Source organism: Argiope bruennichi, chromosome 9 (genome assembly GCF_947563725.1).
Source record: "Argiope bruennichi chromosome 9, qqArgBrue1.1, whole genome shotgun sequence".
Taxonomy (NCBI): Eukaryota; Metazoa; Arthropoda; class Arachnida; order Araneae; family Araneidae; genus Argiope; species Argiope bruennichi.
Genome location: NC_079159.1, coordinates 126,807,961 through 126,932,453, shown reverse-complemented (window position 1 = coordinate 126,932,453; position 124,493 = coordinate 126,807,961). Strand labels below are relative to the sequence as shown.

Below are 124,493 nucleotides of genomic sequence, written 5' to 3'. Positions count from 1 at the left end.
AAATATGGCATTCTATCCACCAGGCCACATATCCCTCGAAAAATATCGCAGTCTAAGATTCTTAATAGCATTAACAAAGTTTCAAACGTGATAGAAATCTGGTTCAAACTGCACAATGCTAAGCATACGGATGATATCTGCGCATGTGCAGGACATCGACACTTATAATTTCAAATAAATTTATAGATATTTTGAGATAAAATTTAGTTTTGGAAAGTATGAAAAATAGTCGAATTTGTTTTAACTATAAAATACGTGTGGAGGAAAAAAAATAATAATTAATCAAAAAAAAAATTATTCGTCGGCTTCCAGTCTCGAACTTAAGATCACCAAAAAGTAGCGGAAAATGGCATGTCACGCTATCCACCAGGCCACGAATCCCTCAATCAACACTGTAGTCGAAGATTCTTAACACCATGAACAAAGTTTGAAATATGGTGGAAATCTGGTTAAAAATTTCTACCGGAAGCTTGACGGTAAGGTTTGTTTTATGCAGAGAACGTTTGCACTCGGGAAGCAATAACTACACAGTAGTAGAAATAAATTAATGTTTATTAAGCACAGGCACTTTACTAAGTTTAAAATGCCGTTTGAAAGTCTTTTAAATTCATCAAAAAGTACGTTACAAGTTTCAATTAACTTCTCATCCAATAATCAAATACCGTATCCTCTAGTTAAACGAGCATAGCCAAACATTATCCCGTGTTTCGCACGTAAATCTAATTTATTCCTAAGCTGCTTGGTAATTCTCACATAAACATGACATCCAAATAACTTAAGATATGACAGCTGGCTTACGACCAAAATAAAGCTCATACAGGGTTTTATTTTTTAATTTATGACAAATTCTATTTTTAACGTAAATAAAACAGACTAAAACTTCTGCCCAAAAACATTTTTCAATTCCACTGGCCCCCTCAGGGGCTCACCTTCTTTAGGTGGGTACGGGTGTCCCAATCCCGAGGTACCCAGGGATCTTTACTCTTTAACTATAAAATAAAAAGGTAAAATCAATTAAAAAACTGAACAGTGGAAAACTTTTAATAGAAGTCATGAATATGAAACAATCTGAAAATATATTGAAACTAGAAAAAATAGGGAACATAGATGTCAAAGTCGTTCCACATCGTACACTCAATCATTCCAGAGGCGTTATTTCCGGAAGCGAATTTCAAAAAGATCTGGAAGAAGATATACTAGAATGTTTGAAAAGCCAAAAAGTCATAGCAGTCCGCCGAATTACAATCAAACGAAATGGTCTGAACCTTCCAACAAAACATCTCATTCTTACATTTGACACTCCTGTACTGCCAAAATCCGTTAAAATAGCTCATATAAACTGCCCGGTTAAACACTTTATACCTAATCCACTGCGCTGCTTTAAATGCCAAAAGTTTGGCCTCACAATAATGGCTTGTCGGGGAAAACAAATTTGTGCTCGGTGCTCTAGTGCAGATCACGAAAGCAACACCTGCAATTCTACCGAAACAAAATGCTATAACTGCGATGGTGATCATCCATCGTATTCCAGATCATGCCCGCATTGTAAATTAGAAAAGGAAATCCTGACAGTTAAAATAAAAAAAAAATCTCTCTTTCCCAGATGCTCGAAAAATAGTCACGGACAGAACACCAAAACCAAATTTCTCTTATGCATCTGCACTAAATCCATCAGTCCCCCCATCACAACAAACAACATCTGCCATAAATAATCTTACAACAACTACAACAGCAAATACTCCTGATAATAATAAATTAATAACAATTAAAAAAAGTGTTTGGCTTGAACTTCTTGCAATTAAAAAGTCTTAGGAGAATGCTTCATCATCCTCCGCCGTATCACAGGCAACTACCAATTCAATTCCTTTACCAGAAATTCAACCAAATCCACCTTATCCCACCATTAGCAGTGATGAGCAAGCAAATGCATCTGCAATTCCTACAAATAATTTATTAGATATAAAGACGACACCAAATAAGTCCCCAAATAATCCCAATATACCCTTATCAACAAAGAACAATTCATCCCCTGTAAAGACTAATGCAAAAAGTGCTCGGGAAAATAAAAAAATGATGAAGAAGTCAAATGATAAAGAGAAAGTGAAAGAATTGAAATCTAGCAAACGTGTTCGCCTAATAGCCAATAAAAGAAATCAAAATATTTTAAATACTTCGGCAAATCGATCACCTAACCGACAAGATTTTTTATAAGATTCTCGAAAGAAAAATCTTAATGATGATGGTGAAGATAGTGATTCCCTTTTTAAAGTTCATCCATCTGAAGATGAAATGTCCACCAGTGAGGCTGGTGATTTCTAGCTCCCTTTGTTGTCTTCTACTTTTAACAGTCTCTCATTTTTTGTTTTTTGGTTTGTAATTAATGGCTGCATTTATTTCCTGGAACTGCAGAGGGTTTATGAACAAGTCTTCAGAACTTAGAGACCTCATTTATAAATATCAACCAACCTGTATTGCACTACAAGAGACGTATCTTAAAACAGATTAAAATAATATTCCTAATTATCAAATTTTTAGTAAGCATCATCTGCAAAATAGAGCGTCTGGTGGCGTTGCAATTCTTACAGCGAGTAGCATCCCAACCATACCTTTGATTCTGAACACTAATCTTCAAGCAGTGGCAATCCGCGTTCATGTGCAATCTTTGATCACCATTTGCAGTCTCTACTTGCCTCCCAACGAAACAGTTAATCAAACAGATCTGAATAACTTAATTTCTCAACTCCCATCTCCGTTCATTATTTTGGGAGACTTTAACGGTCATAACACTTTATGGGGTAGCTGTAATTCAAACACACGGGGTCAAAAAATCGAACAACTGCTTGTTGACCATAATTTATGCCTTTTAAATACAGATGAAAAAACACATTTTCACTTACCAACGCGAACATTCCATTCAATTGATCTGGCAATTTGTTCACCAGCACTCCTGCCTTTTCTAAATTTAACGGTTGACAATGATCTATATAATAGTGACCACTTTCCTTTAATTTTAACAGATAATAGACACAGTATCACTGGTCCTTATCATCCTCCTAAATATGTTTTAAATGCAGCAGACTGGCAGAAATTCGCCTCTCTGGCTAATATTAATTCTCATATAATTAAATCTTCAACTATTGAGGAAGCATTAAAACATATTGTCAACACTATAATCGACGCAGCAGACAATTCTATCCCAAAAACGTCCGGTAGTAGCAGAAAACAAAACAAGCCCTGGTGGAATGCCGATTGCCAACAGGCATACAAAAAACAAAAAAAGGCCTGGAGTATTTTTCGAAGATATCCCATCACACAAAATGTTATCCATTTTAAAAAGACCAGAGCAGAATCCAGAAAAATACAAAGACGCAGTCGAAGAATTTCTTGGCGAAACTTTGTCCCTAATATCACCTCTAAAACATCTAGCCGTTCTCTGTGGAATAAAGTAAAAAGAGCTTCAGGGGTTTCTCACACTAACGCCGTTTCTATTTTAGTACATAAAGGAAATACAATTTCATCCTTAAAAGATATTGCAAATTGCATTGCCTCAACTTTCGCGTATACTTCAAACAGCCAAAATTACCCCTCTCAAATTTTGAATCACAAAAAGAATGCAGAAAAACAAGCGTTAAACTTTAATTCTCGGTCTACGTTGCCCTACAACTGTGATCTAACGTTTCTGGAATTGCAATCGTGTTTATCTAGTGTCCATAACTCTTCACCAGGACCGGACAATATTAGCTACTCCATGTTCAAACATTTAACAGTCGAGTCTCAAAAAGCCTTATTACTTTTCTACAATCGTATCTGGCGCGAACACTACTTTCCTACTATTTGGCAAAACGCAATAATAATTCCTTTGTTGAAACCAGGAAAAGATCCTCAGAATCCGTCAAACTATCGTCCCATTGCTTTGACCTGTTGCCTCTGTAAATTACTTGAGCGGATGATTAATCGCAGACTAATTTATTACCTGGAAAACAATAGCATTCTTCATCCATCTCAGAGTGGATTTCGGAGGGGTCGTAGCACCACCGATAATCTTCTGGCCCTTGAAACAGACACCCGCCTCGCTTTTTTACAAAGAAAGCACTTAGTCGCCATATTTTCCGACATCGAAAAGGTATATGATCGGACCTGGCGATACGGGATTTTGAAAGATTTGCATGATCATGGACTAAGAGGAAACCTACCAATTTTTATAAGGAATTTTTTGAAACTCAGGAAATTTTAAGTTAAAGTGCAGTCCGAATTTTCAGACTTCTTCATCCAAGAGGAAGGTGTTCCTCAAGGAAGCGTTTTAAGTGTGACACTTTTTATTTTAAAAATGAAAAGTATTTTAAGACAACTATCACCTACTGTGAAGGGCCATTTATACGTTGACGACCTCTACATTTCATGTACGGGGATAAATATGAATTTTATACAACGACAGTTGCAGATTGCAGTTAATGGTATCACACAATGGTGCAATAATAATGGTTTAAATATTTCTACATCAAAAACTGCGGGTGTTCACTTTTGCCGTAAAAGAAATTTACACTCTAACCCAGAAATCAAATTAAATGAGGAAATCATTCCATTTTTGGACGAGATCCGGTTCTTGGGTATAATCTTTGACAAAAAGCTAACCTTTCTCCCTCATGTAAAATTATCAAGGAAAAAATGCGAAAAATCTTTGAATATCTTAAAAGTCTTGTCATCTACAGCTTGGGGAGGGGATAGAGACTTTTTGATTAAAATATATAAAGCCACGGTGCTCTCTAAGTTGGATTACGGCAGCGAAATTTATGGATCTGCCAGAAAAAGTGTTTTAAAAAAACTGGACCCAGTTCATCCCACAGCACTCAGACTTTGTTCCGGAGCATTTAGGACATCCCCTGTGAAAAGCCTTTATATCGAATGTTACGAACCTTCCCTTGATGTAAGAAGAGGAATGCTGTCTTTGAATTATTATTTTAGAATTCAGTCAAACATAAATCATCCATTTTATGATTTTAAACTTCGCCCTTACTTAGTTAGACTGCAAGAGGCTAGAAAGTCGTCCGCACCAGTGTTTTTTACAAGAGTTCAAAACTTCCTTTCAGAAAACCTACACGTTACTCGACAGCTGGTAATTGGCTTTCCACCTTGGAAAAATCTTAATATGCAATTTTTAAACCCATTCAACACTTTTAACAAATCTGGGACAACAGAAGTTATTTATCAGCAAATTTTCCTTGAACACAGACAGCAATACAAAGACTTTCTTCCAATTTATACCGATGGGTCAAAATCATCTAATAATGTCTCTTTTGCTGTTGTCTTACCGGATACAGTCATTTCTTTTACACTTCATTCCTTTTGTTCAATTTTTACGGTAGAAATAACTGCGGTTTTATATGCATTAGAAGAAATCTCTCAGAGACCGGGAAAAAAGTTTATTATTTATACCGACTCTTTAAGTGTGTTACAATCCCTAAAATCATTTCATCTTCATCGTCATAATCATCCTTTGGTTTTCAAAATTCTAGAAATTTTTAACAAACTGACTTCTCGAGATTTTATTATTTTATTCTGTTGGGTACCCTCTCATGTAGGAATTCTGGGCAATGAAGAGGCAGTCAAGGCTGCTAAATTGGCAAGTATTCCAGCGGTCACATCTATTCCTGTAAGCGACTTAAATAAGCACACTAAAAGGCTTCTTTATTCCAAATGGCAAGCTCAGTGGAACCTTGAAACTAACAATAAACTACATGCTATTAAACCTCATGTACAACCGTGGTCTTCATTACCTAATCGGAAAGCAGACACAGTATTAACCCGTTTACGCATTGGTCATACGAGATTCACCCATCTCCATTTGTTACAAGGTGAACAACCACCTCTAGGTTCCCAGTGTGACTGCCAAATGTCTGTCCAACATATATTGTCAGAATGTCCAAATTTCAATGCTCAACGTTTGCACTTCTTTCAAAATACGAACACTACATTATCCTTCTTACATGGTAAGACACTACATGTTCAAATTTTTGCATTTTTGAAACCAATTGGTTTTTATCCAGATATTTAAGTTTCTTTTTTCATCTTTCTCAAAAATTTTCACATTGTTTTTATAGCTGAAATTTTATATTTTAATCCTGAAAAACACAGTTTGGCGCAGCATAGCCAACATCACGGCTTTTGTGCCAATAAAATCAAATCAAATGAAGTACGACTTCGCAGAAGCTCTAGAATATGTATGGAGAAAAATAAAAAATAATGGATAAAAAAATTGTAAGTTTGCGGAAATCTGGTTCTAAATGCACGATGTTAAGCATACGGATGATCTCTGCGCATGTGCAGGGCATCGACACTTATAATTTCGATTAAATTTAAAGATATTTTGACATCAAATTTTATTTTATTAATTATGGAAAATTGTCGAAATTGTATTAAGTGTAGAATATGTATGGAGAAAAATAAAAAATAATGAATAAAAAAATTGTCTCCTTCCAGACACGAACTTAAGAACACTAAACAGTAGCGGTAACTGGCATTTCATGCTATCCAGCAGGCCATGCATCCACTGAACAACACAGCAATCTCATTTTCTTAATACCATGAACCAAGTTTCAAATGTGAAGGAAATCTGGTTCTAAATACACAATGCTCAGCATACTGATGATCTCTGCGGATTAAATTTATAGATATTTTGATGTCAAATTTCCTTTTTAGGAAGTATGAAAATTTATCGAATTGGTAATAATTATAGAATAAGTTTGAAGAAAAAAAAATAATGAATAAAAAGAACTATTCGTTGGCTTCCATACTCGAACTTAATACCACAAAAGTGTAGCAGGATATGGCATGTCATGCCATCCAGCAGCACACTCATCTCCCGAACAAGACAGAAGTCTAAGATTCTTAATATCATTAAACAAGTTTCAAATTTGATGGGAAATCTGGATTCGATGATTGTCTTGAGGAGAATCTTACTAAATACTTTACAGTAAACCATGAAATTTACGATTCGATCTAAAAATGATGAATCAATCAACATGTAACATTCGATAATCATGATAATCCCGTAAATTAAGCAAGAAATCTATAATGAAAGAGTACATTTTTTAAATAATATATCGATAAACATATATAACAGGTAACATAAAGATAAGACACGTAATGAGCTATTTAGTTGATTCATCATGAACTGGATGCATAATAGCTGCGATTCCGAATTGAAGGAACTTCTCAAACATAGCCGAAATTCGGTGCCTCAGAAATTTAGATGGGAATATCTCGGCGCTTGCACAGAAACAAGGATGATCTCCGTTTCTAACTTCCACTAAATTATTATTATTTTGTTAGCCAATCATGTTTCATTCTACTTACGATATCAGACCATCAAATGGTCGTGCCTAATAAATATTAGCGAAAAAAAACTTTAAGTAAATATCCCCGACTTTTTCCTCTCACCCAGGATTTCCTGGCAATTATCAGTTTTCTGTCGGTAGTGGCGTAGCAAAGGTAAATGGTGCCCGGGCGAAATATGATTTTTTTCGTCCTACCGGCATTTTTTACTTAACAATATAATGATGACCATCCGTTTAGCAAGGCATTAAGGCATGCTATTTTTCACACGCTTATCGTAACTAATTTTAAAAACTGGTAAAATGAATTGAATGTTTTGTTTGTATCGCGCACCCTAAGATTTGCACCAGGAACGTGCGTATCCCCTTGACCCCCACTTGCTACGCCGCTGCCTGCTGCTCATTTATTAGCCAGCTTTCCATCTTATGCATAAAATGCCATCACATTTGTCCTAGTACGTCATTCTTTGCAACTGAAATCTAAACACTTATATTTTAAATATAATTACAAGATATTAAGAGTTTTTTGAACATTTGGAATTGATCGAAATTTATAATTTAAATAATAAACACTACATGGCAAATTTCTTCCAATCGTTGCATTTTTGTGTTATTATGTTAATAAATAGATATATTTCTAAGGATTGTTAAAAAAAAAAAGTAAAAATCAACAGAAGAATGCAGACATACTCATGAATGAATTTAAGAAAAATAGATTTATTCAAACACACATACATAACAATGTAACAAACAAATTTACAGATAGAATAATGGATAAAGAACATTCGACAAAGACTTTAACGCACTTCAGGAAAAAATTTTTTAAAAAATCATCATGAAATAAAGTCAAATAAATACTTCATTACTACAAGCTTAATGAAATTATTTTAGGATAGTGAAAACAGGTACTATGTTAATGAATTAAGTTATTCCAAAAAGTTTGTATATTCTAAACCAATTTACAGAAATCATTTATTAACACTTTAAGCACTATGTCAGTCAACAATGATTGATGGTATGTAATAAAAAATTATATTTTTTTTATTAATGCATTATAAATAATTTGGCAATAATAAAGAATGTATCTAAATATTAGTTTAAAAACTGTAAAAGATATAATTAAACTGCTCTGGAACACGAACCACAAACAATTAAGGGAACAGAAAGAATATCTAAAAAAAATTACAAGAATTATGCATTTTGTTTCAAAAAGCTGACCTATCACTTTTAGATGACAGAAGCGATAATATGCAGTAAACAAGAAAAGTGCAAACCACAATTCTTTGTCAGGTGCTTCTTTCATTTAGCACTCGTTCCTGATGCTAATATTTATTTTCTTTTTAATTCATATTGCTTCATTTTTATTCAAAATATGTAATGTTTCTACATCTTGCTAGGTACAAAATAAACAAACATCTGTTTCTTCACCTTTTATCCCGCTTTGATTTTTGTGAAATAAAAGCCGACTGGCACAAAAGATATAATTTCTCTCAGGCCAAAGAATATCTCTGAAATAGGATAAAAGAAAAAAGAAAGGCACAATAACCAATCAAGCAAGCTTAGCACTTAATGTTAAAATTGACCCTCAAGTTAAAACTTCACGAAGATGAAAATTTCCATTATAACATTTAGTGAACAAAAAAATGTACTAAAAACAGTTATACTGTAAATTGGTTGTTGCTGGCAACTTTTTTCACGACTATCGTGTAATAAGGAATATAGCAGTTTTAAAAAAATCAAACGTCACAATCATTATAGCGGGTGTGAATTGTCATTCTGCTGTTTGTTGTGGTTGGAAGAAATATGTGATTTCTTAAATTTTTTTTTTAACTAATCTGAAATTTTTTTGTATCAAAAATGATAATGAGTGGAGAAATTTAGAAAAGAGGGACATTTAAGATTTTGTACTGAGCTTAAATATGTAAATTTGCATGATGATGGACATTTCCATCATACTGTTTTTATTATATATTTATACTAGGATTCTTTAAAATAATTTTTCCTTTAATCTAGAACATTATATCATCTTGATTTATACCACACAAAAAAATCATGCAAAAAAGTGTTAATTAAGATTTTTTAAAAATTTAAACAGTAAAGAATGTAAAACACTTTTTGCTAGTAGTCTCAGTTAAATGACTTTGAATCTGAACAATTTAAAACAGTAATGGAGTCAGCAGTTTTATTTTCGTTAATTAAATTTTTGTTTTGGTATTTACAAAGTTTCAGTTGCCAATGACTGCAAGTTGATTTGACCATTGTGGCACTGAATGCTGTTAAATTACTATAAACGGAATTAGTTTTCTTGATATGATGGACGAATTTGAAAACCCTGAGAGGGATAATAAAAACAGGTGATGTAAGAATGCTAAAAATGAAACAGAGTATGAACTGAACCGTATATATATAGAAGTAACCTTGAAATATATATACGGAACAAAAGAGGAACATGGACTTGATATTTTTTGCAAAAAAGATCATGTCTGTCATCTGTCACATGATAGATCACTGAAAACATTAACCTTATTATCATAACTTCTTTTTAAGATATCATAATTGTTTAGCTTCCATAGATAATTTTAACTATATTTTACTTTTCCACTACGATATGGACTTAAATGTCTATTTATTTGATACATATGTTCTGTTAATATCTTGAAATATAGTATATCATGAAAGATATTCTTCACACAATTTTATCGACATACCTCACATTTATAAAGAAGGACTTTTGTAATTGATTTTTCACTCTCTTCCTGATGTGGCAGATTTAAAATTTTGCATATGTGTGTGTTCTCAATGTCAATATAGTATTTTCAAAATTTAATTACTATTTAAATGATTGATTTAATATGTTTTCAATGCCATGGCATTCTATAACACTGATTCTTTACTTTTAGTATATTATGAATGTTAAATAACAATAAAAGTATGATTTTTAATTTTTTTATTACATTTATTTTATTATCCTATTATATCATTCCTTATTCATATCAAATAACCAAAATTCTACAGCAAGTTAAAAATCTTAAAAATATACTAAGATACAATAAAATATTTGTCTAGCTTCTTCCAGTTCATTATCACAAGTTTTTTCATACTGAAAACTGTGATACCACATCTGCATTATAATTTTAGTAGTATGCAGTATCAGTATATGCACAACACTAAAAAGTTAATGTAAGATTAAAAACAATAACTTTGTACTTTAAAAGAGAATTTTTAAAATGTGAATATATATCTTTATATGGGTACAGATTAAATTTTGATTCATCCTTTTAACAAAATGAACAGTCATTTGATTTGAAATACAAAAAAATTGAACATCAATAAACTAATGAATGAAAATCTATACAGATATATTTCGAAAAATGCCCACAAGCAGTATTTCTCCAGGCTCTTCATGGTATTATAGAAGAAGAATGACTTGTTAAAATAATGATAATACATATGTTATTCTTGCCAAAATTAAACTTGTAAAAACAAACTAATAATCTGAAATATACATTCAGTGCTCATAATTATACATAAGAAAAAGTAAAAAGCTTTAGCAAATTATTAAAAAATGAGCAAATATAAGTCCAAAAAAGGCAACTTTCATGGCAGTAAGCATTTAATAAACAGCACAAGAAGCAAAATAATTTCCATTGCCATCTTCATTTTAGTTGGTACCTACATCGTTGTAAATCGCAACATCATACAATAATGGCTTTATACAGTATTAAATCAAAATACTGAGAGTGTGCAATACTCACAATGTTGTCCAGATTTAGCTCTATGTGATTTCTTTTATTGCCTTTTTAAAATTAAAATAGTCTGGTCAGATATTTGACTAACTAAAAACTGTTCTGGAGAAGAAAAATGCAGTTCTAAGGAATATGGGTTCCATCATGTGTTGTAGAGATGGTAAAACCTTGAGTGAAGTGCACACAATTCAAAAGAGACAATACAGAAAAAGCCCTATCAAATAATGTATGTATTATGAATTTTATGAGAAATAAATGTATTCTCATTCTTTTAATTTTGTTTTAAACAAAGCATATAAAGAAAAAATATTGCAATCTTCAAAAATTTGAGATGTTGGTGAATCAACACCATTTAGATATCAAAACAAATTTTTGGAATTAAGTCTAAAATGAGATATTTATCTGCAAATACAAACACCAAGATGGATGAAATCTGATACATTATCTTTACAAAAAAATTGTTGATTGAGAAAGCTATGAGACTGTTACGAGAAATATGTTAGTTCATCAGAAAGTCTCTAAAATGCATATTCAGCTTTCTTCATTACATTATGAAGCACAAGAAATGCCATATTCTATTAAAAGAAAGTACAGAGATATTGGGAAGAATAATTCTTCTGGCTGACTAGCCCTCTTGTTTTGCACCTTCCACAAAATAAAAAAGTTTCATCTTTTAACTAAGGTTTAAGGACATATCTACTCAATGAGATGTTAATGCTTTCAATTCGATTAATGCTATGAATGTGGTAAAAATAAATGCAAACTTAGTGCTGTTTTAATAATTTAAGTGTTTTTATTCGAAGAAAGTTTTTAATGAATAGTATAAGTAAAAAATAAATAAATAATAATAAAAAAAATGGTAGAAAATTTTATTACAAGATAGAGACAATAAATCTTCATTGTTCTTGCAGATAATTGAATTTGTATTTTTAATATATGTATAAAAACTCTTTCATTTATTCAGGACAACTTATTTTTCAACTAGAAGAGTCAATATAATAAGGCATTACCATTTTACAATTTATGGTCAAAGTGACCCGCATATTTATGTTATAGTTCTGGAAATGGACAAGTGTTAAAGGGTTAAAAGAAAAGCAAAACAAGGGGAAAAACCCCCACTAAAATTAGTAGAAGGTTCTAAAAAAAGTAACAGGTGAAAATGAAAGCATCAATAAAGAAAAATTGAAAAGTGCTATGCAAAACATACTTGAATTAGGTGAAGGAGGGAGCGAAGGGGGAGAATGTATAAGTGCAGTTGAGATCATCTATCCCAGTTACAGCAAATTATATTGAAACAAAAGCATTAAAAAATTAGGTGCATGTAAAATCTCTTGCATTTGGAGAAAGCCCAGAAGAAAAAAATCATCCAAAGAAGCACATCTTTAAAAGGGAAAAATCTGAGCAAATCTTAAAAATGAATCATCATTATCAAAACAAATCATCCACATACGATTCAGTTCCAATGAGTAGCTCCTTTGATTTTTTTTTTTCCTTTCTCATTCGCCATTTTGAATTTTAGGAATACCAGGTCTCAAAATATTCATATAGGTTCAAGGGAAATTAATATGTTTCTCACAAAACAAAAACCCCTCTTGGAGAAATTCTTCTTCATAGTTTCCATCTGCTTTCCTAGCAAATTAAAAACATGAATGAAGATAAAAGACATTATTTATTTAAACATATGGTCCAAATCTAAAAAGAGATAAACAAGCATTGTAAGCGCAACTTTAAAGTGCTTTCATTTAAAAGATTTCATTCATTCAAGAACCAAATTATTTGTTTTTTAAAGACAATTACAAACAACAAGAAAAAAATATATATGCAAAGATGTGGAATTGCAGTAGCACTGAGAAAAGAAGAATAGAAATTTATAAACTAGATATGGATAATTTATGATGCAAACTACGTGTGTCAGCAGGAATTAAAGTCCAAACTTAAAAAAAAATGTTATGTAACTATTTTTTAAAACTTATATGTTTATTGAAAAAAAAGTACAAATGATGTAAATCATTTGTTAAAGGAAAAATATTTGATTTTTTAAAATTAATTAAAAAAATTAATAGTTATTTTCCAGAAATTCTTAAGCATAATTGAAAGCATTAACTAAATAGGCGAGAAGAGAAATTGTACAAAATTCTCAAACTCATATAATCAAATTTTAAGTTTGGTCGAATACTGTATCTTGCGACTCATTCAAATAGAAAAAAATGAATTGAACCAATGAATAGTGCCATGTAGTTCTACATTTATCAAACTAATTCCTTAAAGAATAATAAATAAATAATAATAATCAAATTAAAAAGATGGAATTTGGAGCATTCTTTATATAGCAAAAAAAAAAAAAAAAAACATTCTGGCAATTTCTTTTTATGTATTACATATTCAAATACTACATTAATAATTTAATATAAGAAATACAAAGAGTATTTTAAGAAGTAAACATTAGATATTCCTTTCATTTAATCATCACTAAATGAGCCTGGAGCAATTAAACAAAAATTAATCTTTCTTTTAAAAATGATAAAATTTGCAAACTTCTGAGTAGTAAGTAGTCCTTGGATCATTTCTCCAAAGACTTGGATATATATCAGATATAGCCTAAGTTTGAGTTAATAAATAACTCTGGATGAAATATTAATATTGAAATATATACATTTTCAATACATTTGCAGCATTATTCATTAGAACAAATTAACAACAACAACAAAAAATAATAATAATAATAATACATTACTTACATCACACACACTTGAAAATTTTTTAACAATAATAATAATATTTAAAAAAGGTAGAATTTTTTAAAAAAATATTCTTGTAAAAGAAAACATTCCCATAAAAACCCATAACAACACAAATATGAAAAGCATTCTATAATACAAAAAAGTATAATTGTCTAAAGAATGAATGTATTTTTGAAACTTCACTATTGCAATTGATTATTGTTATAAGAAAGGCTATAATTTAAGATATTTAACAAGAATCTTTTAATAAATTAAAACTACAATGAAGATAATTAATTAATTTTATTTATTTGTAATTTGAGATAAAAAAAATGAATAAGTAAAATGCAGGTAAACTTGATTTGAATTATTTTCCCACTGATCTTAAAATAAATATAATTCAAACAAATTCCAAAGAATTTTAAAATACATAGTAGAAACTGAAAAAATTATGAGTAACTAATCATCCATTTCTTTTTATTTCAATGAGGAAAAATCAGTCAGAGTTTTGGTGCCAGAATAACTTTTTAACTTTTTGTTTAAGATGTTTTTAATCTTATAAATAATTTATTATTAATTTTACACAGAAAATTTAGAAAAATGTACTATCATTCTTTAAGCAATTATAACCATGGTGCAAAAAAAAAAAAAAAAAAAAAAAAAAAAAAAAAATAAGAATTTTGAAACAACAGAAACATTCATTCCAATACATTATAAATACAGATTCCAGATTAAATTCTTGAACAGTTAATTTCATGCTAATAAAGTCAAACAATTACCCAATCACCACTTGTTCTATCAGAGCCATCCGAGTTTCGCTGCTGCTTGTTTCTGATAATTTCTAGTTGTCTTTTAAGATTTTGACGCAATTGCAAAAGGCTTTCCTGAATATAAAATTAAGAATGAGTAACTGATGAAATAAAATGAAAATATGTAATGAATAATAAATTTTTTAACGCCTATTTATACTGTTCTTATACCTTAGATTTCCAAAATATAATTATAGAAGAAAAATAAATATATACACTGTGTAAAAAAAGTAGAAGGACAGTGTCTTTTTGCCAATTAATAATCTCTTATTTTCTCCTAACTACCAGATATTTATGCAGATTTAGTTTAATGACCCTTGTTTTCATTTTAGGGAAAAATTAAGCATCTACCACTAATATTATTAAGAAAATTAGTATATATAATTTCCGATGCGTAAAAAAAGTAGAAGGACACTTGCTAATATATTTAATTTAGTGAGTTGTTCTTTATTTAAATAGTGATTTTGTACTTTGTTTATCCTTTTCTGTCAAAAAAATCTAATCTGTTTAAAAGTTACGTTGTTCCTCCGTTCTTAGAAATGCCTAAAAGAATACCTTTGAACGATTTGCAAAAAGAGAAAATTTCGGCATATCAAAATGATGGTAAAGCTGTCAGAGAGATTGCTCGATTGTTGCAGGTGAGCCCCAATACAGTTTCAAACTTTATCAGAAATCCTTATAAAAATGGAAATAAAAAGAAGACTGGTAGACCGAAGAAGTTAACACCACGTGAGGAAAGAAAACTTGCTCGTGTGCTGAAGAAGAACAAAGGAAGTGTTTCAAAGGCAAGAAATCAAGCAGGACTTAATCATGTGACGAAACAAACAGTTTACAACTATATTAAAAGATCCAAAAAATTCATTTTCAAAAAACGGAAACTTCATCCTAAGTGGAAACAAGCTCACATTGATAACCGTTTAGCGTTGGCTAAGGAGCACATATCCTGGACTACAGAATGGACTTCTGTGATATTTTCCGATGAAAAGAAATTTAACTTAGACGGTCTAGACGGATATCAGCACTACTGGCATTGTCTGGGGACTGAAGGCGAGTACTATTCAGCACGACAAATGGGAGGAGGGAGTTTAATGGTTTGGTTGGCTGTTGGATACGGAGGAAGGACAAGTCTGGTTTTCTTAAATGGTAGGCAAAAACATACAGACTACATTCAAGTGCTGAATTCCGAGCTTCTTACTTATGCCTCTGACAGGGGAGGTGGGGGGTGGGGTGAAGAGTGGAAGTTTCAGCAAGACGGAGTTTCCATTCACACCGCGACTGGAGTCAAAAATTGGTTCCTAACAAATAATGTGGATGTTTTACCATGGCCAGCCAAAAGTCCTGACCTTAATATAGTGGAAAACATCTGGGCAATGCTAGTTCGTCGAGTTTATGCTGATGGAAGGCAATTTGATTCGCAAACTCAGCTTCGAGAAGCATTGAATGGTTCGTGGGACAATTTTTGTCAAACTGAAATTCAAGCTCTATACAATTCACTTCCAAACAGAATATTTGAAGTTATAAAGGCCAATGGGAAGACCATTCCTTATTAAAATCACTATTTTTTCATTCATTATAATGCTGTCCTTCTACTTTTTTTACAAAGTTTCAAAAGAGAGAAACTATTTTTGTTGCCATTAATATTTTATGTTTGAACATCATAATTGTGATGTTAAAATTGCATTTTTGAAATATTTGTTAAATGTTTCTCATAAAAAATTTTAATAAAAATAAATACATTTTCGGTTATTGTTACAAAATCAAGTGTCCTTCTACTTTTTTTACGCAGTGTATATAAAAACTTTAAACCATAGAAAGAAAATATTTTATTTTATTTCTGATATTTCTTAACATAATGCAGATAATATATTCTGAATATCATAAGGCTGCCTAAAATGTTTACAAGATATACCAAAAAAATAATGTATAACATTACTCGAAAGTTATACATTTCGTGGGATCAAAGAACCAGAAGTGTAAATGGAAGAAAACCACTTATATCAATAAGTAAGCTCGAGAAAAAAAAAAATCGCAATTTACATCATTAATACCAACACCTTGATTGGAATGGGGGTTACCAGTGACCAGCAAGCCCATATAAATTACATTGCAAAAAATTCTGCATAGAAGACGCTGTGTTAAGGTATTTTGATTATTTCCTCATAATCACATGAAAATCTCATATTCATACTGTATAATAGCATTTTCTGCTAATACGACTCTGACTTTGTAATTCTATTTATTCACTGGATGACAGAGTTAAATATAATGTAACAATCTTTTAAATTCATTCTATTTCATAAAATGGTTAAAATATTACCTCAGATGAAACAGATGCTTCTTTTTCTGCAGGAAATATTGGCATTTCAATACATAACACTGCATTTGCGATATAAATAAACAGTTGTTCCAAATGTAGAACAATTACAGCTTAGTACTAAAATATGCGATCCAAAATGAATTTTTGTTTGCACTTATATATTTCCATAAGTTTTCTTTAAATTTTTTTTAAGTTCATAAAAACCATTAAAATTATTTTAACTCCTGTAATTGAGTTTCCAAGATGCTTGTGAGCCATTTGCATTCAACTTTTTTTCTTTCAGAACTGCCTAGAGGTTTGTAAACTGCTGAAAAATTAAATTTCAAATAAATAAATTTTAGCATATCAATACATTTTGAATGTAATAAATGTAGCAAACCAACAAAAAGAAATGGAAAACATTAAATATGGAAGCCTAAAAGCAGGCTAAGACTGTATCTCCAGTCCACATTCCCTAATAAAACAAAAAGTATGCATAATAGGGTTGAGAGAAAAATCTATTCTTTGAGAACTGAACACTAAAAGTTACATTTTCACATGGTAATCAATAGAAAAATATTGAAAAGAATTTATATCGCGAGTTTTCTGTACATTCAAAGTCTAAAGTTGGGAGGGGGGGGGGTGTGATAATTTATACAATTTTAGGACAAATATTTATTTAAGATTTTTTTGCTTCTAATAATGTTTAGATGTTACATTTTAGCTGTCTAATAATGGAAATATTATATTTAGATAGGACATGAAACATTTTGAATTTAAGCAAATTATCGAAAAATTTAATTTAAGCAAAAAATTGGGGCTTTACAACCATATTTGCAGTATTTTATTTAATGAGAAGCTATCAGAAAACATATGAACCAATTCATAGTAATGCTGGAAATGTACTTGGTAGGAAAGATCCTATCTTTTAACCAAAATAAGGAAATAAATATATTTCAGAATAATGTAACCATTAATATAATATATGGGTCTGATAGGTGATAAAACATTAGTTTGGCTGTTATGACATAGCTATAAGTAGTTGATGGAAAGATCTTATCACATAATGGTCCCCATCAGCATCCACAGCAATAGATCATTTGCTTGATTCATTTGAATGTATTGTTATTCCCAGATTTTGTTAGAATACTTAGACAGAAAGATGACAAGATTTGTGTTATTTTCTAGGAAATTTGGCAAATTGCCAAAGCACTCACTGAAAACTATTAAGCAATTGAATGAAATAAAATCACTACAAATAAAATTGATCTTAGTGAAGATTAACAGTATCTTGTAAACAGTTTCAGAGCAGCCCATACAAGATAATGTGCTGCAGGTTTGGCTTTTGGTTACTGCCAATGGCTGTATGTGCAAACTAGGCCTGATGTCTGGTAATTTCCAAAACAAGCCCTACAAACAAATGGATGAAACAGGAATATGTGTCATCACAATGTAAATTACACTGCAATGAAATTTTTTGCATGGTTCAACTTTAAGCCTGTGAAAGAATGTCCTAAATATATTTTGAAGGTTGCTAAAAGAGATAATAGAATAGATATAGATAATTAGATGTAAATATAGACATTAGATCTTTTGAAAAAGCTTTGTTCCTTTTTAGAAGATTTCTATGAATGATTTTTCTATTTTAAAAAATCTATTCTAAGAAATTCTAGAGAATTATAATTGTCACCTTCCAGATTAATAAGCTAATACTGGATTAAAAAAAAGCAAAGAATAAACTAATTTATGAAAATTTAGCTTACATTTTATAAAAAATATATTAAAGCCTTAATTACATTCAAAGATTATAAAAAATATTTCTAATTAAAAAAAAACAGTAAATTAGTTTTGAATAATAAAACATACATTTTCTTTTTTTAGTTGAAAATATTCATCAATGTAAGAACTTGAATCATCCCTATCTTGAAGTTGAGATTCCAGTTCATTTCTAAAGAAGGCGGGAAAATTTAAATTAGAAACAAAATTTTCTAAGTTTCAGTTAACATTATCAAACAAAAATAATTTTAAACAGAATACATTTAAAAGAGAAATACACCACTTCCTATTATATACAATTATATACTTACATTGGCAGACAAAGAAAAGATGTTTTAGTAAGTAATGCTGATTATAAAGTTGAAAAGCAGAAATATTAATATTTTGTTAAAAATACTAAATGTAAAAAAAAAAAAAAAAAAGAAAGAAAATGAGCAAATAGGAAGTCAAACAATGGTTTTGTTATATACTTCATCTATTTGCAAGGAAGTATATTATGCAGATCTTTCTGAGTGAAAATGTATTATTCTATACAAATTAACTACCAGATGACCATGAACAATGATAAGACATTTTGTAACATTTCAAATAAATTCTTTTTAAAAAATATCCAATGTGTAAGCATTTTATACTATCTTCTCTATTTTGATTAAGCCAGATATTTAAGAAAGAAAAATGTACATAGCTTTCTAAACTGGCATACAAATTTCATTAAAGTACCTTCAGTTGAAAGCCATTTCAAAACAGTTATTTACTAAATTTGAAAATATTCAATTAGCCACTCAAATAATTTCTTAAGGCCGGGATAGCCTGGTCGGTAGAGCGTCGGATTCGAGTCCCTTAGGTTGCGAGTTCGAACCCCGACGGCCGAAGATTCCCCGCGTGCTTAGTGGCTGACGCGCGTTAAATCTGTCGTGGTCACAAAGTTCTCCATGTCGAGAGTAATACCACTGTGGGTACTGAATCAGGGGTGATCGTTCTCTGATTCAGGTCTAAATTACGATCTGTGGTTGAGTGAATGAAATGCGTGAATGAAGTCCGCCCCGTGTGTAGCTAAGTCGTTCTCTTGGCCCTACAATAAATACAAAAGGCGCACCCCCCCCCCGGCTTAAAAAATTCGGCTGTCTTCGAACAGCGGGCTTGCCCTTGGCAAGTGCCGTAAGAAACAACAATAATTTCTTAGTATAGCATGCACGCACAGCATGATTGTTGTTTTAAGAAAAAATTAACATCTAAATATACTGTACTAAAGGATTTGATCTCTTTTCAAACAACTTTTATCAAATGTGTATTTATAACTAAATATATAAGCAAATTTGATTAATTTTATAGGATCAACAAAATGAAATTAAAATGGCCCATAATGTTTCCTGAATAATTTTAATATATTTGCATTTAAAATACAATTTAAATGTGAGCTAAGTTTGTAATATTTTTTTATATTTTGATATCAATTATGATTACTAATTAAAATACAATTTATTATAGAAAGTCAGTTTTCTTGAGTATAATTGAACAAATGTAGTTCACTTCAATTTTAATTCTCTATGTTTAAGACTGAAAATAAATTTAGAATACTATTTTATAATTTACGCTGATATGTATGTGAGAGATTATCATTTCTCATAGTATTTTGAAATTTATCTTTTATTTGCAAATTCCCTAATTACAACTACCTGATGAATACAAGCAATTTCTTCTAAAAGGGGAAAAACCTAATGGTGAAACTAATCCTTCCATAAATATTATAGTTTTAGATTGAATCAATAAATATCTCAAGTGTTCTTAGTGGAAACAAAATGGCAATGTATTTTCAAAACAGAAAGTATCAAATTAATGTAATAAATAAGAAAAACATTGAAAGAATTAAATATCATTGAGGAGTTTCATTGGGCAATATATAGGTCCATTTAAAAAACAACTCCAGAATAATGTACTCAATAAATGGTTCTTGTGCAAATAATTCAAAATAACAGAAGTATTTAAACAACAATAACAGAAGTATTTAAACAACAATAACAGAAGTATTTAAAGAAATTTTAATTCAAATAACAGAAGGATTTAAATAAATAAATTGAAAAAAGAAGAATTCAAATAACAGAAGAATAATAAAATTGAATAAAGAAGAATTCAAATAACAGAAGTATTTAAAGAAATTTTTCATTGAAGAAAAAAAATAATTGTTTCCATTAGCTATACAGGGGAAAAAATCAAACTCAGATATGAAATAAAAAAAAAATTTTGAATTTTTAGTTGATGTATTAATATTAAGAATTATTGTTATGTACACCATGAAAAATCCAATGAGAGTTCATTTTTTTTATTTTGACAGCATGAGAGAGAATCTCTCTTTGATCTCTTTGAATCTCTGTATGACCATGAGAGAGAATCTCTCTTGGTCATATAGTTTTCATCTTTAAGTTAAAAATCAAAAGTCACTCTGATGTCCAATTATCAGTATTTTTCAGAGCACATCAAAGTAATATGAAGTTATGACTGCAAGAAGGAAGGAAAATAATATATGTCAAAAGTAAGTGCTCCTGTAACCCCTATGGAGAGAGACACATTTAATACTTCATTAAGAAATATGCCTATTGAGCAAATAATTACAGGAAGGCTACTAGGAATCTGTATGATGTCATGTGGTTCTTGCTAATTAAAGATCAGGAATAATTAAATAATGATTAATTATTTCTGATCTTTTATGCACAACTGCACATTCAATTCATTTTTTTTACCCCTTTTTTCTATTCTACCATCAGCAAAAATTTTTCATTATGATATGTATTAACTTTTTATACTTACTTTCTTTCTTTAAGCAATGATATTTCTTTTCTATAACGAAATAATTCATGTGCAAGATTAAGATGTTTTTCATAAATTTCCATTGACTCAGGGCACTGAACAGGTGGCAAAGGCTTAAAAAAAAACAGACAACAGCTAGATAAAAAGACTGCTAAATATTTTTACATTTTATTTTATTCAGTAAGACATAAATTATTGACATTAGAGCTAATTAGTCATTAATTTTTCTTTCAACCAATTGTTAAATAATAAATTCACTCACTTGCAATCTAGGCTCAACGAGAAAGAAATAGTTTCCAGAATATGATAAGTTATTAAATGATTCATCGGTAACTGAAATATATAATAAAATAAGGCAAAATGCAGAAGTATATGAAATAAACATTTGTATTAAATGTACAAAAATAAAATACAATTAAAAAAGCTAATGAAATGGAAATCACATTTTTAAAAGATAACTATTCACACTCTTAATTTTGTATTTTATAAGGGAAAAAGAAATGCAATAAAATCAATCACTAAATATGACATGCATTAAGATTAACAAAGCATGTCTTTTGCATCAAAGTTCAGCAGTCACTTGTGCATTATGAGGGAGAAGTTCTACAACTTATAATTCCCCATTAAACAATAACGCATTTCTGTAAATTTCACCTTTTTAAATGGTTTCCAATAATTTAAGAATTAGGTAATAAAAATAAATAACTATATTTCTCGATAATGACCTTTTTATTAAAGAAATTTAATATTCATTGCACCATTTAATCTTCAATTGTTCCATTAAATATCAAATTTAGATTTTCTTCAATTGTTGAAAGCTAAAAAAGAATTAATTTGTTTGTTTCATAAGAAATAAGAAAGTGAACTTAGAGTATCATAAAAGAAAACACGCAACTAGAAGAGAAATGATCACAAATGATTTCATTTTTAAAGAAACCATGAAGTTTAAAGACTTGACTTCAATAAGAAGGTTGATCACACAATAAAATTGAATAGGTGTAAAATAATTAAATTAATATAGTTTAAATGTCTATCAAAATTTGTTGCTTAGCAATACTTTGTTTTTATTATTTTCTAATCTTTAATAGATTTTCTATGCCATTATTATAAATATTATAGAATCTTGTAATAATTTTTTAAATTAATAACTATTTTAGCTGTGCTTAATGTTTAATAGCTGATCATGTATGTGAAAAAGCATCATATTTTGGATATCGTGGAATATTTCATCAACTGATGAACAATATTATGTTCATATTTCCTTCTTTATATTTTTACTTTGTATTTTTTTACATTTTTTTTTTCTTTTTTGGGTTTTTGTATTTTTGAGTAGATATTTTCTTTGTAGTCGGAATTTTTTTCAAAAATATTTAATGCAAAACAACAACTTAGCTTTCTTTTTTTAAAGTAATATTTGCATTTTCATTATCCAAAAATGTACCTAAGTATACATATTTCCTATAAGCAGAGAAAAATGAAAAAATAATGCTTCCTTTTATAAATATTTAAAAAAAATCTTTCTAAAACTGAAAGTAGCATACCATTATTTTCTACATGATCTGAATTGACATCTGGAACATCAGGGACATTATTTACATTCTTTGAGCTACTAGTCTGTTCATCTGGCAACTTCAAATAGGGAGAATCACATGATCCGGACCTTCGATGCCCTAAATAGCATGTGAGGACATCTTTATGATATTTGGATATTCATAATTTATTTAGACAATGTTAGAGAAAATTGAATCCATTTTCCTGTTTATGTTATTAATAAACAAGAATATCTCACTAATTTATGGAAATGATAGAATCAGCACAAACCTAAATGCACAGGTAACTTAATATCAGAGCCACTCATATCAGCTGAACGTCTCTTTCTTATATCTTTAGAGTATTTTTCACCAGCAGTTTCAACACTCAGATATTTATTATCTGTTGTATTGCCAGAAACTGGGTGAACAGAGCTGTCTTCCTGAAATAATAGCCTTTTTTTAAAATAGAAAACCTAAATATAGTATATTTTTAAGAGTGCATTCATAATACATTACCAAAGTGAACACTGAATTTTCAAAGTTATGAAATATCCATTCATTAACTCTCACTTACAGTAATAAATGAAATGAAAGAGGATAGGAGCTTTATTTGTTTCAAGAATACATTAAAGCTCTCTTACATATTCAACATTTCCTTTTGACATTCTTGGTATTTCAAATTCTTCCCTTTATAAAAAATATCTAAAACTTTGAAACTAATGTTATCACCTACAGATATAATCACTTGGGTGGCATGTGGGGTTGGCACAGTCAAACAGAATTCAGAATTGGACCAATTTATCAAATAAGTAATTGCTTAGGAACTCCAAACCATGAAATTATTTTTTAATTACAACATTTCCAGGTTATCTAATTTTGTGCTTTCATTTGATTTACAAGAACCATGTACTTAAAGACATTTAAAATAAAATCAACATTCAAAACAATTCAGGATGATTTTTTCCCTTTAATTTTTTTCAAATTTGTTTCCAGATTGATGAGGTCAATTTATTTTATACTTGGTTAATTCACTCACAAGAGGAAAAAACTATAGCAAACTTAAAGTATTTAAAATATGTTTAAAAAATGTAACATTTTTTATCACCTTGTTTAAAATTGCCTTTAAATAAACAAATTTTTGCAAGCAAGATACTGAAACCAAATCTCTTAAAAGTAACACACAATGAAATGTTATTTCAATTTGCTACAATATTTTCAATTTAAAAACTGTGGATATAAATATTAAATTACAATCAGTAACAAATTATCTAGTTTTGGAAAAGGCAAAGAATTTTCCAAAATTGTATTGAATAAAAGCCTTTACAGAACTGAATCAGACACTAAATAGAACTGTTAGAAATTTTGTACTGAAAACACAGTAGACTTTCTGTTTGAAATTCACTATTTCTGGTACTAGCAACTTCATAAGAAAGGATGAGATAGCAAATTATGAACATGCGCATAGCTAATGCTGGTGTCTTTGAGCTTTCAATCTAGTGTTGAATCATCATTTTATGCCTAAGCTAAGAATTTATAACATGATTCGAGTACTACTCAGGAAGCAGTTAAAATGCTGATTTTCATTTTGAAAACCCAATATACTGAGAGAGAGAGAGAGAAAGAAGAAGAAGAAAAAAAAAAAAAAAAAAAAAAAAAGATTTTGCAAAAATATTATAAAATAATAAAAGCTTACAAGCCTTTGCAGTAAAACAGTCTTTGATCCAGAACTACCAGTTTCATTTTCTTGTGCTGTAGTAGTGCTTGTAAAAGAAGTTTCCAAAGTTTCATCATCAACATCTTGTATAAATAAATGAAAAAAAAATTGAACATTTGTAGCTATATTTTTTATCACAATGCTGTATTTATTTAATAAAGTTATTTAAAAAATATAATAGAATCATTAAATTTCATCTTTCAACATCAGCAGTGCAATTATAAATATTTACAGATAAATAAAAAAGCTTAAATAAATTAACAAGATTTAAAAGAGATATATTAGTTTTCTTAGGATTTTGTGTCACATGTGATTGAAGAGCAAGATTTATGTAAAAAATGTAGTATTTTGGTTTCCAGATATTTTTGCATAACATTACAAAAATGAAAAGCAAAACTTACGATTTAATAACAGATACAAATCAAAGTGCAACTATTTATGCCGCATGAGAATTTAAAAACTTAACTACAATATGTTGAGCTAAGAGAATTTTTAAACTAGAAATATTTCGGAGCATATGAATTTTAAAACTTTTATCCACAACTAAGGTTTTTAAAAATAAATTGCCATACAAAAACAAGGGAACAGCTCAAATTTTAAACTATCAGTAATACTGAAAACAGATTTTTTTTCAACGTTTTTTTTCTCTTTGATTTATTTAATTAAGATATCAAACTTTTTTTGTGATTGTAGTAAGAATTATTGATAATATTATTGTCTGAAAATATTTAAATAAAATTATAGTTATATATGGTTATTATAGTTATAATTTTAAGATATAAAATATCTCACTCTGACATTGGAACAAAATGCCACTAAATTCAAACTGATAATTAATCAAAGTAAAATATGGTATTCAAAAGACAAAACTACTCCAATTCTAATTTTTTATTATTATGGGTTCTAATAAATTTAAAGATGCATACAGCTTTGTTATGAAGAATCAAAAATAAATATTATCAATGATTTTGGCCAAGAATGAAATATTAAGTATGGCTAATCTTATACTTTATTGTCATCTGAAATCTAATGTTTCAAGCAATTAAATTTTACGCTTTAAAACCATTGCAAAACTCATTCTGGCATGCTTCAGAGACTTGGGCCATAACATACAGACAGAACTTTTTATTATTTTTGAAAGTAAAGAGTTGAGAAATATTTATAATGGAATACAGTTGGAAGTGCAGCAAAGATTATAACCATATACTAAACATCTATTTTTAAAGATACTGAAATTAATAAATATAAAACATTACAAAGGATGAGATGGGCAAGTCATGATCTCTTGATATATCAATAATTAAACAAAAAGCCCTTTTATATTAAGATGCAAAATAAACTTGGGAACTGTGAAAAAAATATAAAATAAGGCTAAAAATTTTATAAATATTAAAAAAGAATTGGCAAAGTATGTTTTAAGTGGAACAGACATATATGCACATATGGCTAATTTTAGATTGAGTCTTGAATCTGCAACTTACTGATGCCAAAGTTTAGTTTAGTTTAGTTATATTAACGTCTTGTTTAAAAGCTTTTTGACATTTAAAGTTATTTTCCTGATATTTTGGGACTGACCATGTACTTTTGAACCGCACTCAGATGACGAGGACAACATCTGAGCTGGCACCCTAATCTCCACGCCACACCGCACCAACGGGAGGACGTTTGGCTCGGAATTAATGTACACAGACCCGCTTATGCGATGGTTCTTCGGTGGAATTGGGTCTGGAACCTGAAACCCTTTGGTTCCGAAGCCGAGACCTTACCATCAGGCCACCGGGGCCTTACTGATGCCAAAGACAGACTGTCACAAGATCAGAATGGCTTCAACAAGTAAGCAGAAAATAAAAACCTTGGAAATGTGGAAGAAAATGCAACATAAAACTACCCATTTCAACAAATATTAAAAATCAATATGTGAACAGATGCTAAACTGGGCAGACCTTCAACAAATCCGATATGCTTTGGAGCAAATTAATTCTTTTTTTTTTCTCTTGCAAATTTAGAATCTTAAAAGAAAATTAACTACACATTAAGTAAAATATTGGAATTCTTTCTTCGATAACTTATTGAAATATCACACAAAAAATATATTTAAACCATCTTATAATGCAAAAAATTATTCTTTTTTATAATATAAGTTTAGCTGGTGAGCAATTTTTTAAAAACAATTTTGATCTTATTTGAATGAAAATTAAATATTGATCTTATTTGAGTGAAAATTAAATTTTGATCTTATTTGAGTGAAAATTGCCCCTTTCTATACAAAAAAAAATTATTGTAATGAAAACTGAACCATTTTTAATGTTCAAAATATTTATTTGTATGTTTCTCTTCTATTGTAGCAACTAAGATTACATCCTAATGATTTTTACTTTTTTTATTTCTTTAATTTTTTTCTGAAATAATTCCTCTATGATAGTAAATATATCCAGAAAGCTCAAACATTATAGTTACGAATCATAAATTCTCTTTATCAGCAAATTTTAATTTTGCTAATGTGCAGCTGGATATAAAATTGCTACACCATTTAATGCTATTATGCCAATACTACTAAGGATGTTCAAATAGTCAATGAATAGGAAAGGTGCAAAGAATATTTTTAAAAAACATGGTCAAATGTCTATCACAATTATAAGTTATTGTTAAAAGAATCATGAATATAAAATTACTCATAAGAAATTCAATTGAAACTAAACATAGTTTAATATTCCCCTACAACAAACTAATCATCAAAGCAATTCCAAATAAAAAGAAACTCCTTTAATACCATGTTGAGGAGCAAAAGTGAGCGGCTTGTCAGCTCCTTTCATGAATTGAAAGACTTTAGACAATTCTGCTTGAATTGTCATCATAGAAGGGCGTACAGCTGGATTTTTAGACCAACACCTAAAAAGTCAAATTCATAGAAGAAGAATCAGGAAAGCACTTTGAAATATAATCCAAAATATTCTTTTTCAGGATTTTGATATATATATATATGTGTGTTTTTTTAATTTAAAATTAATATGAAAAAAAGTTCAATAAAAATTCAAATTAGATTTTCTCTGCACTGTGAATTGTTGCTGATATAAAATAAAAACAATGTAACCAAATAAAGACTTAAATTATATAATGACTTAAAGAAATTCATCTCAGAAGAGGTTGATTTAAAGGTTGAACTTGAAGACACTTTGAAGCCAAGAGAATGCAATTATTTTAATAGAACAATAAAGAGATTATACATTTTCTCAGCAAATGTAAATCATTATTTCTTTTTCTTTAACAGAATATACTATTCATCTGTATTAAAAAGAATAAATCAAGTGAAACATTTACTGAAAATTTTAGTTATATGTCTATTTATTTTATTTTTTATGAATTAATACAACAGTTAAGGAGAATACATTTGAAATAGTTTGAAATTTATTTCAAAATTATTTCTGATTTCTGAGGAATGAAAGAGCTTTACAAACTTTCTATCTACAATTCTATTAAGGATACTCTGTATATTCACCAACATTATAGCAATATAAGTTTATCTGATAATCATATTCTGCATGGCATATAATTACATAACATTTAGATTCTGCATGAATTTACTGTAATAACATTAATATTTAAGTATTACAGAAAGAAATCTAGTTTTGTTACATTAATAACTGATCCTTTTCCTTATTTCCTATAATGTTACCTTGTCATGAGATTTTCCAGAAGTTTTGGACAACCAGCAATCAAGGGTGGTCTTTTACCTAATGGAGAAAAAATTATAACATATTAAGAAAGTCAATTAAAATTTATATACATTCTATGTGATCTATTCACAAAAAAAAAAAACAAAAAAAAACAAAAAAAAAAATCAACAAATTTCAGAAATTTTGCATAAAAATATATATTACTTAGCTGAACCAATTTACGGAGATGATCATTAAGGTAATTCTAATACTATGAATGGTTGGAACATTTGTAAAGGGACAGAAAAGTTGCTAAAGTTGATCTGAAAACTGGGCACCCTTCCACAATAATAGTTGATTTTTCATAACCAGAAAACAAGGGCTTTGATTCATTGCTTAAATTTTTATGGGACTACTAAAGATTTTGGTATCATCAAAAATTCTTTTTACAAGTTTTGAGATGTAATCTTAAGATGCAACACACTGAAGAAAAATGTGTGCCTTGTTTTTTGACCATTGAATAAAACCTAAATTGGTCACAGAGATGCTAAATCATTCAAATGTTGTTCAAAAATATGCCATTAACATTCCGAATTTGACTCAATGATATTATGTTCCTTTATTTGAAGCCCACTTTGAAAGTTAAATAATTCGAGACAAAATAGATACATGAAGCATGTTAGCAATTCCAAAAGAGAATTCCTAGAAGCCATTTCAGCCATGAAAGAAACATTATAATCATTATACACAGAGGAGGGAAGTACATTAAAGAAATACTTTGCAATTACTGCTTTATTTTAAAAGTTCAGCTTGTTTTTGGAAGACAATGTGTTACTAAATAATATATGATTTGAAATGAAATTTAAGAAAAAATTCTATAAAAGATAATTTAATGAAAAGAATTTATAGCCTACCATGGTGAACAGCCCAAAGTATTCCAAATGCAGTAGCACCTTCACCATCATTATATGGTTTTTTTCGCGTCAAAACCTCCCATAAAATTATAGCCCAACTGAAGATGTCACATTTTTCACTGTACTGAGAACCTAAAAAGTGAACAATACTGAAAATAAATATTGCTTGGAAACTATTCTTAAATATAAAATTCACAATTGATTTATTTCCCATCCAATACACAAACTTATTTGTTGACAGATGTAAATTATATTATTTTAATCATACTAATACATTAATTAATTGCTGAAGTCATTAATGATTTGCCATCCTAGCAAACATTTTGGAGATCATATGAGTAGAATGCAAAATTATCTACAAATAATTAACATTCTTATATGGAGCCCTTCTTACTTTACTTTACAATAAAATACTAATTATCTGCTCAGGAAGTAGTTATTAGGAAATGGCTTTCATTGAGGAAAGAGTGTATAGGCATCAGACCATTAAGTTCTTTGGGCATTACAGATGACACAAGTCATTCAAATTGTAAATTTTATCATAAAAATTTGGACTTTTCATATTTTTCATTATTGGATTTTTAAATTGTTTCTTGAATTATTAGTATCCTGATTGTGATATTTCCTTAGATTTTTTTTGTTTTACTTTTGTGCAGCAACATCTTAATATAACATATAAAAACACTATGTATATCCGTGCTGGCAATGGATAGCAACTAATTTATCAATAGATTAAGAAATACAAACAAACCAATAAACATGGTTTTAATAGAATATTATATTATATATATATATATATATATATATATATATATATATATATATATATATATATATATATATATATATATATTACATTACCTTCTTCTTCTTTAGCTTTCCCATTTCCTTCAAGAATTTTTTAAAAAAGTTTTTCCATTTAAATAAAGCATATGTTTTTTGCAAAATATGTGCCCCGTACAGTTGTAAAAAGAAAGATAAATAAAAATGTTCCATAAATATATTGATAGTCTATATAACTTATCACTATAACTTTATAATTCATATAAATAAATACTGTTTTCATAAAATCCTTAATTGGATATAAAGCACAATAAATATATGCCTTCCAGACAAAACTTTAAAATTTTAAACTTATTGTAATCATTATTATTAATGAATCTTGCAGAATTATTTAAATGAACACACCTCACGAAATATTTTTTTTGTTACAAAAAAAAAAAAAAAATGCAAAATATTAGAATATATACAATTGAATCAGAGTGGCCAGCATTTCTGCAATTTTATTTTCGTTGACTTTTCTAGGTTTTATGACAAATTTCCCTGACTTTTTTCAGATGAATCTAATATCTTCAAAATGATGTTACTTTGCCTTATTTTCTATATTTATTATATAAAACATTATGAGTAAAACTGTTTTACCCTTTTAACTAAAATCAAATTAAAATAAAATTTAGTGCTCGAAAAACAAAACCAATGTGTAAAATATTTGCCCCTTTTTTTCCAAATATATTAACCAACATTAGAAGATTCATGCCTTTCTAGACTGTCTTTTAGCCAAGTCATATCTCAGAAAATGTATCCCTTTTACTCATGAAAGAGCCAGTACAAAAACAAACATACACATGGAAAATTACTTAAAAATGAAACGATTTGTTTCCGTCCAGTGAGTTCTCCCCTATTCATACTGTTTATCAACTCCTTAAACCAGAACTGAACAATAATTCTGCTACAGAAAAAATTTTTTTTATTTACAAACACATCACTTGCACATTGGCAGAATGCTTAGCCTGTAACATACAGAGAAAAGTGTAAAATTGGTTCTTACCATCAATTTTTTCTTTCTTTTTTTATTGAATCAAAAAAAAATGTTTTAGAAAGATAATTTTTTAAAAAATAGTATGAATGAATTTTGGAAATTTAGGGGGCAATTGATTTCAAAAGAGAAATGTGTACTGATAAAGTATCAAACTAATAAATTTCTTGTGCTTAATATTATTTTAAAATTATAGAGCATTTTATTGAATGTTAAGAGAATTTTAAACATAAGCAAAATAAAATTTTTAAAAAATATATAAAAAATATTAGTAATAATATCCATCCATTTAAAGAGTTCAGCAAAAGATCCATATTTATAATGTTTAAAATTAAGAAAAAAACAATTAAGAAAATATTAGCAATAATGTTCAATACTTCATAATTCAACAAACAAACAAACAAACAAAAAAAAAATCTGGATACTACTTATTTAATTACAATAAAATGTTAGGGAAATACAATAATGGTCAACATTTTACAAGCAATTTAAATTAACTCTGAATATTAATATTCAAAATTCATATCTTCACTTTTGTAATACGAGGTATGATCAGATTGATGTTCAAAAGGAGGGGAAGGGGGGGGGGGGAGAGAAAAGAAAGAAAAACTATATTATATATTCACCTTTTAAATACAAGAGAGCCATTAAGACTTAAAATCATAACAGTAATAAGAATTGGGTCTTAATTAGGCTGCCTTTTTCCACAGAAAGCAAAATCAAAACTAGTTTTGTTAATTATGTCAATAACTTTATGTTCAAAAAAAAAAAAAAAAAAAAGAAAGAAAGAAAGAAAGAGAGTTTTCGGAGAAAATATTATATATATGCAATAAATTAGAAATAGTGGTTTATCTTTCTTTTTAATAGTAGTTCCGAGTTTTAATTTAACCAACTTTTCTGTTGTGGCTTAAGAACCCAGTCTCAATCAACGATGCTACATGGCCAAAATTTCGGTGCTTCAAAAATTTTAAAGTAAATCTTCTCCATCTCATACCTGTGTAGAGATGCGAATGGCCGAATGGCCTCTTCTTTATTACTTTCAGTAAACAATTGATTTTCCAATAATGTTTCATTCTATTGATAAAAAAATACTGGCAAATTATCAAGTTTTTAACAAACTTATACAAAAAAAAAATTCCAATTTTAGAATACATTTCCCTGACTTTTCCTGATCTCTCACAATTCTCTGATGATTCCCAGTTTTCCTTGTCAGCTGGTCATCCTGTGTATATAAATGATAATAATTATAACAAAATTTATTGTGATTTGATTAATAATTTATTATTATTTGTTCAGTTTCAATTTGATTGATATAACAGTTTATTCTTATTTCTTTAGATGAAGTAATAATTAATATAGGAGAGTTAATTACTCTTGAAAGTGCTAATTTTCATTTACAAATGTTTTTATATGTAACAGAAAAGTTATGGAAAGAAGTAAACTAATTTTTTTCTTGTCAAATTTATGATAAACTATAATTCATGCTCCAAGTGTAGGTATAAAAATCTTTAATGTTTACTGCATTCTTTTAAAGATATCTGAATTTCCCTTATCTAAAATGATACGTATAAAGAAAACCCTGTCGAAATCTCATAGTATATAATCACTGGGGATAAATATTTCTCTCTTCTGCTTTTGTATCACTTGTGAACAGATCTCAGTTTTGTCCTTGCTTCTTATACATAAATTATGCCTCCCAGGATGTAATAAAACCAAAGTTTTAAAAATTCAGAGTGTCTCTCTCTTTGGCCTCCGCATAAAACATTACGTGCATATATATATATATATATATATATATATATATATATATATATAGAACAAAGGATAGTTTTGGATTATAGGGACCATGATGGGTGAAGATCTGCAGATTTTTCCTGCAGTTATGTCATAGGAATCATTGCAATAGGTAGTCTTCCAATAAGGAATTTAATAATTATTTTTTTTATAAAATAGCAGATTTTTTAAAAGTATAATTATCTTTTTTTTATTCTTGATTTTTACTATTTTTCATACTCACTACCATGTGATACTATTAGTACAGAATAAAAAAATCATTTTAATAATGATTAATTGATAATTCAGTTCTGAAAATATGAAAACAGAGTATTGTCATAAAGAATACACAAAAGTTCAAAATGCTAGCACATCAGAAAGCGAATGAAAAATCAATTACAAAATGCATGAACATGAAAATAAATATTAACTTAATAAAAGCTGTTGGATACCTTCAAATACCTCTGGTGCCATCCAAGCTGCACTACCTTTGCTGTTAGTCATATTTGTATGTTTGTCACAGGCTGTACCAAAATCACAGATTTTTAAAACAGTTCCTCCATTTATAAGCAAAAGGCTAAATGGTTAAAAGAAACCAAAAATGAAAATCAAATTTGGAAAATGCATATACATAAACAAACATGCAGGATTTAATAATTATAATAATGTAGTAATTCAATCAAAAAGACAAAAAACTATAAAACATTCCTTTATTTAGTATACTTAAGAGAAACTGGCTTTAATTCAAACAGCAAGGTAATAATTTTATATTGTTGGTTGCTTTTTACTCAAAATAAGTTATATATTCATTCTTGTATTTCACTGATTGACACAATAAGTACACATACTTGAATTCAGCAATAGTTATGACAAGAGGAAACAATTTAAATTTCCTGAACAGATTCTCACTGGAATTGATATATTTTAAAGTTTTTGTACATTGTCAAACACTAAAAAAGATTTTTAAAAAGCATGCTTGAAGTACGCTAAAGTTATTGTATCTGATGGTGATGTGTATCTAGAAAAATTGAATAAGCTTTTGCATTTAAAAAAATATTTCTCATCTTTCCGTTTTATTATTATTATTTATTTCTCCTTTTACCAACTTAACCCCCTCTCCTTTTAAATTTTTTTTTGTCCAAATAAAAATGTTTTCTTCTTCCCTTTTATAATTTTAATCAGGGACAGAATGAAGAAATTTATTTTTATACTGAAGCATTATGATGAATTACTAATAGAAAGCTGCTAAGATGGAAATAAAATGCCTATAAAAATTTTCAACCAATCAAAGAACTAGTTCTTAAGAGTAAATAGAAAATCACTCTGGGAGATCAATATACTTATTGATGCATGAAAGTAGCACTTGCCTAAAATTAACTTTTAAAATTCAAATTAACTCAAATCACTCTCTTTAAAATTAAATTCAACTCAAAGTTGAAAAGGAAACTGACAGTAAATACAATGTAATTGCTTACATGAGTTACACAAAATAAGGGAAGCTTTCTTTTGCTAATGTAGATTCCTTATATGCAGTTCAGTCTTTTGTCATTAGAAAAATATAGAAGCACTTTTGTTAATTATTATTGAAAATATCTCAAGTAGTTTCCTTATCTATGACATTCCTAAGGTGACAGAACTGACTCTTGTAATGTAATGTAATTGATGTAAAAGTGGTAAAATTCTTTTTTAAAAATTCCTCGAAGAAATTATCACATTTGTTTACCATTCTCAATAACATTTTACAAAAACTTGGTAACACAAATAAACCTTTTACATAAACAACTTGGCAATATAAAAACATGATTTATCCCTGCTATGGCATAGTAACTGTACATAATGCTATGTGTATAACATATATAGATATTTGGCCACCAGTCATTATTAGTGGTTTTACAAATTCAAATGGCATCCAGAGCATGGTATTTTTTTACCTTTTCATTTTATTTGTAAATGACAAAAACACACTAAAGACAAACAAATTTTGTCTAATAACCATGGCAACCTCTAAGATTGCTACTGTGATGTATCCAACAGCAGACGAGACTAATTAACTTTCTCCCACCCCCAGTGTTAGGGTTTTTGGTGAAAAACAAGGCATGTAGAGGAATGTGGGGAGTTGACACAAAGAAATGGGGTGGAAGGCGAAAGCAGACTCCCAGAGGCCAAGAAAAAGAAGGTTGAAGAAAACTTTATATCCTTCCTCCCTGATTGCTACATTGCTGCACCTACGAGTGAATTTAACTTTTCATTGACAGATTCAAATCAGGCGAAAACTGATTGTCGGGTAACACTATATTTCGAGAAAATATTACAATGAATACTTCCTAGATGGGGCAGCTTATTTTGAAATCTTTGTAAATGAATTGCATCTTTTGTAACTAATAAGAAAAACTCATGTATTCAGCCTTAGTGATTGACAACATGAAAATTCATTTTTTCCCCCCTTGATTCTCATGAAACCGTACTTTCTGCATATTTGAAGATAAATTTTTTTACATGATTTCCTGCACTGATATTTGAAGTTCAATCAAAGTTGATATAACTAGCTAATGGTTTTTCAGATAATACAGAAGGGATTTCTTCCAATATGGAAATGAGTATTGAATTCCAACACTAATGTTACTTAGTTCTGAAAATATGTGAGCAAATAAAAGAGTTGATAGAGTTCATAAAATATTCTACTTAAGTTCATATATTGTGTGGTTGTGAAAATAAAAGGATAAAAAATATTTTTGATTTAATTGTGCTTCAAGAAGTTGGTGGTCTGATTGAGAAATCAATGGTTCAATAAGGGAAACGAGAATCTTTAATTTGATTAACAACAAAATGTTTTAAACTATATTCTTTCTTAATTTAAATTTTATTTCCTAAAAAGTTCATCACATTGTCTTGAAAATAAATAAGCAATAAAAAATTGTATTTCTTTTCTTTTTTATTTTATTTTATTAAAATCATTTTCTACCATATGCAATAAAAAATATGCATGCAATATAAATTTATCAGCCATATGTTCAGTTGTACAATTGGTTCTGACTAAGATAAGATTTCTCCAAAGTTCCAAAAGCAATCATCACATATAAGAGGTAACTGATTTTAATTCTCTTCAATAATTTTTTTTATCATACTATTCCTTGCATTTAAAGAGGAATCAAAAGTCTATATTCCATGTATTTTATTCTTTCTATTTCTTGGGAAATTTCAATACATCCTAAATTTGCCAAGTAATGTTTATGATATAAGACATCAAATAACTTTAGCCCGATGACAATGGCAAAAAAGCAAACATAACATATATAAACTACAAAAAATACATATAATCTATCTAAAAATTCTTCTAATGTATAAAAAAATTGAATTTTCTTATAAAAATTATCACTGAACATTAAAAAAATTATGCGTTCCAAATTTTTATCCCAGATGAAATCTATCACCTCAGTAATAGAAAATATACTCTTGGCAAACAGATTTGAAATATGAAATTTTTGCACAGATCTAAATTAGGTTTAGCATGGACAATTCTTCAAATTCATAAAATAACAAAATATTATAAAAAGCATGAATAATTTTGTCAAAGCAATCTAAATACGATTTCTCACTTTGGAGGTTTTAGATCACGATGTATAAGAGCACGAGGTTTCATATTGTGCAGATAAGCAACACCATTTGCTGTTTGAAGAAGCCAGCTTATGGCATGTGCTATGGTATAGTCAACTTGCTTCATACAATGCAAAACTATATAAAAGAAAAAATATATATAACTACATATATTTTTTAATAAATCCTCTGCATTAATTAAGACATTAATGCACTTAAAAAAACAAGCGACGTGTCAGAAGAATGCACACCTTTTCATAATAAAATAACCTAGAATTGATGTGATGATGATGGTGGCGGTGGTGTGTGTGTGTGTGGGGGGGGGTGCAATAAATAGAGGTGCAGCTCATTATATTTTAAAGTTCTATTTAACTGAAATAGCTGTAAGGATTTGATTACTGTTATTTCTTGATGGTTTATGTTTTCTTCACCTTACATAAAATGAATTTCGAACTTAAAATTAGGAGATTTTGATTCAATGGCAAATATTAGTAAAACTTATATGTGTATGTTTAACATCTGATAAATATGCATATACTGAATGTTTGCAAGATTCTTGAAATCCATGTCTTCTTAATGAATATTACAGGCCTTCAAGAATTATCACAATTATTTAGTCCTTCTCCAAGCTTTGAAATAAAATTTTCTGATGACCGAATCACAGCAAAATATGTTTCTTATTTATTATAAGTGCCACATGCTTCAAATTAAAGGATGCAATTTGGATATTTGAAAGTAAAATTGTAATTTGAAATGCTATAATCTCAAAACTTAAATTTTTTTATATGTTACTTCTTTTATTTGCAATCAATAAATATATATAAAAACATACTTAGAAATAGAAAGTTGAGCATTTATATGAAATAAATTATTTCATATCTAAGAAATACATTTACATGATTAACAACCAATGTAAGTAATAATTTTAGCCTTGAAGTAGTGAAATTTTAAAAATCTTTGGATTTATGAAGGAAGAAGACGACTCATTTTATTCCCAAGACTGAAGAATACACAAAAATATATATTTGATTTAAAAATGCAAAAAGTTTGATCTAATTTCAAGATTACAGAAATCTAAAATTTTTATATTTCAAGCAACCTAGATGCATATTGCTTGATGGGTTTTTCTCTGAAAATATTCTTATGATAATTCCAATGAAGTCCCTGTGAAACTTTCCTGTGCATGTGTTATTACAACAACCCTGTAGAAGTTCCTCTAAGTTATATACTTCAAGTACCAATTTGATATTATTATCACTTAAAATTTGAACAGTGCAGATTATTTTGAACTGCTCTCTTAGTATTTCGAAAAAATATACTTTCAATTAATATGGTTTAAAAAGTTAATTTTCTCAATCAAAAAAGACATGATTTTGCTAGCTAGGATGAAGGGAAAGTGTTATAAAACAATCCCCCCCCATTTCTAGACAAAGAATTTTTAGAATTACATGCTCCCGCACAATTCATTCTTATGACAGAATAACCTTTTACCTTTTTGTATTAATATAATTATATTAAATAATAAATACTTGTTAATATTCATAATATGATATTTATAAAAGAGTAACATGGTCAATTTATTTTAGATTAAGTAAGGTTTGACAAATTTTGCCTCAACTACTAATAGGTTTAACTTCTTGGATTTATACAAAATGAAATCCAACATATTTCATAATATATTATTAATAATGATTACAGTTAAACTGCTGAACTTATAAGACTGTTCAAATTGTAAAATTCTCAACAGAAATAATTTAAAATATAAATTAAAAAATTAGGTTTAAATTAATTCAGTTTCTAAGTCAGTTTAAATTATAATAAGAAATACAAATGAATAATTTATTTAATCCTTTTATTTACTATTCCTTCTTTCAAACTCATTTTTTTAGACTACAAAGACCCTTTTTGGAATAATGTACAGCAGCATAACTTTTTTCAGCTATGAATAGATAAGATTCTATATACATAAGAATCTTCCAATGCAAATCATAAATTTTTCATCAAATATAAATAAATAGATAAATGATTACCATTATATAAAGATCCTCCTTCTGCATATTCCATTACTAAACACACCTTAAATAAAATGAAAATAAATGATGACCTTAAGCAAAGAAAAAGCAATTTTTAATAAATCCTATATAATTTAAATTTCTTTCAGTTGTAAAGTGCTTAATTTTAATTACCAATTAGCATTTTTACTGCACTAAAAGCACTAAATCTCTCTTATTAATAATAAATTTACCATATAAATAGCATTTCAAAATAAAATTTCATACAACAAAATAATAAAAATTAGTCTCTTAATAAGTCATATTTTTAATGCAAATAATATCCACATAATTACTATTTTTAAAAATACTTTAGTTTATAAAAATACTTACTTTAAATGCAGGTGACAGTTTTATTAAAGCAAAATAATTTTTGCATTTTCAAAAATTTTAAAAAGTAAATGAAAAAAATTGTTAAACTACAAATCAAGTTAAATAGACAGTACAGGTATCATTCTGTCCAATCAAGCACTTTTGAAATAAATTTAGCTGCAATTTGATCAAAAATTTATTTTTAATACCAATATTTGATATTTTTTGTTATAAAAATATATTTTCAAAGTGAAAATAGTTTAATTCTGTATAGCTCTTTTCTCTTTTGTTTCATATTATGTAAATAAGAATTTGGTAAGAAATAACATGTGAGTACATTCCAGGAAAAAACAGATTTCAATCATAGTCCAAGAATGTAGGATTTCATGCCTTATCTTTCCACCCATCTTAATTGTTACTATAATTTAAACAGAACATGTGATTTTCATTCATCATTTTTATATTATAGCAACTTCTTAAATACCATGGCTTTTAAATTTATTTTTTTCTCTGCATTTCCATCATCACCATTTCTATACTTAATAAAATATTAAAAATCTGGTATAAAAAACGAAATATGAAGATGATGAAGCAATTAAGAGAAATCAAATCAAATTAAAATTAATTAATTTCAATCCATAATAATTTAATTTTAAATCTCAGAATAAAGTTAAATTAACAGTATAAAATAATTTGAATAAGATAAAATGCAAGGTATTAAAAAGGAGGGAAATCAAAAAGTTGCATTAATGATATTTATTCCATCTAAATAACTTTTCTAATATTCAAATGAAATGATGAAGCAATTTTTCTTTAATTAGAGTTCATTATTTCTATCGAAATTATGTTACTGTTTTTAGAAGGCAGGCATTTATTTTACTTAAAATTAAGTTGTTTATATATGTGAGATTTTTTTTTTAAAGAGATAAAAGAATGCATGAGATTTTTTAAGAAAGAGATAAAAGTGTATGCTTTGCAAGACTGTCAGTTCCAAAATTACTTTCTGTCTAATAAATCAAAAAGGAAGAATGTAAAATATGGTAAAGTCCAGAATATATGGATCAACTAAGTAAAAAATGCTAGCAAAATTGGAAATTGTGCCATGGAAAATATTTAAAATAGCATATGAAGCTTTCAATTATGCTGTCTAATGCAAATGTAAAATATTTAATATAATGTTACGAACCTATAATATTGCTACCCGGCACGGATAGAGTCATCGTAAGAAAGACCGTTGTACGATCGGTCCTGTACGTGCTGAGATCAATGAACTTAGAGCTTGGCGACAGACTTGGCGAGCATTTGGCGGCTTGGCGATAAATTTGGCGAGTTTGGCGACTAAATGGATAGTACCGGAAAGTTCGAGAACTTTCAAGATCCATCCACTAACAACCGAGATGCAGCCAGGTACGCCCTGATTGGTCAGAAGATTCTAGCCCCGCCTCCCGGAACTATAAAAGACGGGCACTCAGAAACTACGAAGTGGTTACCGGGCAAAGATCCCACTGAACCGTCCAGTTATAGACCCATTTCACTACTTCCCTCCATTAGCAAAATTGCTGAACATATAATATTAAATAGGTTAAACAAATTCCTTGATGAAAATAATATCCTTAGCCCTGAACAATTTGGTTTCAGAAATAACCTTTCAACTACTCATCAACTTGTTAGGGTAGTCGAATATGTTGAAGAGGGGTTCGCAAATAATCAAAAATCGGCTGCTGTTTTCCTTGACATTCAGAAAGCATTTGACAGAGTTTGGCAAGATGGCCTTATTTACAAGCTCATTACCTACAAGTTACCACATTATATTATAAAAATTGTCATTTCATATTTGCACAACAGATTCTTTTGTGTTCGCGTTAATAATATTCTCTCAGACATCAAACCTATAAAAGCAGGTGTTGCCCAAGGCTCCAAAATTGGTCCTATTCTTTTTTCACTTTACATTAACGACATACCAAGACAATTTAATACCATGCTCTGCATGTATGCTGACGACACTGCAATACTAGCCAGGAATAAAAATCCAAACTTCATCTCAATAGCACTCACTAGGCATCTCAAAACACTTGAAGACTGGTTCAATAAATGGAAAATAGAAATTAATCCTAGCAAAACTGAAGCTATCATGTTCACAAAAAAATCATGTATTTAAAGAATTCCGCCCAATTAAAATTAAAAACCAAAATATCCCGTGGTCTAAGGAATGCAAATATTTAGGTGTCATTCTTGACAATAAACTAACATGGAAACCCCATTTTATTTATGTTAAAAAGAAGTTTCGAGACCTAACTCGTAAATTCTTTCCCTTAATTTCTCGAAACTCCAAAATGAGCAGGGCCAACAAAATACTTATTTACACTGCCTATTTGCGTCCAGTTTTAACATATGCATGTCCGGTTTGGGGATACGCTGCTAAATCTAACCTTAGAATAATTGAAATTCAACAGAACAACCTTATCAGAAGATTTTGTAATTGCCATTGGTATATGCCAAACACAAATATGTATAAAGCACTTGATTACCCTCCACTTAAAAAGTTTATTAAAAAACTTGCTGAAAAATTTTTCAAAAATCTTGACAATCATGATAACAAAGCAGTTCTTGATATTCCTAAATATGTTCCTAATCTCCGTCTCAAAAGACCTCGTAACATTTTGATTTAGCCCTCCCTAATCCTTTGTTTTTCTCATTTTAATTTCTTCTTAATTTGTCATACTTCTTATCACATCCTGTCAGACAATTGTTACCTTTGCTTCGTCATGCACCTCACTCCTCATCTCCTGCCTGTTCCTGTAACACAGTTCATCGGACCTTATTGCGAAGATGATCACGTTAATTACTGAAAGCCAAGTCTCACAATAGTTTTTTCCATTTACCGGAGATTAAGCCCCAACCCTCGGGGCTAGGCGCTCCGTCAAACATGTCATTAACTACGAAGTGGTTGTTGTTGTTGTGTGGATCGTCCGAGTCGTCGTGTGTATCGTCAAAAGTTGTGTGTGTGTGAGAGGAGTCGGAACAAATAAGAGAAATTAGAGGAAGAGACAGCAAAGCTGCTGAACTACAGCAATTAAATGTACTGCGTCATTACGATTGATCGACGATATTTTGCTGTATAGAAAAATTTTGTAACAATATTTACTATGTCTTTTAAAAAGTTCCTGACAACTGTATGTAATAAAGTGAAAATAAAAACTTTTATTGCATACATATGCTGCAGCTTGATATTTATTGTAATTCAATTCAATTCTGTTATATGACAGTTTTAGTTTTTTTATAGTTATTCATTGTAAATATTTTAATTTTTATTATTGAGACATTTCATATATACTTTATCTCAAGCTAACCGTATTAAAAGATAGCTGATTAAGTCCTCTTTTTTTTTTTTTTTGCACAAAATCCGCAGTTTGTACAATGTTAAACATTGTGTCATGTTTCAGTTTTAATCAGTATTTCTTAAGCTTCCAATTTTAAGAAATAAGTAATGCATAAGATATAGATTTTAAGGTACAATGCGAAAAAGAAATTATCCACCCAGTAACTTTCTCCTCTTGTTCTGGCAGCAAAATATCATTTCACTCAATAAATACATCCGAAAAAGAAATTACTCTGATAGAATAATCCTAAGATGTGCAGAAACATGAATAACATTATTCTTTGATAATGTCCATTATAATCATACAAGATTACAGTCCATTATAATAATTTTTGATTGTCAAGTTAACGAACTAATCTCCAAAACTTTAAATCCCTTCTACACATTTGCTCACTGTTAATTTCATTCTTTCTCTAAAATTTGAGTTTAAAATACTTGACCCTCCATTAATGGAACATGAAAAAAGGAATTCTCCAAGAATATACAAAATAAATTTAACAATGAAATAACTTTATCCTTTTAAAAAAGGTAAAATAAATAATCAATATTAAAATAAATATTTAATTCAATCAAAATTAAACTAGTTCTTGTTTTATTTATCTATCTGCATTCAACAATAATATAGACATACTGATAAGCATCTCTAGAGGAATTCAACATATCAACTTTCATAGTATGGATTTCACATAAGGTACATAGTAGGAAAAGACAATAAATAAATAAAATCTTATGAACACATTCTTTAAAACTTTCTCATGTACAAAGAAAAAGTATTGCAATTGTCAAATTTTGGCAATGAGATACTGACTAATTTTCATATTTCTGACCTCTCTAAATAATTTTAGAATAACATCTATCTATATGCAAAAGCTCAAAATATTAGAAAAATGAAATTTAGGATGTAAATTAACATAAAATTTTGAATGAAATATATGAATGGAAAGTTTGCATGTTTTTCAATCAGTATGTGAACATGGTTGAAACATAAACAAGATAGGAAATTAAATATTTAGCCCATTTTTATCTACATATTTGCAGATTTGTGTCATATCTGATCCGATTTTTTCAGATTTGCAGATCTGTATCAAATTTTGGTTGAAACCCATTAATCACAAATTATATATAAAAATATATGAAAACAGGACGATTAAAAAAAATAATAATATAAATAAATGGTATTTGTTTGTCATATTTATATCATAACAGTAGATTTGTTTCAAATTTTGGACCTAATCCATTGAAAGAAAGATGTCGAAAATGCAGACTCAGTTTTCATCATCATACTACAAGGCATTAAATGCATCATATTTTATTAACATACAAGAAAAGCAAGAGGAGAGCACTCCATTTATTTAGCATAGGATAAAAAAATTTAATCAACGAGAAGTGATTAAATATATGTTATCGTCACGGCAAATGATGTCAAACCATTGTATTAAATAAAAGAAGGAAGTATGGCTGAATGAAATTGATATTAATGAGGTAATTGTATAATTTAAAAAAATTTAAATGTTCAAAAAAGATTGCACTGACAATCACTGTTTTAAAAATTAAGAATAAATAATATATATATATATATATATATATATAAAGAAATCAAATACCTGATCATCTTTCTATTACACTTTTTTACTAATAGAAAGTATTATTAATACAAAACTTATATCAAATTATATCCTGAACACTGAATTTAAAGAAGATTTTTAAATTCTGTATAAAATGAATCATCTTATATCTAGATAAATTTATAATATGAGAATAAAAATTCAAAATTATGTTTTTAAAACATATGAACAGCAACATTTTTGAAGTTTTTAAACTCTGTCTATTATTATTTTGGTTCATTACCTTTCTTGGTATAATTTGATATTTGTCAGCATTTCTTCTGCATTCAGGGGTGTTTGTGGGACCCCAAAAAATCCCCTGAAACTTTTACGGACTTACTACCGACCTTTTGGAGTTTCGAGAAGGGGGGGGGGAGAGAAATGAAAAATTACGATTATGAAGTATTGAATGACCTAATTATAAAAGTTCAATGAATTACTTTTTTTGCAAAATTAAGACCTTTGAACCCAGGTCACGTGATCGCACATCTGGTCGAACGAAGTTCTCCCTTTTTTTTTCTGCCGCGCCTACTTGCCGAAAAGAATCCAGAAGAGAATGTCCGAGAACCGGGGGAATGAGTCATAACTCGCAATAAGGAAAGAACAAAAAAGAAGTTTTTTCCCCCTTTTCACGCATTATCACTGCCTTTGGAGAAAGAAAGGAAAAGTTTTCACCACACACACTGACCTTGCGTTTTCTGCTTTCAAAGCAAACAAAATTACCCAGATCAAAATAAATAATTCATTATTATTCCTACTTCCTTTTGAACGACGATCCCCGGAATTTCCGGGTATCGAAGTTCAAAATCCCCGGAATTCCGGGGTTTCCCCGGAGCACAAACACCCCTGTGCATTAGAATTTCTTCTTTATTCCAAAACCGATATAAAAGTAAACTTTTTTAATTTTACACATGGGGTTTTTTTTTGGAGGGGGGGGGTTAACTTATTAATGTATCAATAAAATAACTTTTTTTTTTACCTCAAATAAAGTCATTTAAAAAAATTGCAAACAATCAAATTAAGATCGTACAAAATCAACAAAAGAAACAAGATGGATAAACTTATATATATATATATATATATATGAATTAAAACAACTTGAAGCTTGCCTTTGAATAAGTAATATGGTTTTAGCAATTGTTTAAAGACTCCTTGAACATGTGCTAATCATATCACTTTTTTATGCTATAAACTAAAATTATGAATTCTTGCTTATGAAAAGGACTACAGTTTCAGAATGAACTCATAAGAAATTGACTTAGGTGATAGGATGGGATTGAATGAAACATGTTTAAATCCATGTAATACATTACTACTGCATAGAATCAAATAATAAAACAATTATATTAATAAAATATGTAATAAAATTAATTCATATTAATAATAAGCATTTTTTCTTTAAAAAGATTATATTAAAATATTCATAAGCACACTCAATATATACTTACTGGTGTTTTCGTACAAGCTCCATATAATTTTACTATATTTGGATGATTTACTCTAGACAACTGTTGTACCTAAAAAAAAAAACCCACACACTAATGAATGCATGTTTTAATTTTTGAAGACACTTTGATGAAGGAAAAATTTATATGTACCTCTACAATAAAGGCAATCTTCTCTTGTTCAGTTTCTATCATTTTTATAGCAACATCTAAATTTCTCCATTTTCCTTTCTTTACAGTTCCAAATGAACCTTTTCCAACAACCTTAAGTGTTACAAAAGAAAGATGACATATAAAAACATTTTAAAAAATTTACTTGAATAGTCAATACTTAAAGTATCTTAGGATAATATGACAAAAAACGCTAATGATGCTAGCCACTTAATAGTTTCAGCATAAATTTAAACTGTTTCCAGAAAAACGCTGTACTAGCTAGAAAAGAGAAGTAATAAGATTCTCATTCCAAAGTGATTTAACAAAAAATATTTTCATTTTGGAAAAATCTGTTGAAAAGTAAGTAATAGAAGTCTTTGCTATGTAATAAAAGAGAAAAAAATTTATTTTTCATAATGAAAAAAAAAAAAAAAAAAAAAGATATCTACTGTTTAATGAACAAGATGGTCAACACACCTCACTTGTACATGGAAAAATGTGAAGAGATTTGCTACCCAAATAATACTAGCAAGAACTGAGATTTAATCTCAGATGATTAATTTTTCTTTACTGCCCGACTGGCTATGCAAATTCTATGCTCCTAGTTTCGGTTTCAAATGAGATGTACAGAAAGCAAATCAAAGACATATAGTGATAACTTGTTTTACTTCCAGCACAATATATTTGAACCAGCCCTCTGGTTTAGAATTTGTACAACCAGTTGGACAAATCAGTAATGAAGAGGTTAAAACTATTATTGTTATTAAAATTTGCATAACAACTAAAATTAAATACAGAACCACCAAATACATATTTTGCTTGATGACATTTATGTATTTGCTTGACATCCAGAGCAGTCATTTTTATTCTGATCTCATAAATTTATTCTTTTTTCATACAGTTATTGAAGACATATGTCTTATAGAATCTGACAAAATTTTTAATTCTCTGTTGTAATATACGATGCATTTTCCAACAAAAATTATGTTTTTTACATGAGCTAGTAGAGATTTTATAAACCCAAAAGAACAGATGTGGCTACAATATTTACATGCATTTACTATTTCCAAAATTTGAGATCTTTTTGTTTAAATATTTATTTACACCCATTTTGTATTTTATTTTTTTTTACTTTGGTCATGGTTTTTAAATATTTTGACTACAAATTTTTGACAGCATTTAGATAAAAGTTTTTGATTTTTCTTTTTTGGGATTTTTGATTTTTCATTTAATTTCAAAAGATTTCAAATAGTAATAAATAAGATTTCATTAAAATTATGTAACTATATATATATATATATATATATATATATATATATATATATCATTGCTCCTTTTCTGCTTATAAAATTCAGTAGAAATGGATTTATTGACTAAAATAGGAAACGACCAAATCATCTTCACTAGTTATATTACCCCCAAAAAAGTATTCCTCTGAATTTTCCTTTTAATTTAACAATGAAAATTCTGTCAAAAACTTAGATAAAAAGACACATACTAGTAAATACATGTTTTTCAATTTTTCAACATAATCACAGCTTCAGTTTGAAATCAGAGTACCTGTACTAACTTCAGATACCTTAAAAATAAAATCATCATTCTATTTGTCTTTCTTTTCTTTTTTTTTTTTTAGCTTAGTATGACAAGTTGAATTTCAAGTGGGTTAAATGTCTTGTATTTTTAAATTTCCAAATTGTACATATTTAATTATTAATAATAATGTACAAAATGTAATCATTAGAATTTTAATTATATAGATGAAGAAACTCAGCTAGAAAATATATTTTATATTGATGCTGTGAACCAATTTATCCAACTGATGCCGAACGTTTTCACAGATAGGTCAGACTCAGCTGAGAAGGAATGCTCGATTCGGACGACAATGAACTGATCAACAATTCAGGCGAGTTAGAAGACCACTTGTGGAATACCATTCCACACGATTGCAGGGCATCTTGTAGTTCTGACTGTAGCTGGCAGGCACTTTCTATATCAGGCGCTCCACTAACGATATCGTCCATATAGGTATCTTACAGCAACACTTCAGAGGTCAAAGGAAATCTCGTTTTCTCATCTTGAGCCAACTGCTGCAAGGTTCTTATAGCAAGAAAAGGTGCGTTGGACATTCTATAAATTACCGTTTTTAAACGATAAGTTACAATGTCTAACCTTCCATATGATATGTTGAAGGTCTCTCTGACTCGCTTCTATAAGAATCTGCCTATACATCTTTTGTATATCTTTTATCTGTAGTAAAAGCAAACTCATGTCTCCGAAATCGAGTAATAATCTCAAACACATCTTCCACGATGTCTCCTTTCATTAGTATATCATTTAGACTTAGGCCTGTTGTAGTAGGGGATGAAGCATTGAAGACAACGCTCAGTTTTGTTGTCAGTTTATCAGGCGAAAAATACCATGGTGTGGTATATAGTATTGTGTGGGCGGTTCATTTGACTCAACAACTCCTTCCATACGACCCAACTCCTCATACTCCCTCAAAAAATCCGTATACAAGGACAAATATTCTGAATCCTTAGATAAACGCTTCCACAACAAATTAAGTTGCCTTACAGCTTTGCCTTTGGAATTCTCTAAACACGACAGATCCTTACTCAAAGCCTATTACCATCCTTATTTCTGTTAAGGTACTCACAAAATGTTCCTCGCATAAAGAAGCCTCCGTGTTTCCCTTACATTCTACTTCAATGCTCTCGATTTCCCAAAATTGTGTCAAGGTTTTGTTTAAGTCATCATCTAGAACCAACCCACAATGAACACGATCCTCCACCACTTGATCTACAATCCCACTCACAACATAATCAAATACAGTATTTTGCAACAGCAATTGTGAGTTTTCAACATATACCTTTCCCAGTTTGAACAGCTGATAAAAGACCTCCTCTCCAAGCAACATATCAATTTTGTCAGGATCACAAAACCAGGGTCAGCTAAAGACACACGCTCTGAAATATTAACATCCACATTGACTACTTTATTTGGAATAAGATCGGTAATTGTATTGACCACTAGCATCAATAACTCCTTTGTATCCCTATTTGCCACCGAAGTCCTTACACAATTTTTTATTACCACACTAGTATTATTAATACATGAAACCACGGTATTTATTTTCTCCAACATGACTTAGTACACAAACAAAATAGAGAACCACTATTCAGAAGGCATCTCAACTCAACCCATTGCGAGAATTTATTTTTAATAAATGCAAGAATAGAACGTTTTTTTGCCTTTCCCTTCTCAAGGCTAGTCTCCACCAATTGGGATTGCGCTCTATTTTGGAATAAAAACACGTGCATCGAATTCTAACTGAGACGGGAGGGGGGGGGGGTAGCTAGAATCTTCACACAGGAAATGAATCATACTATAATAAGGCTTCAAACTATAAAAATTTTTTAATTAACAGCATTCACTCAATTTATGAAGCTTAAAACAACGAAAACAAAGATTATTTCGTTTAATCACTTCCACTCTTTACCAGACTGAAAGTCTCCTAAATTGTGCACATTTAGAAAGGGGGTGTGATAATCTCTTACAAAGAACAGAGGTTGTATTTTTAGTTTCTGACAAGAAGACATTGGATTCATTTTCCTATTTGGAGTTCTCTGCCATTTATTTCCTACCATTATCGATGGCATTTCTATTTACTAATTCATTTAAATTCCCACCTCTAGATGACAAATAAATGTCACACTCCCTTCCAAGCTGCTGAGGTTTGAAAAAACTTTCGCCCTGTTTGATTCCAATATGTCATTAATTCACAATCTAGTGTCTTATAATAATGTCTTATGTATAACATCTATCCGAAACTATAAGATCACACAGAGATTTAAATTCTGTTACTTTGCGTAATTGACAATAATACGCGAAGGAAGCGAGTGACAAACGAGAAGCAAATTAAACGTAATTTTTTGATGGTTGTTTTTGAGCTCTTAAAATTATTAAGGCATTCTTGGGGTGTGGGCTGAAATTCCTTTAATACTAATTCTTCATTTTTTCATAATCACCCATCCTCTTGATCAACATAAGTAAGTAAATTATTTATTTTTTCTCCTAAAATGTTTAACAGAATCTCGGCTTTTAATTCATTACCTCTCCTCTACAGTTTTTCACTATGATATACAGTGCAATTCCATAAGTTCTTCAGTAGTTTTGTCTACATTCTTCTACGAGTTCATCAACTCCATTGCTATTGACATCTTGAATCATAATCTTGCCAAGAGATACAATTTCATAGATTAATATTCTACAGGCACTTGCAAAACTTCTTGGAGTCACAGTTGACAATGCAATATATTTTCCAATATATATACAATATATCTTCCACAGTTGACAACCAAAATATCTTCCATGTAAATACAAACATTCTCTTCAAACAAGCACTCAACACAAATAGAAGAAATTTTAGTAAAATTGAGTGAATATAAAGCTTAGGAAATGAAATCAAAGAATTAATAAAATACCTTTACTATTAAATGAAATGAAATCAAGAGTCAGTTTCCTTAGTTCCACCAGCCAGGAAAAGATCGAATAAACAATACTAAATAACAACTAACTGTAATAAATACAAGATACATACCTAAACTACATGCTCGTACATTGCATCATGACTAACTAAAATCTAATATATAAATCATGCTATCACAAAAGAACTGAATATAAGAAGAAAAAATAACTTGCTTTAAGATTGATCTTCAATTTTAAGTAAGCCAATCCAACACAAAAAGTCATGGTACCTCTTCCCCACTCATTTTGCAAAACATCACTTGTTAAATGGACCATTTTTACATTTTGTTTTGCTCATTATGACACATTAAATGAAAATCAATGGAGATAGCAAAAACAATTATAACTTTTTCTGTAAACAATTCTGAAGAACTACATTGACATTTTCACTCTCAAAGCTATAGTAAACCAATGTTATAGACATGAAAAAGTGATATATTTTTGAGATAGAAAATAAATTTTTAAAAAAGCAAAGAATAATGCATAATATAATTAGGTCAAGCATAATAGAAGTAAAGAAAAATAAATGAAAGAAAGAAGATATAAAATAATCTTCATATGGGTGGAAGGCTGAAGTAATTGAAGTTGCATTACAGGATACACTTCAGCTGCATCAACCTTACACATAACACACGCATGCACACACACATATATATGATGAAAACAAATCAAATTTTAAAGGTTTATGCTACTGAATATAAAAAAATTAATATATATATAAAATAAAAAAAAATCATATTGAAAGAAAATGCTCATTTGAAATATTTATAAATAAAAACACTATCAAATATTTCAAGAAAATATTCAGCTCACCCCTTGAAGTTTTATTTCTCTAAAATCTATCTCTTCAACAAAAGGATTACGAGCCATTGTTGAGTAAGATGTTTAAAATTTTAATTTAAATATTTCATTATATTTAGATAAATTCATCAGCCTCAAATACCTGAAAAAAAAGAAAAAAACATTACATGAGGTTTAAAATTTTTTAAAATATGTTTATTTTCTGTGTTTCATTAAAAACCAAATTTTTATTATGTTTGATAATTTTATAAAAACACTAATCTCTTTTAAATTAAACTAAAATCAAATATTCATAATATCTATAATTTTTTCCAGGTTCTGCCTTTAGTTTATGATTCTAATCATATCGTTACTTGTGCTTGTGATGTTATAATTTACTAAGGAATGCTAACTGAAATATACAATCATTAAGATGAATAAAAGAACATAAGGCATTTTCTCAAATGTGAAAAAGAAATTCATTTAAATATTTTATTTTTCATTTAATACCTAAGCAATATAATTAATAATCAGCATGATTCATTAACAAAAATGTTTTCTTCTTAATTAAAGCAAAAATATTTTGATAAAAATTCCCAAAATAAAAAAAAAATTATTAGTGCGTAAATTAACAATTAATTTAATGCATTTATACAATTTCTAAAACTAAATATCATGAAAGAGTGGAAACTAATACCATGCCTATAGACCTTTTACGTATGCTATACAACTAACAATGGGAAGATGCGAAAATATCAAATAAAGTCTCAGGCGTCACTTATCAACAAGGAAGCTAGAGATAAAATATGAAATTATAAATTCAAAGTTTTATACGTAAGCTTTAAAAATTATATTCTTTAATTAAATAGGAAACTTTTCAAATAAAATTCTAAAAGAATTTAAATAAAAGACTCCAAAACAAAATTTAATTCAAACATATATGCTATAATATTAATTTCATATGAATAATTGTAAAGTAGAAGTAATTTATAAAATAGTAGTTTTTAAGTCAAGACTGTTTCATTTCCGTTTAATTTTCCCAAGAGGGCACATACTTTTAGTTTTATATAACTATGATTTCTACCCATGGTGAAAAACTCAGAAATAAGCACACACTTTTTACATGCGCAACATGAAAACAAAACATGATTTTAAATTCTGTCACATTTTTTCACATCAAACTCACATTACATCACACCACATAATAAAACGAAAGTAAGGGGAGGGGGGAAGAAGGCAATACTTTTTTATTGCCAAATTAAAAAGTGTAATTATCCAAAACTCTCATTAGCTCCAAGCTATGTTTTGATATCTGAAATTTGATCTGAAATCTAATTTAAAAATTGAATATATACAAGTATAGATATTTTTTGGATATAAAATGGTTCATCTTCTTTCTTCGGTGCATATTGAGTGATTTTAACATCCCATAAAATTCTACTAATGCATCTTTTTTTTTCAATTGATTAAAATATTATTTTCTGATTCAAGAATTTCTGATGAATATAAAGAATGTTTATTATTCTGGCAAAATCGGAAATTTTGTGAAAGTAGTTGCTGACTTGAAATAAAAGGTTCCATACTAAACTTTAACTTCAACTTAGCCGGTTTTGTAACTTTGTGTAAAACGTTCCGTGTTAATTAGTTGGAAATCTTGGAATAAGAGGTAATATTTCTAATAAAATGCTAGGATTTTCTGCATTTTGCAAATTATTCATGTCACTTATGCCTTGTATTGCTTTAATAGTTTTTAAAAAATTATTAGGTTTAATTCCTAATGTATTTTAAGTTATGCTTAGGCTTATGTTTACATAATGCCGCCCAAAGCATTTCGTATATTAACGTGCATTCCGAGTTACTGTTTTTGCGTACAGTTTACATATTTTGATATAAAAATGTGTGTGACATGAATGAAGCTTCTTTTTCTGATCCAATAACTTTGAATTCTCTTTTCGGGTTGAGTTTTAGTAAAATTCTCCATCCCACATGAATGATTGGATGCTAAAACATCAATGGTTTTCATTCTTTGGTAATATATTTGTTACATAGTGTTAGCATACAATAAATATTGAATTGCCTGTTGAGAGAATGACATTAAATGGCATAGTTATCGCATTATTTAAAATTGTTATTTTGGTTTTTTTAAAAAACTTTTGTTCTTTATGTAAAATCCCGATCAATAGTCAACAGGGTAGCCGTATGAATTTGGGAAGTTGGCCAAAATTTGACATCAAAAAGTATTATGAAGGAATTTACTATATTATTGAAAAAGGAAAAGAATGTTCTTTATGTCTTGGGGGAAGGGAGATTAGAAAATTGAATATTGTTGTTACATTAATATCTAGTTTTATACAGAAATTTTTCACTTGTGAGTAAATTGCTATTATAAAATTTGGAGTAAATCGAAATCATCAAGTGAAAATAATCTAGAATATTCTGGCTAATTTGAGATGTCCAGTGATTTCATAAAACATTTAAAATTACAAAGCTTTTTATTTTTAGAAATGATATATTTTGAAATTAAGGAAATATGTTGTTCATATTAATGTTTTGTTGAGATTTTTTTCCAATATTTTGTTTGGCTGATATTATCTATATATATGTTAATTATTTCTGATATTTTTTGCGCATTATATTTCTTTACTTTTAGGTAATTTTTTGTTATTCAATATGTCATAAAATTTTATAGTTTAGCAATGGAGTGTAAAACCCTCCATGCTTTTGTGCATGTGTTAGGATGGGTTTAATTCTTTAAAATAGGTGTGAAAGGAGATGTTTACATTTACTAGTATGTAATAGGGAAAATCCAAAGAAAATACCAGAAATGCACTCATCGTTCCGGGTCTCGCCTCTTAATGAGATGGAGTCGTCTCGGAATCCATTGACGAACTATACTAATTTTTTTGTTGTATCTACAGATTGAAGTCTGTAAGCACAAAAACAGCAGAGTATTCGGGGCATATTTTGAAATTGTAATGGGTTTGCACGAGTTTAAAAATGTTTCTCACTTTCTTATAAATATTATAAAATGTACTTGATTTCTAATATGAGTGGCTTCATTTTTATTATCTTTGGGTAAAACACATTGCAAGTAATTAGTAACTCTTATTAAGATTGATTATTTTATTGAAAACAATGAAAAAAACCCAGCAACAGTATAAAATCGTATTGCTTGCCAATATTAATTATTTACCATTTTAATTTTTTTTTTAATGTTAAATATTGTTTTTCTTAAGGAATGCTTTTATTTCAACTTATTTTCTATTATAACTTATTTCTTATTTTCAGTTCTATGTTAACTGTCATTTTTTTTTTTCAGAGCTGGATTATTGATATAAATAATAATGTAATTTTAAAATGTTTAATTTTTTAAAAATAGAAAAAGTTTATGGATTTTTTGTTTTTGTTTTTAATAACTATTATTGTTAGTATATGCCTAGTTTTGATGTGCGTTTTAACTTTGTGACAATTAGATATTATTTAGTTCTCATTAATTTTAAACCTTTTTTGTAGTATAACTCTGAGGAAATAATGGAAGAAGAACGTAGCAAGAAAAAAGGTAAATATTTTTCAGAATGGTTTTTTCCCCTCCTGACTGTTTAATGCAATAAAATCAAAATAATTTATATGTTCAAGGAGTCTGTGCATTTCTTACATATGAGAGTAAAAAATCTTTTGCTGCTGTCTTTATTAGCTGTTACAATTCAATAAAATATTAATAATTAAATTGGTACTTGCGTATTAACTGCATATTATTGCCAAACTCCATGCTACAGTGATTTTGCAGCTTAACTGTATGTCTTTGTCAAACATAGTAGACTAATACGACTTGTATAAATAAAAGATTATTTCGTTTCTATTTGACAGAGTAGCTATAGCCCCTTGCTTGATCCTAATTGCTACATTATCTATAATATTTATGTTTAAAACAGAGACCTGGTTTTATACCTTAGAAGTAAATACAAATTCTTATTTTTTCAATGATTGATTTTGTTGTATTATTTGTAAAATAAAAGTGTTTTAGATGTATAATAAATTCAAGATATTGTATTTACAAACTAACAATCAAATTAAATTTAAATGTAGCATGCTTTATGTGATATGCATTTTAAAAGAGAATTATGCACAGAATGTGACAATTTCAATTATTATATATATGGGTGAAATTGGACATGCTTGATTACATTTCTATACATTTTCTAAATAAATAAATATACTAATGATTAAAGCTTTTAGTTTTTCTTAATTTTTAATAAAATTAGTTGTTGGGGGTGTTGCAATGCAATAGTTGGTGTTGTTTCTGATCCCAGGTGTTATAGCTGTGCTATATCACCTCCATGAAACCAAAGGTCACTAAAAAGTCCTTAAACAATAGTGGATCCCTTAAAAATCCCCAAAATAGTAAAATTGAAGAATATGATTGGGGGATTATCTGCCTTATACCAAGGATATTTAGCAAAGATCCTTTGTCTGTGTTGGAAGGTGAGGAATTTGGTATGTCCACTCAAAAAAAGAGGAAGAGCCATTTGCTATTTTCTAGAGATATTCAGATGGTGACACCAACCGGAACACTTGCTAAAGTACTAAGGGTGAGCAAGTGGGACTCTCCAAAGTGCACGCGACTCCATCTTTTTGATAGAGGATATTTCAAAATAAGTTAGTGTTGCATCACCATGAAATATGTCAGCTGAGGCAGTCTTAGCTAAGTTATCCACTATCTCATTACCATTTAAACCAACATGCAAGGAGACCCACTGAAAGTGTATAGAGTGTTCTGCAGAGAGCCTGGCAATAAGGTCTAAGATATTCATGCTAAGCTTGTTCCCCACTTTCGTCCAATGAGAAAGGTGCTGTCTAAAGGCACGACTGTCCGCTAAAATCCAAATGTTCTTGAAGACAATTTCAGAAGACTTGTCGATATATTGAAGTCCCTTATAGATTGAAATAAGTTCGGATCTGAATACAGAACAGTTGTCTGAATTTCTAATCAAAATATCAGTAGCTCCTTCAGGCGACTCAATGTGAACGCCACCATCACCTTTACTGCCATCAGTGTACATTTTCAGAGCTGAAGATGGAATACTATGAATTGTTTCTAGAGACATCTGTAGTAAATTCAGGTAACTCTGACTTTTTGTTAACCTTGGCCAAGCGATCAGTATGGAAATGAATTCGATCAGGGTCAAATTCTAATAAGGCTTTAAGGAATGTGATTCCACATCTCCAGAAGGTAGACCCATCTCTCCAAGGATATTCAGCAAGGAAAAAGGGCTGTGTTTCTTTAAAAACTTATTATTATGCCTAGAATGAAGATAAGCAGAAGTTCTTGTCTGATCATTGTAGCTAAAGAGCTTGTTGTAATATTTTGAAAGACAGTGACTCCTCAGAGAAAGAGGTGGTAGATCACTCTCGTACAGTACAATATCATTAGGGCAGCTATTAAGAAGGCCTGTAATTATTCTTAAAGCACTTATTTGCACTCTTTCAAGTTTGTTTAAGATAGCTTTTGAGGCATAAAAGTAATTTGGGAATCCATACTCTAGAATTGGTCTGATCAGAGATGCAAGTGGTTCTCAATGTATTAGCATATGTGACCTATTCTCATCCAGAAATATATTCAAGTATGTTGAATCTTTTCCTACATATATTTACAAGAGTCTCTATATGTCTGTTGCTCTATATCTCTTGATCGAGAATGTGACCCAAGTATTTGGCGTTTTTTGCATAATTTAATTGACAGCCATTCATAAAGACACTTAGTTGGTAGTTATAAAGTCGTCTGTTGGTAGTAAAGAAAGTAACCAAGGACTTGAAGGTATTGAAAGTCACTTTATGTGTATACCTCAATAAGTGCAGAGTTGAGGTTAGATTCAATTCTCCCTATGTCAAAGGCAGAATGCCACAAGATGATGTCATCGGTATAATCGGTTGCAATGCAATAGTAATTTGATTTAAAATTTATTAAAATGTATTAGAATACATTATTATATCATATATATATGTAATGATATTTTAAAATCTAATTTGAATTTCTAGTTTCCATCATAATTTACCCCATATTCATTCTAAAATGGTCTCTTATTTCTTGATTCAATTCCTTCTTTTTTATTTAAATTAAGCATGTGCTCTATAAAACTGCCAGCTTCAGCATTTTCACATTTTTCAAGCAAAAGAAGAAAAAAAATTCTTAATGTTTGTGATATTCTATTAAAGATGCCTAAATTTCCCTCTCTTAAGGCTACACATGTCAAAGTGCCTTATCAAAATCTCAAAGTAAAATCACCAAGGGGTAAAATTTTGGCCTTTCCTGCTCTTGTGTCATGATGTGAAAAGACATCTTTTGATCAACATTTCTTTCTTGTACATGAATTAACTATAGTAAATTAATATTATTCCCATAGTGAAATAATTCAAAGTTTAAAATATATGCTGGCCTCAATTTTTTTTTTAAATCATTGTTTTGTTGTATAATTTTGAAGGTGGAATTTTATAATTAGTTTTACATACTTTTTTTTTTTTTTGAAATAGTTGAATTTTGAAACATTTTATATTTGCATGCACTTTTTAACAGTATACTATACCGGGTGTCCCATAAATTTGTAAATACTTTAAAAATTTAAGGACTGGGTATGTTTGAATGTGGTTTGCAAAACTATTATTCTCGTGAAGGGGTATTTTTTTTTATACAGAAAAAAAATTCAAAAATTTGTCAATAAAGGGCGCTGCCCACAAGCAAATCAGTGGAAATATGCAAATTAAAGTCTTATGAAAGGCAGAGTGAGCGATTGACACATTTCTAAAAGTTTGTATTAAGATGTTGACACTGGTGTATAAATCACTATTGGTAAAGTTGTTTTATGTCAGCAATGAATCGGCAGCTGAAGCCTTACGAAAGTTTAGGACCCAGAAAAGATTGAAGAAAGGCTGAGGTCCGATCACTCCTGCTGGACTTGTTTCCCTAGTACGCCGTTTCGAAGAAACTGGAAGTTTGTGTCATCGGCCACGCAGTGGTGCACCTCGTTTAACAACAGTCCATACCCCTGATGTCTCTTCGTAAATGGACACGCTAAGGGAACAGTCTACAAGTGCAGTCAGTAGCGCACAAGAAGTGGCACAAATAACTGGTATACCAAAGACTTCGGTGTACCATATCCTTCATGGTGTATTGCAATTGTACCCACACAAATTGCAATCGCTACATCAGCTCTTACCAAATGATACAGCTAAGAGATTGGAATTCTCAAATTGGGCTTTGGCGAAAATTGAAGATGATCCGCGATGGCTGCTGAAAATATTGTGGACAGATGAGGCTCATTTTGCTTTGCATGGAGCAGTTAATACCCACAACTGTAAAATATGGGCACATGAGAATCCACATGCTTACACTGAGAAGCCCCTGCATTCACCACGGGTTATTGTTTGGTGTGGTTTCACTGCATCCATTATTGTAGGCCCTTTTTTCTTTGAAAAGCCCTGCAAAAAAGCAGGATGGAAGACATGTTCAGTTAATGGAACAAGTTACTTGGAAATGTTACAGAAGGAAGTGATACCGTCCTTATTGGAACACGATGTCCTTGACACAGTGACATTCATGCAAGACGGGGCACCTCCTCACATCAACACCGAAGTGAAGGCATTTTTGAGAAGAACTTTTACTGAAGAACAGATAATCAGCCGTCACTTTACACATGAATGGCGCTCACGCTCACCAGATTTAACACCCCTTGATTTTTGGCTATGAGGTTACCTTAAGTCTCGGGTGTACCGCCATAGGCCAACTTCGTTAGTGCAGCTAAAGGAAGCCATTTGCCACGAAATCTCATGCATTCATCCGGATATTCTGTATGATCAGTTACCAGTGTTGTCTCCCGCTTCCAAACTGTTATTTGTGGTGATGGCGGACACATAGAACAAGTACTGTATTACTGGTGTGATACGCATGTAAACAATTGCTTGCTTGCAAAAAAAAGTATTTTTCCCGTAGAATTGTTTGTTTTGCTTGTGTTTAGTGCCCTCTATCAACACATTTTTTAACTATTTCTTTCTTCTTTTTTTTTTTTATGGGAAAAAAATCCCCTTTCATGAGAATAACAGTTTCGCAAACCGCATTAAAATATACTCATTCCTTCAACTTTTATGAATTTTTAAAGTATTTGCAAATTTATGTGACACCCGGTATTTATATCTTTGGAATTTAATTAAAACTTATGAAGAATTTAATTTAAATTTTTATGTACATGAATGTGTCAATTGGTACTGAATTGAATGAATAAAATTGATTTTAAAATAAATTAGGATTTTTAATGAAATCGTGTGAAATATTAAAAAGTTCAAAAAATTAAAATAGATCGTGTAAAATTTATACAGTATATTTTGATGTAATGGTTTCAAGGATGCTCTTTTTTACTTTATTTCTTTTTATTATTTGTCATTCTAGTCATCATAATCATCAAAGTATATGTTCACTTTGTGATAAAAATTTATTTTTATATATATTAAATAAGCTTTAGTTTAAATATAAAACAGGATTCAATTGCTCTGTATTTTTTTTATCTGAAAATCTTATATTTTCTTATGTTTCATGTAGCAGAATCCGAAACCAACAAAACTTCTGAACTTGAAAAATATTGGCAAGTTGTAAAAGATAATCCATCTGATTTTGGTGGATGGACATATTTGTTGCATTATGTGGAACAAGAGGTATTGACATATTTCTTAATCTATACTTATATATAAAGCTCAGTGTGTGTGTGTGTGTGTGTTGGCACTCTACAGAAAAGACCATTTGACCTACAGCTACCAAATTTGGTACATGTATACCTTGGAAGTTGGGAATGTGCACCTGGGGTCCTTTTTTTAAATTTTTAATTAGAATTTTAATTATTAATTAAAAACTAACTTTCCTGCCAAAAAAATCGTTTCATTTTCCCCACCGCCAAATGAGTAAGGGTTCAGTTTTTTTCTCCCAACAGTAATGAGGTTAGGCTTATGATTTTTTGGCCGACTATTTCAAACGATTCTGTTTATTTTCTTAATGTTTGATGCATTTAAAATTAAAAATTGTTAATTAATCCATGTTTCAGATTCATTCTGAAGTACTTTTGAATTAAAATAAAACAGAATAAAGGAAATGAAAAATTCTAATCTGCATAGCGTTACCCCAACTGGCGTTGAAAATTCACGCATGCGCTTTGTGTTCTGATTGTTGACATGACAACCATTATAAATGGATGGCTTAAATTATTTTTAGATTAGTTGCATGCTTTTGTAATTAAAGTGTATTTATGTTAGTTATATATTTTTTGTATATGCTTATAGTTTTAAGTCCATCGCTTTTTAAGTAGTTTTTTTTTTAACCGCTTTTCAACCGATTATTTTAAACGATTTGTTTTATTTTCTTATTGTTTGATGCATTTAAAATTAAACATTCTTAATTAATCGATCTGGTCATGATGAATGTGAGAAAATTTTGTTGACAAATTCTTGAAATATTACATAAATTAAGAAAGATATTCTTTAGTGCCCATAAAGTTTAAACGCTCAGTGACTGTTTTCAGTAATCATATTACAAAATAATACTTTGTTTCAGTAAAAAAATATTATTATATTAATTGCAGATTAATCTTTTCCACTTTAATTTAAAGTATAAATTCTACAGGAGCTAACAGAAAATTAGAAAGATACATATTACGTTATGACTGAAGGTGTTTATAATATTATGAGTGAATTATATGACTCTCAAAATTTGAAAATATTTTGATGAAAAAGCTATTAAAGTAGGAATTGCATAAAATATTTAATTGTTCAAATTTTAACGAACATTAAGATTGGCGAACCGGCTGGTCACCAAAGGCGCCTAGTGTTGTATAAAAATCAAATAATTAAAATGCAGTATTTGTGTGTTGTAGGGCATTATCAATCTTTTATTTTTAAATTGCTTTCAGTAACCGAAATTGAATTAAAACATAGACCTATTCAGATTGACTATTCACAAAGATAATAAATAGTGAATGCTGAAAGTAAGGATGGTCATAAAATAACTTTATTAGAAGATTTCCTTGTTTTTATTTGTTCTATTTAATCTAAAGAAACAACTTATATCAAAGAGTAGCATACCAGCTTACCACGAAATATTAGTTGTATATTTTGATTTTTATGTTCTATTAACCACCTTTAGTAACCAGCTGATTCACCAGGAATTGCATTTACTTTTAACTAAATCTCTTCTGCATAACTTCATGATTTTATCATGAAAATATTTTTAGGTACTAATTTATGACAGTTATAAAAGTAATGTTATTTTAATAGCTTTATCTGTTTGTTTCATTATATATATGAACTATCATATTCAAATCAAATTCCATACTAGATAGTACTATGAAAATTATAACTTTCAGTATAATCTTCTGATTACAATATGAATTATACAAGTAAAATTACAATATCAAGTTTTGTGATATTGTAATTTCACTTCCTTATTTCTTAAGTATGTAAATACAAACAGAATTCTTTTTTCTTAACCTTTAATAATGGAAGAAAATTGTGGAATTAAATATTTAAAGTAATAATAGAAATGGTTTGAATTTCCCTACTTGTCAGAAGTTGCGAATTTTAAAATTTCACAATCACAAATTTTATCAATCTGTATGGGGCTAGAAAAAACATTTTATACTTTTAGTCTGTTTTAAAAATGTAGTATAATAATAATAAAAATATTTAAGTAATTGTTATCTTTGTTTTTATTTTGCATGCCAGAAATTTTGTAATAGATCTTAAATTAACTTCCAAATGAGCTACACCTGATGACAAAATTTATAAGAAACAGACTAAAAGCAGTTAATTTGACATTTTTTAGAAAGTCATTTGAAAAGTAGTTTAAAATTGATCGCAAAATTTGTATTGAACAGGCGTGCAAGTTAATTATTGAAAATTGTTAATAAACACCACAATTTAAATTACTAAATAAACATAATATTTTATTCAGTATATATTGCACATATAAGGTTTTGTAGATAGAAAAATAAGCAGTCGATGTCATTGTACCAGATGAAACATAATCATGCCTGGCCGACAGTTAAATATGCTGTCATTTTAATAATTCTATATTCATTTTTAAAAAGTTGCTTTAGCTCTTTATGAAGTTGATAAATGCTTTAAAATATGTTGCAATTTTTAATTTCAGTTTTCTTGAAAAACTTTTTTTTTCTTTCAGAATAATATTGAAGCGGCAAGGAAGGCATTTAATACATTTTTCAAACATTATCCATATTGTTATGGATACTGGAAAAAATTTGCTGACATGGAAAAAAATTTAAACAATTTCGAAGCTGCCGAGAAAGTAAGTTACAAAATAGTATTTTAAACCCTTTTTCTATGAATGGGAAAAAAAGTCATCAAGAATTTAAATGAAGTTATGAATCATTAATTTACAGTGTAATTCTTTTATGCATGAAATTATGAAGATTGATAGTCAGATTTATGATTCAAACTCTATTTAAATCTGTCTATACAGTAAATACAGGGTGTTCTGAATAGACTGTGGTTTTTCAAAAATACTTAATAGGAAAACAGTTATGTTTTTTTTTTTTTTTTTATTGCTGCAAATTCATGTGACAGGTCAAAAATTTTCCTTCCCACAGTTTCCTGTTGTTGATTTTAATTTAAAAAGTTGTTGATAGATGGTGCTGCATGCAGTAAACATAAATCAAGAAATAATTGAAAATCACAGTATAATATTTTTGAAATGTCTACTATTAGCCACTACACATGTTGAAATTGGTAGGTTTTTTTTTGGAAAGTGGCAAATGGAATGACTGCATGTGCATCATTGATTTTCCAGTGTATTTCCTCTCCTGTGAATCATGATTAACTTAAAGCAATTACATGGCTAGAAAAATATCCCTCTAAGAAACAGAAAATGTTACCAGTAGGATGAGGTCACATGCCATCTTGCATAAATGAGGATGTTGTAGATGGTTTGACTAAAACATATTCAATGCCTACAAAATAAGTCAAAATTTGAATATATCATTTAGTATTGTATCATGTAGAAAAAAAGATCTATTTACACCTCTATTGGAAACAGATGCCCATATAGTCACTTTTTGAGAATAGAATTAGAATGATTCTGGAACACACCCATAGGGATTCTCAGTTCTCCAAATTCACCAACTTTGCTTATTGACAAATCCATCGACATGGAAATATGCTTCATCTCAAAACCATATCAAGTTCACATCAATATTGCCACAGTCAATTGTGCAGTAATTCATTCGCAAACATGCTCCTTTTCTCTGTGGATACAGTATAAAACTGTTGCTGTGTTTGAATTTTGTACAAAGCTAAGCTAACTAAATTCAGTGGCGCAACAGTCCATGTGTGCCAAGGTCTATAGTGCCCTTACCTGCTTTCGTGACTGAAGACCCTGGGGTGCAAGACATATATCCTGGTTAGGTGATCAGTCTAATATGGAGCCCCTAGTGTTTAGTTTCCAAGCATGCTTGGTCCTCAGTTTATCGATCCACTGCAGGATGAAAGGCTAAGTCAATCTTGCACAGCCCGAGGAACAAAGCTAAGTACTTGTGCATTATTTTTTTGGTCACTTGACATGCTGCTGCAATTTTTTTTAACTGATTTTTTTAAGGACGCATTCAATTGTTTCCTCGATGATCTGTACATTTGCTTCTGTAATTGTGGAATGGTGTCGTCCAACAACTCTGACTTTCTCATCTGCAATACTACCTGTTTGAATTTCTTGTATAATTGCTTTATTGTATTAGGCTGTGGATCCGTAGTGACTTGGAATTTGCACTGAAAGCTTCTTTTTGAAATAATACTCTCCCGATCAATGGAATTCTAAAACGAGCAATTCTATCCTCCTACGAATATGTCATTTTAAAAACTTTTTTACAGAATCTGCACTTCAGCTCTCTACTACTCATCCAGTCAGAGAACGCTCATTTCAAAGTTGAAACAGTAACCCTACTGAGGTTGCATATTTTGATGACCTGCATGTGTTAAGAGCTATTAAAGGGAACTGCAGTGCCATCTATCGACAACTTTTTTAACTTAAACTTAAAAACTGTTGGATGAAAAATTTATGCCTTTCACATAAATTTGCTATAAAAGTGGGTTTTTTTCCCCCTTTCCACATTAACCATTTTCCTACTATGCATTTTTGAAAATAATCAGTCTATTGCAGGATACTCTGTATTTTAAGCTATAATTGTAAGGTCCATTTAATCACAGTCTATGCATATATATTTTTAAGTAACAATTTTTTTATTTAATTTTTAGCGTTTGCCTCTATTGCTTTTAGGAGTTTCAAGACGAGGATGTCTAAGAATTTGAAATGCGAAATGTTGCTGGTATGAAAAGTGAAACACTAATTTGTGATGTGAAATTTCTGCTACAGAGCGATGAAAACTTCTGATAAAATATTAGTGTTTACTTTTATATTAGTATAATATAAGTATTGTTAATAATGTGGAATGTAGCTATATATTTTATGTTTTCTTTTTCAGATCTTTGAAGAGGGTACTAAAGCAATACCACTCAGTGTAGACTTATGGATACATTATATTAATTTTTATAAAAGTCAGCAAAGTGATTCAGAAGATGCTTATGAAAAAATAAAAGCGTTAGTATTATATTAGAAAGCTTTTGAAACATATATTATTTTATTACATTGTTTATTTGTTGCTATATTATATTTTATATATGAGGGTTGGAACTTGAATAGTGGCAACACTGCTGTAAAAACGCCAAGCAACAAAACCAAAGAATGTCATGTATACCACATGTTAGCTACATACCTACCTTACCTCTCAGCAAAAAAGCTCGTCCTTCCAATGTCACGTGCATGCGGAGTGACGCAAAGAATTGATCCTTGTATTAACTTGCGATCTAAAGTAAGTGCTGTCAGGATGTTTTCAAAACAAAAACAACAAAATTGGATAAAAATTGAATGTGCCAGAGGTCGTACAGCACGACAATGTCATGTAGGGCTTGAAGAGGCTTTCGGGAAAATCTGCTTTAACGTACAGAATTGTTGCAAGATGGGTAAAAGCCTTTATTGAAGGGCACCAAAATGTGGCAGACATGCATCGGCCAGCTCATCCTAGTGTCAGCGAAGCAGACGTACATGATATTGCCGCACTAATGGACAGTGATCGATGACAAGGCATTTGTGAGCTGGCCCGACTGACAGATTTGTGCATACGGCTGTGCTGCACATTCTGAAGGAATGCCTGGGCATGAGAAAAATTGCTTCACAATGGGTTCCACATCATTTGACGGAAATGCAGAAATGGCTACGATACAATGCTGCTCGAATCCACCTGTAGTGCTATGAGCGCGAAAGGCTTTTTTTCATCGTATCATTACGCTGGACAAGACTTGGCCAGATCGTACCAACCAAAACTGAAACACCAATCAATCGAATGGCATCATTATGGGTCACTTCAAAGTTTGAAATTTCTTCAGAACCCCAGCAATGTGAAAGTTATGTTGATTCTCATGTACGACTGTGTGGTGTCATCCTAACGTGTATCGTTCCCTCACAGCAAACTGTCAATGCGCAGTATTACTGCTGATTTTTGGAGCACCATCTCAGACCAGTTTTGAGAAAAAAAAATGGCAACACTTTCTGCATAACGTCCCTATCATTTTGCATGACAATGCTCGGTCACATGCAGCGCAAACTGTGGCTGATTTATTCGATCAATGGGGCTGGAAAATACTTTACGATCCACCATACTCCCCAGATCTAAGTCCTTTTAACTTGATTCCTAAGATGAAGAAACCACTTCGTGGCATTCGCTTTAAAACTATTCCAGAGATTCTTGCGGCAATAGACCGGTCCATTTGAACTATCAACAAAACAGGTGCTGCGATTTCCACATTGTTGAAAATGGGTTGTACACAATGCTGGCGACTATATTGAAGATCTGTAAAATATGGTGACATGAATCACTTTTGTATTCCATGTAAATAAATAGTTGCCACTAGTAAAGTTCCAACTCTTGTGTATTTGTTATTGTTATTTTATTCGTTATCTTTCCTATATGTTGTTGCACTCATTTTATTTCTTTAAAAAAAAACATTCAATTGGATTGCACTAAGAATGTATGATTTAATTCGTTTGCATTGAATGAATAACAATGATTTTATTTAAATATAATTTTAGGAGATAGGAACATACTGAATTTCTGTAGAAAATGATTACCTAAAATAAAAATAATTAATGTGATGTTAAAATAAATACTGGTAATATAAAATTGTGGAACTGAATATTCTATTACATTCAAAATTTCAATTCTTGGTCTTCAATCAAAGATAATAAGCTGTTTTTTGAAAATCTTTGCATGGTCCAGTTTTGCTTTTTTATTTGAACAATTCAACAAAATCACATCTTTGATTTCGGTTCAACAAAGAAATGTGCTAATGTCGTTGCTATCTTTTGACACATATCCATTTTTTTCCCAAGTTGCTTTGTTCTGTTTTAAATTATGCATCTCTTCCCTGCCAATGTTTTAATTCTTCACTTTTGCAGTTTCATTTCTTCAGTTGTACTGACTTGAATTGTTTTAATAATAATTTCTTTCTAATGTAAAGTTTAATAAACAATTCTGTATTTTTTTTTTAATTCTAAATATTCTCAAATATGTTTATGAGTGCTGGTCATATTTGATGTTAACTTTTCAGCATGTCAGTTAAAGAGTCCAATGAAATTTCTTTTGATTAATTATGAAGATTTTGCATCTGTTTATTTTCAAAATACTTAATCATATGCAAAATTTATTCTTTGCCATTTGGATAACTTAAATTATTTACAAGTAAATTCAAAATATGAGTACCACATCCTTGGGTAATAACTCTCACTCTCTCTCTAAATATATATATATATAATAATAGCAAAAATGAATAATGAAATTCCATACAACTTGATATATGCATCCAGTTTCATCTTCTAGGGCTCATAACAAGATGAGTGAAGGAAGTTGAGAACGCAATCAGAAAAATTTTGCTTGGTTCATCCCAGTGTATCCCTGCTACTAGTGATGCATTCTTCCAATAATTCTAATAATGAATACATCATAAATATTCAAAAATTAAGAAAAGGAAACATTTCCTGTAGAATATTGTAACTTTCATCATTAATGGCATTTATAAGAAAATTTGCTGTTAATATTTCAGTTTCAGTAGATTCTAATTACACAAAACGAAAAAGTAAATTTGTATGACTTAATTTATTTGAATGCATAGTGCATTTAATGCACTGAATTGCTATGTGTCTATCTGAATTTAAAGTTACAGCATCAATTATTTGTTAGCATTTCAGTTCAGATTATAAATTTATTATCAATATAATGTCCATAAATATGTGAAATTGCATATAACCCTCTTTTACTTGTTGAGAGACTAATACTGTTTTGTTTATGGCTTTTCCAGGAATTGCTTAATAAAATTATATCATTAGAAGATTTATCATGTGTAACATTTCCCCAACCGGCATTTTAAAAAAAAAACAGTTGTTTCATGTTAAATTTATTAACATAAAACATTTTTTCTTTAAAAAAAATTTCCTTATTATAAAAAATGTTTTCATCTAGCTTCTTTATTTCAAAGTCGCTTATTTTATTTTATAGGTTATTTAAAAGAGCTCTAGCGGCAGCTGGGAGAGAATTCCGTTCTGACAGGTTGTGGGACTTGTATGTAAATTGGGAGGAAGAGAACAAAAATTTAAAAGAAGTCACTGCAGCTTATGATGAACTTTTAACTATTCCTACACAGCTATACAGTCACCATTTTGAGAAGTATGTTTTGTTCTTTATATGTGTATTATGAAATTGATTGCATTTTTTTATATTTTTGGTATTTTGCTTCAAATAAAAATATTAAAGTTGCAAGATTTATATATTGAGACGGGGTGTTCAATGTCATTGAAATTCTATAAAAACTTCTTATTTTTACTACAAGAACCTTAAATTTTTTTTTACTTGTTTGCTTATTTTTGTGTGAGGGTTTTTTCTTTTTATTATTATTTTTTAATTCAAATTTCCCATGCTGTTTTTGCATAATTATACTGATGAATTTTTAATGTGTTGTCTGATTTTTTATCTCTCAATATGAAGTGCTTTCAGAAGTTTATGTAAAAGGTTTTCTCCTAATTTACGGAAATAGTGCTAGTGTGAAGGAAAATATCCCTTATATTGACTTTTTTGCTTATTTAGTTTGGGAAAATTCATTTTTCAATGACGATTTAATTTATTCACCTTAAAGATTTGATATTTGTTTTAAGTCACTTCAGCTGATTGTTATATTTTTACATGTAAGGTTATTCTTTACAGATCATTTGCTTATTGTATTTCAGTATTATTATTAGTGAGTTATTAAATACTTTTAGTGCCAAAGTTTTGTAACTATAAGAAAAATGTGTGTATATTTATTGTAAACTTACTATAGTTGGAAAGTTTCTGAATGATTGAAGGCTTTCAAAAATGAATGTAAGGTTGTAATATTTCTAAATAATTGAAAATATTAGGCTGTTGAAATTATTGCCTGTTTTGTGAGAAACAAGAGGATTTAAAAAAAAAAAAGGCAGGATACTTATAGTCCATAAAAACTCTTCAGATTTGATTTTACTCTGGGCCCATGAATGCACTTGATTTTTCATTAAACCCTTTGAAAAAAACAAGAGGTAAAGATAGTCTGTGCTAAAAATGTTGTTTTACAATTTCAGTTGGTATTATAAAAATTAATTTTAAAGAAATAAAAATTAAACTAACATTTTATCCCATCATCAAGTTTGAACACATCTTCCGCTTCCATTAAGGTCCTGAAAGGTGCTGTTTGTCTTTCAAAAATCAGTTAGCTAAATGCGATCTTTTCAAAGTTTTATTTTCACAGTTATTTTCCGGACAATTATTATAATATTTAAAATTGCAGAACTTTTTTTTAAGGTATTGCCAATTTTGACAGAAAAGTACTTGATAATTTTTCAGCAAAAATGATTTTTTCAGAAGTAATGCAAATATTAATAAAATGTTTACTATGTATTTCCTTCTATTTAACACGTCTTTAAATAGAATTACGATAAATCCAAACAAATTGGAAAAAAAATTAAATATCTTTCAAGATGTAAGCATTTTTAAAATTTAGTCCTGCTGTAGCTAAGCTAATCTTAACATTTGACTGTTCTTCGTATAAGCCTTTTATTTAATGGCAATTTTTTTTTTTCTTTTACTCCACCTTTTCTGCTTCTAATTTGGCAATGTAATTGGATACAAAATTAGAGGCTTGTTATCAAAAGCTAACTCAACAACCAGTAAAATGCCTATTATGTATATTTTCCACATTATTGCATTTTTCCTAACAATTAGAAACTATACAGAGGTCCCCCCCCCTTCTGTATAGTTTCTAGGAATAAGAAGGGGGGATACAGCGAAGCAGAATTACCATACAAGGAAGGAATTTCCAAGCCCAGTCAACTGGAGTTATGTTTGTTTTTTTTTTAAATATTTCAATGACACTGTTTCAAGTTTGTTAAAATGTAAATAAACATTTCTTAATTTTTATTTCTGCCAAGTACTGATCAGAAGTAAAATTAAGATATTTTTATGAATTAGTACTTTTTTATTTCAATTAAATTGTGGATGTAGGAAGTCGATTACCTTTGGTAGCTTGTGTGAAATTAGATTTTTAAAAACATAATCAAAACTATTACATTAATATTAGTATGCAATATAATAATACCTATGCTATGTAATATTTTAATACTTATTGCTTGAAAGGTACAATTTTTTTACGGTAAAATTTGTCTACTGACTCTATGTAAGGTAGTTATTTTTTTTCTTGGGAAATTAAATTTTTCACTTGTTAAACTATTAATATAAAATTATTACTTTCAAATTTCACTTTCCTGTTTGATGAGTCTAAAAAAGTTATGAATTTAAAAAACACTGGTACCTTATAATGTACAAATTAAGAAGTGTATATACTTCAGAATGCAAATGAAGCCACGATGGCCTAGTAGTAAGGTCTTGGCTTCGGAACCGAAGGGCTTGGGCTTCAGGTTCAAGACCCGATTCCACTCAAGAACCTGTAAATAGGCTGATCTGGTGCATGCTGAATCCGTCAGGGTCAAACATCCTCCTGCTGGTGTAGTACAGAAGCTTGGAGACGGGGTGCCAACTCGGGTGTCGTTCTCGGCGTCTGACAGCGGTTCAAAATTGCAATGTCTATCCTTAAATAGCCCTAGTGTTGCTTTAAAACAGAACATTAATATAACTAAACTATTCAGAAGGAAAATCCAACTTCAGAAGTAATGTTCAGAGACACCCTTTCTTCCCTCAATTTTTAACATAGGTTAAAAGCACATGATTGAATGGAATAATGAAATTAGTTTAGATTTCATCTTAATTATAAAATTATCGTTACAAATTGTATATATCTAATTAAATTTTAAGAAGTTATTAAAATTAGTGTGGAAATGACTTTGAAATAATTAAAAATGTTTTTTACCCCCAGTTTTGAGTTTTAAAATTGTGTAAAAAAGACTCATGAAATGTTGGCAGATAAAACTTTTAAGAGAGCTTGTTTAATGTTTTACTTCAAAAAGTGGATTGTAACTTTTCTTTTGTTCTGAGAAAAGTCATAGAACTTGTGTTATATTTCTTGAAGATTGGACACAATCTGTAAATTGTATAAAAGATTTATATGCATTTTTTTATGTATAATTTTCTAAATTCTCCAGATAAATAAAAAGGTTAATGCACATTTTAGAAAAAATTTACTCATGAAAAACAAGTTATTAAAAAATATATAAATTGTTCAGTGGGAAACCTGTTCTTGACAACCAAAAGTTATCCAGCTGGAATGGTTGGGTTTTTGGAGAATTAATCTTGTGCTTTTCTTATTGCTAAAGGTAATTGCTCTTGTTTAGGTTTCGAAAACATGTGAAAAAAAATCACCCAAGGGAAATTCTATCCACTGATGAATTCTTAGAATTGTGGCAAAATGTTGTTAATACTCTTAAACATGATGTTGTATTGGATGAAGATGATGATGATGATAAGCTTACAGACAAGAATTCAGATGCCTCTCCTCCTGGAATGGAAACAGATGATGCACCTCCTGGTTTGGAGCCTGATGGCACTAATATTGAAAAAAATATGGTAAGATAGAAAATATGATTCTGATAAAGTAATATTTAGAATTTTAAAATTATATATATATATATATCTGGATTGTTTTCATAAATTTCTTGTAAACATTCAGAAGAATGAAGGATCTCTCAGATTTTGAGAATGGTGCTATATTAGAGCATGATCTATCTCAATAGTTGCAGCATACAGCTCATCAATCAGTTAGTTATTTGGTCTTTAATGATGTGCATACATGCGCCGTATATAGATAAATGGTATTATCCGAAGATATAGCTGTAAATATTACTGATCTGAAATTCTGGGTATTTTTTCTCTATTTTCAAAGATTAATTATATGTTTAAAGTTATACCAAAGAAAATATAAATCATTTTTTCAATTTTGATTTGAATTTGAATATTGAGACAATGAAGTAATTATTTTTATTAAGCAAAGTTATCCAAAAATTAATTTAAAAGTGTTTCTAAAATTCCTTGTTAAACCTTGTCCTTAACTTCCGTCGCGTTAGATGCATTTTTTGTTCATCCCATCCTTATTTTGGCAAAATAATCATGTGGGGAATGCATAAAAGTTTAGAGGTTTTTCCTGGGAGTTGACATCTGAGAATTGACAGCGCTTCAGTGTTAAATTTAATACTTCAAGAGTAAAGTGACAAAAATATTAAGATCAAAATGTAATCCTTTTCATCTGAAATTTTAATAATATACGAATCTACATATCTTAGCTACATATATTTTAAATACTACTGTTAAAAAATATATAAATTAAAAATGTATATGTATATTAGAAACTGAAGAGAAATAGGCTTGGAATTACCTGTGGGTGTGGGTGTTTTAATTATAGACAATGTGTCTTTGCTTTCATTAGATTAAGAGATTTGGACATAACTAACAATGTGGAAAGAGGTGTATTTATCCAAAATGTTTAAATTGGGATTTTTCAGCCATAACTTTAATTTCTTTGTCATGTATTTTTAATATAGTTACTGTATTTATAAAAAAAAAAAAAAAAAATCACTGAACTAGGCACAGAGCTAAAAGAATAAATTTATTTTTCAAGCATCTTTATATGGCAGCATTTTTACTGATCAATGATCAATATTCTTTTAACATTTAGTTGTTAACTTCTTATTTAACAACTTATCACTTCCATGGGAAATAGAACACATTCTTAATCTAAAAATTTATGTGTATTTTCTAACTCTAGAATAGTTCTTAACATGTTTATGTCACCCGACAAATTTTAAAATGAAAGTCTCTGAATAATCGGTCTAAAAATGTTAAGCCTAATCTCATTAGCCTGGGGGAAATTTAAGCCTTACTCATCTGGCGGAGGGGAAATGAAGATTTTTTTTGGCGGGAAAGTTACTTCTTAATTAATAATTAAAATTCTAATTAAAAATTCAAAAAGAAGGACCCCAGGTGTATATTCCTGACCTCCAAGGTATACATGTACCAAATTTGGTAGCTGTAGGTCAAACAGTCTGACCTGTTGAGTGTTAACACACACATATTGAGCTTTATTATAAGTATAGATTATTATTATTTTCCATCTTTAACGTCAATAATTTGGACATCTTTCAATATAAACAGCTTAAACTGATGCTTGTTTTGTTGTGAATTAGAATCATGCACATAGAGTTGCGATGCCAATTTGGTTTTGGTTCTACATTTGGAAAGTTTTGGCTCTTATACTTTTAATTAATAAGTATCCATTTATGTAAAAAAAAAAATCTTTGGTCCTTTTTTTTTTTCTCCCGCATTATTTATAGTATTGAAAGTAATGAAATTAAAACTTGTTGCATCTGATTTGTCCTTTAATGTATTCAGTAATTTTATAAATGTTTTTATTTATGTTGACTGAAAGTGAATTAGCTAATAACTGTATATTAGGCAGTAAAAAAGTGTCATATCTTATATGTGAAGCAGCTCCATGAAACTAATGGCTGAAAAGTATGCAAAATTTGCTCAAATACTTGAATTGGCCAAAATGAATAGTAATCTTGCTTTGTAATAAATTTGTGTAAGTAATCGTTAAATAATTTGTGTCCTGTAAAAATGGGGTTTTTTCCCCCCACCTGAGTCCTTAATTTTGTGCGACTTGCAACTGAACAGCATGAGACGTAATATATCCCCCTTTCTCTATGTAAATATAAACCTTTTAAAATGCTATTTCAAGTAATGTTAAATTGTTTCTTTCTTTCCTTGCTTTTTCTACTTCTTAAAATTATATTACATTAAAACCAGTACACTAATGTTTGCACATTTCCTTGTATTTTGATTGTATGTACAGGGAATTCTTTTTCCATGTATCAGTGGCAACTCTAATAATGTATAAACAACGTACTGTAAATAATTGTAATCAAGATAAAGCTAATAATCTTAAATAAACCAGGATTATTATTTGTATATGTATTTATTTTATGTGCATCTCTTATTTATAATTTTTTGGAGTAAGATGCATATGTTGATGAAAGTTCTGAATGATTTTCTTTAATCATTGTTTCAGGACTAAAAGAATTTTTGTGTTATTGCAGCTATTCAGATCAGTTTAGTTTTTGTAAGTATTAATAGATTTTTATAGTCAAGACCACAATTATAGAATGAAGAAGAAACGTATTATAAAAGCATATTTACTAATTTGCAGAATATATGAAGAAAAAAAAGGCAATTATATGTTTATTCAGTAGCAATTAGTAATAATCTCTTTTGACTTACTGATACTTGTCAAATGTGATTCACTAATTCTCAAAAATAACTATTTGCACATGTTGAATTCTTAGGATATTTAATCTTTACCAGTTATAACTCTCTCTCTCTCATAGATGACTACTGAAGAAATTGAACTGATGAAGAAAAAAATAGTAGAGAAGAGAAAAATCTTACATGAGAAAAATGAAATAGAAGTGGGAAAACGCTGGTCTTTTGAAGAGGCGGTGAGTAGATTGATTATCATTTTAATGCTAAGTATAAAGCACCATAATGGTGTAAAAGAAACCACAAACAAAGCTGCATGCCTCTGTGCATAGAATTATGTATATAACAATGTCTGTATATGACCATTTACATGCAGTTTCTATGGTGAGAATGATTTTTGAAGCCCTGATTTCTTTATCATGACCGCAGCCTGGTTCAGGTATGGAAAGGTATGCAACTTACTGTAGTCCCTCTAGGGTAACTTTAATAACAGTCTGTTGAATGTCTTTAATTGGCATGTTTTCTGTTATTTCCTTTCAGATCAAGAGGCCTTATTTTCATGTGAAAACGTTAGAGAGAGCTCAACTGAAAAATTGGAAAGATTATTTAGATTATGAAATAGAAAATGGAAGTCATGAAAGCACAGTTATACTGTTTGAGAGATGTATGATAGCTTGTGCTTTATATGAAGACATGTGGTTGAAGGTGAATATAACTTTTTATTTTGTAACTTTTCCCATTACTTTCATAAATGCTTAAAGGCTGATTTTATTGAATTTAAGCATATATATTTTTAAAAAAATTAAAGGACTAATAAATCTTTTCCCTAAAAATGTTTAAATGCATACGAGTTATCATAGCATCTATAAATAATTTTTTGAAATTTTTAATTTTATTTTTTGAAGTGTGTGCGTGTGTGCTTGTATTTCTAAAATAGTTTATATAATATTTATTAAAAATTCACAAGATTGATTGAAACAATTTAAATAGAAATCAATTTATCTTTTATAATAATTTTCAACTTATATCTTTGTGATAATGGAAGCCCAAAAGAGGATGATTGATTCCTTTTTGTATTATAAAATATTTGCATTAAATTCTGATTTTATTAGTTATCAAAATAATTATTCTGGAGAGTTTTTATAAATGGATCCTCCATAAATCCACAGAATTTGATATCCCTAGTGGTTTAATTAGCTTAATATATAAAATTGACTTTTGCCATTACCTATTTAAAAAAAAAAAATTCAATTAAAGGTAAATATATCATGGCAACAGTGTAAGGAAACTGAAACTACAACTGCTAATTTTCTGAAAATAATAGATTTTTCAAATTAAAAAAAAATTTAATAAAAATTGTTTTTATTTATTAAATAGTAGAAATAATGAATATATATTATAAAAAGAATAAATCTTTAAAAAAATTATGTAATTTTGTAAATTTGTTCTATAAAAACTTGAATTTTAATTTTTTTCTGTTTTAAGAGATTAAAAGTCATTTTTCTTTCTTTTCCCTCCTTAATAAGACCAGAACATACTCTGGTTAATGTTGTGGCAGATATAAATTCTAAAAATATCTTGCACACTTTCAGATATTCATAATTTATTACTAATTTACAGTATTTTCTCGGTATTTTTATTTTCTTTTTTAGTATGCTAAGTATATGGAAGAACGACAACCAGAAGGTGCAAGTGAGGTCTATGAGAGAGCATGTAAAATTCATTTACCAAGAAAGCCTAGTATTCATTTTTCTTGGGCAGCATTTGAAGAGAAGAGAGGTTTGTGTATTAAGAACTTTCTTATAAATAATGCTCTAAATTCAAGAAATAAAACTAAATAATTAGTTGATTATTTCAGTCAGAATAGTTTGTATTTACTTTTGACTATTTAATATTTGAAAATGCATTTCAAGTTTTACTTTAAAAAGTTTACTGAAGTTTGATGAAGAACCATATAATTTTTAAAGAGCAAATTGTGAATCACTGTATTTAATTTATTGATTTATTCCTTGCAAATAGACTTACAACATAATTTCAAAATTACAACAACTCTTCAAGGTAGAAAATTTTATCAGATTTTTTTTGGAATGTCAAAATTTGAAATTAGCATTTTGTTTCATTAGCATTTAAACCACATTTTTATTTTTTATAAATGTTTTCAGCATTTAATATAATTTGTATATAAATGCTATATTAAAATATGTGATGAATGAAATACAAATATTCTTCTTAAATTTATTGCTTTTAGTTATTTTTTTTTTTTATTTTAGGACTTTTAATATACTTTTTATTTAGTTCTTTGCTATGAATTCAGAAATGTGACTTGGTTCTTATTTTCTTTAATGTGTGAAAGGACATGAAATTTAATTACCTTTATTTTGATTGAGAAATATGTGGTTCTTGATGTCATATGGTGGTGGAAAAACAACAGGACTAGCAAAAAGAAAAAAAAAACTATTTCTTGTAGTGCATTGTACTTTTTAAAACAATATGAATATAATTGAATGCAATATTTAAGGTTAATTTGACTTTCAATTTAACTTATTACTTTTTCTCATGTTTAACTTTTGAAATGAAGGAAAATTGGGGGGGGGATTAGTCCATTTACAAATTTGATTCACAAGACAATTATTCAGAAAATTTAGTAGATATCGTAAAATTATAGATGGTCGTTATTCTCACCACTGTATTATGGTATTCCTTATATAAACATAAAGGAAGATTAATGTACTTTTACTCTTGCTTTGCAGTTTTAAGTGAAAAAATATCTAGAAACTAAATGCTTTAGATGTTGAAAATGTGTTTTAATAAGATTAAATGACAGCTTTATGTAAACATTTAAAATTACATAAAATAGAACAAATAATCACGTAAACAATTTAAAGCCTTGATTAATAATGATAGTAATAAGCGATCGATGCAAATAAATTTAAAAACAGGTATTAAAACATTAATTATATATATAAAGAAAGATATATCATGGGAAATTTATCATTGCATAACCCTACAAAATTTAAAAAGTAAGTACTAAATACAAAAATTGCACTTTGTTAATGAATAAGATTGTTTCAATGAATGGGATAAGTAATATTATCTTAATGCTTAATATTCCTCTCGGATACAAAGAAGAAGAGCAGAAGGGGAGTCTAGCAGAGAAAGTAAAATAATTGTATTAGCTAATTCTTAAAAAATCTGTTGTTGTTGTTATTGCTAATCTCCATGGCCTGACTTAGTCAAACCAAATCTCAATATCTGTTGGCAAGAAGAATGTCAAAAATGAGGAAGGGAGAAGAATAAATTTCTCCCCTAAGTCCTAACAGTCTAGAATATGTTCAGCAGAGGCCTGATGTTAGAGGCATTTTGGGCAAAGTGGGCAAGAATTTTCACCCTGAGAAAAGAGAAGACACTGGCAAGGTGCGACAAGCAAGTGTTGGTTTTTCTATCACAAGGAAGAATTTAGGACTGGCCCTATACCAATCATGAGTAGAGAGTACCATCCAATACTTTTTTTAGGGATTTTGCCTGAGAGAAGAGTTCTAAGTATGCGAGTTCAGCAGAAGATGAAGTCGCTAGGCTGCTTCCTTTCTTTGCAAACGTGTCTGCTATTTCGTTACCATGTAGATCCACATGGGATGTGATCCGCTGGAAATCAATATCATGTAGGAGTGAAATCAGCTTCAACTTCTGAAGAATAGACAAACTTGCTTTATCTCCAACATAGGTCCAATTGTTAAGGTGTTCCATTGAGCTGTGGCTATTGGTAAGAATCCAAAAGTTCTTATAATTATTTTCGTATAGAATGGTCTTAAGTCCCTCATCGATTGCTAGTAGTTCGCTTCTGATAACGGAACAAAAGTCTCGATTTCATTGACATAGAGAGAAACTAGTCCGAGGAATTGCAATATAGATGCCACTACCTACAGTTTAATGTCTCATTTAGGGATTTTATTAATGACTTCCATGGCTAATTGTCTAAGGTATTCCAACACATTTTCTTTTTTATTAATGGGAACAGGAAGGTTAAAATGAAAGTGAACCCTGGTAATTTCTTCAGTCGGATTCATACAGGAATGACGAGAATGTGAATACAGTTTTAGGAATTGCATTCTGAGACAATATTTGACTAAAGATACTATTTTTCTTGAGTCTGTGGAGGTAGTCCAATTACTTAGGTATTTTGAAGTGTTGCTTTGAATGCCATAACTGGAAAGCTTATTGTAATATTTTAATAAGGTTAGCATGTCTTCTAACATGGAGAGGTTTCAAGTCTGCTTCATAAAGGACAATATCTGAGGGGCAACTTCGTTTCAGGCCAGTTATTATACAAGCTGCACTCAGTTGTACCTGTTCAAGTTTCTTCTTGTTGGAATCGTAGGCACGGCAATAAATTGGAAATATGTATTCAGGTAAAGGTCTGATGATAGCTATATAAGTAGTTCTAAGGGTAGTCGCATCAGCTCCCCAGTCTCTACCTGCAATATATTTAAAGACGTTTAATCGTTTTCTTGCTTTTGAGACGATGTAATCAATGTGCTTATTACTTATAAGTTCAGAATCTAAAACAAATCCTAAGTATTTTGTGTGTTTTTTCATAGGCAAGTTTTTGATTTTCAACCATCAATTTTGGTTTGTAGTTGTATGAGTATTTATTGGTTGTAGAAAAGGTGGTAATCGATTTGGCAGAATGAAATTTTAGTTTAAGTTCTGCAGCAAACTCAGACAAGGCCTTCAAAGACTCGTTAAGTTTGGACTCCAGAAGGTTTATATCAAATCCAGAGCTCCAACGAACAATATCATCAGCAAACATACTAATGCATGTTCCAAATGAGATAATTTTTTCTGTACCTGCTAAAAACATAGAGAATAGTGTTGGACTGAGCACTGTACCCTGAAGGACACCTTGGCTAAGATGAAAATTGTTTGAAAGTGTCTTATTGAACTTAACCCTTATAAATCTCTGTTGTAGATAATCTGAGATCCATGCCAAAGTATTGCCTCGGATGTTGAAGCTATTATGCAGCTTAATGATTAATTTGTGTTTCCAGACTCTGTCGAAGGCTTTTGTAAGATCTAAAAAAGCAGCCACTGTATGATGCGTTGGCTTGCAGTTATGAGCATCTGTAATTGTCAATGATACTGTGGCCCCTTCAAAAGCCATATTGCTTTGATAAGATTTGAAAGCCATAAAGATTGTTTTGGTTTAGGAAGAATTGTAGTCGAATTAAGATCATTTTCTCCATTTCCTTGCTAGTTGTACATATAAGTGCTATTGGTCTAAAATGCTCAGGGGAGCAAGAATTCTTGTTGGTCTATTTAATTGGAATAATGATGGCCTTTTTCCATTCCTGTGGTGAGTGTCCCTTTTCCCACAATAAGTTGAAAAGGTCAATAAGCCTTTGTTTTCCCATACCTCCAAGGCTTCAAACAGCCGGAAAATCCATCCATGGATCAGGAGACTTGTTGAGATCAAGAAAAGTCAATGCAATAAGTAATTCTCTCATGGAAAATAGTTTTGTTAGAGTTGAATCACCCAAATCAGTGCTACAACAACCGTGAAAGATATTTCTCGCTTTACTTAATACTAAAACTTAATAGACTAATACAAATTATCAGTAATAGTTAATTACACAAAAATCATTATGAACTACATAAATAAAGGAGACCGGGATGATTATAATTGTTAAGTAATAACATGTACATTACTTGAGGAATTTTTAAAGATTTTATTAGAATTTTTGCTGAGCATGAGGGTTTTATTTTGTCAGCATAATTAATAGCCATCCAAAGTAGGCAGTGAGAGGCTGCGGGCACATGCTCTGTTTTAATTGGGGGTGGGGGCTAATGGAGAAAAATATATTTTATAAATTTTGATTTTATATCTTAACTGGTTATTTTTTTTGATTTCTAATTTATTTTATGTCTGCATGCAGTTTTAAAAAACTGCTTTTTTTTTTTTTTTTTTTTTTTTTAACTAATCATGGCATTTTTTTAAATCAACAAAAAAAAAAAAAAAATCTGGAACTGTGAAATGAGATAGCAGATTACAACTTGCGAGACTTCGTATTTGATTCGTGTAATTAACATATTTGCTTCATGTATTAACTTGCATCTTCAAAAATTATCTCTTCTTATGGATTTACCTCAGAAAGAATCTAATAAAGGTTTACTTACACAATATAATAGAGATGAAAACGAGTAGAAAGAATAAAAGGAAATAATCCAAAAGAGGATAAAAAGCTGAAGAGGATTTTGAACTTTATACTCTGAAAAATAATGATTTTAATTTGTAATAATGCATTTTTCAATTCTGTGATATATTAATATCCTATTTTGAGGCAACTCTAGGTTTATTTTTGTACATACTATGTATTTTTGAAGAGCAAAAAATAATTTGCTCAATTATTTTATCTTTATTTAACTGTAAACCATATGTTGTCATTTATTATCTTTATGCAAAATTGTGATAATTACCAAATGTTTAATGTATATTTAAATGTTTAATGTATATTTGGGAAAAATAATTAGGCAATTTCAGATATTTTTGGTAGTATTTGCCCATTTCTGGGTTAAATCATAATTGCTGAAATTTTGGAAAAAAACATTTCCTATCTTAAATCGGCAAAATTGTTGAATCTTACTTCATGCATATTGTGAATGAGCTGTAAAAGGTGTTATTATAACCAAGGAATTGCAAATACATTTAAAAGTATAAACATTTTTCTCACAAATTGCTTTACATAGTCTCTATCTCTCCTAGTATTTACAGAAAAGGTAAATCATAATTACAGTAACATTAACAAAAGAAAACTTTATTATCTTTAATTTAAAAAGAATTTTTGTTGATGTTTAAATGACCCTATTTGATTAATAAACCATTACAACAGCAATCCGTTATGAATTATAAGTCAGTATTAAAACTATATTTTTATTAATTATTGAATGGCTAAAGATAAATTGTAGTAAATCTGTGTAAATATTAATGTTACTTATTCTTATAGGCAATATTGATAAAGCTGCTCAAATATTAGATGAATTAGGTGAATCAATAAAGGATATGCTGGAAATAACTATAAGAAAAATTAATTTGGAAAGGCGGCGGGGCAACACTGATAAAGTAGATGAGTTGTATTTAAAATGCATTGCTGATGCAAAAACTGCTCAGATGTCCTCTCATTTTGCTACTAAATATGCAAGATATTTGTACAAGGTAAGAAAGGCTGATATATTTGATATTTTATTATCATTAACTTTTTTTTTCCTTACTCTAAAAATATAGATAAAATTTTTGATATATAATTAAAAATTGTCAATTTTAAATTCTTGCAGGTTAGGCGTGATTTTGTGAAAGCAAATGAGATCTTGACAAATGCTTTGAAAAATGATCCAGTAAGTCCCTCTTCTTTCTTTATGTGTAAAAAAAATACTATCCTTCTTCTGATGCATTATATTAACCCATTTAAGACAAAATACTTTTTTGAAAACATTCCCAGAATCTGTAATTCCATACTGATTTTTAATTACAATTCAATATCTTTGCACGTTTGGTGCACACCATCTTACCTGTTTTTGGCTTGGAAATTCTTTGCATATGGGGTGTGCAATCTGTCTTCAATGGGTTAAAATAAGAAATTAGCGTGTTACTCATCAAAAACTTCAAACTTGAGATTTTGACAAATCTTTACGTTTAACATCTCCGTCTATATTTTTAAAAAATGTTTGTCTGTCTGTAACAAAGCAACTCAAGAACGCTTTGAGCTAGATGGTTGAAATTTGATTTTAACAAATTTCGGGGATAAAATTTGTGGAGAAAAAATTTGGACAAATTTTAGGGATAAAGATGGATGAAATTCGGTACAGATTTAACATTTATAGTGAAGAGACCTGTCAGATTTTGAGCCAAAGCCAATTACGAGTTGATTGTTTGTCAGTCTACTTACTTTCAGAAATATGTAAACGTGATAACTCAAAAATGCAGGAATATTTTAAATATCAAATTTGGTATGCGATTTTTTTGACTACAGGTGTAGTTTTATGTCAAATTTTTGTTTGAATCTTTGAGAAAAACATGTCTAAAACACAAATTCAATTTTTTAATCTCATGCCAGGGAATACTCACCAAAAATGACATGATAGATTCAGTAACAATGTTAATTTCATGCCAAAAGTGTATATATGATAACAATTCTACGCCAGTTACATATATGGCCTTCCCTGGCTTGAAAAGTTTATTAAAGTGTATATGAGAATTTTGGGGAGACCAATCCTGCTGGTTTTTTTAATGTTGAAAGAAATTGTATAGCTTTAAATGATATTGAAAAAAACAAATACTGGCTTCTTTTTTTTTTTTCAATTTCTTATTTTAACTAGAGTATTTTTTATTTTGTAGAGTAATCCATATATCTTATTGCAACTTATTGATGTGGGCTTTCAACAAGATCCAATGGACCAGTCTGCTATACTTGAAGCTTTTGATATGGCTTTATCTAGTGATATGAATAACGATCAAAAATTGCTTTTCTCCCAAAGGAAATTGGAATTCCTTGAAGATTTCTCATCAGATCCTCAAAGGTAAATTGGTACTAATTATTAATAAACTAATTATTTGTGGAAAATATCAGTTGGGATGCAATGCATTCTCTCGGCATTTATTTTTTATAAATTTCCTGGTCATTATTTGAAAAGATCTCTTCTCTGCTGCTAGATAATTTATGCAGTTTTAGTTATTTGTATTAATGAAGATTTTATCTGGCCAGTCATTTAATTTTTGTTTAAATCTGAAAGTGCTTGACTAAAGAGGGAAGAAGAAAATTCACTCATTTCATTTTCTAAAATATAGTTAAATAATATCTCAAACAAAGCATTAACATAAGAGAGATTTTGAAATTAGAACTTGTTTGATTTTTGTATTAATATTATGAAATATGGGGAAAGGGATTAGTTTTCAAGATATACTAATCAATAATTGTTTCATCTTTTTCACAGTTTAAAAAGAGTAATATACTATTTAAACTAGGTTTACGGGATGACTAGATTTAAGCATTATGAGTTATATCTGCGATAAATTCTTAATTGAATTATTTCGATGTTACTGTTTATTAATTGTATAAACATGTATTTGTGAAGCCCATTTTCTCTGTGAAATATTACTGCGATCAAAATGTATCTGGTGTGGAAGCTGGTGATCATTAGTGACAAATTTATGAATCGGAAGCTTTCACAACATGAATTAAATTGATTCATCTATTAGTTGTTTTCGAATGGTTCATTGGTTTTATTGATTGTTATTAATATATATATATACAGTTTTAAAAGACAATTAATTGTTTAAATCCAGTGATGTGGGGATATCAAGTTTACTTTTTCATAATATTTCTTTAATATAAGATACCTGTTCCATGTCCCATATTTTTTAAGTTTTAGTAGTAGAGATTAGAACTATCTGGTGAGATAATTGCTTGATCTTTCATAAGATTTCAAATAAAAATAATGGTATTTAGATGTGTATAAAATATTATAGAAAGATTGTATTTTTTAAATGTTTTTAATTCTTTGAAAAAATTTTAGACAAAAATGAAAATTTAATTTTTAAGTTTAAAATTTTGTAATAAAAATATTTTTATAATTTATTTTCAAAATCAATTTTAAATAATGACATAAAGATTGTAAAGGACATTAAAAATCAAAAAATGTTTATGTAGCCAAAAAATTGCATTTTTAGTTTTATAAATATTTGAAACTAAATTATTAATCAGTTATGATATGACAAAAGTTTTACTTTTCGGATCAATTTGTGGAGTAAGTTTGGAAAATATTTGAAAGTTGAAAATTACATAAATAGTTTGGGGGGGAAAAGTTTTTTTTAAATGTTCAGTGCATGTAATAAATTCTTAATTTATGTTCTAAAAATTTGTCAAATCACTCTAAACTTATTTAACTCAAAGTATTTTTTCACATTTTCTATTTCATACTTTCTGTTTAGTTTGCTATACTGCTCTCCTCGTGATTCTTGGAATAAAGCATTTTACTATTTAAAAACAGTTTGCTTCTTCAAAGCAGGTTTAACACACACACATATGTATGCACACAACAATTGGTATTAAATGTTGGAATTTTTTAGTTTGGGTACTGGGAAATAATATATTTCAAAATGGCAAAAGCAAATATTTTAATCTAGTAGAAGATTTAGACAAGATAAGATTAATAATGCTTGGAGTATGTGAGAATGGCAATGAATTCATGAGCCACATGAGAAAATTTGGCTCTTTTAGTTGTTGCTCAATAAGCTGGGTTATATTTTATTGCAAGTAATGAAATAAAATACTTTTGGGATTAAAACTGAAACCAGAAAAAAAAAATCAAGGGTTGGTTGTATGAAGGAAAATGAAATAAATTGCATAAAAATGTATGATTTTCAGAATGTGTTCGAAACATTTCTCTTTAAAGCAATTCTATACTACAAAGACTGAAAAATGTGTGTGGCTCCACAGAATCACACAGAATAATACATTTAATTAATATTATTATAAATAAAAGATTTTGTATGTTGACAAAAATATTTTCTTGCAGGTCAAAGATTTCTCTATACTGTGTTAATTATATAATATATATAATCCTCTAATTTAAATTGGTTTCTTATTTATAAATGACATATTAGTAAATTGGCATTAAAACACATGTAAGGCAAAAGAAATGAATTTTCATTATTTTTATTTGATTTAACTTTTGAATTCAAACATTTTTAAAAAGATATACAAAACAATACTAAATCAATTACTTAAATTATTCTGTAACTACATAAATTTTTTAACCTTCAACAATTTTCTTCCATCTTTCATTTTTTCCAAAAAATTTTGTTGCTTTTAAATGCAAGTAATTGATTACCTACTAAAATGATATAGTAATTATACCGACATAGAGCCATTCAAGCCAGTAGGTTTTCATCTGTATCCTTAAATCTGTATTTTTATCTGCATATAATATGAATTATTTACATTATTTTGTTATTATATCATTTCTTATTTAACACATTTTTATAAATTTTCCATTTTTTTTATTCTAATTTATCTTGTTTAAATATTTTTATTTATCAATAGATTTTTATTTGTGCATTGTCTATTTCATTTTAATGTTTTAGAGAAAGAAATTTTTTTAGCAGTTTTTGAGTTCCTAAAGAAAAGACCAGAATCAGAGTTCTTCCAGACCTGATATATTACCCTAATTTATTTTCTCTTTCAGCTTTGATTCCAAAAATATTTTAATTATAAAAATATGTCTTTGCATGGTTTAATTGGTACATTCGCAGTGTTTGGTTTTTATTTATTAATTTAGTATTTATTACAAAAACTTGTCAAATGAAGAGTAAAAAGTTTTTAAGTAGCTGTCATATTTTCATTTTGAGAAAGGTCTTTCACTTTTTAACGAATATTAGAGTGGATAAGTTTTTGTTTCTTATTTTTATTTAAATAATTATTATTTAATTGTTCTAGTTCTGAATATTTCATGACAATTGGATCATGTTTTGAACGTTGTTGGTACTCTCTACTAAGACATTTCTTTATTATAGAATTCAAGAGGCCTATGAAGAATATGCAAAAATGTACAAATCCCATTTTTCTTCCAGAAAAAGATCTGCAGAAGATGGGTAATGTTAAATTTTTAATTGTAGTTTAATTTGTTATGCAGAATGCTTAAAAATATAGTTTTCTGTGAAATATATGTTTCATGTTTTTTTAATAATGTTATCTCTTAGGACTGGTCTTCATTGGAATGATTCATGTATACAATGAACAGAACATTAAAATAGTTAAAATAACATGTCTTTATTATTTAGCCATTTGATAGAATCATAAACAGGAAGTTATATTTAAATTATTTAATTGAAATTAAATCCAACCAATGTGCTCAGCAAACTAGCTGGTCATCAAAGTACATTAGTTAATAATAAAGATTAATATGTGTCTTTTGTCTGTGTGTTGACACTACATGCAAAGCCGTTTGATCTGCAGTTCCCCAATTTGGCACATATATATCTTGGAGGATGGAATTTTAATTAGAAAAATTAAACCAAATATAGGTGTTTTGTGTGTGTGTGTGATAAATTCTACAAATATTATTGCTCAAAATTAAATTGGAAAAAATTATTATTTTATCTATACAAATTTAATAACGATGCAATTTTTTTCTAAATTGCAGACATTTTTTTAAAAACTAGTCATCACATTGGCGACCATATTCTCTGCCTATGTTACTCATTGCTTTAGTTGTTAAATGATTAATATGGAATGCTGTTTGATTTTTAAATTTCACTTGAATTTAATCAGTGAAGTGAAAATCTAACTACAGAGTTAATGATGGGCAAAAGCATGTGATTGTTTTGATGGAGGAGTTTGAATGCCATAATATTTCAAAACATTTTGTTATGAACTTGAATTTAAAAAATATATTTTTTAATTAAAAATAAAATTTATATGGAAACACAATCGATATCATTATAAAAGTAACTATTTGGTTATAACATAATTTTTTTGTAAAATTAATGCTTCGAAGGACATTAAAATCTGAAACAACAAAACAGCAAAAATCTTGCAAGTTGTTGCTTAGGTTCAATTGTTTTAAATTGAGTAAAGATTTATTTGCTTAAATAAAAAATTTTAGCTTTTATAAATGGGTTAGTATTTATGTTTAATTTTTAATGCAGAGAGGACGGTAAGGAGAAGAAATCGAAAACAGAAGTAAATGGCTCTGCTGTCGCAGCAACGACAGCTGGTACTACTGCTAGTGTGGTTGCTGCAGATGCTGCTTCATATCAATATCCTCATTCTGCATGGGCAAATTATGCCCAGGTCTGTATTATTAATTATTTATTTTTACTAAAAAATTACTTGCTTACTTTTATAATATGGTTACTCTAGTATATCCTTTCTTTATATGTTTTTCACCTTACCATTTTGGGGTATAAATATAAATCTGTGAATATTCAAAGCTAAGATTAATACAAAGTGTGTTGTTGCATAACAAAGAGCATTTATTAAAAATTGAATTGATACTATAGATCAATTGCCTAGTAGTTGCTCAATAGTTTTAATGCAATGATTTTGTTTTTTTTAAAATTCTACTATGAAACATAAACTCACTTAAATTCTTTACTCCTTTCTAATTCAGAACGATTGCAGTTATAGTTGTAAATGTTTTGTCTAAGTGCTGTAAAATGTTTATATTATGTTTGATAAGGCCACTTAATGGGCTACCCTACATCACACAAGAGAAAGGGATAGAATTCATTACAGAGTTATAGAGAAAATTGCCAATATGGTATGGAAAACTGCTTTGTGGACATTGATGCTAAGAATAAAGCACATATATTCCATAATTGTTTATTTGCAATTTCCAAAACTATGACTTCACGAAACAATAATAACAATAAATGTTATCTTCTGGGTTAAAATATGGCTCCAACTCAGTAAGATTGCTAAATGTAAGACATAATGCAAGACATAATCAAGCATAATGCAGTGCAGTTACTAAAAAATGTGGATTATGAGATTCAAACAAGGGTCCAAATGTGTATTGTAGCAGATGGAAAATAGTTTGGATACCAAAATGAAATTGATTATTGTAGCCTATTCCGTCTTATATATATATAAATTTTTATCACACAACAGTGTTGGAATTGTGGGCTAACAAATATATATTTAAGTATGCTGTTTACTTTTGCACGAAATCAATTTTTATATTAACAATCACTGTTTTCATTTTGAAGTTGAGAAACTATTTCAACCAAATTGCTACTGGTATTTTGATAAATTTTTATCTAATGGACATAAATTGTGGAATTCATGTAATTTTTATTCTGAAATACAAATAAAATAAGCAAAACAAATTTTTAAACTAACTTGGGTAAAGAATAAATAAATTGGAATTATAATATTTAAATTTGGACTTCTTTATGAAGTAGTTTGGTTTTGATTATCTGCCTTAAAATAGGATTTCAATACCTGTAATATAATTTTTAGATTTTCTTTCACTATATGCTTTATACTTCTGTGTATTTATTGTATTTGATAATTAAATAAAATGTATTTAAAGCAGTAAATGATCATCAAAAATGGTCTTTGAAAGTTTTGTTTTTGAATATAATTTACAAATTCGAGCTTTCAGACCATTAAAGATATTTTTTTGTTTTCATCAGCTGAAATCTTATAGTAGAAATGCATGGAGTCGATTTTTGTATAATTCAGCCACATATAACAGTGGTAGACTTCTGGCAGAGAGGAGACCACACAATCAGTTAAAATCTTTATTCGCTTAATGGCCAAATAAATAAGTTTGTAAACAATGCAAATTCTGTGAATTATAAAATATTAGAATAATATCAATGCTGTGTCAAATATAATTGGTTAGGTTCTTGCATGTTTCGTTATTCTTACTTTGTTGTTAATTTATTTAAAAATACTAAAAATCTGTTTTAATAATATTGTGTATAAACATGGATCCTGGACAGCATGAAGTTCTTATAAATAAATAAAAATACGTTTTCACAACCTTAATAAAATATATTTATAAAAAAATAAAGCATTGACATGTTAATATGGGTTGAAATATGAAACTAAATCGACCAATTTACTAAAATAGAATGTGTACTACCCAAGACCATTAAATATTTGAATTTACTAGACATGTGGCATGGCTCTTTTTTATAATTCAGTGAATAATTTTTCAGATATGTTTTGATTTGAATTAATGTAGATGAAAATATAAATAGTATCAAGTGCTTGTGAAAAATAATTTTTACCGTTGCATGTTATCAGAGTTTTATTCCATACTTTAAAATTGCATTTCTTCAATACTGACATTTTCTTTCTTTCTAGAATTCGTACAATTATCAACAAGCATGGACGCCTTATGCTGCAACAAATTATTATTCTTCTCATTAATACAAATGGATTGCCTGTTTAGAAACATTACATGAATTGCATTATAAATAAATTCATACATCACTGAATTTTACTTCTTTTAAAGCAATTTGTAAAATTTATTTTTTACAAACTACATATTGTTAATTCAGTTAGAATATCATTTTGTTCGCTAACTTGTAATATAGGACCTTGAAATAAATAATGTAGGTTGTTTCTGATAAAAAAATTTATATATATGTATCATTCTTTTGTTTACACAACCTGAATTTTCTTTACTTGTAACCATACAAGTTAAACATAAAATTTAGTTTGTATTTTATTGGAAGTGTTTCAATTTTTGTAATGTGGTACTTTTAAAAATTAAATGTTCTTTTGTTATAAAGTAAGGTTTCATTTATGATTAAATGCTCTTAATACCTCAATAATTGGTTGTGAAAGTTTATCATCAGTCACATAAAGCTATGATAGTCCCAAAGAAATTGCAACTATCATCTCTTCTTAAATTGTCATTTTAAACAATAGCACTTTTGGTGAAATAAAGGTTTTTATATTTTCAGCCTTTATTTTTTATTTATTTATTATTTTATTTTATTTATATGCAAATTCTTCAGAGTTGGAAACTTAAGCCTTCGATAGGTATGCTGCTAAAATTATGGATAGCTGATTTTTTGTAAATAGAACTTTCTCCCATTTTCTTTTCAACCTATTCATTTAAAATAATTGTTTTTCTGATTCTATTTTTGAAAAATTCTCCCATCAATTATGAGTTGAAGATTTATGTACAGCATAACTAGTAGTATTTGTCAAATTAAAAAATATTGGTTTCCTTTAGGAAAATTTTCATTGATTAAATTTAAATTGATTGAAATTTCTGCCATGAGTTTAAAAAACAAATTTATAAATTAAATTTTCTTATTAATATTTACTGTTCATTATCTGATTCTATTTAGAGATGTGTTTCTATAGAGAAATTGTATGAAGAGGCTTCCTTGCAAGATATTTGAATGTGCAGTGACCTGCATTATTGATTGATTTTACAAAGAAAAAAAAATTAGTTAATTTTTAAACAGTTTGAATGTACATACATTTGAATATTATCATACAATTTGTGTGCATTTCGCATCTGTGAAATCTTTGGAAAACTGGTCCAAAAAATTGCATATAATTAACTTTAATTTTCTTAGTTTTCCAGGATAATGTGTTGCAGTTTGGAAAGTTAGATTTGGATAGTGGTAACATACTTTTAGGTTGTTTGTTCATTAAAATATTAAATCAGAATTGCTGGCCAATTTTGAGAAAATAATCGTCTAAACTTACAGCATGGTTTATGTACTCATAATGTGTCACTGTTGCTCAATGTTCAAAACAGCTTGTTGGTTTAGACATTCGTGAGGCTGGAGTTCAATCTTGGAGAAGTTTTTAATTTTATTTTAAATTAAATCAATAATTTACTGACCATTTATCATTTTGAATAACTATTATCTTAAAATCATTAAAAGTTTAATTTTAATAATGAAAAATTATTTGTTCTAACTTAAGAAAATTGTATTCAATTAAGGATTAAAGCCAGCAGATGATAATCAAAGAAATTCATAAGCCAAAAAAAAAAAAAAAAACAGATAATGTGAAACCTCTCTGACTGGTCATTGCTCCTGTTCTGAGAAAATTTGACTGTTTTGCATGGTTTTTATTACAGTTGATGATAATTGCTTTAGTATATGATATGGACAAGTCTGACTCATTTAAAATGAAGTTTCAGACTTATATAAAGATAAAATAATACTTTATTTAATGGAGGGATGTAAACATTTTATTGAAAAAACGATGTAATTTGACTTTGTTTTCTTTTGTATGCTTTTCAGAAACAATCATTTTTTCAAGTTTATCTTTCAATTTATAAAATAAATCTTTATCCGATTTGTTTGTCATTGCTTTAGAATTTCTAATGACTTCATCTATTTTCCTTAATGTCACTTGAGTTGAAACAAAAATTACAAATGGTATCAGAAAATTATTCATCAAAGACAGAGTTGGCACCTGAAAGGCGCAATAAATTCTTCTATAAAAAAATCTTAAACACACAAAATATTGGTTAATTAAATTAATTTTAAATTTGATTAAAAGCATGTCAAATAATTTTTTTTTGATTAAAGGCATGGCTTACCTTCAATAGACTCCCCAACAAAAAGCCTTTCTCTCAATCGAAAGTTGCATCAAAACACTCCACTAGTGTTTCGGATTAGGAAGCATGCTCTATTCCAGGAAGTTTCGAGAGCTCGGGTAATTGCTCTTCCGCCGTTGATTTGTCGAAAAAATCTAATTATCCCTCGATTTCTCTGCTACTGTTTCCACAGCTAACAAAACATTTAGCTATCCTTTCTTGACTTATTTTTTTACCTTGAGGTTTTAATCTAATCATAAACGTCTCCGTCAGAAATTTTCTGTGAAAGTTCACAAACATTTTCGCATCTATCCATACATGCAATGACATGTCGCAGAGTGCATTGTCTCTATTCCATCTTGCAATATTTTATATCACCATGTTTCAAGGGCTGAAGTTTTGATGTTGTATATGGCGGTAGAAATAACAATTTAACATTTGTCAGCATTTCTATGTGTGCATGACACGCTGCCTTGTCCAACACAAGGAGAACTTTTCTGTTTTGATTTCACTTTTTTTCGTTGGAGGTGTATCAGCCATTCTTCTTCAAAAATGGATGGTATTGTCCGTGCTTTTTTTAAATTCGAGTGCCAAGACGATTTAAATCGTTTCCTTTTAAGACCGAGTCTGACATCTCAAATGAACTTAGGGCGTTTCTTTCTCCCAATTGCGGTCGCATTAAATGGCAAGCCGCTCATTCGTAATTTTTTTTTCTATCATACTTTTATTCGGCAAAGCGCGAAAAAAGAGTGGTATTTCGCCTGTATTGAATATTTCTTGTCATATCCAGTCCTGCCAATTGAGGTCGACATCGGCCACAGTGATCGAAAAATGTTATTCCATGTGCAAAATCTATCTAACCGCTCATTGCTGGCAGAGAAGTTTTCAATTCTCAGGGCATCCGCAAGTTCTGCTTTGTGTTGAATCATAGGTCCACTGATATGAATTTTCTTCACACGAACGGTTTTAAATCATTTCAAAACTGCCTTTTTCATGTCGACATGCTTTCCATTTAATTGACACTGCGAAATTTGATGTCTTCGTACTCTTTCAAAATCAAACCCTTTTCTTTAATGAATTTATTGATTTGCGTTCTTCCGCATTTACATAATTTAGCCAATTTGCCGTTTTCATATTGATGCAGAACTTGAATGTTCTGCTCGAGATTTAGAAACACTCGCTTCGACATTGTTCCAACTCAGATCAATGACGAACTAATGAAACAAAGGTAAAAGACGGGATGCCCCCCCCCAAAAAAAAATATCGAAATTCACCAATAGATAATAACAAGTAAGAAATAGGAACTACTTTTCCTTATCTAACCATGAATTTTTCGCTCATAGTTAGAAATAGGAAATGATTATGTTTTTCGGGAAAATGAGATGGGCGAACACACGGGGTGGCCGTTGCTAGGGGTTATTTTAATATTAGGTCTATGGGCCGAAAAATCTGTGCCATAAAAAATGGGGCGTTCGAAGAGGTTTCACTGCATACTAAGTTATCAAATGTGTATATAGACAGATGGTTCAAAATTTTAATAATGCTAAAAAGTAATACAAATAAGGATACGAATATAGAATTTCACCAAACATTTTTATTTTTCATTTTATTTCATACTTTTTTCTTTTAGTGTTTTTACAATCAGTTTGATTAACGTTTTATAAATTAACGTGCTTAGAAATTTTTCTTTTAAGAAATTTTTTTACAGGAATTGAATAAAATCTTTCCAGAATATTGTTTTCTAGAAATTCTGGGAAAACCAATTCTGCTCATTCTTTTCAGACTTTTCTGTAGTTGGAGAGCCTTTCAATTAAATCAGCCTAATAGAGGTTGTTAAAATTTTCTAATAAGAAAATATTTGTGATTACAGATGCTAATGTATTGGAAGCTGAAGATGAAATTGCTCTAAAATCACTCTATAGTAAAACGTCTAGGTTGAAATTAAAGAATGCAGTTATTTATAGTCAAGATTTGCTAGCTAAAAAAAAAAAAAATGGATTGCATTGGAATCTTCCGATTATAAAGCAATGTTGCATTTATCATGAAGCAAAGTGGTTAGGTGAACAGATTCGTGCATGTAGAATAAATATCTAGAATTATTAGAAAAAATTCTTTGGATGCAAATAATTATATGTAATATTTATTACAAATATTTTTATGCAAAATAATTGTAGTTTAAAATGTTGATATTTTTAAAAATAATAATTTTTAAGTATAATTCGATATTAGGTGAAAGGGCCTTATTTTTACATAAAAACGAATAACACTTGTTAAGTATCGATGCTTATTTTTCCTTCTTAACCTCCTGCCTCATAAAATAAAACTTGTCGTTATGTAAACTGCACATGCGTCAAATACTTCACAGAAAAGCTTTACGTCTAATTGAGAATCTTTCCGAAGGTGTTCTTAACTTTCCTTCATTTCTTCTTAATTAATTTTCTGTATTGTCTTTGTATCTGTGTAAAATAAATACTTTTCATGTTTTGCAGTATTTGCTGCGTATATCTCCAACGATGTTTGTGGAGTTAAAGATAATCCAAATCGCGAAAGGAAAACAGCGATCACAAAACTGAATATTCAACACAAATGAAATTGCAAAAACACTTACTTTCTACTACGGAAACTACCCGCAACAATAAAATGGTTCAATGTACATCCATTGAAAAGCTGAACAAGAACAATTTTTGATATCTAGAAACTTCAAATTGAAGCAGCTATTATTAACCCATATTGGACCACTCATAAAAACAAACATAGGAAAAACGTAAAGTTTTGAAGACATGATCAATGCAAGGGTCTTACACACAAAAAAAATTCTTAATATTTTTTTTTAATATATTAAGGTTGGCCTATAAATAGGACAACGGGTCCAATACATTACTAAAAATTACAAAGTTTGACTTGCCTTACAAAAAAGATTTTATGAATGGAGATCAGAAAAACAGTCTCTACATACTCTTACATTACACATTTTGCAAACTGTAATGTGCTTTTTCCTAGCAAGATTTTAATCGACATCATCTCTGACGACCGTCTAGGTTTTTTTTTCTAATAAATGCTCATAATGTGGGTGATGAAGTTCTTTATTATTCTGCAGCATACCTCTTTGTCTAATATTTTTTCACCAAAGTAACGTGTTGTTACTGGCCTGAGAAATGTTAATGTTACCCATGTGAAGGAAATAAGTAATCCTGTGAAACTTAGGATTTTTCCCAATAGAGAGCCAAGATTCCACAAAACATTAAGAAAGTGGCTACATAAACTTTTCCTGGGGCACTTTGATAAGGAATAATAATGAAAGGATATCCAAAATTTACAGGTTTCTTTTTTATACACATCTTACAACCGTGTTTGCCAAAATAGCATATCATTCTTTCATAGATTGTTCGATTTTCTGAAATTGTTGCAATGCAATATTAAGTTTTTCTGAAAAAGTGTACAAATTCTGTAATCACGATCCTCTTTGTTGGTGGCCGAATAGTCATTCAAATGTAAGTATTTATTTTATGTCACTGTATTGTTTTCTGGACATAGCTCTATTCACTAAGATTGTGCCAGTGTCCCGAGCATTTTCCCAATACATTTTTTCCAAGTGATAAGATGTGATAACCACCGTAAAAAAGATTTCTTATAAATTTTTCGTTGACTTTAAATGCTCTTCCATCTGCTCTGCATATCGATTACGATGAGTCTCAGTTTTGGTATGCCATATCATATCATTAGCCATCATGTGAAAAAGTTCAATGGGAGTTTTTCCTAATATAGTATCTGCAATATGTTGATAGATCTTGAGAAGAAAAATAACATGGAGAAAGTTCACATTTTTTTCCATTTAGGTGGTTTTGTATCAAACCTAATTTCTACACAGATATGTGACCAACCTCTATAATTCCAGCAGTATCTCGAATTCCAGGATCGCCACATGTTTCATCTATATTGTAATTTGTAAAAGAATCGAATCGTCTGTTTCTTCTACGTCACTGGCCGAATCTAGTTTCTGTAGAATAATTGTCATTTTAGGATCATGAAATTCTTAATCGGATAAAAAATTCATATATTCCAAAGCTTTCTCCGCTGTTAGAAATTTCCTGGCCATTTCACATCAACAAGAATGGTCAGCAAATTCGCAGCTACAAAATAAAGCAGCAGCTGAACTAATGGAAAGACAAGAAAGCACAAAAAACAAGTTTCACAAGTATATGTACAATAGCATACACAAAAGAACTTGTTTGACAAAAGGGACAGATAGCAAGGAACATTCCAATTTTTTGTTGATCTCTGCCCCCTCTTCCCCCCCCCCCCTCCTATCATGAAAAGATAAAAAGATGCATTGTTCTCTGGATTCAAGGAATGCGATTTAGAAGTATGAGTGATTTGAAGAAAAAAAAGTTGGATATCGGACCTTTGTCCTATTTATAGGACAGCTGGAGGACACATGTCAAATGCCTGTAAAATTAATTTTTTTCATGGATATTTTTAATATTTTGAACAACATTGGTGATTTACTAAAAAAACTATATAAGTTTGTTCAAAAAAAATAATAAAATTATTATTATTTAAGGGACTAAAACTTTGTCATTGTTTTAGGACTAATTTTAAAGCATTTTCTTTTAATTCTTGTTTAAATTCCATTTTTCCCGTTAATTTATTAAATTTAGTCTTTGTAATAATTTACGAAAAGTTTTATGTAGATTTTAATTGTCTCTTTATTTTATTTATATTTAAAAAAAAAAAAACCACTGATATTGTGTCATGAGGAAACAAAGTAAGCCTGAGGGAAGTGATTACGACTCACACCACTACAGCGTTAGAGAAATGGACTTGAGCTTTTCAGAAAACTCGTACAGACATTTTATTCAGGGTTGCCACGCCACTGTGAAAACACAGAAAATTTAAAAATCGTCTAAAAAACCTAGAAAATGCTGGAAAATTTTCATAAAAACTGGTAAAACGCAGTGAATTTTAAATTTCTTGGTTATTTTTTCCCCATCCAAAAAATGCTAATTGCCTAAGATTGTAAAAATTTTGATCATTTTAAAATTATAATATTCAAAACTCAATAAATTGATTAGATTTGATGGCAAAAGAAAGAAGCGTTTATTTAAAAGTGGAAATGTCAAGAATATTTTGTAGAATATGATTCCTTAGGACCAAAGGACTGTCTAAAATTTATACTTCATAATTTTTGAAGTATATTTACATACCGAAACAAAATAAAATATTCTTAACGTCATTTAAATCCTTTTGAAAATAAAATTAAAAACTGAATTTTATGATGAATAAGAGAAATTTTTGTTGAATAATTCCTTGAGATATTACATAAATTATGAAAACTATTTTGTAGTGCGTAAGATTTCAATGCCGAGTGATTGTTTCCAGTACTCATATTTAAAAAAAAAATGCTTGGTCTTAGTAAAAAAAAATATTATTATTATTATTAATTGCAGTTTAATCATTTCAACTTTAATTTAAAGTTGAAATTTAACGGGAGCTGATTGAAAATTAGAGAGTGATACATAGTGCAATGAACAGAACGGCTTAAGGTCTTCATAATAGTATGAGTGAATTATATGATTACCAGATTTGAAGCTTAAAAATATTTTGTTGAAAAGCTATTAAAAAATCAAGTTACATAAAAAATTTTAACTAGCATTAATACTGGTGAACCGGCTGGTCGCCAAAAGTGGTTAGTAATTAATATCAAAAATATATAAATAAATATCAGCGACTCTTCAATTTAATTATTTACAGAAAAGGGTAAAACAGTTCGATGTAATTTAATATTCATAAATCTCATAGATACTTTAACTGCTCTATAGGCTTTTGTGGTCAAGGTTCCACCGCGATTACTATCTTTACTGTAAACAACAGCATCTTGACCTTACAATATCTACAAAAGATCTCATCTCCAGAGAACAAATTCATTTATAAAATAATAGAGCCCTATAATTTTTATAATAGGGCTTGGTGATTCGAAGTGAGCAGTGGTCTGTACTTTTGCTTAAACTTCTTTATTTACACTATATACACTCCTTTTGCGGTCAGAAGATCATATTATACATGGCTGATTGCGGTATTGCACTGCGGTTGGCTTTGTTAAGCCTTGCAAACTGAAGTTTACAGCTTCTGCGTGGGCTGGGGAGCCGATGCGGGTCAACGTTTTAATGAACCCCTGAAAGACTCGACCGGAAGGGTTGGAAATGGGGTTGCCGTAATTTAAAGATTGCCAAGTTTGGCGTTAAGCGACATTCGCGTGAACAGGCCTTATAGCATCACAGTTTGACGTTTTGAGTTGTATTACTCAAATCGCTCTATCTTTACCTGGATAAACTGCAAAAATTTTAGCCAACGTTAAGGCTATAAAAATTCGTCGTGGTATCCTCAAGATGCATCATTTTTATATTTTCTAAAAAGTTTTTTCCTTCGTGTTTGTTGTTACTTCTGAATCCCGACTGATTTTTGATTCTCAGATATTTTAGGTTACAACCAGGCTGGATAAATGAATTCAGTTGATCAAAATTGTATGGCAAATGATAATGCAACACGACTAGTAATTTCTTCTGGAATTGTTTCCACTTAAAATAGGAGTTTTTTATGTGTCAACATACTATTCCAGTGAATTCCAAACTCCAGTGAGATTAAATTTAGCAATTAACATGAATTGCTGTAGTTCCTGATCAGAATCTATCGAAATGAAGCAATTAGCTATATAAAATAAATTCAACACCACAATGTTTTCAAAAGCAGTAGCTAAAATTGATCTAAATGATAGTCGATGACAGTAAAGCGAAAAGAAACTACGATTCGGTCCAAAAACCAGTTTTGCATGCTGTTAAATTCTATTCGAATCTCGGTTTTCATTCTTCCTCCTTAGAAATTTCAAATACTTTCCGATCTTTTTTGGCAACAATAATCTGAAGAAAAACTTTTTTTGATGTCTGAAACGACATCAATTTTCTTTTCTCGACCTTTAGGATATATGACTATGTCGGTTGTAACAGTTTTGCTTTTCTCAACCGCCTTAATTTTTATCAATAATGTTAGCAAAAGTATTTCTGGTTGACAATAATTTTGCGAACGTGACATTTTCATCGCTGGGCAAGTCAAGAACATCATATCAAGATTTTTTTTTCCCCGTTAACTGTGTTATATATTAACTATATCAACTGTGTTATAACTTCATATAAAAAAATTTCATATGTAAAGTTGTAAGTAGTGGGAAATGCTCTATCTTCAGAATTCTTAGCAAAAACTCTTTTATCTTGTACAAGCCTGTCTTAACACAACACATTTTAAAGTTATCATTTATAATACTTGATCATAAATCTGAATCACTTAAATGCACTTGATCGTTATTGCCATTTTCATCGTTATTTTCTAATTTTTATTTGTAGAAACATATGGTTCTTCAAAGATTTTCACAGTTTCCACATTTTCATTGCAAGACTAGTTTGTACGGATCTTTCTTCGCCAGTTGTAACTTCTGAAGTCGAAGCAATTTCATTACCCAGACTTCTTACACTACTGGTCAAAAGTATTGTAAGTTTGGGAAATTTCACGGTTTTGTGTGTGTGTGTGTGTCAGTATGTTAAATTAGTCTAAAGGCAAGATTAATTAGGTTATTGAACCAAAAAATTAATTAATTTCAAAAAGAATAAAATACAAATAAAATGTACAGGTTATCAGTATCGGAATCCATTTTGGTTCTTCGAAATAAAATGAAGTAAAGAAAAAATTTCAAGTTCTTTTGATCTGAAAAAATAATCAAAGGGTTCAAGTTAACTGAAAAGCATTTTATAACTGGTTGGGCGCCTCTGGCTTCGATCACAACAGCCACTCTTTTAGCCATGGAATCCAAAAGGTTTTGCAACACTTCTTTCAGTATTTCATGGTACTAAACTTTAATAATTGTTTCCTGAAGTACTCATTTTGCTCTGGAAATCTGGCGAGTTTCCTGGATGTGCGAAAACATTAATACCATGTTTTGTAAAAAAAGCCTTAACCTAAAATAACGAATCTTTCGATATGAAGGTCAGAACTGAACTGAAATTTAAAATTAACTGTAAAGTTTGTCTGACCTTTTTCGATGTAAGACAGGGTGCTAGATCTTGCTGAAATATCCATTTCTGCCTTGGGAACATATTACGTGCACTACGAAGCAATGGATCCTTCAGCACACCAACATACTTGTCACCATTCATGGTTCCCTGTATAAAATGAAGTCGTCCAGTTGACTGACATAACAAGCACCCCCCACACCATTAAGCTTTCTGGGTGTTTTGACCATAGAGCTGATATATAAATGGAGGAAGCTAGCTAGTAGCTTGTTTCTAGTCTAAAGTGTACGCAACATGTGACTTGGGAGAAATCTGGCCTTTTTTGGCGCCATATCGTAAATCTTGGCATACTCAAAAACTGCCGCGCAAAATTTTGCTTCTCGGCATTGGGTCCGATCAGTTTTCATTTCCGATTAACATTTCCTAAATGATTTATATATATATATATATATATATGCAATGATATTTTAAACTCTTAATTTAATCCAAACTAATTTCCAAAATTTTATCTTAATTTAGACAAAGTAACTTCATTCTAAAATATTCTCTTATTTCGTGATCCAATTCCACTTTCAGTTTAATTAATCCCTTTGAAAAAATAATGCGCCATCAGTACTACGTATCAAATGAAAGTGACACTTTTGCCCTTGAAAAGGTGTCAAAGGTCAACACATGTATTCCTTTGGCGCATGGCGAGAAATCCTATCTTATATAAGACTAGTGATCATTTATTTGTCCCTTTTTCGCTTCTTTCATACTTCTGCTTTTGTGCTGGGCTGCGCTTTCTTATAAATAATCATGTTTGCCACCTGAGAGAGAATAAAACGAAATAAAAAATACCAAGTCTCTTCACTGCTTCGAACCTGCATTCTACTTAAACCAAAAATATGTTATGTACTATATTTATTCTTTGAAAACTAAGCAAACCTGGTTTCGAAAATAATGTTTTCTTTTTTACATCAGTAGTCGAATTTGTTGATTTAAATTATGTTTACTTTTTTATTTTGTTTTTGTGCATTAATTAAAAATGAGTATTTTTCTTCTTTAAGTAAACATTTTATTTCTTTTCTTTACCTAAAAACATCTTTTAATTTTACATTACATGTTCAAATACTTTTATCATTATCTCATACAGATAAAAAAAAACTTTTCATAATAAAAGCAGATTATAAAAGTAACCCAAGTCTTTTTTTTTCCTTGAATATTCTGAATAATATTTATTTTTGCATAAAAAATGAAAAAGATTAATTAAAACTGTTAAATTATTTTGAAATAATTTAGAAAGAAAAAAAAAAACACTAGCTCAGAGTCGAACCCAGATTTTCTGAATGCTACGCCAGTGCCCTAACCAATACACTACTCGCACGCTCGTTCGGGTTACTCATTATTAGTATATAAGCTAATTTGAAAGTTTTAAGGTTGCCTATTGTCGGTGAGATGTTTTGGTTCGTGAGTTGTGGTTGAGTTGTGAAAAATTGAAGGACCTCGACAACATGGATCCAATTGCCAAAAGCGACGAAATAAAGAGATGCAAAGATGCTATATTTTATGGGAAGAAGAAAGTAACAGAAGTCCGTAAAGTAACAGATAAGAAAGGACCCCAACAGCCGGGAACTGGCCGCCCTAGAGAAAAACGCCCAACAAGAGCTTAATAAACTCTACGAAAAGCTCCGAATCTTGACAGTAAATCAACATCAAGGACCAAGGAATGACCCAGACCAGCCTGCTCCTAGACCAACCACCGAATCCGTTGTTTCCGCGGACTCATCACCCGAAAAAACTCCACAGAAGAACACAGATGCCACACAACCCGATGAAGATATGAATGTCGACGACTTCATACCAGTATCCCCAAGGAAAACAGCGAAGAGAACTCTCTCTACAACTAATGAACCTGACATTGAGACTGCGAATAAATACGCCCTCTTGGTAGACGATAAAAAGCAAGAAATCACACACTCTGAAGATCCCCAAAAGTCAAAAATCCCAGCCATCAATCTGAAAATATCCGAAAACTACAGCATTATACTGCAAGAAATCTGCCGACAATTCCCAAGAACCGTCAATACCTTCAGAAATAACTATATCCAAATCTCGCCATATGCCAAAGATGAAAGAGATAAGATTCTCACCCTCCTAGATGAAAAGAATCAAGAATATGTTCTCTCTGAATCTTTTGAAGACCGCCCACTTAAAATCATCATCAAGGGTCTCCCAGTCAACATGGAAAGCAATGTAATCAATGAAGAACTTAGAGAAAGGAACTTCCACCCATTAAGAATCTCCCAGCTGAGAAATTATCGTGAGAAAACCCTCTACCCAATTTTCATGGTTGAACTAAAAAGGACTGAATCTGTTCAAGATATCTACAACCTGAAATCAATAGCTTTAAAGATCAGAGTTAAAACCTACAGAAAAAGAAACAAAGCCACGATGTACTACAACTGTGCTGGTTTTTATCATAGTGCAAGAAACTGTAAATGCACCCCCAGATGCATCAAATGCAACGGCAAGCACCCTACAAATAGATGTGACATAAAAGAAAAGATAGAAGAACCTGTCTGTATCAACTGCCACCAAGCTGGACACCTCGCCTCTTGGCGTGGATGCAAATCCTACCCAGTGATCAAAATTAATCCGGTGATAAGAAAATTCTACGCAGATGCTGCAAAAGACAAGTTCAGTAATCATCAATCGATCGCTCCTGACCCACCCAAACAAGGAAACCCAACCACCCCTGAAAACATGCCTATTCAAGATCTCTTGGATTCACTAAGAGAAATCAAGTCTATGCTGGCGGAATTTCCTGGCCTTCTCAATGCAGCGAAAAAGATCGAAGTGGCTAAGACAAAAGAAGAAAAGAAACTCATCTTAATTAATGCTCTGTTAGAATAATCACCCAGCTCTTCTCTCTGCAGCGCTGTTACGCCTCCCTTAACCTCGCCGTCTCCTGATTGGTCCTGACAAGTTTCTCCCAGTATCCTGCACCTGATTGGCTCCTGACTACTAATCTGAACCCCGAAAACCAGTGCTCCCTTCTCCTGGCCTCACTCCTGTGGTGTCATCTTAATAATCTCTCATCATCTACTAGTACCTTGAACTAATAAGAACATTTTTATTCACCCCAAAGTTTCATTTCTTGTTAGATTTACGGATGGTGGGGTCTGCGGCCCCAATGAGCCGTAATCCCTCTCAACAAGGTTGCCTATTGTCTTAATATTTTCATTAATAAACATTCTAAATGTATACCATCATTATACAAAATCTCATTCCGAACTCAGTTTTAAACCTCGTGCCTTCTCCTTGTTAATATTAGTTTTAAATATTTCGCTTCTGGTTTATAGTGTTGGCGGTAACTTTGCTTCTAACTACCGCAGAAACAAAATTTAATCATTTTTGGAATCTTAAATGTGTTGATTTAATACAAAATAATAAGGAAATTCGCAAGTTATTAATAGAATTGTCTCTAGAACTGTTCTGTTATGTTAATGTTAATATTCAGATAAAATTTTTATCTGTAAAGATAGAATTTGCCATTTCTTTCTTTAATAGTTTATCTTTAGAATATCCGATAGATTCTTTTTAAATCTTAATTAAAATTTATAAAAACATGCAATTACTACTAGCATATTTATGAAATATTACCATATAAAATTTTCAATAAAACATAAGTTTTAGTTTCACTATTTCATTCACAATGATGATTTAATATCTTTTACGGTATAATACGATTCGAATATTTATGGTAAAAAAGAAACAACATAGTGGAAATAATGCGGAACTTTATTTGCACTAAAATAAATACACAATTATTAATCGGTCAATAATGTTTATGTAAACACTTGTATTGGCGAGAAAAAAATCACGTTAAGCTTGCAGCCAAGCACTTGGAACACATTCGAGATTAAAATAAAGCAAGTAACAAAATATAATGCAGTTGCATTAGTTTAAATAAAGCTGAATAACAAATTAAATAAATTTAATACAATAACTAAACCAAACTATGAAATATTATTCAGTTTTAACACCAAAATCACTGAGTAATGGAGGTTACGAAATTTTAAATTGACTTAAAATGGATAAAAACAGAATATGTTTATTGTACATACCTGTGAAATGATAAAGGACTATCCTTAGAAGCTTTTTCTTTGCATCCAATTGCACAGCAATAATTAACCATGGCTTAAATAAGTTTTAAAATCCAACAGTTCAAAGCGAGAAAACTCTGCCATTGAAATATAATGGGGAAAGGAGAATGCGGTTACAGTGAACACAAATTCTGTCCACAGGTCACGTGATTTTATCTTGTCCTACATCAAAGTAGGGTTGCACTCCCTCTATCAGTATCTCAGCTCTATGAACTCGACCGATTTTGAAATGTAAAAAATCGTTTTTTTAAATATCAACGCATGCGTAATCTAATAATCGCCTGATTATTTCAAATCGGTTTAAACTGGTTAATGACTTAAATTAATAAAGAGAAACAATAACAAAAAAAAATAATAATGTTCTCACATGATAACTTGAAATTTGCGACAGTAGATTTCAATTATATATATATTTATATTATCTTCAATTCCATTGAGGCACCATTTTTTTTCAATCACCCAAAAGGATAGCCATCTATTAATCTGTCACTACGTGCCCATTCGATCTCTTAATATTGCTAATTCATTGTCTCAATTTCGCTGAGTATGAATTGAATAACTCCCTCATCTATTTATTACTTTTAACATGAACTGCATTATAAGTCATATATAGGACAACTGCATAATAGTCAATCTATTTGACTATAAAGTGTTCAGAACGATTAGTAGTGGAGTGTTTGGAAGAAATTTTATAGCTTTTTTTTTATCGATAATTGAAAAAAAAAATCTTTATGATAATGACCATATCCACTTACGAAGTTTGAAAAGTACATTTTGGTTACACATACGAAATTGCAAGAAAACAGAATAGCCTTTTGTGAAGGTGGGTTTACATGCGGCCAGTAGGCAACTCATTTGAAAAGTTGAAAAATGCTGTTCGGTCTATGGCAAGTACAACGGCTACTTGGTCCAACGGACAACAACATGCAACTATATTATATTTTTTTCTTATTGCGCATGCGTTTATAGATTATTTTTTTTTGCGTTTAAAAATTGATAATTTATTATTGATAAATTCCAACATTTTTTGCTCTTTGTTCTTTTTAATAAGTGTTTTTATAGTTTTCCAAATTTAGGTATGTTCACCTACTATTTTTTTATTTAACCATGGTTCCTTGTGTAAATATCCATCGTTTTAATATGATACACAGTGTAAAAGAAAAATGCAGGGACGCTAAAACGGTAACTTATAGCAAAGCATGGAATGCCTGAATTTATCTTATGAAATTGTGGCAAACATAAATCAGTCCCTTTCTACACATGCGCAGCCTATTGGCCGTCTTATAACTGGTCTAATGCAAACCTGGTATGAGAAAAAATTTAATATTCACTTTATTTTCTTGAATTACAACGAGATTAACTTTTAAAAAATTATAAAAAGTTGTTTTTCATCACTCATTCAATTTCTGAAGATAATACAAAATTGATCCAGTATTAGAACTCCGAATCTTTATTTTCATAAAAGTTAGACATTATTCACTTTCAAAATAGTTTATAAGTAACAGTACGAAATAATTTAGTCATTTCTAATTCGCCGGTGATGTAATATATTACTTCAGGAGAAATAACAGATGTGGTAAAAGCAGATGATTTGCAATCACATCGATTAATTTTAATTTTTCATTAGAAATAAATGTCTATGTTAATAATCTCAACATCGTTTTAACCTGTCGAATCAACCAAATTGCGAAACATGCCACTCTTTGAATAATTTGGGATCACATCTTACTGCACTGCCAAAAGCACTCCCTCAAGCATCAGACATTGCCTCTGGTTGAAGTTGGGCCTCAACTCTCTTTCAACCTGTCATTTTAAACAACTCACGAGCAAAGTATTTGCAGATAAACTGTCTCTCCATATTTTTTTTCATCACTTGGAATTTCTTGACATTTATTAATTGGAGATATTGTTGAAAGCTGGGATGACAGCCTTTGTAGCTAAAAATCCCTTAATCCTCCTCATTCAAACAAGCAAAACAAAATCTCAATATTGTGATAAGAATTTTATCAAATATGATTAAATGATCACCTCCTTCAAAGTTGTGAAACAACTGTTGAACATCGCAAAAGATTTTGTGAAAAATGCGACTTATACCTGTGGTGACATTTTACTGAAGGTAAATATTAGCTGGTGTGTCGCCATATGCCAGTATTCTATGAAGAGGATAATGATAAAATATTGATACTTTTTGCGGTTACCATATTCTTTAGTTTCCTGTCAATTCCTTTGGGCATTACAATGAAGACTTTACATTATTCAAGTCGGTATGTTACAATGTCTATGCAATATGACCTTCAAGCCTATGACATTGGAATTTTTCTTTTTGGTTTCGGAACTGGTCTTATCATGATTTCATGCATTGCTTACACATATGTAAGTCGTGAAAATATCATAGGTTCTATATAAAGTGACGGAACAAGAAATAATTATTCTGTAATATAGATAATATAAGAGAAACTATCGATAATAAGAGTATGATTTTTGTATATACGTGTGTAATGATGATAAATAAGTTGGATCAAACAACGACATGTTTTTTTTTCAACTAATAAGGATACAACGGTATGGATTTTTAAGAAATTCTCCTCTGAAATGCATTGTTCATTATAAACGTTAAAAGATCCAAAAAATGGCCAAATGGAGTCGCGCAATCATCATCATTCAATCATTGACGACAACGAATTATCGCCAATCCCACACAGTCAATTGCTGTTGTTTCTAATGGCACTTGTCCTAGACAAGCCCACTGACTTTAAGTCCTTTGTGGATAAAGCCAAGGGTACGTCTTCTGCTTTTACAGTAGCGCCAACAAGGGCCAAGAGAACAACTTAGCTACACACGTGTCACAGCCCTATTTTACGGGCGGACTTCATTCATTCATCACAGATCGTAATTTAGACCTGAATCAGAGAACGATCACCCCTGATCCCAGTACCCCCAGTGGTATTACTCTCGACATGGAGGACTTTGTGACCACGACAGATTTATACGCGCGCCGGTCACCACACACGAGGGGAGTCTTTGGCCGGCGGGGTTCGAACTCGCAACCCAAGAGACGCGAATCCAATGCCCTACCAACCAGGCTGTCCCGGCCACACAGTTATTTAATAAGTACCAATATAAGATTCAAAATCAGTTTTTTTTAATAATTATACACAATTCTCATTTGCCCTATTTAAATATTGTTATTTTAATTAATTATTAGTGTGCAAAGTGTACTAAGAATAATAGATGACAATGTGCTCTCTAATAGCAGAAAAAAATCGAGTAATACTTCAGATTAGTATTCAATTTCTCACCAAACACAATAGAATCGTGCCAATCTACCAAAAACTTGCCAAACTTCGGATTGATGGCAATAGTTACAATATATGGTCAGAAATATATATTTTAGGATTGCATTAAAAATTATCAAAATTACATATTTGGCGAAAAATTGTCCTCAAAAGTTCGACATTGGTATTAATTCAAAGGGCATTAAGTCGGACTTCCCCTTTGGTGTTTTTGACTTTCTAAAGTAAACTATATTTGAAATCTAATTTACTCAAAGATCATTTGACTATTCTTACTTCCGTTGGCAAAATTTATATAATTTTGTAAAGTAATATATATTTAAAAATTGCTTCAAAAGCGTCTGTGAATTTTTATACAATAATTCATGAGTGTAATGATTGTTTTGATGTGATGAGCATACAGGTGGTTTTGTTTTGGTATTAAAGCTACTTGAGTGAATATTCGAAACCAAATATGGATTATAAATGAGTGAACATATTTTAAAAAAGGTTATTAAAAATTTATTAATTGTCTTATGGTAGGTGCAAAAGGTAAAAACCAAACTGGTATTTTTCCGTTAGCCGGCGCCAGCGAAAAATTGCCAAATAATGTAGAATTCCGCCAAATTTTTTGCGCCAAATTCGCGTTTGGTTCACAATTGGCGACATTTGCGTCTGGCTAACGGAAAAGTACCAAACTAAACAATGGCGAGAATAATCATTTCTAGAGTGTTTGTGACCCATTTAATGTAAAGTTAATGTCTGGTAGAATTAAAAATATATACAAATGTTATGTTTTTGTCTTTATATGTTTCGTAATCATCATTTAGATATAGTCAATAGTTTAAGTACAATTACTTTTATTGGTGCATTGAAACGATTTATCTCTTAGAGATAGACCAACTGACATTTTCACTGATAACGGAACAAATTTTGTAGGATTCACCAATGAATGACCAAAATTTTAAAGACTTTTTTAATTTTTAAAGACTTTTTTTTAAAATTTTTCTACATTTTTTTAATAAAAAAAATGTAGAAAAATTAGAGGAATCTCTTGATCCAGAGAATATTAAATGGCATTTTAACCCTCTGGTCGCACCTGACTTTGGTGGTTTATGGGAAGTAGGGGTTAAATCGTTGAAGTTTCATCTTAAGAGGGTCGTAGGAAATAATATCCTTACTCATGAGGCATTTTATACCCTGATTTCTTTGGTAAACACTGTGCTGAATTCACGTCTTCTGTGCCGTGACTGAATGATGATTTGGCACTTAAACCATAACATTTTTTGGCTATCTCATCATTAACATCTTTGCTTGAATATGATTTGGTAGAAATTCCAATGAGTAGATTTAATAGGTGGTAATGAGTGAAAAAACTCGCACAAACATTTTGGAGATAATGGTCGTCAGATTATTTGAATCGTCTCCAATCGAACCCGAAATGGTGTAATGGTGAAAGAGTGAGGAAATTCAAAGTGAATGAAATAGTTTTGGTAGAGGATTATAATAATTTAAAATTAAAATGGAATCTTGCAAAAATTATCTACATAAAAAGTTGGTTTAAATGTTTCCACTTTATATTGAACGTACGGAAGTTATCTATATTACCTTAGTGCATTAAAAAAAAATTAGATATTATGCATTGTTTTTTGTAAATAAAATCAACTAAAATTTATAATTGTGTACTGATATTAGTACGTTGAAAAATTTATAAATTTGTCGGACAGTCGGTATGGTAAGTGTTATGTCTGGCCACCATTATTTTCAAAGCTTTGCAGTCGCTGACGGATCTTTGTATATGTGATGTCAGGAAAAAAGTGTAAAGTTGGAAGGAGAGAGCAGCTTGGAGATAAATAAATGTGAAGAAATGACCATCCCTTTGCTGTGTATTTATTATTAATTATGACCACGAAGTTCCATACGGAGTTTTGACAAAGGTGAAAAATCTCAGCGACCTATGTTTCAAGCAAAACAGTATTCAATTCCCAGAACACAATCTAAGAGAATGCATTACCGTATAATAGTTACGAAAAATTAACCTTTGGCCTGAATTTAACATTGAATTGGTGAATTTTACTCTTGGTGAGTTTTTTGGGGATTGATCATTACCATGTGGTTAATGGCGTCTAAAAATCGTGTTTGTACTTTAGATTCGTTTTTTCTAACAGAATGAAACAAAAATTTGACACAAAACTACACTTGTAATTACAAAATGCCATATAAAATTCGATATATTTAAATCATTCCGCTTTTGAGCTATTGCGTTTACATATTTCTGAAAATACAGTTGGACAGACTCTAGCCTCGAACCCCTTGTCGATTTGGCTGAAACTTTGATACATGTCTTTAATCATTTTTGGAATCTTAAATGTGTTGATTTAATACAAAATAATAAGGAAATTCGAAATTTTTACAAAAACGGTGATTTTAGGGTATATGCATATCGCAATTTATTAATAAATGTTAACATTCAGACAAAATTTTTATCTGTAGAGATAGTATTTCTTTCTTTAATAGTTTATCTTTAGAATATCCACTAGTTTCTTTTTAGGTCTTAATTAAAATTCATAAAAACATGCAATTACTGCTAGCACATTTATGAAATTTTACTATATAACATTTTCAATAAAACGTTTTAGTTTCACTATTTCATTCACAATGATGATTTAATATCTTTTACGGTATAATACGATTCAAATATTTATGGTAAAAAAGAAACAACATAGTGGAAATAATGCGGAACTTTATTTGCACTAAAATAAATACACAATTATTAATCGGTCAATAATGTTTATGTAAACACTTGTATTGGCGAGAAAAAAATCACGTTAAGCTTGCAGCCAACCACTTGGAACACATTCGAGATTGAAATAAATCAAGTAACAAAATATAATGCAGTTACATCAGTTTAAATGAAGCTAAATAAAAAAATTAAATAAATTTAATACAAAAATTAAACCAAAGTATGAAATATTATTCAGTTATAACACCAAAATAACTGAGTGATCGAGGTTGCGATATTTTAAATTGATTTAAAATGGATATAAACAGAATATGTTTATTGTACATACCTGTGAAATGATAAAGGACTATCCTTAGAAGCTTTTTCTTTGCATCCAATTGCACAGCAATAATTAACCATGGCTTAAATAAGTTTTAAAATCCAACAGTTAAAAGCGAGAAAATCTCTGCCATTGAAATATAATGGGGAACGGAGAATGCGATTACAGTAAACACAATTTCTGTCCATAGGTCACGTGATTTTATCTTGTCCTACACCAAAGTAGGGTTGCACTCCCTCTATCAGTATCTCAGCTCTATGGTTTTGACGCACGAACCAGGTATTCTGGTCCCTTGCTTTCCTTTGCTTTACGCCAAACGAGGCCAGATTTGTCAGACATTAAATAAAAGCGATTTTCGTCGCTGAATTTAACTTGTCTCCTTTCCGAAATACTCCAATTTTTGTGCACCCTAGCCAATCGTTTTTTCCACAGTACTTTCGTCAGTACTGCAGGGATTTTTTCCCTTGTGCCTTGTTAGCAGCTTCACAGAGCCTCCAGCGAACTGTTCTGGAATTGGCAACGACAGACTTGGACTCATTCCATCCTCTTGCAAGTGTAGCAGAACTTCTAAATCTATTTGTACGGCATAAACGTGTCAATGTAGCATCAGCACGTTTAGAAGTTAAACTCAGACGACCACTTCTAGGCATTTTATCTACGGTTTTTTCGGTTTTGAATCTCTTTATGAAGCGTGAAACAGTCGACTCACTGCAGTCGCACCGATGAGCAATCCTAACATTTGAAATCTTTTCTTGGTGCATTAAAATAACAGCCTGGTGCTTCTCACAAGTTAATCCACACATTTTAAAAAGAAATGAACAGTTTAAATTGAAAAGCAATGCACGGCGAACGCATTTCGACAACGTAAGAAATGAAATGAAATCCTTCGCAGTTGGAGCGATTTTATAATAAACTACCTGAATGACACAATCGTTGCAGACGATTACTTCAAAATGGATGGCACAATAGCTTGAAATTTCTCCAGTACATTTATACTATAAATAATACTTTAAATGAAAAAATATTATTTTTTGGAGGGGATTATTAATGAAAAAACGTGAGATTTCTCAAACTTGCAATACTTTTGAACAGTAGTGTACTTCGTAGAAAAGAAAACACATCTCCGCATGACTTTTAAAATTTAGTTTTTCATCTTTTTTTCTTTTCTTCTAATTTTTCTTTTTAAAACCGAATCTTGACACCGAGAGGAATAACTTTTGGGCATAGACATGATTGGATCTAAAAATATGAAACATTTTACAGTAGGAATTATCAAAGTAATATATGCAATTAGGTAAGCTAAATGACGGTACTTTATGTTTATAATACTTGCACACTTGCACTAAATTGTAATATATTTTTAAACATCGTATATTTCAAAACCTATCGATTGTTCCAGTTAAATTCCCATCATCCTATGATCGTCCAGAACATTATTTTAGTTCTTAGTCATGTTGGGGCTTCCTCAATCGCGGTGTCGGTGCATAGCATTCGCCGCACTCTCCAGATGGTCGGCTTAAGGAAGGGTCTCATGCTCTTTAACTGTAAGTCACATAAAATTAAGGACTCGGGTGAAATAAAAAAAAAACATAAAAAAACACACACACACATTTTGGTTATCATGATACAAATCACTTAAAAATTACTTAACAACAACAACAAAAAAAAACATTACAAAGCAAGATTCCTTTTTCTTATTTATTCATTTTTGCCAATTCAACTATTTGGGCATCAATTTCTGCAAATGTTTCAGCCATCAGTATCATAGAGCTAATCCTTAACACATAAAGTACGGCATTTAGCTATTTCACTTTCAGAGAATGTATGGGAAATTATTTCCGATGTATCATTGAATGCATTAAGAGACGAAAGGGACGAAACAAGTTTTAATGCCCATGAAAATGCAGCTTTAAATTACTGTTATTTTACTAAAAAGTTCAAATCGGTTTATTTTCGGTCATTAAATTTGGCAGTTTCGGATTTGACACGCCACGTTTTCCTTTTATATACTAAGTTCTTCAACATCAATGATGTCTCTTTTGAACTGGCAGGACTCTTGTATTTTGTCATCATTTGGTATGACTAGTAAGTGCCTGTTTTCACATATTACTTAGGCATATTATTGTAACATTCCCCATTTCCCAGTACTGATAAGATATTTACAGCCAGCTGTGTCGTCGCTGTTACTTACTAAATTCCTCGAGATAGCCAGATGGTGGATCTTTTCACCTGAGTGGTGTCGCATCTGTTCATTAGCGACTACAGTGAAAGACCACATGTGAAATTCCTTGTCCAAGAGGTATTGATAGTACCTTCAAAGAGAAAGGGGTGTCCAAACATCTGGATGCTAGATGTTTCTCTTTGTGAAAGGACCGACCCATGACCCACTGGCGCCACTGAGAGAGCATATTGCTGAACCCCGATTGGCCGAAAGAGAGTTCAGATGACCAATGTAAATTAAGAGGCGGAGATTGTCACTGAAAGAAAGTGCGGAGATTTTTTTTTTAGGAGGGAAAGAAGAAACGAACTGCAGGCGGACTGTTAGACTACGCCCACGAGTTCGGAGTCCGAGAACCAACTGAGTTTCAAGAAAGCCTTCGACATTGACTGTTGTATCTCCTACTACAGCTGTAAATAACTATTTATTTAACCAAGATTAGAACAAGTTGTTCTTTGTATATATAGGACTGTAAAATAAAGAATTGTCTGGAAATTCTGCTTCGTTATTTGATCAGTCTAGCTCAAGACATTACATTATCTTCTTACAAAGCGAGCAGTACGCAACAAATGGATTTTGCGGAATTTTTTTAATTCATTCAGCAAATTCAAGATCGACTTTTCTTATCCATTCAATTTATATTAAATATGGATTCTGAGCAGCTCATTGCTAAAAATAATTCTCTAATCTACTTTGAATGTTCCCACCAGAGAAATGTATTCTGTTTTTTTTACACAGTATCAGAAATCTCGCGTATGCTCATTAATTGAAATGAATCTTACGGAAAAAGGATTGTCTCGAAACTGAATTGGTCTATACAGAAAAAGAGAGAGAGAGAGAGAAGAAAAAGGGGCGTATTTCGCCATTGCAGAATCGCGAATGGTATTATTTCGTATTTGGAATCTCTGACTACTATCTTTTATTTTGCAATCTTTAGCGATCGGCATTTCTAAAATGGTATATATATATATATATAAGAAAAAATGTCCTGTTTTTATGAAATTTTCACATTTTTCTGTATTTTCTCGGTTTATTCTGTTGAATTTTAAATTCCTTGTGGCGCGGCAACCCTGCTTTATACATACATACAATAAATTAGATGCGGTAGTTAATCTTTCCATAGTCTATTTTAAACTGTCAATAAAATTTTGATTTTCATTAATTGCTATTAATGTTTCGTTCTACCTATGAAAAAAATACCAGCAAACTATGTTCGATAAAAATGGCCAATTTACGTATATAAAAAAAATCCAATTTTATAATAAATTTCCCTGAAATCCACCCGGAATTTTTTGCTAATTCCTGGTCACCTGGCAACCCTGTTATATTAGAAAGTCGAGCAATATACTATATTTAATAATACATCCAATAAAAATAATTGCTTAATAAACGTTTATTTGTACAATTAAATGTTAAGGAGTACATAATAATGATAAATTATTCTTTACCAGACCAATAAGTAGTTTGAAAGCCAATTTTCCACCACGCTTGTTCGGACTGAGCACGTCAACCAAATACTTTTATATACAGGGTGATCAAGAAATAACAGGAGGTGTTCGGAGCCTTATAGCGTGTCATGTACTGGACAAAATATAACAAAATTTGGCCACCATAGACATTAAAGTATGCGGTTTCGACTTATTAAAAGGGGGGAAAAATAGTACCCAAAAACACCGATAGGGGAAAGTCTGACACTCCAAGCGCATAATGTGTGGAAAAAGAATACATAATTGCCAATGGAAACAGTAAATAGTAACACACCAAATATCAGTGAAAAACGTTTATTGTATCAACTTACAAATTTGGCTGAAGGTGAATACCAACTTGATGTTCCAATAATGTATGCGGTACGCGAAGTTTCCGACGGTGACTCGCATCATATCAGCATTTATTCGTCTGGCATGTAACGTAATTTGATCTTTTAAAGTAGGTATGTCAGGATCATGTCCTTGATACACAACGCTTTTCAAGTGGACTAGAACGCCCTACAACCAGAAATTGCCAAGATTCAGATCAGTGTCATCAGTTAATGGGTGTTAACTTATACGAATAAAATTTCAGGATCTTACGCAATATCTTCTGCACTGTAAAGAACGAGATGTCTCTTTGTCGAGATATTGAATGTGCACTGCTCGTACCCTGCTTATTAGCTATTGCCTGATTCATAACGGCTGTTGCAACTTCATTAATTTGTCCCTGCTTTATACCTTTACGGCCTCGGCCTTGAATTCTCGCACACCAAGAATTCCTGTTGTTTCAAATCTTTCAATTATTCTTCGTAAGTTAGTTATGGCCATCGGTATACGTAACTGTTTTAACTGCCGGTATTCACGAAGAGCAACACTGGCATTTTCATCTCGCTGATAAAACAGCTTGATTAATAAGGCGCGTCCACGTAGTGACAAATCAGAATGACTTAAATTCCCGCAATCCTTCCTTTTATCTTCTATGTTATGTTACAAAGTACCCGTATAAGCAAATTACATAATAAAGTTTTCGATCGCAGCCAGCACCAAACTTTTCCCTATCGGCGTTTTTTGGTACTAATTTTTTTTTTTTCTTGATACATCGAAACCCCATACTTTAATGTGTATGGTGACCAAATTTTGTTATATTTCGTCCAGTGCATAACACGTTACAAGGCTCCGAACACCTCCTGTTATTTCTTGATCACCCTGTAGACGGCAATTGAAATAAATAAATAAATAAAATCTGGTTGATACAATTGGCATGTCGAACTTGCAATCTACAATAAATAATTTATGGCGTGTCTTTTTTGTGTGTTTTTTAAAATCAGATATGAAAAATTAACAGGTTGTTCATTATTCAATTGTTTATTAGACACTATAAACTAAACAAGGTCGCCACTCTTATTGTGATCCAATAGATAATTTCTGAATCATCACAAAAAGTTTTAAATTCAGTTGTTTCGTATAGTTGTAATCAATAAACCGTTATGTGTAAATTATCATGTGTCTCCTGGTTGTATTAGTCACAATGTATTGAGAATACTTCATTAAATAACATTTAAACAAATAAAAAGTTCATTTTCTGCATGACTATGTTATGAAATTTCATCAAGTCCATCAACTTTTGCAAACCCATGGACGCTGAGCTGTTCATTGAAATTTGGAATCCAGTATAATGATAATGTTTAGTTATATAAATTCTAAAACAAAGAATCTGTTTTGTTCTCTCTTTTTCTAAAATAAACATACGTAAAAACATATGTTAATGGTATGCTAAATCAAATTTTTCATACATATATATATTTTTTTACCTTCCTATGAACTGAAAAAACATCCAATCCTTGTAGTTTGGTGAATGACGCTCCTAATGACATAATTCGCCTTTTGAATTTATGATTTCAGTTCGGAAAATTTATTAACGGGCAAATTATACGATGTAAAAGCAGGATGCTTCAGGAAGAAAAATAGAAAATAAAAAACAAACAAACAAAGTATTAAAATCTACAAAATGTGAAAGCTTTATTTCTCACTTCATAACGAATACATTCAAATTGTAGCTAAATTATATTTTAGACAAATATGCAAATAAACAACTATATATAACCTATAAATTATATAATCAATAATGAGAAGCATAGAAATGGTTTGTCATAACAACTCTTAATAGCATATGTTGTTATTTTAATCAATCATTCAATTTTATTTAAGCACTTTTAGAAGGAAAAAAAAATCACATAAGTAAATCCTTATTTCATGCAGTAAAGTTTGGTAGAATCTGTGTCAATTATATTTGTTAAAAAAAAAAAAAAAAAAAAAAAAAAAACAGGCACTAAAAAATTTTATATTTGAATTCCTCATATCAAATTTAATGGGGCTTTAAGCCAGACATGCTAAGAATGAAATTTGCAGAAAGAAAGTGCACAGATGTTGCAGAATTCTTATTGCTTCCATCTCAATGAAAATTATTATTTTAAAATAATGTAGAATAATAGACAATTTACGACTTTTGAAAGAGGAATTGTTATATTAGCTTAAAGTATAAGCCCATTTGCAAATAGTGCCAATTTTCTTTCTCCTTAGTATAAATTATGATTTATTTTTAAAACTAGAGAAAGAAAATTAGAATTCAGATTTTTTTTTTTAAAGTACAAAATTAGTTAGAATTTAAATCCAATATAAAAAACAATCTTTGAGTTAATTTAAATCGCAGAAAGTTTTGTAATAAAAATATACAAATAATCTAATAAAGTTAAAACAATTGAATACATCCTTTTCAGCGAAAAAAAATAAAGCAGAGAATCATTAATAAAACATTACAATGTAAAGCAATTCAAAAATTACAAAACCCGCAATGCATTACAAATATATATTTCAAGTCAATCATCCTAACCTGGACAGAATTACATGGCCTCATTTTTTTCTTTTTTACTTATCACTTTGTACAGTTCATTAACAATAATATCAATCATCTACTCTTAAAAGATATATTAGAAAGATAGTCAATGCATGAAACTTGTCCTTCAAATTCATCAGAATAAATTTATGAAAACCAAAATAATTTTCAATTTTTTTTTCACTGTCTCAGTAATGGAAAATTTTTGTTCTTAATTATATTTATGTGAATGCTATATTAAAAATATTTTATTTAATGTCAAACAACATTATCTACAGAAAGTGTTTTGCGGATAGTTTAATGTATGCATTTAATACAAAATATTTATAGCATCGAATATTCTATTTTTGCTATTAAGATAAATCAAATTATTAACAGGAACAGAGTTCCATATAATACTTTGTTTTTCAAGAATATAATGACTCAAGTCTGAAAATAGTTTTTGTAAATAATGTTATTTCAGAGCAATTTATAATGGAACTATTTGGAAATAAGATAAATTCAATAAAAATGAAATATTTATAGATTTTTTTAACAATTCAAGTAATTAAAAAGTTACAATGGAGAATTCACATTTTTGGTCTTTACTTTAAGAACCTATAACTGAAATATTTACTTATTGTTATCTGTAAACTCTATTCAGAAATTTTAAACGCTATCCAAAAGTGCCAAATGCTAGTCATAAAACAGGCTCAGATATTATTTACATTTTCAATGTTCTGTTATTAAAACAGTTTATCTTAAGATACAGAACAGATAGAGAAATGAATAGTCATCTCATAAAAGGTTGTCTTATGCATAATGTTGCTGCATGTTAGATAAACGAAAACTGTTATGCAAGAACATTATTCTTTAAATAGCATTTAAAATTGGCAATTCACTCAAACAATTCAGCAATATAATACAGTCCCCGCCACATAGTGATCCACAGAAGGAAAGTTGACTTTGATGAATATGGCACTAAGAAAGTACTTTTCACTTCAATCAAAGAATGATGGGAAAATCGAAATAATTAGTTTCATTTGGTCATTTTTTGCCAATTTAATGTTTTAAAAAATTCCACGCAATACAAATTTTCTATGATTAGTTTACTTTAAGTTGCTGTTTTCTAGTAACTTTGTGAAAATGAATATGATAATGATTATGTAGCATTAACATTTGTACACAGCAGTCTTTAAGTATACATGATAGCAGTTGCTTGGTGTTTATAAATATAGCAACTAGCAGAATATACTGAAATGAATAATCTTGAACAATTATGTTTGACAAAGTGTTCATATTTCATAATTTATAGAATTTAAAATTATTTTTGTTTACTAAATATAAGATTTATTATTATTATTGACCTTCCTGCAGCTTCCCTCAGGCCAGTAGCGCTCCTAGCTATTTGCTTAGTTGGAAAACCACTGCTTCCAGCCATTATTTCCTACATTAAGCATTCAAAATTAGAGTATGCCAATTCATCCTGCAAAGGTGATTTCAAGTACACAAATCCAGTCGTTCCTGCTTCTGTGGTATTCACCAACAAGATGGAAATGAGGCAAATGGGAAATAAGGATGAATTTGTAAGTCTTCAGAACAAAATCCTGTCGAGAATCAATTTGTGAGGGGTGCAGAAGGAAAGCAACACAAAAAAGTTTGTTAAAAAAAAAGATTTAAAAATTAGATGGATATGATCTGTCACATGCGTAAAAAGGATTCAGAATCGACCTTCTATGATTCATTAAATCAAAAATATATAAACTTATAATTGATTTTAAGCAACGAGATATTTGATTTTTTGTGTGCAATATTCTTCATCAATAAAATTCATTGTTATTATTTTCTAAGAAAGCGTCATTTTTATTAAACATATTTACAAAATTATAAATTTCCTCTAACTGTGAAGAAAAAGTATATATTTTTTTTATAGGAAGGGATGAAAAATGAGCAAAAATATAGGTCCTATTGTAAATGATGCAATTTTGGTAATTCTGCTAAGAAAACGAGGAGTATGTATGGCCTTTGTATGTATGTAAAAATGAATATAAATCTAATGGGTCATAATGTCTTGGAGGACACAAGCCATTTTGAAGTAAAAGCTTTATATTACATTGAAATGAGATAACCTCAATAGAGCTTATCCCAAACTTTTTACTTAACTACTGAATATTTTGGAGCAGGTACTGCCATAAAAGTTGGACAGCCACATTTATGAATGGATGAGACCATTATTGTGGTTCCCTCTTATTTCAGTTATGCATTCATAATTATTCAGATGTCACATTTTGTCAACAGTGGATCAGGCAAAATGTGAAATGAAATGCCTGCTCAGTTGTTTATCCCACCATTGGTAGTTGTTGGGAAGTGAATAAAGCAACAATGTATGATAGCTAGGGTGAATAGTCAAATTTTATCTTCAAAAATAAGCACTTTATAAGGACCTTTAGAAAGAAAAAAAAATTATTAACACCGTTTTTAAAAAAATAGAACAATGTATTAAATTGAAATAAATTAAGCTAGGGCAGAAAGTATCCAATTTTACGCATATACTACCTGATATAACTGGCATTATTTGAATAAGAAAAATCTTACAATTTTTGTAAAATATTTGGGATATGTGCACAATTTTTTGGCATTTTTATACAAAAGAGTTTTGTATATTTTTGATGTAGAATTTACTTTTGTATAAAATTTCATAATGTACAAAATCCTTTTCAAGATATATGTATTGAAATAAAAAAAGTAATTAAAGTATTGGTAAGTAGTATTGTAGTTCAAAGTTTTAACATTGACCAGGAGAGTACAGTCATCAATAAAAAAAGTGGAACATTTCAGTTAATTTTTTTTTATTATCGTATCTTCACAATTTTGACGTCGATGGAAATCTCGAAAGGTTAGGTTTCTTTCAAAGAATAAATTGATTAACAAGTTAATTAACTACTATCTGAAAACTTTTCCCAATACGATTCCCTAGCTGACTCTATTTGTTATCTTGAAATCAAATCCTCAATAAAATTTTATGGAATTCTGATAATTTTCAAAGTTATAGGGTTTTAAAAAATGATACTTCCAATGTTAAATGAGTTCTTCCGCTTTCGGTGATATTTCGGAAAATATTACATATTTTTCAAAAAGAATTTCATTAAAAATATTTTATAAGATCATAAAAAAATGCATAAATATCCCAATTTTAATATTTTTTTTTATGAATTATTAAGCACAAAAGTGGGAAAAAAGTGAATCGTAACATTTTTGCATGAAAGCAAAGCTAAATATGCTAACACGAAGGAATCGAAAAAGTTGTGTGCATACTCTAAATAGTGTTTGAAATATTCACAAAAATTGTAAAATTCCCACATTCGATATGTAACGCCCACTTTTTGCGGGACCATATATTAAATATACTTGTATTTATAGATCAACTTTTCAAGAAATACGAGCTTTAATGCCTTTTATTATATCGAAGTTAGTTAAATACAAAATTTTCTTTCAGATCAGACATTTTAATTTAACTTGCATTTTGCTTTCCTTGAGCAAAATGTGTTTTTTCCCGCCACTCAGATGATATAAAATTTGATTGACTGTAGGTATGTTTAAATAGTTTTTACTCTTTTTCGGTAGTTATCGTTTGCAAGTAAATGAAATACAGATCCAAGGAAATCCTTACTTTTCAATATATTAATGAACGCTAAAATAAGGAAATTAATTAGCAACTAATACTTTGATATCCAATAGCTTAATGTTGAATTCTCATTCTTTTTCAGTTAAATGGAGGATATTTTCTAAATATCATTAAAAGGAATCTATCTCTTAGGAAATACTCTCCTCTTTGCGATTATGTTCAAGAAAACCTCTAGTTCAAAAAATTATAGCACAATAAAGTGCCTGGCTCAGTTCATTAATATTTATTAGTCTTGATAGCAAAAGCCCTTGCTTAATAGAAAGTATGCCATTCTCACTGTGGCTTTTAATAAAACTAATTTTTTCCTCATGTTTCAATGAATTGTTTTTGCATGCCTCATCACATAATTTACAGACATGCCAAACTATAATTATTAATATAATATAAATATTAAAAAAAGTCTTAAAAGAATCATGAAATCTATTAGGAATTTTCAACGATTCCAAATTCTACAATTTTTTCATATCTTATAAAATATACTTATGTTTCGTTTATTGCATATTTCCTTTTAAGTTTCTTCTCCTCGACTGATTGAATCAAAAGTCCGATAAAGAAAGGTTTAGGTATCATAACTACTCTAACCCCTTTTCTAATGGAATTGGAATTTTAAAATTTTGACTCAGATATACAAGTCTAACACACTTCCTCAGAATAGATTTTGCTCCAAATCTGATAGAAATCTACGAATTTGGTGTAAAGACAATATATAGAATTTCATCATCCGTATAGGTCAAAGCGCTTTTACTTTTCTTTATCACAGACAGACTGACTATGTTAAATATGTTTCTAAAAACTCAGAGATTCGTCAAAATCTTGGATTCGAATTTTTTGAGTTTGATTTTTCACAATACTTTCTCTACAATTCAGATACGAGAAAGTTTAAAATGTGTGAAACAATATATTTTATTAGCCATAAAAATTAATTAGAATACTAAATATTTAAATAAAATATTAAATATATTTACAATTAAATATAGTAGAAATTAATATGAATATTACATATATTTATATTAATTTTATTTCAATAAAAAATTTAGAAATCATGTTCATACTAAGGACAGAATCGGAAAAAAATGTAATGATTAGAGTTAAATATATTGTTCATCTTTTCCAATATTCCTGTAAATAAAAATGAAAAAAAAAAAAAAAAAGCCTTATTTTGCCTTTAATAAGTTGATATTTACTTAATATATATATGGTACCAGGTAAGTTGGTTCTTTTTGAGCAAAGTTTTCAGCAAACAACATTAAGTATATCTCAAGAATATTGCGAATTTCGAAACGAAATTAGGCACATAAACACAAAAAGGATTGCTAGAACGAATTTTAAAAAAAGTTTCGATTCTCGTAATAAAACATTTTTGAGGCAGTACTTCATCAATTATGTTAATCAGTTTGTCTATTTTAAGAAACCCGTCCTTGTAAGGCACTTCCATTGACACTCATTTTGTGAAGATGCAATGATAAATAACAAAATTACAGATGTTCCTTTTTTGTTGAAGACTGTACCATAAATTTCTTAATTTTAAAATCAAACATGTAATATTTCAAAAAAATTCTTAACAAGTTTGAAGAAAAAAATTCCCAAAAACGAAACTGGTATAGTTCAAAAGGCAAAAATTTCAATTTTAAGATTGTCTAAAGTTTTTTGGAAAAATTTCCCTTAAAGTTTCAGTGGAATAAAAAGCAACATTTTGGATAATTCCTCACACCCCAAAACTACTGCCTTAGTCAATTGTTTTTAATTTGCTAGTAAAAGCTTTTACCTCTCCTTTGAATGATTAACTAACGATTTTCAGTTTTAGACACTGTTAAATAACTAGTTTAAAACATATAAAACCAATGTGGTACAGTAGTCAAATTATACATTAATTTTTTAAGAAATATTGCGCAAAAATGAATTTGATATGGTTGAAATGGTAGAATTTTAAATTTTTAGATGGTTTAAAAATATATGTTCTGGAATAATATTACCAAGAGTAACAGTGGCATAGTAGCAAAATTTTGTTAATTCCTTATTAGCCAAATATCCAATTTTCGAACATTGAAAAGTGGACAGTCTTCTTTCTCTTTTTTTTAAATAATAAGTGAGGAAAATTTCGTTCAATTCGACACAGTTGTTTTACGAGACATAGCCTTAACGACATACTTATATTAATATAGAATATCACAAGTAATTGCAAATTTTTTTCAACTGCTTATGATATTATTTCAATTTATCACAAGTAGAAGCAAAAAAATCTGCAACTAATTCCCAAGTAGTTGCAAATTTTTTTCATAAACACTGATGCTAAATTATTTAAAATGCTTTTTAAACAAGCACTTAAATATCAAAGCACTTTCATTGCATAGCTAAAATTACTTTTATAATATTGCTGTCAATTATATTAACTATAAAAATATTACATTGCCTCTTCATTAGATTATCAATTTCTTTGAAAAAAATATGAAAGTAAATGACATAATGCTAATTGATAATGACATAATGTCATGCTAATTTTATTAACTGCAGAAATAAAAATTTCACTATTTTCAGAAATTTTGTTAATGTTTCAATTTGTTCTGGATTCTTATTAAAACCTTCTTTTTGTTTAAATCGTCAGGGGGGAGGGGGAACTGGACAAAAAGTAAATAATTTTAAGGATTTTACATAAAAAACATTAAAAATAAGGATTTTTTAAGGACTTTTAATGACGCAACACATACTGAAAGCATTGAAGAAAAGCTACCTATGAAATCTGAGGCACATTCAGAAGTGGCAGTGAAGAGTTTATAATATTATTGCTTCTGAATCAGTCTTTGAGCATTCTTTACCTCCATTAATGCATATTCATTATTAAAAAAGATAAGGGATGATTATGTTTCTATCTTAAGAATCTTAAAAAAAAAAGTTTCATCTGACATAATCTAAAAATAATAAAAAAAAATTAATAAGGGAACATGTACTCAAAGTCCCATTTAAATAATTTAATTAGAAGATGCTCAAAAAATAAAATTTTCCATTAAAAAATTCTTAAAAATTAATTTATATTTCACTGCATGATTTCATAGAGTTACTTAATCTTCCAATATTATCAGCAAAACATTCTAACATAGAATATTTTTTGTACCTTCCAATTATTAGATGAGAAACAGAAGAGCACATATCACTAAGGCTTAGAAATGAAGAATTATAAGTAAAAAGATAATGGTTAATAGGGAATAATATAGGGAATGTAATTAAACTGTGCAACTATTCAATAAAGTATCTTTAAATTATCTATCATTAAATAAAATCTCTCTCAACAAGGTTTTGTGAAAGATTTTGCATATCTTTTTGTTTAATGAGAATAAATATTTTATAGATTGCACATCATTCAAGTTATCACTATTCAATGATATTTATCTCTGATATAATATCAGTCTTATTTTTAAACTTTAAGTTAGAAATTTGTTCTAAAAAAATTTGAATACAGTAATGAATATATTTCATCCATTCAGGAATTCCAGATATAAGAAATCAAAATCTGGAATTCTGAATATATTTGTCATATATCATTCATGAATAAATACATGGTGCCTTTTAAATTTTGTTTTATTCTATGTACACTATGATATATACAAGTCACTTCCACTCATGCAATTACAAGATGCTTTGACCTCCTACAAATTTATTCCCTTGAAACTAAAATACTCTCTTGGTGTGTAAGTATATATATATAACCTTTTTGAATTCAAAGGGCTTTAATGATCTCTCTTTCGCTCACACACACAACGTATCTAGTAAAGCAAGAGAAGTAATGTGTACTATAGTAAAATGATTATACTGAATTTATTGAGGCAGATTATAATGTCTCTAGCACTGAAATAAAGACAAAAAAAAAAAAAAAAAAAATCCCTCACAAAATAAAAAAGATTGGCAAAAAAAAAAAGAAAAAAGAAAAAAAAAAATCCAATTAGAAAAATATATGCTATACAATAATAAAAACATGAGAAAATGTTTCATGGAGCTATCTGTAAAACTGATAGAGATATATGTGATGAAAATTATGCCCTCTCTGTGATAGAAAAAATGATTAAATGAAATTTAAGCAAAGAAGAAAGTAAAAAAAGATAATATTAATAATAATAAAAAAATTGAAAAATGCATTTGTGTATGTGGGGATATTAAAGAATACATTTTCCAATTTTAAGACTACCTGTTTTTCAAATCATGGGAAGTTCATAATTTTAATTGTAAATATCCCCCCAATTTTACAGATTATTATACAAAACTTTTTCTATATTTTTTACTATGGTACATCATACATTTTTCTAATTGAATTTTTTAACAAATCTCCTTTATTAGTTATAATTTTCTTATTTTGCTCTTTCTCTTTTTACTCTCTCTCACACACAGGTTGTTTTAGTTTCAAGGGAACATCTACTGTACACTCTACATATAGAAGAAAGTTGTGTACACTAATTATAATAAAAATATATTAGCAGATCAAGAGAATAACTCCACAATTTAAAAAGAAAATGACACCATCATTTAATTAAAAAAAAAAATACTAAGCATACCTTCCAACAACTATGGAAACTACATGAAAATTACATATATATAAAGAAAAACTACAAAATATGTTGAAAATACCCTCTTCCTGAATCTTCACTCATAGTGGACAGTGAAAGTATATTTAGTGTGTTAAAGGAAAAAACATCAGAAGCTAGTTCTAGCATGATTACAAAAACTTTGGTGTCACTCTTCATAACAAAAATGAATATAGAAGTTAGTTAAAACTGAGCAATAATGACTTAATAAAAGCAAAAGTGTTTACTATTTAATGAAACAAAATTTTAAACGTTTAACAATTAGTGTTAATTTAACAGATCAGCAAAATCATATTCTGCAATAAAAAAAAAAAAAAGATAACATACATATATTTAGTCATAAATGTCTCAAATAATTTTAAAAAAATGTTTGAAAATATTTTTTAACTAATTAAAATTCTCTGGCAATATCTATTTTTCAATAATTTGTTGAAATTATATTACATGCAATATATTAATAAAAATTACTAT

General features: G+C 29.6%; 2 protein-coding genes across 9 annotated transcripts; one reads left to right on the top strand and one right to left on the bottom strand.

Annotated features, from left to right (window-relative positions):
- Positions 1–9,147: 9,147 nt before the first annotated feature.
- On the bottom strand, positions 9,148–51,945 carry LOC129983750 (mitogen-activated protein kinase kinase kinase 7-like). Of its 5 annotated transcripts, XR_008785445.1 has the most exons (19): positions 51,786–51,945; positions 50,764–50,893; positions 45,424–45,534; positions 45,274–45,342; positions 38,510–38,555; positions 36,482–36,617; positions 33,338–33,462; positions 29,297–29,428; positions 28,403–28,460; positions 27,500–27,618; positions 24,709–24,812; positions 23,305–23,455; positions 23,025–23,153; positions 21,746–21,816; positions 21,484–21,596; positions 18,769–18,850; positions 14,577–14,681; positions 12,528–12,706; positions 9,148–11,291 (listed from the first exon to the last, which is right to left on the bottom strand). XR_008785445.1 is itself a non-coding variant. In XM_056093365.1 (18 exons), exons 2-18 carry the CDS (start codon positions 50,818–50,820, stop codon positions 12,686–12,688), a joined length of 1,629 nt encoding a protein of 542 aa, XP_055949340.1. In that variant the 5' UTR covers positions 50,821–50,893; positions 51,786–51,945; the 3' UTR covers positions 9,148–12,685. The 5 variants fall into 5 exon arrangements, 4 of the variants coding, with proteins under 4 accessions (XP_055949340.1, XP_055949337.1, XP_055949339.1 ...); XM_056093365.1 differs by having other exon boundaries at positions 9,148–12,706; XM_056093362.1 differs by lacking the exon at positions 12,528–12,706.
- Positions 51,946–52,306: 361 nt separating this feature from the next.
- Positions 52,307–89,063, top strand: LOC129983833 (pre-mRNA-processing factor 39-like). Of its 4 annotated transcripts, none has more exons than XM_056093491.1 (16): positions 52,307–52,396; positions 54,244–54,289; positions 59,321–59,430; positions 61,943–62,068; positions 64,254–64,369; positions 67,380–67,547; positions 70,676–70,907; positions 73,721–73,831; positions 74,133–74,297; positions 75,245–75,371; positions 80,591–80,799; positions 80,919–80,978; positions 81,979–82,160; positions 85,156–85,233; positions 86,290–86,434; positions 88,460–89,063. In XM_056093491.1, exons 2-16 carry the CDS (start codon positions 54,262–54,264, stop codon positions 88,523–88,525), a joined length of 1,923 nt encoding a protein of 640 aa, XP_055949466.1. In that variant the 5' UTR covers positions 52,307–52,396; positions 54,244–54,261; the 3' UTR covers positions 88,526–89,063. The 4 variants fall into 4 exon arrangements, with proteins under 4 accessions (XP_055949466.1, XP_055949465.1, XP_055949468.1 ...); XM_056093490.1 differs by having other exon boundaries at positions 59,318–59,430; XM_056093493.1 differs by lacking the exons at positions 52,307–52,396; positions 54,244–54,289; positions 59,321–59,430 and adding an exon at positions 64,027–64,097 and having other exon boundaries at positions 61,941–62,068.
- The last annotated feature ends 35,430 nt before the right edge of the window (positions 89,064–124,493 follow it).

What these genes read in the sequence shown, in the direction of transcription:
- LOC129983750 (XM_056093362.1), bottom strand. Translation starts at nt 50,820, where the DNA reads ATGGCTCGTAATCCTTTTGTTGAAGAGATAGATTTTAGAGAAATAAAA. An exon ending in CTGTTTTACTGCAAAGGCTT is followed by an intron (nt 23,456 to 24,708) that starts GTAAGCTTTTAT and finishes CTATTATTTCAG; the next exon opens with GAAGACAGCTCTGTTCACCC. An exon ending in TAAGTTACCTGTGCATTTAG is followed by an intron (nt 23,154 to 23,304) that starts GTTTGTGCTGAT and finishes CATGCTATTTAG; the next exon opens with GGCATCGAAGGTCCGGATCA.
- LOC129983833 (XM_056093490.1), top strand. Translation starts at nt 54,262, where the DNA reads ATGGAAGAAGAACGTAGCAAGAAAAAAG. An exon ending in GCTGGTCTTTTGAAGAGGCG is followed by an intron (nt 73,832 to 74,132) that starts GTGAGTAGATTG and finishes ATTTCCTTTCAG; the next exon opens with ATCAAGAGGCCTTATTTTCA. An exon ending in ATGCAAGATATTTGTACAAG is followed by an intron (nt 80,800 to 80,918) that starts GTAAGAAAGGCT and finishes AAATTCTTGCAG; the next exon opens with GTTAGGCGTGATTTTGTGAA.